At 46.2% G+C, this 132,013-nt stretch overlaps 1 long non-coding RNA gene across 2 annotated transcripts; it reads left to right on the forward strand.

Moving 5' to 3' along the window:
* Positions 1-2,373: 2,373 nt before the first annotated feature.
* Positions 2,374-119,052, forward strand: LOC147757468 (uncharacterized). 2 transcript variants are annotated; one of them, XR_015321831.1, is made up of 3 exons: positions 2,374-3,657; positions 41,487-41,647; positions 116,732-119,052. It is a non-coding gene; the product is annotated as an uncharacterized LOC147757468 (long non-coding RNA). The 2 variants fall into 2 exon arrangements; XR_015321832.1 differs by lacking the exon at positions 116,732-119,052 and adding an exon at positions 56,353-56,471.
* Positions 119,053-132,013: the final 12,961 nt, after the last annotated feature.

Raw genomic sequence — 132,013 nt, forward strand, 5'->3', positions numbered from 1 at the left:
CTAGGTTCTTCAAATGCGCCGACACGTGGGACGAAGTAGACGAGTGATCATAGCGGTAGACTGTTATTTTAATAGGCTCTACGCGCGTGGGTTCGTAACTTATTTTGTTATAGAAGCTACAAAAAGTAACAACAGCGACTAAGGAAAGCAGCACCTTGGCGTCCCTTCAAGCACAGATAGTGACCTACGCAGGCGTTTGTTTTGGAGGATTTCATTATAAAGCTACAGCCTACACATTTCGGGATAGATGAATCGCAATTTTTTTTTCGTATCTATACATTATATATCTTCGAAGCAGTTCTACAATACTTGCTCATCTGCGTTAGACGAACAGTACCAGGTTCGGCAATCTGATTTTGTGCCTGTAACACGGATACATATCGAATTTTATTATTTATACTTCAGTGCTATTCGTTTTTTGCCTGTAGGATTTTTCGGCCTACGTGATGAGGATTTCGAAGTCAACGCATGGCTTTTGGCCGCTAGCAATGGCCAGCGGACACTGATCGTCTCTTTTTTGGGCCGCTTGCGGATAATTGAAAAAAAAAAACGAATTGTTCGGGCACCTCTAATCTTGTAACGCATGTATAAATCAAATTTTAGTGGTATATATGTGTATGTATATATATATATATATATATATATATATATATATATATATATATATATAGATTGATAGCGCAAACGTTTTCAGTTTTACGTTCAGAACTACCTTAGTACTCTATGAGACAAAAATAGATTGTCCGGTATACCTTACCCAAGGACCCTAATAATAACAATATATGGTAATGATTCAAGTTCAATGGGCTCTGTCGAACGAAGATAAGTGTGGGTGTTTGTATCTTGAAATTCTAATATGGCCTTTATAGTCGTATTTACAGATGCGATTCGTTCTGTATTTTTTGTATGATACTTCCTTAATTCTATTGTTAACTCACTGGTAGCTCAAACTTTTTAAACTACTCTCAGATTCAATGGTAGGAATGTGTACAAAGCTATTTTTCGTTCTCTGAGGTGGTGAGCATTGTATTTTTCGAAAATTTCTTACTACTATGTCTTTCGAAGCTCTTTGTGAGACTGCAACAGGGTCCCTACAGTAAAAGGTAAGATACCGAACATATATATTCAATGACGTTCTCGAATCATCTGTATTAGTTTCACTGCATTAATTGCTATATATTAATATATTATTCTATTATTATATATATCATTAATATATTACATAATCTGTAACAGCCCGTCGAATCCCCGTTGCTATATACACGTATCTCTGAGACGGCTTCTCTGTTGTTTGTATCATAGCTAACTGTAAACGGGTCAGATCATTACGAATTATCACGGGTGAACACGTATATTGGGAATAACATGGCGCGTGATCCAATTAAACCTCAGTGTACAAATTGTTGGCATTCAAACAGTAGAGGGATACAGGTGCGACAGCGTAGATTCCAGAAAATTATTTTATAAGTCAACATTTGGACTTCAGGTTCATTAATATTCAATGTCCATTTAGGTCATATATGACAATTATTCTAGTAAGGAGTTCTGCCAATTACGCTAATAATTATTATGATCCTTATACACAAGTTTGGTCAAGCAGTTTGGCGCCATCTGTTCGAAGCTGACGTCAACAATCGTCTGCGTTTTCCGTGCGCAAAGCCGACTGAATCTTTGTCTTCCGTTCGCTGGACGTGCGCACGGAACCTACGTACAATGATGATCTGCCCCTCGTTATTGACTGCTAGTGGCGGCGAATAGAGTTGTTCGAAAAGTGCGTGTTTGCCGGAACGGCATCCACGTAACAGCAACTGACAAGCTATCAGACTCCAGCCAATTCAAGCAAACCGTCGTTGAATCGGTTTCGGCCGCATAATGAGGCGCGTATCATACGTCTTGACGTTCAACAGGTTGCCCTTGAGTTTTGTTCCTTCGTTCTTTACCCACCGGCAGACTGGTGTGAGTTAGGCTCTATGGAGCTCGCTGCTGCTATCTAGCCGCTTGTCTGTGGTTCTAATACAGCCAACATAACCGGCAGCTGCTGGCGCCACTGTCACCGCCAAGACTAGAGCCGTCCCGTACCGCTTTACACACAGCGGCCGCCGTAGCTGCCGCTGATGTTTCTGCTGTTAGCTCCGTCGCAGAGCCGAACTCTGCTGCTGCGGATTGGTTCTCGGGGCCCGTGACTCGCGGCGTGGTCACTCGGTGGCGCCACTATCGCGATTGCCCTCAAACCCCTCAACCCCTAACGACCCACTAGCCAATCGGGAGGGGTTTTTCCGAGGCTGCGCACTCGGGTACCGGCAACCTGTCGAGTTGGGCCAGAAGACGGCCCAACAAGGGAATGAGCCAACGGCCATTCGCGGGCCAGCTTTCGCTCAGCCGGGCGTGCACTTCCTTGCTCCGTTTTCATTCCTTGCCCTGTTGCCCCAGCCTTTTGTTCTCCATAGGCCTTTGCTTTGTCACCATTTCCTTTAGTCGCGATGTGTTTCAATCTGTACTATCTTATCATTCGCGGCAATTCCCTTGAACGCAACCACCCACTGCTACTGCTCTTCTGTTCTCCATTAGTGCCCCTGCTTCGAAAATAGTACCGCCAATATCCTAATCAACGATCCAAACCAATCTGGTCTTTTCCTTACTTCATTCAGCCGTACCACTCATCACAGTTTAATCAGTGGCATTTGGCTCTAACGAGCGACCAGCATCAGTTCAACCAATCTGTCCCACCTGTGCCAGCCACCGAGTCCACCGGTACGATTGTCTTTAGCATCTTCGAGTCGTCGCCCACTCACACAGAGGCAAAGTCAGCCGGACGAAGCTGTTACAACCGCGACTGCTCGATATTCGTTCTTAGTCGGCCACAGGGCTGCATCGACGAACAGGCTTCTAGTATTGGCATTGCTGCTATTACAATTATCATGTTTAATATCGCTACTGCTGCTGCTGCTGCTGTTACCAGCCCCTTACGCGTTCCCTCCTGTGGCTTTGTGCTCGTAGGCTGTAGACTAAACGGGCGGCTGTAACTACTTGCACGCGAGCTCGTTCACCTATGGCCTGCTAGCCTGCTTTTTAGTTAACTAGCCGTCTATAGATCTGCAGTAATCTATAGTTAATGCTTCCACCGCTGAAACTGTTGCGGTGCTCCGCGAAATCACTCTTCTTCATCTCAGTGAGATGGGTCGAAAACCATCGGCCCCTGCTTGAAGGACAGACGTCTCCTTCGGACTTCGAAACGCACGAGGGCCTAGCCCACTAACGCCAGCTACCGACCTCCGTAGTTGTACGAAGCACAGAGCAGTTGTCGCTTTGGACGGTAGCGTGGTAAAGGGCAAGCAAAAGTTAAAACGACTTGTAAAACATAGTTTATCCTATTGACCACCCCTCACCAAAAACATGCAGTGCATGAGCTACATCAGTGAAGTGCTGTTAGGGACTCGCGGTAGTGCTGCACAAAACTGTCAAAAAAGTCTCCATTAAAGCCGGCCAAACAAACCTCAAGAACGTAGCGAAAATGCTAAAGAAAAAAACGTGGTCTGTTATCAGTGACATGGCATGCTGCTGCGAAGTGCGACAAGTTACAGGACATCGCAAGCAAGGATCAAGGACGGCTGCAACGACAACGACGACGTGGGACGCACGTCCAGGAATAGATATCAGGTAAGTAACCATCGAACACAGTTCCAGCAGTTTCTGCCATTGATTTAAACGGAAGCCTAAGTTAACGGTAGATTTGAGCGTATGAGTAAAAAGGCGAGACAGGCCGTAGTATTACACGTGCAAATGCACGCATTTAAATTGGTATGAATTAATACGGTACTCACACCAAGTAATATCGCTTATTTCGAACGTTTTCGAAATATTTCAGTCTACATCTCGCGTATGACTCTGCACGGTTATTTAAAATCTGTCCTTAAAGACAAATGATGCCGATTCACTTGTCAACTTCAAACGCAATGGTAAATGGACAGAAATTCGGTGTAGAGCGGCAACTAGTGCCTCTAGCACAAGCAGAGTACAGAATGGCAGCTGGTGGCTCTGCCACTTTTTTTTCCATATGGTCGATATGTCGATTTTACAATCACAGCTGTATTGTATTAGTTGAAAGTCGTCCTGATGATTATGCGGGGCCCCTCTGTGTGAGCGGACCTTACGTGATTTGAGGTCCCGCCCCGCACGCAACAGGTTCCCCGATTATGTAGCCACATTTCAACAGAGAGAGAGAGAGCGCTCGTTCGCTCGCTCCCCAGCAGGGCTCCATGTCTGTTCACCCGTGGCCCAGCTCCCACAGCGTGCTGAAGCGGTGCTGTACCCAGGACCGAGATGAGGCAAAGCCAAATCAGAGAATAGCTCTTTTTGTCTTTGTATCAAAATCAATACGAAGAGTAATTCTGGTAAAAAAGGAGGAGTCATAAAATAGAATGAAATCGCAGGTGATGACGTACCATATAAAACAATATATAAATCGTCTCCATTCAAGGAGGGTACAATAGCAACGGGAATATAATAATAACAATCACAGCGATATAATCAGCACTAACGTTTATACTGAATAATAATGATTAAAAAAAAACGTGCTGAATGAGTTTATCTGTGATTTGGAGGTATGGATAGTTTATTTAGTTGATTATGTACGGGATATATGGGATAAATTGGGACCCATTTTGGCGGGCTGTATGCCGTAGCGTGCGTGCGCTCACTCGCTGCTCTTGATACGGGAATTGTTTTTCGGACAAGGTCAGAGCTGATCATGGCAAAAGCAGAAGGTCGGTTTTTAAATACGAACAAAGACCAGTTAAGTTCAATGTCGTAAGTAACATAGGTGCGATTTTAAATTATTTAAAACAAACCGTTTACACCGTTGCCGGTCTCCATGCAATTTTCGAATAGTAAGAGAAAATTCCATATGCCAACTCTGAATGTCCATAAAAGTATGCCTTAAAAGGGGCAAATGCTCCTTAAAAGGGTGCAAGCATGCACATTGACATCGCAAATCAAAATCTGAAAGCTATTTTTCAAAAAAACGTGCCTTTCGCGTTGTCCGTATTGTATGAGGGCCTCAGGTTTAATTTTCATGTCATATAAGCCGGACAAATACGCCACTGAGACGCGAGCACTAATACTTTCCCAAGCAGATTTGGGTTCCCAAGCATGGCACAATCGGTCACCGTCGGTTTTCTTTAAACGGGAGAGTGTTTCCAGTTGGAGTAAAAAAATCAGCCGTAGAATATACTGCCAATTTGCTTTCTGTACCTGTTTTGGTTAAATGTACACTGTGCAGTGCCATATCCCAATGAACGAAAAACAGTCAAAGGTCTTCGGTCAAGAAAGAACATTAACGCTATTAAATCTAAAAGACTAGGATCTACTTGGCTACTGTAATCGTCTATTTCTATTCAATTCGATTCACTATCACTCGAGTATATTTATCATTGCTATCGTACATATGCCTTGATTTGATACATTTCCTTATTGAGACCTTATTCCTTTAATCTATAACATATTGTACAGGCTGGTGTTGTAAGTGGAATAATAACTTTATTCAGATTCTCGATTAGGAGGTCTTATTGCTTAACGAGACGGTGTCACATTGGTAACCAACTTAACTCTTAAATAAATGGCACCATTTATATTAATATGTTATTTATGTGACTATATCTATATGAGATTTTTATTATTAATTATAAAACATTTAAATCTCGAATGGGTTATGCGGCTCAGGGTGTGCAACCGGACGTCTATCTGTGTAGGACAAAAGCCTATTTTGTACTTGTTTCCTTGTCGCTTATGTCTGATGCCCCCTTCACATTCTGAGATCGTTTCTATGGCTGGCTAATACGCCCTCTTACATTCGATGTGTTTACAGAAATACACAGATGTTTGTACACACAATTGCATTAGCCTTCACAGGTAGCTCGCTTTTACTGGCGTATCCTGTCACGTCTGTGCTGTGTTTACTGTGACATCTCCTCGTCGCATCATGTTTTATAATATGGTGGCATACTACGGGCATACGCCTCGCTTATTGCGTTTCGCTTCTCTGCAGTTCAACTCCCTGTAGACCCCTTGCTCACATTCGCACTCAGACAAAACATCAGAGCCTGATGATATTCATAATGGTATGTGGCTAGCGGTGAGTCTTTCCTCGAAACGGAAAGTGCAACAAAGTCCGTTGTGTATTCAGGCCACCCACGCATGCGCCACCTCGTAGCTGAGGTTAAGCTGAATGAACTTGCAACGACTGAATCATATGGTTTTGTGGTAGAGGTGACGGTAGCATCTTTAGCTGCAGTAGCTGCTGCAGCGAAAGTGCCGTACCGTTCCGTCGTATTGTTTGTTTCGGTTTGTGTCATTCAATGTCAGATCATCTTCGTTCGCAGTTTCCCATCTCGTGACAAAGGGCGCGGCAAGCAGTCCTGTCGCCGACAGAAAGATAAGTGTTGCTCGAGGGGCTAGCATCACTACCGCTATCGCACTAGCTCTCCAGCAAGGCGCTGGGGAAGTATGGCAGCTGCGATTTACCCCAGCGACAATAAAAGTACGGGGCCGGATAGAGACGCGTATCTGTAGGTGTGCGGGCATGTGGTGGTTCCTAGGGTCTGCCTCCCTTCGCTTCTGTTCTCGCGACACCGCGATCGTGGCCATGGTCCGCGAACTGACGGGTGCCTGCGAGATCTTCGCGCTCACTGTGATGCCCCTGCCGCTGCTTTTGCTTTCTCAATGCGTTCGTCGTCGTACCTGATCTGCTGCGCTACCGCCTTCCTTGTGGTCTCTTGGTGCTACTACTAGCGCTTATCCTGCCCCTATCAAATAGGGGCAGCCCTGAACCTCCACCATACCCGCTTCCGCTATAGGTCCGCCGCAGGGAGCGAGGTCACTAGCGCGCAACAGCACCTTTCCAGTTTTGCTCGTCTAGACTTTTCATCTGGTCCGTTGGCTGCTAGCTTGGTTGGTCGGTCGGACGGCATCGTGTCGTCTATACTCACCACGCTTCTCGTGTCCCCGATGGAGCTCCTTTAGTGATGACTCTAGTGACAGAAACAGCAGCAAGACCAGCAGAGGCAAAGTATCTTAGATCCTATCTACTATGATTTTCCGCTTTGCGGCGCTTGGCTTGGGGCAAGGCGGCTGAGAACTCCGAGCTTGCCCTTGCTTGCCCACTTGCTTCCATTCCCATCCGCGAACGACAACGAAGGTATCGCATATCCATCGGGACCGGCCATCCTTATCCCGACGGTGTCCTCTCTGACGGAACTCGGCACCGAGCTCTGTTGGCCGTCTCTTCTTACTGTTGCTTCTGCGTTCTCTTTGATTCCACTGTAGCACGAAGGAAAACCACTATGGCCACCATAGCGACGATGATAGTGTAGGGCATAGTTGCCATAGCAAGCCATCACGAAAGCTTCAAAGAGACTCGCAGAACTAAAGGTGGCTGACTTGAGCAGACTCGAAAAGGCACACCTATGCTGAGAGGCCCAGCGCACTCTGCGGAGTAAAACTTGAAGAAGAGCCGCAAACAAGTTGCTAGTTTTGCTCCAGAACTGAGTAGCATGCGTATACGGTGCCCTTTTCGCTAATGCTCCCAAAGACTTCGACCTACAGAAGCACTGCTGTCTACCGCCCAATGCGTTGTACTGTGTAATCATGTCATTGGTATCTGTCGATCCCGGTCGGTGTCTGTGTGAAAACGCATGGAGCTCCCCTTTCAGCTGTTCTTGGTTTTAGCTTGCTTGCTCGGCGGTGTTCGTCGGTAATCGGCGCTGCGGCGCGAGACAGCGAATGCACGCCGTAGCGGCAGCGGCCGCTGGAAAGGCCAAAGGGCACGAAGGGTCCGCCCCTGATCAACAGGTGGGACCATAAAAGAGCATGATCTAGTCGTACAGATAAAGGGGATCCGACACGGCCGAGAAGCCGTAAGGATCAACTGCGCTAATGTGACTATGGAGGGGACAACAACTTGTTGAGAAGGCCCTGTTGAACTTATATAATTATGTACGCTCCACAGGCACACTGAATCCATAGGGTGAATCGGAGCCTAGAGGAACTGAATCTAAAAACGTATCAAGGTAAATGATAGAAAAGAGATGCTGCAGACTGGGTGTGTGGAAGGCAGAATCTAAAGTGGGAACTAACTTCAGTTGTCACAGAAATCGAAGGGTGTCATAATTGAATAATATGAGGGCTATAAAAAATCTTAGAGAACAAAACGCATTACAACTAATGCAGAGTGATAGGACGAGCCAGATGAGAAGACTACGCTGAAAAACAAAGGTCTCAGGTGGAAATAGAATTGAATAAGCGGCCAAATGTCGAGCTAGTCTTGAAGGTGCATATGGGACCTAACGACAAGGAAACAAGAGTCGGACGAAGAGCACTATTCTACCATGTGCTGGCTGTAGAATTGGAAAGTAAAACGTGCTGTGAAGACGGCTCCCGTCCAGCAGTCGTTGTTTCATTGTTGCTTAAGCCCTGCTGCGTTCTGATGGAACCATCAAAACAAGACGCTCGAAAAGGACAAAGCCGAGTGAACCACCATCATTTGGTGGACGGATATGACAAATCAGCGAACTCAATCAGCTCCGCTATGCAGAACCTTAGCACTTCATGCTCTAGGGCAAGGTCACGCTCACTTGCGCTTTTCAAATTTGTAACTCTTTTCATTAAACCTAAGAGACAGTGCTTGTGTCGTCTTTAACCGTATCTACAAGACACAGTGGCACTTCTAGTTGAGGAGACGAAGCTCTGCTGTTCAACGGTGAATATCATACTTCCAATCGGGTCGGGTCGCCTAGTTCAGTTTCGACTGCGCGCCTTGACTGGTTGCGCCGCTACTTCTGTCTTCGTCCGAGCCGGTTATGTCGAATAGGTTGACTTCAGTGAACAACAGAGCTAGATAGTGGCAAGAGGACTCAAGTTGAAGGAGGGCAGGGTGAAGTAAAATTAGAGGGGAAGTGAGTAAGAAACATGCATGTTAGCACTTAGGCACTCCCGGACACACCCCCATGAGAGTAGGATTTCTTCACTTGCTTTATGCACTCTGAAGACACCAAGTTGTTCAGACGCAATTGGCAACGTGAAAAGCAGACACCAGGGAGATTACGTTGCTCTCGTCAGACTGTTGTTGCTAACGAGAATAACTAGGTATAGTAAGCCAAATCAAATGAAAAGTGGCCTTTTGCTTCATTTATTCGCTACTTTACACCGCTAGCGGACGGGACAAGTTTATCTTCTAACTGCCCGTTGTAGGTCCTGTGGAAGATGGGACGCGTTAAGTACGGATAGCATTCTTCGTGTCCTTTAAGTCACCTAGATGGAGCTTCCCTTTTCCACGTTCTGGGTCAAGCTGCGTTTACAAAAATGGCAGTAGCTATAGATCTTATATTAGACGATGGTGCTGGACGCCTGAAAGTATTACGTTCTTCGTCACAATATTCACTTTTTTTTTTACTTAGTATAATTGTTTGGGCTTCCATCTAAACGATTTGATCTGTATCAGCGGAGCGTTTATCACAACTAAAATGTGTTTATATGGACCACCGGCGAGAAGGAAGACTAAAATTAAATAATCCGTCTGACACCATGATTGGCCTTAAATGGTTGATCCAGGGTCTATTTCTTTCGTTACTAGTGTCCTTACTTAATGGTGCATGTTGCAATGCATAGCCAACATGTACCTATTCATACAAAGCGACGAATGTTTGTTTATATTTTCCCTTTCTTATGCTATCGTTGGGATGTAGATGTAATGCATCATATTATCTTATAGTTAGATCAAACCAAATTCCAACACAGACACAATTTCACCAGCATTCGGGTTCATACCGTGCCAACTCGACCTGCTGTCCACCCCGCTCGTATGCGACCTACCACGATTCCTTTTAAGTTCTTGTTCCAAAGTGGCTCGTTCCCGTGAGCAATATGCTGCTTGGCGACACCGGACGATCCTGAACAGGATCGCAATGGTGGTCGCTGGCGTCTTTGGCCGTGTTTTAGTAGAGGCTGGGTGTTAAACATTGTGAGGCTCCTTTTTTTCGCATTTTTCTTTTGGGCCGGTGTTCCTCTGATGCCAAAGACCATTCTATCATTCTCTTCTACCATCTCTACTCCGCCCATTTTTCCCTCACGTTTTGACTCTCCCCCAAGTTAGGGGCTTCAACTCGGCGTTAACGACGACGGTAGCAATCTCTCTAGGGGCGCGGATTTTAAGCCATAACAGCAGCGATACGGTGGAAAGAGCGACGGTAGATCCAAAAGCTATCAGGTCGTTGCAACTGAGAAACAGAAGCAGTCGACAGGAGTCGAGACCTAAGACCATGCACGCTGGTACCCACAGGTAGCACCAAACGAAGTGAGTGGATTGACTCAGGTCCACCGGTAGAAATCCGCTGATGCTACTGCTGCGTGGCCCCTGCATACTGCTGCTGCCTACGTCCCAAAATGGAGTCATCGAGTTATCCTTATCTGCTATTAGCCCTGCTACCATGCTAGAAGGATAAGGCTAGCGAGGGGCTCAGGGTACGCGGAAAGATCGCGCAAAAAGGGACGAACTTGTTAGGCGAGGCAGTGAAGTACGCCTGTAACTTGCTACCGAACAGGAACACAGGCAGAAGGCGAAGGCGGAGGTGGTGTATATGGGGCGATGGAGAATCACCGAGGCTGTCCAGGGCACGTGGGGCGGCAATTTTCCCATGACGGCAAATGGGGACGGGGTTCAGGCTAACGGGGTTCCGATGGGTGCATACATTAATTTGAAGACATCATCACAGACTGGTCTGCTACAACCGCTGTCGCGGCCACCAGTTGTAATACTACGTAGCGACTTATACCACTACTATTCGGAGTAAAGCTGGCTATGGCCATCATCCGCCCTTCTATTTTGTTCTGGGAACGCGAAATGGACATTTATTTACAGAACGTGGGCCACGATACGCTCAATGAATACTCGTAACCACGACCGGTTCGGCTATTCAGTAGCTAGTCAACCTTCACCCACCTCGCTGGTGGTGATCGGTTAGTAAACAGGGGCACTGGTAAAAGATTAACGGTTAAAACGTGGTAAGAATCGACTTCATGTCAAAGAAAGGCGAGTCGAATGCAAAGCTTTAGATCAGCCGGATAGTCGATCAGTTTTGTCAAGTGTGATGAACGCGTTACTGCACAAAAGAGCAATTTTTCGTCACTCATATATTATATCTATATGTATACTCGTTCGGGTTTGTCAATTAATTCTGCGTTTAGATGTTTACGCAGGGCCAATTGTTATTCTAAGCGTCTGACGATCGCGTTATGTGATAGGACCAGTGTATATAGCAATATATTAACATTATAATAATGCGCCACCTTTTATGCGATTGCCTATGGCAGTAACATAGCCTATACCAACCTGTGCAGGCTGTATCCTCATTCAATAATGGCATTTACCACTGACGATGAAGGCAATCATCCCTCGAAGTGGTATAACCGAAGCCGATTCCCATTTTCGGCCATATTTTATATCCTCCTGCCGAATAATATGCTCGTGGATATTTTATTTCTCTCCAATAGATGCCGTTGGCATTTCAAATTCTGTGAACTGAAATGCTGCAGCGACCGTCGGTGACAGCTCGTTCACGTATAGAGCAGCGCATCCTCTTCCTTGAGCCACTGAATTCACCTTCGAAACGGAAGCTTGAAAAAGGCTAGTGGCACTCGCTGTAGTCCTCCAGCAGCTGCAATTTGGTATCTACGGTAAACCGGCTTATCAGAATAAAAAGCTAGATCTTCGCCAGCTACTCAGCAGGACTGGCAACAGAAACAGTATGAGCAGGGCAGTGCTGCGATCCTGATGCGAAGCTCCAGGGTCGTGGCCATATCATCGGGAGGAATCTGGAGACTCCTCTTTTCGCTTGCCGGCTTTTTCTGCAAGCTCCAGGGGCAACATGGGCGAGCCCGTGTCGCCGTCTACGGTTGCCTGATCGGCCGGGAAGATATGAGGAGGGCCATCGCCCTGAGCCAATAAAAACGGTGGCCCTGAAAGCAGACGAGCTGCAGAAGGCGAACGATTTTGCCCTAAGCAGCTAGGTTGGCATTAGCTAGTCGATTTCGTTGGTTACCAACTACCGACGACTCCTGCCGAAGCAGGCATGGAAACCGTATGAGTGGAAGGGGTCTATGTGGTGTCGTTCTGATCGTCGTAGAACCCTCCGTTTCAGCTGGTTCCATCCTTTTTTATTTGATTCCACTCTTTGTTGTTCGTCTTCGCTCCTTTGTCTTTTTAACGACAGCAAAACGATTTAGATGGGAGAAGCGGCAGGCGGGCCTTAGCAACTTAATGGTCACTAGAAATGATATCGCTTTAGTATTCCACTTTCAAATAGCAAAGAGAACAAGCGGTGCAGGATGAGGGCTACCACTAGTTAACCAGCTGCTTTGGCTTGAACAACGAGCCCTACCACAGCAACCAACCAAACAGATCTGTTCACGGGCATCGAGTATAGAATATATACGTGCGTAGAATACAGGTTTCTGTCCGCGTCTGCTGCTTGCAGCGGAAATCGCCGTTGTCATTCGAGCTTAAGTTGCCTTACCTCTGCATACGGCGACAGGGTTTCGCTGTGTACAGAATATAGGCGAATGGAAACGCAAAAGAGAGAGCACCTGAGGGATTCTTAAGCTTCGTGTGCAGTGGCAGAAAGCAGCAGATGGATCAATGGAGTAGCCTGAAAGATTACCTGTCTGTCTGCGGCCGTGCAGGAACCTGCGTCTAGCGTCGGAATATAGGACACAGTTACATCATATACTAGTTGACGAGTGGTAAATGGGAGACTGTCCAACCATAGCGCAAATCTGACGGGAAAGTCGTCGGTGACACTTAGCACTTCAGTGTTGCGAGCGTTGGCAGTAACGACAAAGAGAAAATGGGAAAGAGATTTAGGACCACGTTCTCTGCTCCATCGTGATTTTCTTTGCCGCCCATCGTCGCTGCCGCGACGACACAAACCGAATGGTTTGTTGCGTAGAAAGATGCTCAGGTGTGGTTTTTAGAGAGAAAGACTCCCCCTAGAGGCACCTCAATTGAACGGCGCACATTATAACCGCGGGACACCCGTGCATAAAACAGAAGGTCAGAGAGAAGAAGAAAGAAAGTGCGGTCAGCTAAACGAGGCAACTAGCGCTAAGATCACCTGTAACTGGAACAGCACTGAGAGAAGGACCCCCCCCCCCCCCCTTTGTGGAATGATGGGGTGACGGCAGCAATGCTAGTAATAAGACGGTTACTGGAAAAGAAAAGTAAGTGAATCGCCAAATATCGAAATAGGCTTTCTTGCAATGAACTGCGAGATCCAATACCAATCATATTCCATATACGACGATATGGCATATGCCTTACAGAACTACATAGCAAAGCCCAGAAGCTGGCTGGAAAAACGAAAGCGAAGGCAAAATAGTAGTAAAAAAAGACGAGAAAGAACCATGTCGTTCATCGCCTTTATCCTATTTTTCATTCGCCAGACGTCAACTGCGATCCTGACGGTACAAGCAACAAGTCTCTACTGCGCCTCGGCTTCCGCCGCCGCTCGCAGCTGTCTCCAGTTTTCCTACTAGTCCTACTCAGGTTGATATTTGTCCCGAGCTTAAGATCTTATCTCTGCATATTTACCTTTACTTCTTTCTTGCTTACCCCAGCGAGCCCATTCTGAGCTACTTAGCTCTTATAATATGGCCAGGCCATCGTTGGGGTATAAGCCTGCGGCGTGGCCTGAGCTTTAATGAAGTGAGTAAGGATGGTGGGCCTATGCAGTCGAACGCTGTTTGGGTTGGCGTCGTAGTAGAAACGTAGCTGCCAGCGTGGCCTAACCTACGAATGGCTGGGCAACGGAGCCGTTATAGGTTGTTGAGCAGAGTCTGCTGCCAGCGAGGATGATGGTTTGAGACGAAAACTAAGGCCACAGATGTGAGTTTACATAGCTTGTACATACATATAAACGTCTACGGTGTTTCGATTAGAGTAAATCTATGATAGGACTGGCTATACGTAAAAGTAAAGGAATGTCGCACGCGGCAAAATAATCGTTTTGTCCTTGGTAAGGCGTACAAATGTAAAAAATAATACCACGGGCTGATTGGGCAGGTTGGAAAAGAAGCGCTACAGTTTAATATATTCGATAGAAAGGCTGAAATATATTTTTTCTGTAGGCGTTTAATGCCATTATCTTATATATAGGGCCAATATTATCGAGTGCAACTAACAATGTTGGCTCTATATATAATCACTCTATATATCTCGTGTAAAGCGCGTAACATCTGCGTCTAAATAAATATTTCATCGTCGTACTGGATTTGTAATATGCGCAAAATGAAAAACATGATGATTTTCCTAAAATTCATACACGCTTATGACCCTGCCATCGTCATTGCAAGCATGCATATAGTGAGCCAAAAATGACAGCAAGCTTTACCTTCTGGCCGATAATTCCACAATGCAGCTTTTCGTGGTGATGTGTTATGCCATGGGGCAGGCACGAGGACGAGGCAGCCAGGATACGACTAACTCAGCCAACCTCAGGAGTTGGATTTCACCTTCCTGACATCCATATGCATGAGTTAAGCACGACACGGAACGGCAGTTCTTGGCCGCAAGAGCAGCTGCAGCCGTTGCGGCTTCAGGCAGCGGAATCTCGCTGGTACATACGTTCTTTCACTCGCTCTTTCTCACACTCATGAGCTGCTGAAGCACGGTACCCCGTAGCGTTCCGTTGTCGTTTGGGTTTGCCCCCTAAGAACATCATTGTCACTGGAAGGTCTCCGAATGCTCTGTGGAGCGTCAAGGGGCACAATTGGGAACCGGCAAACGCTTCCAGGTGCTAGCGACCGGCTAGAGGAAGACGGGGCGAGCTAGAGTCTGGCTTGCTTTAGCTGGTTCCGGTTCGGTCACTGTGGCAATCACAACTGCAGTCGTACTTGCAGCAGTGGTATTAGGCGTTTCAAGCTTTGTCCGGCAAGACTCCTTCGTGTGGCGTAAGACCAATGAGACGGATGCGAATACCTTTGAAGGCTTCGAGATTTAGACTTCGAACTGACCAAGTTGAACAGGCTTACTTGTGACTAAGCGCGAATTTGTGAAGCAGAGGGGGGAAAAAGGAACTACTTCTGGGCCACCGACAATTGCTTGTCTGTGTGTGTCTGTCGGCCGGAGTAAGCGAGTCGTTCAGAAGGGACACGGCTCCCAGAGCAGAGGAATAAGTCTAAGTTGGTTTTGGCGAGTTCCATGAATGCGTTTGCATGCTAATTCGAATAAGGCTTTGGTTCTCGATCAAGACGAAGCAGGCAACACAGACAAGCAGGTTGATTCAAGGAGCTAGTTGCGCTAAAGACGGGTAGTAGTCGTCCGTCGAACGAGTCAAATTGCTTGCTGGCCTGTTGAGCGTACCGGGCCCGTTGAGAAGAAGCCGTAAAGGAATACTGGTTAAGGACTCAATTTGTGGGCAGCTTTAATGCGAACATGAGCGAGGCAAGACATCGCTGGACGAGCTGACAATCTAGCAGGCAATGGACATGCAGAGCTGTTTCAGTAGTTGTGATAAGAATTGTCTTTGTCGACAATGAGAGGGTTTTCCTCATCAAGCCTCTTAAGAAAAGGCTGAACCTAGGTCGGGAAGGGACGCCTGACTTGAAACCGGTCGCGCGAGTTTGACAACAATGCAGTTCCGTCTTATACTCAATAGGATACTGCCCTGACAAAGAAATGTAGTTTCCCATTGTATTCGCCCATAGAGTTTTTCATATATAGCTTAGATTTTTCACTCGAAGTTACCGTGCTCACGGATATATCGACGCCGTTACTTCTACACTTGGATATAATGAAATATAATAAAACAATACGTTACGTAATAGTAAATTTACTGTAAATATGTAACAGATGCTTGGACCTGTTTGTTTGAACTGCAACATTCGCATTATGAGCCCCGTTCCGCTATTTTTATAAATCTTTTGGAGCGATAATATATAATCCAAAGTTTCGATATTCTGGTAAAGGTGACTATGGACATAGTACGTAGCACGCAAGGCTTTAATCCTTACAGTCCTTCTTGCTTTCTATTACTGTTATTCAATCCATCATTGAAAGAAATCAGCCCTAATGTGTTAACTTCTCTTACAAAAGTGGGTTTCTAATAGTTAAATTTGTCGCAGGGGCGATGAGAGCAGAGAGGAGTCTGTCTGGATGTAGTCACCATAAAATCATCTTTCTTCTAGGCTTATCACTGTGACCTTTCGTTTATTCGCGGTCGGATCTAACTGATTTAGCTTACCTCTCTCAAAATAGGTTGGAAGGTCAGATATTTGAGAAATACTACAAGTTTTACCGCTACCTAATTTTTCTAACTTTACTGGTAGAACTGCCCATGACCTTGTTCACCGTTGAAATGTTTTTCTTTTGCGCTCTTTTGTTGTTAGTTAACGCTGTCATCGAATGGCAGAGGCACGCCTTCTCCATACACGAACAAATCCACTAAACCCTATCCAGTAAAGTATATTCAATTTATACTCGCATAAGCTGGAATTGGTGTCGCACATACGCCTACTCTCTTTTCTACCGATTCTCAATTCGCTTTCTTAGCGATTCAGCTAACAGTGAGCACGTTGGAGCTTCGCTAAACTGACCGTTACTGGACTCCGAGCTCCAGTTACGCGCCTGGTACCCCCAAGTTAACTAGTAATGCTCCAAAACTTAGCTACTTGGTGCAGACCCATGCGCTCAACTAAAGGATGTATGGGTGATGGAATATGCGATACTAGCCATCTTTCTCAATATTGTATGAAACAAGTCATCTTTTTGACATAAAAGCACTTTGTGCCGAAGTAAAAGAAGAAATAGGGATCCCTGTTGAATGCGGGCTAGAAAACGAACTCGCAAGGATTTCGAATTCGCCGCCATTGAGTGCTGAGTACACTCGCAACAGACATACGGAATCGAGATGAAAGCGAACGGATGGAATGATGCCCAATTTGCCCCGTATTAGGGGGACCCAATAGAGGACATGAACGGTTAATACTTTCCCAGAACCAATTTCCTGTTAATGTTTCGTACCCATTTGTTCATTAACGTCTATGCCGATTGTAGTATAAGAAAGTTGGAAGGTGGCCTTTTTGCCGCTTGCCGTCAACGCGAATAGCCCCCGAGGTAACCGTATTTTGGTGATCAATACGGAGCAAGTTTCTTGATTGATTTTTTACCGATCGACGTTGGAAAACAGGTGTCCCCACAAAGCCGATCCTGTGAAAAATATGATAACCCAAGATAGTTAAACGGGTCTAAGCAAGAATGTGTTAAGGTTAGACGGATTAAGCAAGCTCATTAGTGGGTTAAGGTGATAGCAGAGTTTATCCCGAGATGATGCGAGCAAGAACAACAACAGAGGTACCAGTCAGAGGGAGGCACAGGCTTCTTTTCCGTTCCAGGTCACTAGCTTGTTAACGGTAATCGTTCCGAGATTGGGCCTACGGCGTGCATTAGTTGCCTCTTAGCAACAATTGGGGATCGCTGAACCATGTGTATTCAACCACACACGGGTACGCACACTTCGAAACGGATATAGGCATACAAAACACGTATTGCAGAAGTAGTGTCTGACTTACTTATCTGGAAAATCGAGCATGCTGCGATTTATCTCGACCCATATGACTGAGAAAGCTAAGCAATTGCTTAGCCCTCAGAGTCGAGCGGCTTTTGTGATCAGACATGCAGTATCGATGTTCCAACAAAGGATGAAGCTGAAAACGATATTTTTTTTGCGCTTCATTATTATATAATATGGGTAATAAAAAGAATAGCTATGAATATTAAGGTTCGCAGAGGTTCTCGCTAAGAGAATCATTTGTTTGTATTAAATACAATGGGGAAAGACGAAACTTAGATTGACTGCTTATGCCTTGATTCCTTACAAACCTGAAATAGTAAACAATACCAGTAGAAAAGGTAGCAGTAAACAACATTGGCTCACGCCGAGTTGGTGGTCCGTTGACAGCTACGGCGACAAAGCTTGCGGAGCGGCCCCAGTAGAGTGGCATCTCGAAGTCTGTATGAATTTGGACAGCTCAGTTTATCCTATCGTATGGATCAGAATCGGCGAGAACACTCGTTTTGAGCCTCTCATCTCTCTTCAGCTGTTCCTAAAAGCTATTGAAGTAGTGAAAACAGCTCGTAATCGTTAGTTTTCAGTAACAGCAGTAAAGCGCACGACCACTCTAAGATTCCCATATGTCAAGTAGTGGTGACGGTAAAAGCTGCTAAATGTACTATATACTATGTAGGCGTAACAGCAGGAGCTTCAAATTGAGCTTGGGTACTTCTCACGGGTTGAGTAAGGGCATGAAGACAAGCGAAGCTTTTTCTAGCAGACGTCGTCGCCCTTTTATCCTAACTGTTCCATAGAACTAACGTCCCGTCACAACCGCTGGCTCGACTAGCGACATTAAATGGATTTCACACGACGCGAGCTGGTACTGGTTAGTGTTGTTGATACGCTTCGTGTTACAACAGTTGTAGAAGCGGCACATGCCGCCGTTGATTGACCCTCTGCGGCTACTAGAGAGCCATTTCTGCAAGAAATAGTCTGGCCACAGCGGGAGTCGAATACACTCGATTAATGTTGTGTGAAGTGCAATATGTACATATATATTATATATATATATATATATATATTGAGCTATTTATGGTACACTGCAGTGATACAGACCGAGTTGGCTGGCTGACTACTGCAGCTAACTGACTAGCAACTCTACCTTTTAGTTGCCTCGTAACCGTCGCTAAGCCCTATTGTTGACACGCGCCACCCCAATGCTTAAGTATTTGAGCTAGGCTTGGGATCGAGCCCAGAACCCTCCCTCGAGATCTCTTTCCGCTTGAAACACGCCGCTTAAAACGCTGTCTTCATCATCGCTTTGTTAGCCAGCTATCATTTTACTGGTGCACACACTGAAAACACGGGCCGGGGGATCTCTCTTATGTCGTCTATGGCACGCCCATATGACAAAAGGTGGTAGGGACAAAACCAGCGAACTACCGATGACCGCATGCAGTCGTAGTGGATCGCCCAGCGGGCGACGACACATAGCGATGTCACGCCCCTGGTATCGCTAAAGAAGCGAGTGAGGGCAAAAGCGTGCGAGCGCTGAGTTTGCTCCCATCAGGCCCTTCTTGTTTACCACGGATAGCGTGAAGGCAAAGGAGCTCCTCAGGTCTCCGTTCAGCCTGCCCCTTGGTGCCGATCCTACCCCGACCACTGGGTGGGGTAGCTGTCAGCGGTGATGAATGGCCGTCTTACAGCAGGCTATACAGCAGCAGCAGTCGCCGCCGTAGAAACGGTAGCAGCAACTGCAGTGGCATAGGGAAAAGGTCCTGCAGTAATGCTCCTGTCGGCACGCTAGAGAAGGCGCTCGACTCAATGGGGGACAGTGAGCTCTCATGCACATAGCATACCACTAAACCAAATGGTAGCCCAACGTTGGCTCTTATTGGTGTATATGTATGTATACTCCTTGCCACTGGCCTCTAGCTATCATATACGTAATATGTATTAGTTTCGCTGTTGAAATGTGCGGCCGCACTAGCTAGTGGATTAGATAGAGATGGAGTCAGGAGAAGGCAGCTGCCCTATAAGCGTACACACATCCATACATTTGGAGTGCTCACTCGCTGAGCGCCATAAACATACAGACGAATACAGTTCACCGCTGAGTATAGTTCGCCACTAAGTGAAGGGTATATCACGCTATAAGTGAATTGTTCTGTTGTCACTAGTCGCCACTGGAAGCTCTGTCGGAGACAACAGCGAGTAGGAGCCAACATTATGGTACACAATACAGGCCACAGAAGGACCACAATGCGTGGCCACTTCCGGCAATAGCCAGTCCTGTCAAGTATCGTTTAGTTGCTGGGTTTCACGTCGCAAAGTGATCTTTAGAAATGAAAACGGATAAGGTAAGATAAATAGAAAATAAGGTGACCACGGGAGAGAAGCAAAAGATGAGGTATGAAGCACATGCAAATAGGATACGATGAAAGAGTTCAGGAGGTACACAACAGAAGTCTGACTTGCCTATAGCATCTACTCAGGCAAATGTCGAAGGAGAACCTTACTACACGGGAATTTGGAATTTGGTTTGAAGAAGGAGCGTAAAAGTGACTGTCGAAATTTTACACACTCCACATACGTACATGGCACCTAATATATTAAAATAAAAAAAAACAATTCTTCAACATCGAGTGCTAAGCGTAACATACCTACTACTGCTATTATGATTATATCACGTATCTATTTACGCACGGAATAGATAAATGCAAACCGCAATGTCTTCGTCATAGCATAGCAACTATTAATTGCACAACTATCTCCCGTGTACCTATCACGTACAGGTAGTCATATACCGTAAGTGACGTGCCGACTCTATCTCAGTAAATAAAGAAGTCGAGTCAACTTGAATAAATCGCCAAATAGCAAGCCAGGCCAGGGGCGACTCTAGCTTGTTGATACCTATGCCAGTGGCGGATAACCGTAGCGAAACTCCCATGAAGGAAAGCTTCATTGCTGTCGGACGCAACGGTCAGTCCCTCTGAGGTGTCGTTAGTTTTCTGTACAGAGCCGGACTCAGCGCCTCGACACTCGTTGAAATCGCTGAGTAGCACACGGCAAGAAAGCGACAGGAGCACTCCGCCAGCCAGCAATAGTTTCTACTATGCGTCCACTGGAGATGCGGCAGGATTCAGGATAATCCGCTATTAGCGAGTTAAATATGATAATATATTCATAATTTCGTCGCTTCATCGCCGCGGTGGACCCACGCCCACCGTGTCATCGGCTGGTAAGCAGGGAGACCCGCTGATGGTCACTGGCTTCAATTCAGAAGAGGCAAAGAACTATCGCTGGGTGAAAGCGCGATGGGTACCGAGACAAAGTACTAGCTTCTCGAGAATGGCTGCCCGGCTGGTGGTAACTTGATAAGATTAGAAACAGTCGAGCTGATGAGGATCCAGTGAGTAAGTGAGTCCGGCCAGTGAGCGACTATGGGCCTCGGTGGGTGTGTGTATGTGTGGGCGTAGTTGGATTCTTGCCTGTCTGTGTGTTATGCCAGCTACTATGTCAATGGCTATCTCGCCTGAAGAGCGGTTGAAGTACAATAGCCGCTTCACACTTTTGGCGTTTCGAAAAAGGGTAAGCAGCGCTTAGTAAAGCAGTCAAAGTGTGCCATGGATCTGGGAGCGTTTTTTCGTTGTCCTGATACAGGATGCGATAAAAAGTCCACAGGAAAGCAAGGACGAGTTTTAGGGAGCTGGTATGTTGCTTCTTTGTATTTAGATAATTTTTATTCATTAAGTTTCTTGCACCGGTGACTACTTTCGATGGAATGAAGAAACTTGCAAATAGAAAGAGCATTGTTTGCAAAAAAAAACACAAAATCCACTAGTTGAACGATTTGTTTTTACGGTTATGCCGCACAATTACTTATTGACTACGATGCATCCAGAATGAGAACCTGCCGGCTGCACAAAGAGCACGAATGAATTCCGTGAATCTGCCGTACACTTACTATAAGATTAAAACTTATATATTTATGGGCTATTACATACTCATATATACGGTTAAGCATGGCCACCTGAAATATAAAATGTTTTGAGGATTAGATCCTGCACATCCGTTACTTTAAACAGTTAGATCCTGATGTAAAACAAAACATGGCAGATTTCGAGCCTAGACAGCCTCATATATTCTTTAGTTTAGTAGGACGGCACGTTACCGTTACACCTTCACAGGGCCGTAGATAACGGCTTAGTTTTTTCGTCAATAGCTTTTCAAGAGTATGTATTACGATCCCTTATCGGAATCCTACCTAGACATAAGTGTTCCTTCCTAGCACATCTTCACCTAAAGTCGGTCGCCATATAACAGCACAACAGAATAACATGTATTATTCTTTCACGTTTGCATAACGAAGCATGGAACAAGCACGCGCTTGACAGGACCTGCCAATGCGTTATCGTTATATAACCTTTACCTGCTTGATTTGTCCTTACCTGTTGTTCACAGGAGAGGTTGGGAACGCAGGACAATGACAAGCTGAGGAAAAACGAAAACCGACAGCAAATAGGGGTCGAACTCGGAGGCGGGGGCCGACAACAGACAATTTGTGGTTGGTGTAAAGCAGCTTTATTTGCCCTTGCCGCTGCCCCTGACTAAGCCCCCTCGTCAACAAGGCTAAATGTTGCTTAGTCGAAACCAGAACGTCGGTATGATGAGGTGTGCTTCTTATTGGGAGCCTTGTCTGGCAAAGCGTCATCGGCACACTACGGAACTATATAGCGTCTGCAGTCGCGGCGCCAGCAACCACTGCTGTGGCCTGTGTGCGATGCATTTTCGTAAGCAAAGATTTGATTAAGCTGGCTTTACTGCTTCTGTTGCTGCTGCTGACGCTGTTGCTAAGCGAATAATTGGTTAGAATGAACGAGGTGGTGATGACCAAGGCAAGGCAAGGCAAGACGAAAGCCTCTGTTGCTTCAGTTACCTTACTAGTCTTTCTCACTCATGAGGGCACGCACATTTGCGCAGTGCACAGACCTGCTGTTTTCACTTATACGGGAAGAAGTTGTTGTTATCCTCAACAGGGAGGCTTTGTTAAATAAAATACTTGTACCACCTATGGGTAAGTGGGGAGTGGGGTAGTGAGAAGGGAACAAAAGAGACTGGGTTGAAATGGCTGAATTGAGGTATGGACCCTGCTATGCTCGATAGCTATCATGGGGTGCGTGGGGTTCAACGTCGTAGCATCTCGATAGCTAGAAACGCTTTTGCTCATGCCTCTGGTGGAGTCAGATCTACGTTAATATTTCAAGAGGATCGAACAGCAAGAAGGGATCATTCGGAGATATGAAATGGGGAATCGAACCAGTAGAAAACAACTGGGTTAATTCGGCTAGTGTGAACAGCTAGTCGGGACTATTGGTTTCCGATGCTGAGGGGCGCACTCTATATGTAATAGTTCAACGTAGCCCACCAGGCAAGTATGTATATCCATATTTGTCACTGCATGCAGATAGAAAATCCGAGAACCCATCATACTCGAGTATTAGCCCATTCAACCCGGTGTAGATGGTCTTCTATTCTCTTACCGCTCATGCCTGTATGTGTCACCCCACACCTCTGCTAAAGATATGTGGGAACATAGCCACATCAAAAACCCATTTGTATTTACTTTCGGTTTATTTGACCACTATTTCGAGTGTATACATGCAAAGGTATCTATGTCCAATAGGAAGAATGCTGTGGGTAGAATGTATACATATATATATATATACGAATCACCTATCCTCCTTGCCGCCATCCTCTTGTTTTTCAAATCAATCAAAATGTCACCCCCCCTAGTAACCAACCGCTAGTTGATTACGAAGACTACTTTGACTATTGCAACTAGCCATTGTCTCTGGCTCTAAGGTTGAACGCGGTATCGCTAGCTTTGGAAGATGACCGAAATGCTAGGAAGCGATGCTCAGAGAGGTGAGAAACGCAGGCGAGAGTTGCTCGCTGTCCTGGTGGCAACAATGCAACTATTTTCTTTGCATATCCACTCTACAGATACTCTTGAGAGTCTAGAGGCCGCACGAAGAGGTCAAGTGAAGCGTTACGAGGGTACAGATGCATGCTGCATTGGTACGCAAATTGTGAAAGAGAACAGTCACCTATATAAACCCGCAAGCCAAACACTGCATCTTTTAGAGCATTTTTTTCTACGGTCCAACACTGGCTAGCTGTATAACTGTCGATAGCTGGTCGTCGATGCCGCATGCGTCTGTTTCTTACCTCACACGGGCTTTGTGTTGTCACCCAGCTTCACTCTCTAGAGTATCGTAGCGTTGGGCAGTAACCGCAGAACGATTTGCTCGAATGGACTTCGGCCGCTCGCTCTCTCCAGACCGACCATACTGGTAAAGCTGTGAGCTAACAATGATAAGAAACCAATAAGGATATTGGCCTTTTGATGAAAGCAACGCCCCAGTGAAACCAAAGGCGACGAGCACAAAAAGTAAGTTGGAATCGAAATTGTGCTATGGATTGTGTGTCTTTGCCGACCATGATCAGCACCGTGTAGTGAAGAAGAAATGCACCCCCGCAGAAATTGATTGGGCATATGATGACACATGGTGCCTCACTCGAACGAAGATCGGGGAGAATTCAGAGACAAATAACAAAAGAAGCACATTTTGAGCAAGCATCCTCCGTTTGCGCATATACATACATAGCGTGAGTATGTTTGCAGACCAATGTAAAGTTTGCAATGGATATTAATCGTTGTACCCAAAATCATGATCTCACGGTCATGTTATGGCGTTATAAGAGATTAACGAAAATACGCAAGGCAACGGGGTAGCATGTAGCTCGACACCTCAACTCACCTAGTATTCCCTCCATACATATTCTGTTTTGCTATAATATATGCTAATCAATAACCGAGAGGAACATTTACTTTTTACTGCCATGGCATTGCGCGGTTTTATCTGTTGTTTTTTAAAAGACGTAATCTCTCTTTTTCTAGGAAAATTTCATGGACGTCCTAAATCGCCTACACATAATAATTTGGGCGCCTATCTACGGAACAGGAGGTGTCCTTCCATCTCCATTTGCCATATGGCTTGTACATTCGATGCTTTCGTTCCGAGTCTACTTTAAGCGGTTACCATAGCTGTTAGGTGGGCGGGGCCAGCTGAATCAGGCCGTCCTACTTCATTCACTTTTGGGCCCTTCTAGCCCTTATCCTAGATCTAGTGCCGGTAGTCCTTTCTAGCACTACTTCTCACGGTATCATCAAATCGCTGAATCACTGATCGCATTGGCTTTTTCCTTCTTTTCTTATCGTCTTATCTCAATCTTTACAGCCCAATTAGGGTTGTCGCAGGACCGTCCAAGCGTCGTGCTCAGGCCTCGGCCTCAACGCCAGCCGCCTCAACGAGAGTTGTAGCGCTGTCGCTGCCCGCTCTATCACGCTCCTTACAACCCTCCATCAGCTCTAGCTATGTTGCCATAAGCGTTCCGATGAGATGGATATATAAAAGAAGTCCCACTACGAGAAGACAAGAAGAAACCTACTAGTCTAGGGGAGGGCAAAAACGAGAGAAGATAGACAAAGCAGCGTGAACCAGACGGCTACGAGACGGTTGGAGGCAAACGGATCGCAAAGAAATGGATAAAGCAAGAGCGAACCGGCGAAGTGGGGCAACTTGCAAGCAGACGGTTGCTGCAGGATGTTGGGAGTCGGGAGCTGTTCGCGCATCGGGGGATCTTGGCAAAGTTGGGATGTGGGGCTTAGCAAGAGGCATCGTTCGGGGCGTTGGCCGTTGGCGTTGTTGTCGTTGTTCGGAGGCGAGGGCAGGCCAGCTGGCTGGCGATGGATGGAAGTAATCTCGACAACTCTAATGGGACAGGAGCAGCCCAAGGAAAATCCGCCATCTTAGCCGCTACCCAAGGCGAGTATCTGGTGCGTTTACCAATTACAACTGCGGTAGGCTTGCGATGCGGCGGTCCAGCGATAGAAAGTGAGAAAGAAGAAAAGGAGAGAGTGGAAAAGGAAAGGCAGCTACCCACTAGCTAAGGAAGCTGTACTAGTAAAGTAGCGAGTAGACCAGGGGGCGTTATACCGGCAACAACGGATCAGTAGAATGATAGAAGTTTATGACAAAGATTGGGAGCTAGACTAGTGCTGTTCGTCCCTTCCTTCAGTGAAATACATCTTGGTGACGATCGAGGGCAACTAGAAGATATAACCGCCAACCTTAAAGATAGTTTTTCGCTGGCTTTTATGTAACAAAAAATACCTAACTGGTTTTCCGCATTGGTTGTCTGAGAGTTTCACGTCTTCCGCAGAGCCATTTGTGTAATTTCTTCTTTAATTACGAATAGGTTTATTGCGGTAATAAAATAAGTTGAACTATTAATATAACGATGCCATACCTATAATATAATTGGTTAATTAGGCAGGTATTTGATTGGACAGATATTTAATACATAAGTATAATAGAACAAGTACACTGTTACATGTACGTACGCATTTACGTATTATACCGTTATGAACCATAAATGTTTTTAACTCTAATCCCTGGTGATACATAAACTAAAATTGCACGATAAATTGAATTGAGCTCGCAAACAAATACAGTATAATGCGTACAGAGGTATCTGTACCTGTCAATAAGAGCTGTATTATTGGTCTTGGTATGGGTTGGACCAGCGAGATTTTTGTTGGAGCGTGCTTTGTGTAACCCTGTGTAACCTATGGCACATAGAGAGAGAGAGAGAGAGAGAGAGAGAGAGAGAGAGTCGACGGTGGCAAGGCCCATTCAGACGTGTGCTTGAGTAGGTGTAAAAGGAGAAAAACGAAGTGTGAAAGCGCGGCCCTATGGCCCCCCGTAACCTCTGCCCTTGTCCACCGCCTGGCCGCCGTTGACTCGGCATCGAGAGAAATAAGATCGAAAAGAGGAAACGGCCCAGGAGCTCGGAGGGTTAGCTAGGTAGACGAGTCAGCAATGACAGTCGCGGTGCAAACGCCACGAAGTTCTTTGGTTTGGCTATTCGACTCGTTGGCGGTACCAACGTAGCCGTCGTTGTAGTGCCGTACCCAAAAGGGTCGGTGCAGAAACAGCAGGCCTGCTTTTGTAAGCCTTGTGAAGGAGACAGGAGAAAGAGACGAGAGAAGAGGGAACCAGGGACCAAGGAAGCGCGGAGCCACAAAGGAGCCAATTTCACGCTGACTGGCGTGCCACAATGTCGCCGCGGTAGTGCATGCACACACTGACTCACACACATACACATACAACTTCGGCATATGGCGAGTGCACTGCAGAAGCGACAGTAGCACCCCCGCTTCACTTGCCTAAGCGGTGAAGGTGCTCTAGCGAAGCTGCCAAGGTTGGGGGGGGGGGGGGGAGTTATGTAGCAGTAGAAATAGTGGCCGTATCGTTCGACACACCAGACATACTGGCACGACAGGGGACGAGATTATAGACATTGAAGGCCAGACGCTGAAGGGGCGACGGCAGCACATTGGTGGTAGACGACACGACGACAGACACCTTTGCTATAGGGAGCACGCACACACAGGGGCAAGTCGCTTCTCCAAGCGTGAACGAGCAGCGAGTGAGTACCGCGGAATGGGAGACGAGTCACTCTCCACCCGATCCCAGAGGATCGCAAAGCAAAGCATTGATGCCCCGGGCCGTCTGCGAGTCACCATTCTTTTGGGGGGTGCTGACAACCACGGCCAATGGCAATAGGCAACCACACCAACTGCCACAGACTACAGTGAGCTTTGTGTCGCAGCGCATGGCGTACTGGTTGGTTCGGTGGGCCAATGGGTGATGCAAAGCTACGAGTGTCAAAAATGCCACAAGTAGGGCACATTGTTAGGGACGCGATTGCTTCCGCTTCGTGCGACATGATTTTACCGCTTCCCTTTTTCTTTCTCGATCGGCTTCGCTTGGTTTTTCTCTCATTCATCCTTTGACTTAGGGAGCTTTTCGTTGTGGCTACTTTGGTACGATCTTGTTCTTTCTTGTTGGTAACTGACTTATCAAAACGTTGCCCCCTTTTGCCTGGAGGATTCCATTCGTCCAGGACAGGACAGTCTAGACCCTAGACACAAAATGCCACGTAGTGAAAGTCTGTTAAACATGTAGGGATAGGTCCAGGAGAGTTAGATGTAAGTCTAGCACCAAAACAATGGAGGAGAATCGGACTGGATTAACCATGCTTTTTTCCGGTATTCACTTAGCAGTAATTGTCAGTGACAGCGCATGTCTAGGTCGTGCTTTTTTAAGTTCAATATTACGAGGGCATATCTAATACTAGCCTCTCTATGTGGTAGCCTAGTAATTAGTCTGCCGACTCACAAACTACGCTTATGGTCTCAATGCCCAACGATATATCTTTTATATGCCAGTCCCGACCTAACATTGTGTATTTATTTCCATAGGCCAACAACTATCACCAATGTTTTAAAACGAGGTTTCTACTAATCTACTTTGTACTGACGCTTCAACAAACCAAAATTCGCCTAGTCAGACGATCGACGATCAGCTGACCAACTTAAACATGTAATTGATTCAACAGCAGGTCCTAGCTATTCCCTGCGTCTCCGCTTAGTAAATTCGGAGATCCTGTAACTCTGCTCCGAAATAGAATAGACCAAATTTCAGTGATGGGCTTGGAAGTCATGGTAGTTCTACCGGAAATTGCTTTGAGAGGCTAAACACGTCTGACCCCCTTCCTCCTCTCAAGAATTGCAGTTTCCATCAAAATCTAGGCGTACGCTGCCGGCCCATCTAACAACTCCAATGACCTGGCTTATAAGTGTATGTGATGTCGTGAGCGACGTGGCATTGGCCAGGGCTGGCCTAGAATCTATGTTCATTGACATCATCCACCTTTGATAGTCAACTGCGAAGGTTAGCTGCTTAATCGGGCAGTCTTCAAGCCGAAGACCTCCTAAAGCAAGGCCCTCACCACTGTGCACGCATATAAATATTGGCATACTAGCAATTCAACAGCAGTTGCGTGCAAGAGTCAAAAGGTTGATATCATCCGGGATAGTTAACCGCTCCCCAATTGTCCAAGATACCGCCGCGTGCGAAACAGATGGATGTATGTTGAGGGGGGTCAATGTAGTAACGCGATTCAACTGAACTGCGGAACAGTCAAAATAATCACTTGATATATGGCCTGGCTCAATCATCAATAACATTGTATTGTCAGCGATGTACTTCATTCTCTGCCAACAAGTAAGTCCGTCGGATCTGGCTGGATCGGAGATGCTGGTCGGACCCGCCAAATATTGTATCAACGAGAGGCACCAGCAGCAGGTTTAAGGTCTGCAGATGTAGAGCAAAGTTGCTGACGGTCGCCAGCGGCATCAGTGCCACTTGCGTGCCTAATACTCACAGAAGATCATATTCATTACTTGATAACGAAGCATAGATATGTGGGTCCGTTACTACGACTCAGGCAGGGCCAATGCCAGCAGTACACGTTATAGCATGTGGGCTCCGAAGTACACAACGCTGTTGTGATATTGGTGGTTTGGTTATATCGCCGTCACTGCCATTGTGTGTCTGTATACGTTGCGGTCCTCTTCCCCAATTGATCCCATTGAACGGAATTTAGTTTAACCCAATTCACTATCGTTACCTAAAGTTCAACATGTAGTATGCAGTCAGTTGCATGCGACAGTAGTGCAGACGGAGATAGCGAACGTTTGCGAGGAGCTACGCTAGCCTGAGGCGGGCGCCCCTCATAGAATAGCGCGTTAAAACAGCTAGGATAGGATTGGACTAAGGTAAGGCACGGCAAAAGATAGGAGTGGTGGAGATCAAAAACGCTGATCCCAATGCGTAAACGTGATGTAGCGCAACACGCCAGTCGATCGCTGAACAGACGCGAGGCGGGTGTACGAGTCCACACTGTCTTCATTGAGCCTTACGATTGGTGTAGTAGGCACCTGTAGAGGAAGCGGATTTCAGAGCGGAAAGCGATTGGGTTTCACTTAAAAGCGTCTCGCGTCTTTTTTCCACCACTGTTGGCGTGTTCGTCTCCTTCGTTCTAGCGGTCTTTGAGAGACGCCAGAGAAAGAGAGTGGGTGGAAAGAAAAGAACAAAAGGAGATGTCGGTACCGCCATGATTACATTGACTACAACCACTGCAAGATCGAGTGCGGGTGATCGTTTACTGCCTGTTATCCGTTATGCTCGAATTGGCGGGTTGTGTTGGGTGCGCTTAGAATAACATTAGACTGCATCGAACAAGCCCTGTCAGTAGAAAACAATAGGGTACGCATTTCGAAGGAAATAAGTCTGTTGAGCCAATCGAAACAAAAATATTGTTAGCATATAGGCACGTATATGCACTGAGTTCCGTATTAATTGCATGTTCATAGACTGGTGCAGCTGTCTAACTATTGTAGCTAAGCTGCAGACGCAATTCCTTGAGAGGCTTATATAACAGAAATTCCGGTCATCAGACTTAATCTTATGTTATTGTACCAGCTGTACTGAGCCACATCAAGCCAATATACCTATCTAAGGCATCGATCGGAACGAAATCCGAATTGGTAAAAACACTAGAGATTTGTTTCTTGGAGGGTCTCTTTTGAGACAGTTTACGACAAAAGTAAGCAGTATTTGCAGCAGGTCTAGTAACTGCAACCTAAACTAGACTGGACCTGCTTGAGGATTCGAAGCTTTCTTTGCAACTGAACGAGGTCCGATGTAACATTTGCAGCATACTTTAAAACATCAAACCTAACCGAGGTTTCCATAGTTATGGTTCAACTCCCTCTCGTAGTTTCATCAATGAAACCTCATCATATCATAGCTTCCGACGTAGCCATCGCCTCCGAAGTGCCGGACAGATTTCATAGTAGCTGCAGCTTCTTCAAGCAAACGGCAGCTAGTTGCGTTTACATCCTACCATAACATGTTAGGAAGTGTGTTACTGACATCCGAATTCTCATTTCTCCTGCTAAGTTTCTGTTTTCCGATGGTAATAGAAGCGGTCAAAGGCAGCCCGGAGCAGTGAAGGCAGGCTAAGTTGGAACTGGCATGGCCTCCCTGCGGCAATCTATGGCACAAGCGAATTCGACAACAGAAGTTCGCGCTCTCTTGTCTAGGCCAAGTTTCCTTGCGCAAAGCTTTATTGGCGTACTGCTGACTCTAAATAGATGGGCTTGAATCGCCGGGTTGGGCTGCTGCTCACCAAGTGCAGGATTTTGCGTTGTCGTAGTACCCCTAACGCTGCTTGGATGGATGGATAAACGAATGAATACGCTGGGTATAGACGCAAGCCCTACTGCGACCGCGGCTGTATAGAGTAGCCAGCAGGGAAAGTACATCTGAGTCAGCCACGAGGGAAGCCTAAGAGTCGACCCGGCATGAGGTACATGACCGAAGCGGCTCGTCGGCTAGTTCTCCCTAGCTGTACGGTTTTCAGTAGCTTTCGCTCGACCTGGTTCCTCGTACTTTTTCGTTGTCCTGCTCTCTTCCGCTCTCACATTCTCCTCCTGAGAGTTCCTGGTGTTTTTTGATTGGGAATAAGCTAAACGGCTCCTACGGACACGGGAGCTCGGTAATTGCTGTTTCTCCTGCTAATTATCAGGCGCGCCCATCTGGCCAATGCGCGGGCAGTCTACCGCCCCCCGCCCTAGTAGAACTGAACGCTTCGGCATACACAACGCATTCGTTACACCCGATTGACTTTGGGAGCAAACGTCGTTGACGAATGCTGCCTAGGCCCAATGCACGTTCGGTCGGCAAATTGAACAAGTAGTTTCTAATAACAGCAGTGAATCTAGGGAGGGAATCGACAACACAAAAGGTCGAACCATGATCACGATGACGGGCGAAACCTTTCAAGCAGCCACATCAGGAGCACCGTTTCCCAATTGGCGACTGCCGGCTTTCGACCGTCGTCTACGTTTGGCTTCTTCCATGTCCCAAACTGCGAATGTGCGAGCGATGTGATCGTCGCCGTTGATAAGAGGAGGGCAATGTGAGAAGAAGCGGGGTGGCGTTTCTCTATAAATGACCTTCTGCAGCTCCCCCCCCCCCCCACCCGTAATCTTTATGTCATTGGCACAGAGGCCGGCAAATCAACCTGCTGTTTCTCATATATCTGTCCGACTTAACGGAAGTTTCTAAAGGAAGTAGGATTAAGAGAGAGAAGGAGCAGCAGAGTTAGATGACCGTTTCACGTTGGATTGCCTCAGCGTGCTAGCAACGCGTACTATGTAGGGCTTCTCTTCTCAGCTGTTCAATTACAGCTTTTTTTTCTCTTACATTAGGATTGTATGTATCATATGCGAAACATGGAGTTCGCTATTACTGCCTCTGCTGCTGGTGAAGCTGACAGCAGTGATGACGAATCCTGACCCCGAGACAGGCTTGCAACTCAGATTTTGCCCTTCGCTAGCCTAGCTAGCATTTGTGCACGAGTCTCTCGAAGTAGGACAGTAGAAACTAACTATCGTCTCATTCTGCGTAATTGGTCTTCCTTACTTTTTGGTTCATAGACTCGCATGGTTGTTTAACAGTGGTCAATAAAAAGAAGTGCCTCTTGGTGCCTTCTCGTTTTTACTTTACTATTCTGCCCAAGAGTTTCCTCATCTTCAAGTATCCCGAAACAATGCTAGGTCCGCTTTTTTCTGATACTTATGCACATCCCCTACCGAATTCTCTTTTTGTCCGATCCGCTGTGCCTTAGATCTCCTGCCCTCAAAACGGCTCGCGCCGTTAGGAAAGGCGGGCTTGATTCTGTACTACTTCGTGAATAAAACTTGCACTACTACAGACAGCAGCCACTTCATCGAGGGAGTAGTGGGTGGCAGGGTATCGTAGAGTTCCGAGCCCTTTTTGCTGCTTTCTTTGCACTACCGTGCCCTCGATTCCGGACACCGCCACCTCGAAAGCGAACCACTGACCGCGCTGTTTCAACAACGAGACACAGACCTTTCCTTCACGGTGGCTATTACTAGTACCACAAGTAACAAGGATTTGTTCGCGCAGCCATACCTCCCACTGGATATATGTATATGTGTGAGTCACTGATCATAGTTCCGTTCGGTGGCGGTCGAAGGAAGCTATCCTTCAACTGCTCAGTTTCGTTTTAAACCAACTACTCTACAGCTAGTATGAAGCCACGACTGCATTTCTATGAAGCTGCAAGTGGAACAGAATGCAAGGCAGCCACTGGTTACTAGCCAAGGAGTTATTAACGTGAAGCCAAGGAGCGGCTAAGTTCGGTCTAATCCTGAACTTCGTTCTAGGTTCTTGCGCATTTGGCGGTTTCCGAGCTGCTCTTGAGCGCAGCGTTGAAATGTAGAACTGAAGGCGGGGGTGATCGCAAGTACAAAAACATATTTCGTTCTTTCGCAGCGGCAGAACCCACCAACCACCCTAGAAAGAAGCTGACGACCTATTGCATGGGTATACGCGATGGACTCGCACTGAATGCTTCACAGGGCGTTTCGATAGCGGAGCGGAACGGCATACGGGCGGGTGGCTGCAAACGAACGCTCTCCGAACTTCGGCGAGGGCGAGCCGGCGAACTCTGCCTCAGTTCGTCTGAGCCGAGGATATTCATCCTAAAATTAATTTAAAATATCGCCCATATAATAGCCTCTCATCTCGCCTTCCTGCCCCTGCCGCCCCGTCCCGTTTCTCTCTCTCTCTCCTTTTCTCTCACGATTTCTTGTTTCCTCTAAGGCGCGCTTTGCCATTCTTACTCAGTCATCGCTTCCTTCAGGCTCTGTGTTCTCCAAGTTCGCTTCCCTATGCTTTATATGTTTTTGAATAACTTTGGGTGAGTACGTGCATGCCGTCCATATGACCAACTATGGCATATACAAGTATATGTATAAATGCCCTAGCGGAACGGTGGGCGGCAATAGGAAGCGACCATTAGCTGGTTCGTTAGCAGTCGTGACACCGCTGAGACCTTTCTCCTTCTTCGTTCTGTATTTTAAAACAACTTCAAACAAAGACCAAACAGCAACAATGGCGGATGGCCAAAGTAGTGGCCTAATAAATAATAATATAACACGGGCTACGGAGGAGTTGTTAATATTAAGTGTGGAAGAGCTAGTAGCAGCTACCCATTTGAACTGAAATGAGCTGTTGATCTATGAGCCAGCTAATGACAGAAAAAAATTACCACCGAATCAAAGCTTAGTTGACATGCAATGAAGGAGCGAATCTGTACGCGTGAAAGCGTCAATGACAATCCATAATAGAAGGAAAAGGGAAGCTGCCAGTTTCGCCAGCGGTAGAGCTGAACAACTTCAACTATAATTTTCTATTTACAGAGATTCGGCAACGCCGTATCGCATATAGGACCAGATTATACGACATCAGTGGCACTTTTCGTTGTCTATGAGTTTGCCGCTGCCCATTACAGGCATGTTGTCCGGAAAGCAAAGACTGCCTTTCGCCGTTAAACCGCTTCTTTAATTGCCGTTATCCGCTGCAGAGTAATTAAGATCCACACCCCATCCATGCCCTTCTGTGTACGACCCCGTAGATGTCTCGTAGCAACGTAGTCGCAATAGAGATACCAAACCAACTTATCGCGTTTTGGGACGATAAGACGCCATTAAGCTTTTTTGATTGGTTGATGATAGCTCAGTGGGTAACTTGTTTGCTTGAACAAATCGCGGTCTAGGTTCGAATCCGCGCATAGACACATTGCGCTTCGTCTTGGGAGCCAGTTATCTAAAATAATGTCTAACGGCTTAAGTATCAGACATAAAACACAAAACATAAGCCTTTTAGAAGGAGAGCTTGGACGGGCTGGTTGCCGCATCACATGTGTTTCTACAGCACCCCCTATACACGCCTCCTGAAGCAGGGGTTAGGCAATATCGCCAGAGACAAAAGTGTGCACGTTGTGATTTTTAGTCGATAGTACTTGGCACGCGAATGGCAGGCAGGTCGGTTTCGTGCTCTCTTTGCACTGCGTTACAGCGGCGATGAAGGTTAGCGTTTGTTTGTACAGCTCAGCAGGCGTGTTAACAGAAACGATACTCTGATAGAGGTTAGGGAGTAAAACAATTAGGCTTTTGACATTGCCCGTTGTCTTGCCGTGTACATAATGGCATCTAGTGCTGTAACGGGCGGTGGAGGCCGTTTCGAGCCCAACCACTGTGGCAGCCTGCATCCCTTGGCTGTTTGATCGCATCTACCTGCTTACTGCTCATATAGGTCATGTTGTTGTTATCGCTATAGTCGCGCCGGAGATGCTGTTAAAGTAGTTGATGCTAGCAGCTGAGGGCAAGTAACATCAACCGTCTGTTCCGTCAAAGCCATAGACCGTAGCCCCTGTACCAAGCGAGTTGCTTCTTAGCTGAACTTCTGCTGCATAGCGGGCCGCAAACGACTCCTTAGAGAATCATAACTCCCGTTGTCGATCCCAAGCTAGCTTTCGGTCGCTCCCGTCCCATTTGCTTCCCTTCCCCACCCTTCTCCCTATCCTTCCCCTCTTTTCTCGACCCCCCCCCCACCCTATTCTTCTCAATGCTACCGCCGAACTTTGCCTAACTTGAACCATAACTTACCTACCGTAGAACATAAGACAACATAAGTCCACATGCGTCCTATTCGGATTCTGCTAATGCCAGGCGGGTATGAACAAGGCGTTCTGGTAAAACCTCGTCGTCGTTTTCTTGGCCCGCTGTGCTCGCTTGAATGTGAAGCCAGGTAGGTAGGATGTGTAACCTGAATACCCAACACAGGTTTGTGAGGAAACTGTCCGTGAGTTTGGTAGTTGCTGGTACAACTGTGGTCAGGTAAGATTTTCGCCCACGACATCCGCCGCCACCTGTGCCCATCAGTAAATGGACACCGAATGGACATCGCAATGGCGAACACACGTTGTCCGGTTTATTGAACTAACATTATATACATATATGTAGGCTCGTCCTTTAATACAATAAGCTGTGGGATCGTCCGTTAGCTGAATAGGAGCGACTCAATGAAGCGAAATTCGTGGAACGAGAATACAAGCCCATATCCACGTCACGCCATTGGAATAGTGTAGGTGCATCCCGACGTAGAATCGTCTCCGATCGCTCTAGATGCAGTCGCTATTGGAAACAGCAATAAGAACGGTTCGTGAAAGTTGTTTGCTGTTGAACTAAGATCAGCCCTACGTTGCAGTGAACAACAATTAAATAGATGTAAGCTTGGGATCGTCCGGCAACTTTCTTTTAGGAAGAAACGTTTTATACGTTCTCTTCATTCCTATCTATTTGACAGCATCTCAAAGTGCAATATCCTCTCGATCTTGGTTTTTGCTTTTTTCTTTGTTTCTATTTAGAACGTCCTACGTTAAATAGTTGCCTTTTCTAATCAGACTTATAAGGATCACGTTAGGAGTACAACAATCATTGAACGAGTAGGTCTGCCAGGCAGCATTCCGGTCCAAAACGGAGTTATTTTCAAGTTAGTCATTTTGATCATGTATTAGGGCAATATATTCTGCAGCGATTGTACCGAAAAGGGCCGAGTTGCAACGCGACCTCTAGGCGATTCTGCTGCAGTCCATCTCAGTCAGTCCGTCAATATGTGTGAACGGAGGATGTAAACGACGGCGTAGTGGATTGCAGTCGATTGCAGTTCATAGGATGACGAGGGAGTCGGCAAAAGGGGTCTGGGGACGACCGCGATTCAGGGGGTGGCTGTGGAGATTGAAGAGTCTCACTGACTTTACTCGGATAGGACTGCTGGGCGCAAACGCTTCTGTGTACGTACGTGGCTGTCTATGAATGTGAGACTGAGTTTGGATGTGTAGACGGGCCACGAAGAGGCGAGCAAAGGAACAGACGAATTGAGCTTGCTGGAAGAGGAACTTCTGCTGTTCAAGTTGGTCGCTCGATGGGTGTCGGTGATATTAGTGGATGCATGCGTTGGATGCAAGTTTAAAGGCGACGCCGCCTATGCCACGGAATTCGTCGCGCTGCCAGTCTTACTGGCGAGCTTCGATGTCCCAGTCGAGGAGAGCAAACATGCCCGGGGCAAAAATGACGACGGGGTCTTTCTAATATGCCTCGGACACAGATTCAGACTGACTGCTGGCTGGGTGGCCGCCTAGCGCCTCGCTCGTCTCAGCTGTACGCTAGTGTTTCGTTGGGTTCGTCCGAATGCTCTGTTTCCAGTGTGGTTCTTGATGAGCTTCAGATTTGAGCGATTCGACTATCTGACAACGTCGCCGAACGATAACCAGAAGGCTACAAACCGGGAACGAAACGAAGCTACTGCAAGATGTTAAGTTACGTAACTGCAGTCGCGCAAGCTGATTGAAATCAAGCGGCATAAATGTTTTATTTTAGCCAGGTTCGACTGACGCGTGCAGTCGATCAATCAGCGTCTAGGTGATCAAATGCATTCAGGTGGCATTGGTTTGCTTGAATACTAGTACTCTTGGGCTTTTAAAAAAGCAAAATTGGAATCGTGTTTCGGAACTTTCGGAATTTTTCGACGCAAGTTACGCGTAATATTATATATATATATATGTATGTGTGTATAAACACTGACACTAGATTAACGGTCCGCTGCAAACCTTTCTGTAAGGATTATTAACTATAATAATGTTGGCTGATAATGTTTGGTAGCCGTAAATATAAGCAGCTGGCTACAGTCATCGTCATCCCTAGGACTCAAACACGACTGCACCTAGTCGACGGATGCCAACCACATTTAAAAAATGCGCGCCATTTTATTTGCACGAAATCGTTACGGATCACGAAAAATTGAGATTTACCCTAACGCCATCGATTGTTCGACTGCGCGATCGTGCCGCACCTTCGGTTACAAATTGGCCCACTAAGCGCTTCTAACGCTTGTCACTACGTCAGCGAAGTACTCGAATGGTCTTAACGGTATGTCATTTTTATTACTGCGGCCGTTGCTGCCGATGCCAAACGAAAGCAAATTCGAGTGGAATAAGGACATGCTTAGAGAGATACTGCGGGTTGATTCGACGATTCCGGCTTCCACTTGACCAAGGTGTACCCACCAGCCAGACCGATTTGGTCTGAGCTGCGCTTATGAATGGAAAAGCAAACGTAAAATGAAATTGGACGTCCTTCTTTCCAGATAACTTTCCGATACATCTGGACCGAGCCTAGACATGTCCCCGCAGTTCTTGCTAGGTCTTTTAGTTCATTGACCTGTCGCTTACCGTTTATAGGCCGATGCTACTGCCATTGAAACAAAAAAGAGGATTTCGACATTGAAAACTTCAACATCAGACGGTAGATCGTCCATTCTAACAGCTTTCTCTGCATAGGTGCTCGGACGTACTCAACTACTCATATCGACATGCGTAGTCCTCTACTAACCAGGTCTTCCATAGTATTATCCATTAAAGGAGCACAGACCGTGAACTCAAATCATTGGACCTCGCCGACGCTGGTAGCCCTGGTGATTGTAGTAATTCGAAACCGACAACTTCATCAACGGCGATGAAGGCCCGGGGAGGGGGGAGCTTTCGAACGAGTTCGTAGGTACACGGCAGTCGTCAGCGCGGATTGGCGTAGGGGCTATGCGTTCAAGCGCTGACTGAAAGACGAAGATTGTTCGTTGACAAAAACGACCACTGTCACCGCCGACACAGAGACGACGACGTTCACCACTAGTATTATATTACCACCAGGAATAACAACGCGTGTGTGTGTGTGTATGTATTTGAATAGTTCTATCGTTGTATTAGCGTTGCTACGGAGGAGCTGTAAAAATCGAAGTCGTGATGCGTTTCTTCTACGATAAAAAAGGGTACTATAAATTCGCCGGTGTTCAGCGGCTCCCCTGCTACTGTTTCGTTGTTGTTCTTGTTGCTGCTGCTGCTGACACTGACGATGATGAGTCTTTCTCTCTTCGCTGTTATTTTTCTCGAAGGAACCCTCTTTCTAGTTGACCTTCTTTCTATACGAGTATCAAGGTGGTCTGATCACATGGGTGAGCCTAATTGAGAAGCTGCGTTTTTCTGAGCGGAACTCGCTATGCACTTGTTTCCTGTTTTGCCAATCAATCTTGGAATTGAAATAAACGAACTCAGTTGACCAACTCATTGATTCACTTGCCAGTTTGACGGATAAAAAGTGTTCCCTATGCTGGTTTTTTCTCTTCTATTTTTTTTTCCAAAATCATCGGCCTTCCATCAATCTTCAGTTGTCGTCGCTAACCGTTACGTCATGGTTAGCCCCTCTCATTGTCAAAAGACAAACCAACCGCGTGCAAGGGAACTCTCACAATCGTGACTAGGCTAGCCCAGACTGATGTCTAAGCTAACCTGGCTTCGATGTGTCAATTCAACTCTTTTCGTTTTGTCTGTCTAGCCGAATCATTCACGGCACTTGTTCATAAGGACGCACGATTCGAAAAATGCAAGTACTATCACAGTACCTCGATTTCACAGTACAACAATAGCGCAAAACGCGACAAGACGCGATGTACATCCCACATGTTCCACCAACAAGGGAAACATGTGATTAATTCGTGCTGTTTCACCTATTTCATAGAGGTGATATCGATCGGTTGCCACTTGCTGGTGGCGGGCCACTAGCGAACGCTGGCTAACAGAGGGCAATGGACGCCCACCCTGCGCACCATGCCTCCATTCCTTCTATGAGCGCCTTCAATGCCAAGCATCCCCATCCTCAACGCCACCTCCATCTCTGTGTGTGCCCCTTTATGTGTGACTTGTCTGCAAGGGCTGTCGGTAAGAAAAAAAGCCAGACCAGCTGCACCGCGGTGTTTGACAAAGGCCAGGCTTCACCTACCGGCCCGGAGACGGGCGTCGGGCTTAGTGCTGTTGCATACAGTAGACTTCGTTGATGGCTGCTGGGCCCTGACTTAAATGCTCATTTTGCGTAGTTGTCGGCAAGTAGACCGTTGGCTATGTTCTTGGCTTGCTGATTCGCGAGCCTTCCACACATATATACACAGACAACAAGTAACAGGAGACAGTGTGCATAGGCATCGCACCCTCGTGCGCGCCCACGAACTTGTCTTCCACGAACCCGCGTTAGGCCCATACCGCATCACCGTCACAACGACAGTGGCTTTGCTTCTCTAACGGCTGGCTATGCATGAAGACTACGGAGTCTATAGGATGGGTAGGTGTACGTTTCGCCTGTCATTTCGCTTTTTCCATTGAAGCCGCGTTCGCTCAGCAGAAGCTGCTCCCTCTTGATTCCCGCCCTCAGAGGTGTCCCTCCAGGTCTTTTCCCTTTTCCGCGGCACCACGAGCATCCACCGCGAGACTGGCATGGAATCAGCGCCACAGAGGCGGACTCGGTATATTAAAGAAAGAGCGACAAGCCCGCAAACTTCGGGGGTAGCATCGCCGTTGACGGCTGCTGCTTCTTCAGCTTGTGTAAGTCTTCTTTCTTCACCTGTACGAATCCCCTATTTCTTTTCGGTGTTGGCTACGATGGCGGCGCGGAGGGCTGTGGCAGCGAAGTCGTTGCTACGAAACGACAAGACGTCTTGGTTGTGCCGCTTGGTAAGCCAAAGCTCAGGGAAAGCCGGTGGCTCAGCGAAAGTTGATGAAAGAGAGCACAGGCAGAGGCCGGAGGAGTGCCGAGGTCGTGGGTCTTCACGGACAACGACGACTGCCGACTACAGGAAGAGGTCGGGTGATTCTTTAAGGGACGAAGCCGGAGCGGGAATGGTGGAGAAAAGTCGGTAGGTCGAGGGAGTCGGCAAAGATCAAAATTGGACTTGATGGATCTCCTTTTCTTCGTATACGGCTGGGGCTGGTTCGCTTCCTTCAGCCCACGAACTATCTGGCACCTTATCTTGCTATCTCCGTCTTCCTCTCTACCCCCTCCGACTACCACTACTCTTATGACTATTTCGTTGTCTTCTTGCGCGAACTCATCCTCCGGAGCGCTCCCTTTCCGGTGCACCTTCCCCTATTCTTTCCACCGGCCGGCTTCTTCGCCCTACCCCTCGACCTGAACTGAACGGAAAGCTCCTTTATATTTCGCATAGCGCAAGGCTCCGGCGTTGTTTCGTAACTTTTCCGTCTTTTTCTCCCGTTCACGTGTTCCCACTATGCAACGGGGGTGACTCGATTCTCCTCCGGTTGGCCGCTGTAGTCATTGCCGCTACGGACGCTAGTGTTCACGAATGGCTTCGTAACTCACTCCGTCGACTTGGGACGCACAGCTCTAGTCCTCCTTTGCCGGCTCGTCGCGGCGGCTTCAGTGTCGTCCGTCTTTTATCCTTGACTCGCCCTTGGTTTGCTTCACTTTCGCCCTTCCGGGGTCTTCGGCGTCTTTCATTCTCGTTCCTTTCGTCGTCATCTAAGCACGAGGGGAAGGGGCAGCCCGAGATGAAAGGATTCCGCGGCACAAAGGGGATGGAAAGTAAGGCCAAGGGCGTGGAAGCAGAAGGTTGCCCTAGACAAGCCTCTTGGCTTGCACAGCATTCTCTATTCTCTTCGATTCGTTCGTGAAGGCTACAACAATCATAGCTCTGTCCTTTAGCTCTGTTTAGATCTACTTGTATAGCCTCACATGCTGGACAGCATATGTTAGCATTGTCTAAGTCTAAATCTCGTGTATCGTACGAGGCATACGAGAGTATAATAGTGAAAAGCGAGTAATATTCGTTTGCAATAATATTCAAAATGGACCAAACTCGCTTTCCAAGTACTTATTTATTAGTAGTAGGTCGCGGCCCAATCTTTGACAAGGAGAAAGTTTACGCCAGAGAGATATCTACCACTTGACTCACTGATAACGACTAATTTTAAGTAGAACAAACTTGTAGAAACCTAGTTACTTAGTTTTTTTTTTTATCTCTTAATTTATTTCAGACACAAAAACTGTATACGGCTTATGATGTAAACAAGCATTTTATGAAGCATTATAAAATATATCATGTACATTGCCTCAACGCAAACTATATTTCGTTACAGGTGTCATCAATACGGTATCTACGAACGCATAAATAAACACAGTGTTGTGAGTTCCGTTTGTCTACTGTTCAATGAAGTTGATATGACAGGCTGTGTCCTTAATCGATCAGAAAAATACCACACACCATAATCCAACATCGCCATAACATAAACTGAACAAGGTGAGTTAGATAGATATTACATAATATATTCTATTAGACCCAGTACCTCGTATACTTGTGACAAGCGCATGGTATCGAAACGAATTTAATAACAATTACGTAGTTTCGTCCGAATGATCGATACTTCACACGCACAAAGCGACCTTCTGCCGAGAATTGTTACATGCCCACCTGCAGACCGACCTGCATGACCAGAATCGAACAAACCAACAAAAAAAAAAAACATGCGTTTCTCTTAATATACCTTCGCTAATACAATAATTTACAACACCTGGCACACTGTAACGTTCGACTTCAGCATTTGTCAGCATCTGTTGAAGTTTCGAGCCCTGTTATGTTATTTCCTTGCCGGCGAACACAGCTTCGAGGAGCCGTTTGAATATCACGTACGAAAGAAGCGCAGTGTACAGGTTACTGCTAAAACCCTGAACTTTGCTCAAGAAGGCAATTTGTTGATGCTATTTTCATTAGTTATAAAGCCACGCGATGATCACATTCAGCAGATTCGCGTAAATGAAGTGTGCCCCCCAGGCCTCAGAACAGTTGACTATAGGCTCTAGTAGGCACAGACGCATTCAACAGGTGGTTCACAGGTGCTGGATTTTCTTAACTCATGAAAATCCAAGAAGCAACGTAATGCTCCGATAACAACTAATAAGACGCAAAACCATTTTAGAAAGGATGGCATGGGTATTTTGTTACTGAATTATCGGACAATCGACTATGAGACAAGCAGAAGCATGTTGAAAAGGCATACAAAGGTAATCGGCAAACAAAACTGATTACATTAATGTTTGATTGAAAACATCTATTTACTAGCTTCGACTACCTTACACAGTCCTATCGAAAAGGTTCGGTCCTATTCTCCATATACTCTAACATATCGGTTGGCTGAGTGGCTGGCTTTCATTTGTTGCCAAACCAAAGTCTGTCGTCTCGGTTGTCAAAGGCCTGGGATCCTCTTGCGATTCGTGTTCATCTCACCTTAGGTGTATTCCTTCGCATCCAGCTCAACAGCGACAGAGTGTGGGTAATATATCTAGTTCCCGAGGCGCTCTTGTCGAGGCGCCTCAGTTGTGTCTGTTTCGGTCGTCGAGAAAGGCCCTGACCCAATACTCATTGCCCCATAGCTAGTGTAGTTTCGACTACGATCGTCGGCAAAGAGATCTCCTTGGTATGTTGCCATCACTATCTGTTCGAGCCGAACAGAGCTCCTCAAGGTTTTCTGATCCATTGTCCTCGAGGAGGACCTCATAGTTTTGCCGTCGAGCTCTACGGCCATGACGGCCACCACCTCGCACTGGGGTGACCAATCCCCGATGCCGGTTCAACTTGTCCTGGTCCCCGGAGGTTGTCACCTTACTCTTTTAATCCCGACGCCCATAATTCAGAATTTACCATCGATGTGCCGTTCGTTTCCTAGGCAAAGTCTCTACTGGCAGTCAGTTTTGCCTTCCGGGACGACCTACGAGAAGCAGGAAAATGCGCTTTGCGAGAAAATTGGGCAGCACCATCCGTATACGCTACCCTCCGGCAGGAATAGCAAAGATCGTAGGAACAGCAGCGAACAGGTAAACGAACCGCTCCCCTTGCTGTTTTGGGGAATTTTTATTCTGAAGGAAGATTTAAGATCTATGCAGTTGTCTGCACAATCTGACATAGTGGCATCGACAGCGAAGGGCTGGTCGAAGCGTGGTTGGGGCTACCCACGATCTACTCTTTACCCGTGTCCACCCAGCCTTTATCCTAGGTATACTAATACCTGAGGTACTGCTGGGAAGCCCGCCCTTTCGCTTTTGCCTATGCTCTCATGTGGTATGTCAGCTACTCCGTGATTCCATAGCTTTATTGTTGTGTCCCTTGCGATATGTAAGGGCTTTGCTTCCTGCCGTGTGGGCTCACCGTAGCTTGGGTCGGCGGACTCCGATAGTTCCTCTTTGTCCGTAGTGGCTTGTTCGTAGCTAAGTTGAGCCGTCATCATCATCGTAGTCGTTGCCATCATTGCAGTCTTTGTCACCATCGTTACGAACAGTAATGTAGGCGTTTGCTTGTAGCGCAGAATTTACACAGGATGCCTGCTTAGAGGCAGATCCGCTTGAATAAATGAACGCTTACAGACAAGTAGTACTATACCCGTCTGTGTGTGTGTGTATGAGCCGACTGGCGACCAAGAGAACCGATGAGTGAACGACTGGCTGAATCGATGTCCTAACGTGGTAGGGTTCACTTGGTGTGTCACTGTCTTCTTCGAAGGCAATCACAAGCATGGCAGTTATTGCTGGCCATCTATCTGCAGCAGGCTGTATCTAAGGGTGCTCGGTATCATCTTCAGCACTACAGGTGCACCCTCTGTACTTACTATACATGTGCTAGTGCTCGATGCTCAACGTGCTGTGTATTTACTACTCAAATCCTTTATCACTCTCTCATATCCAGCTACAGATCTTCTCATAGTTATCCGCACCCACAAGATATTTCTTAGGAATAAGGGAAACCACTTTAGTCCCTACCGAACGAAAAGTGGATCTGTGCGTTCAGTGCCTTACACAAGCCTTACACGGTACCATAGAGACAGTAGGTAAGTGTCGGTTGTTGGCTGAACGACATGCGGCACGTGGTCGGGGTATCGTAACACCGCTTCGTGCGTTTTAATATCGGGGAAGAGACAGGCCAAGCTGAGCTTATGAAACGGACGAACAAACGGTGTACGGTACGTTGCCTTACCAAAGAAAGCAGGGACTATTTGCCGACACCTTTAGATACACAGCGAAAGATGGTTCGAACTAGTCGAGCGCTTCTGTTAACTAGGGATGCTGCCGCCAAGAGAAGTACGCAGCTACAAGATACACACGATCTACCGTCGAGCTGTGCATGTACGCTGGCTACTCTATCGCTTTTGTGTATTTCCGGTACGGAACAGACGTGAGGCACTATGTGTGAAAAGGAGAGAGAAGTAAAAATCGAAGGAAAGGGGAACGGTAGGATATTATGATATGACGCTAAGGACGCGACTTTTCGCCGTATCATCGCTTTGGTAGCGGTGGTATTTATTTCTATTCTCGTTCCCTCTACTCTTCTGTGCCTTTTTCTTTTTGTTTCTCCTGTCCCATCAACATTTTTGCATTGAGTCTACGCGCGCTAGCCAAATAACCTGGTCAAGGCGAGTCTATGTGATGACGTCTGCCGTTTATACTACTATCACATGCAGACTATAACTGCCTATTAGAGTTTCAACGCTGGATGCGTGTTGGACCGCATGCGGGCATGCCAGTATTGCTGCTAAGCGTCACCTGTCTCACGTTGGCACATAATTGTTATCATCGCCTTTCAATGGTGTTAATGCGAGGGAAGATGATTGTTGGGGATGTTGGGCATGAAGATGACGAATTCGCTAACGGCGACGAACGGTCGATCGTCGCTGCCCACAGGTTGACAACGGCGTCGGTGGCCGTGACAATAACAGTCAGCAAATCGCTGAAGATGATACCTACGGTGCACAACGCGGAAAGGGCATACTGTTGTGACAGAACTCCCTACCTATCCGTCTGTTCGTATTATCTGAGCTAACATTGGCAGTCGACACCGGACTCGTTGACTCTTATTGTTATTGTGGTAAGTGTGCTGTAATGAACGTGGTAATCAAGGTCCAATAGTCTATATGAAAGCATTTTTTTCCTTTTGCTCCGTCTTGCCATTCCGGATTCATTATGTGACCCGGCATAGAGGTATGACGTCCCAAGGCGTATGTGCACGTGGAGACTGACCACTGTCTGTTGCCCACGTTAGGGACGTACGCATGAAGCTCTATATGTGGGTGTACGTAAAAACTATTCATTTGTCTAACCGTCCACTTCGTTACAGTTTTCTTATAGTGCAGATGTATGCATCCATTTCATGGGTAGAAACAATACTATCTCTTTCGCTCAAAAAGATCCTCGACAGGCAAAGCATATCATATATAAGTCAATTTCAAATTTTACGTCCCGTAGATAAGCCGTTAAGCATTGCTTCGGAAGGCTGGTTTCCAGTGCGAAGCAAAATGTATCTACGTCCAGATTTAGACTTGGACAACCACGTCCTTCTAAGTTTATTAAACTTATAGGCACACGATAATGGCACACGTTATTTCTAAAGTACAAAATAGATCCAGTCTTACGTCTTTTTGCCTGAGCGGTAACGGTTAGCATCAAGATTCACGCTCTGTTGTTCCGATAGGTATTATCAGTCATCAGCATTTCTCAGGGAACTAAGCTAGAACTCGTCAATCGCCAGTTTTAACTTAATTCCAGAGTCTACATAATATTTCAAAAAGCTTATAATAAATCTATTTATCAACAACCGGTTATTGGCTGATTACCAACCATCTAGACGTATGGGCAAATGCAAACGTCTCGTATATATTTATTGAGGCCTAATGCAGTCTACAAAACTATTACAAAAGTAAAGTATAATATTTAATAGAACTTATGGACGTCAGATTTCATTAACGTCAATACAAGGCGGGCCAGCCAGTAAGATTCGGATATTATGTGTCGTATTTTTTTCTCGTGAGCTCTTTCTCCTGGCGTTGTGAGATCCAAACGAACAACTCGACCCGCCCAAACTACCTAACATGAGTAAAGCTACCTTTCTCCTGCCGGCATCTCTACTTTAATGACGAATTTCTGCTTACAAGTAGCAATCCTGCCTGTAACAGCCGAGCCTCCGCGCTCGCTCTCTGACTTCCTTAGAGACCTGATCTCTCTTGAAAAACGACAGTCCAAGTAATAGTTATAGTCCTAGCTTCTGTATGGTGTATTGAGTATTATAGGAGCGTTAGCGGGCAGGCAGGAGTCTTCCTCTGCTTCGACGGCGACAGCAGTCCCCCGAAGTCCCCGTCGGTGGCGGTAGGTCCTTCTAGAACGTCCCGGTGGAACGATGTTCGGCTGTACTGGCCTGAGCAGGATGAATGAGCACCAGCCAGCGCTCACTCGGCTAGTTTGCCTTGCCTGCCGTTAGCTAAGCTGAGGGTGCTCCGATTACCTCGGTTTTAGGGAAAAGGACCCGAAGCCGGGGGCTTTGGGGGTCAGAAGATTCGTGGGGCACAGATGCTTCTTAGCACCGAGCGGTGAACAGAGCCTAGTTTCGAACAGACTTCGGGGGCAACAGGATAAGATATTAGCAGCAGCTCTCCAGCACGTCATCCTCGTTCGTTCGAAGGCAGAAGCAATAGCAGCGGCGGTCGGAGGTCTCGGAGGCTGGTTAGTTCATCCTCTACCAAGCTACAACATTTTTCTTTGGCCCTTAGTTGCTTGTCACTCTTTCAATTCCGCGCGACCTCTCTGGCTATCTTTGGTAAGCGACTTCTTCCTTCGTCTAGCGCTCATATTCAGCGCCCGCCCTGCCCGCTTGACTTCTACCGATTACTGCACCATCGGCTTCTACCGAATTTAGCTGAGTAAATAACAAAATAGGCAGAATTCCCTTCACTTGATTCGTGGGAAGAGCATCGTGCTGGCATTTTCTTTTGTTGCGCAATGTTCATGCCGATGATTTTTCACCACGAACTGCTGATAAGAGGATCTTTGCAGCCATAATATGTCGGCTACCTGCTCAGTGGCCACCTGAAGCTGCTAGGCACAAACCATTCCTTAGCTATGTCACAAAATGCGAATTCAACCGAACACGGCAACCGTCTTGCGTGGCAAAGATTCTGTTACACTTGAAAAAATCGATAGCGTCGTGTTGAGTTGGTCTGGGAGTCGACGTTCGGCAATACCCATATTGGTCGTAAGGAATGCGCCATCTTGTCCGTTCCTTCGTTTTTTTTGCTGGACGGAAAATACAAGTAATAAATAAAAAACAAAGTTTGAAAGGCAAGAACGAGACCTAGACAATGTTCGGGTCGCATCAACAAAAAACGAGGCCGCCTGAAAAGAAGCGGTTGCAGCTTGCGCAGTCGGACGAGTCAGGGGTTCGGCAGCATGGTCCTGTCATATTAACAGTGTCAGGAACATCAAGGAACAGCTGTATCGAAGTCCTGGTAAGGCGGGACCAGTCGGACTGTGGCGTTCAAAAGGTCGTCCTACGTTTTCAGTGCTATTTGGGCCATTCTGATCACCCAAAAGGCTGGGCTGGATTTGCTGCTAAGTATACTATCAGGTAGGGTTGAGCCGAGCAACGCAAATCCTCGATAAGTTTTAGCTGTCCAATTTGCGTCCTTCCTAGTGTCCGTCGTCAAGAGGCTGAAACGAAATGAAGCCAGCGACTTTAGGGATACGTAAACGCGCTTCCAGAAGCACAGTCAAATGCTAGCTGTTTTGCTCTTACTTTGCCCTCTTGTTCTGCTCTTACCTTGCCTTCTACGTTGTTACCTAAAGCAAGCGAACACAGGTTTTCCCGCAATGATGCGTTGTTTTTTGGTAAATGTACCAGAAGAATGTAGTACGAAACTCTTTCTCTGCTATATGCACAGTATTACATATACTAATCGTGCATGACGTGTTTGCATTCATCTGGTTGGCGCCGGTCGTCGCCTGTTTCTAAGCATCGTCAATAACGCAACTGGGACGCAAAAGTTACTAGAGTCAGGATCGCCAATCTGGCAAGGAAGTAAGTTGTTTTCTTCGTTGCATGTTTATTTGGAAGGCAGCCTTTGATAATAGAGCAACGAATCGAGCTCGGCCAAGAACGGATAAGCTAACGGCTGTGCAACAGTTTTATCAGGATGAACGCCTCTAAAAGAAGTCGACGCCATGGCAAAAGTTGCTTTTACCGCCTCTTCTTACCCACCGCATCATGCGCTGCTGCTTGTGGTGGGTATTTGCGCTGAACGAAAGCAGCAAGAAGCCTACATATTTCAGCATTAATGAAAATATAAATACAGCGCTGGTGGTTCGGGCAGACATGATCCAGTTGCGATGGAGCGTATGTGGCAAATGTTGCCAGTGATCGGCACTAGATACAGACTTTTCCGTGTGGATACTTCTCCTGTGCCCTTTCAGACTTCAGTAGAACTCGAACTGCTCAGTTGCTCTAACTTCTCCTTTTGCTACTTTTGTTATTGGCGTTCCTTTGGCGGGTTCAAATAGAACAAACATTGGCTGCCAAATCGCTGGCCGCTCCAGGTACTGCAGCCTTAGCCACAACCACCTGCAGTGAAAATTGTTCTGTTATCACGCTTACCACTCGCCGATTCAAAGAGGACGTCGCACCAGCTGCGATCTCGACAGCGCAAAGAAAACTAGCGCTGGCCTGCTGAGAAGGGAGCTGAACACGGCGAGCGAAGATCGAGGGAGAAGATCGAGCAGCAGTAGACGAGTATAGCGCTGGCTCAAGGTAGACAAGTTTCCTCTTTTCCTTTCACTGATACTGCTTTTCGAGCGTTATTGGCCTTTGCGGTAGCCTTCGCTGTAAACTGAGTCTCGTAGGGTCGTGGTCGCCCGCGCTCCTGCGTTACGGGGCTGTGTCTGAGTTGAATAAATGAATAAAACGTTTCCTACCCCTGCGCGCTATCCGGCCTCTTGCCTACATTGTGCAGCAGGAGCGTTGCTATATCCTTGCCACAGTTGACTCGCACATCAGTTGTTGTTGTTATTCTTGTTTGGTGCCGCAGGCATTTCAGCTATCGCTCGCCACGTGAAAGGTGCGCTTCAAAAACGAACAGGTGGGGGTCTGTATAGTAGATGGGTGGAGGGCCTCGTATGCAAAGCTGTGCATTACTTCCATGATTACACAAACACGCTTTTCGCTAACACGAGTGATATCCGCAGTAGAGTGGGACCCCGGATGTCGGCACAGAAAAGGCTGAAGCAAGATGATCCAACGACACCTTCAATAACGCTACTAACAGTTAATCTAGTCAGTCGATTCAGACGTTCAGCAGAGAATCCCCACTTACCCAACAAGCAGAAACCAGTGACCGGCAATTCTCCCTGGCTTGTCGTTACTTCGTCGCAGAGCAGGGGGTGACTAGCGCAGACGATGCATTGGGATAGTAACCCACTGCTGCTGCCACCGTCAATGGTAACAGCGAACTGACGAGGTCCAACAGGCGAAGAGGGGGGCTATACGAACCGTGCTAGCAGCATGACACGAGGATTCAACTGGCATTTGGTTCTCTCTTTATGACTTTATGATCACCCACTCAGCACTATTGGAGGGACTCAATGGACTAAAGCAGCGAAGGGTCGACTCCTCGGGTCCAGTGTTAAGCATTGAACCGTCGATTGAACGTTGACTCTGTTCAAGAGCCACGAGTTTCCGAACGCAGTTTGCTGTTATTCGACTGACTAGACGCTTTCCATTCGAGATATCGATGCGTGTACCTGTGTACGAGCATGCGGCGGTCAGAACCGGTGAGTCAGTTTGTCTGGATGTGTATGTGTGTGATTGTATCGTAACCGCTATTGCGGCGAAATATGACGATTACTTGTACATGCTAGCGGTGCGACGACGAGCATATTTTACGATCGAGGGGCGTCGAGTGGTAACAGCAAATGAACTGCGAATATCAGGCACCCAAGTCTTCATGCCGTCCCTTGCCCGCTGTTCCGTGTAGTGTTATGCTGTGCGAATCGAAACTTTCCCCCAGCCCTTCAGGCCGCAACGACGACCTAAACGAATCTCTGCACTCTCTTTCGCCACCCCACCAGGCCGACAGCCCAAAATTAGCACTGATCCACGTCAGGGGTAACTGCTAGCTGTAGATGTTTGTGAATCTGACCTTTTAACATTGTCTAGACAACGACTTGCAGATTGCTTACGTGGTTAACGTTGCTAAGCACCGCACGATCAATAGAGCTAGTCAGATTAGACCGACGAGGCTTTTTCACATCTTTTTAGTTTGGCTTGTTGTTGCTGAGCTAGACCTATTGGTTTTGACAAGCAACATAGTAGATTTGCTTGCAATGCAGGTTGTTTATGCTGGTCCGACACCATGCCCTGATATTTGGTGTTGGTCAGTCACCGCAGGAATGACACTGGGTCCTAAGCACTGGAAAGCCTTCCACCTCATCGGCACTAGCGATGTGCAAGGCTCCCGTGATCCACGCGGCAAGATATTAAATATCTGTAATAGGTATAGTCGCCTAAACATGCGTTTACCTATATGATTTATTATGGCACAATCGTGTTGCATTGCGGCAGCCCAGTGAGGACAAATATGTAACCAAAGGTACAAATTTATGGCACAGCCATTGCGTATGCAGCGAGGGTGCTGGTACAATTGGTATATCGGCTATAGTTAGCGTACTAACACTGCAGTTACGAAACAACGAATTTGTAGCCCAAAGCTTATGGTCATATGCCTGCTGCTGAGACTTCAAATTGCATTACCTATTTATCCGAGTAATACCAGAGACACTACCATTTGTAGCCCCTTCTATGACAGTGTAATGCTATTTAACCGGCTAAGTAACATACTAGATAAGTGTAATTCTCAATACATGTCCAACACTAAGTTGCAATCGCTACATTTTCCCATGTAAAGCATATGCGACTGAAACTGCTATTGCGAGAAAGAAACTTTTTCGTTCACTTGGGGTTTCACGGAATGGTTGAGGGGTGACAGGTGTACAGAAAAGAAAAGAAGGGGGCTAAAAGGCACCCGTAGTGATAGTAGAAATAGAGTGGACTCTTTCAACTCTTCATAAAGACACTGGTTTTTTTTTTTCGTTTTTGCTCGTGTTTCTCTTTAGTGAGGGACGGCTGGACTTCAGTCCCTGAACTCATCTCTCAAGCGAGGATTCAGCCCGCCGAAGCTGAGCAAGCGGACTGGACCTCGCCAGATGGGATGGAAGGGGACCGGTAAGGCGCTGGACTTCAATGAGGTGGGGGAAGTAGCGCGATTTTTTATACAGTCTAGTCCGGTATTTTCTTGCCTGTTTCATCCTCAGCCCGGCTTTGGCTTTACACACGCCTTCGCTATTGGTTCGTCTTTGTGCTCCATTCGTTGCCCCTTGCTCGCCGGCCAAGAACCAGGTTGTCCCGCCTTCTTCCATCGTTCTCTGCCGGGTTTAGCAAACGGCGATGGAGCGGGCGAATGGCCGATCCACCAAACAAGTTAGACGGGCCGCGGCTTGTGAGCTCTTATCTCACAGCTTGCAATTACACTGGATTAATAGTGAAGCCCGTTCATTCATCGCTGCCGTCAGCTCGTAGCCTCCGCTAGCTAACATACATGCATAGGAAGAACAGCAGAACCAGCATCGGCAGCAGCAAAGGTAGCACCGATAGGGGTAGCCGCTTCTGTCCGCTTATGTGGCAACAATTTTTTTCGGAGCCAACGATCCACCTGCTCATCACTGCAGCAGGAGGGTCTCGGATGCACCATTCACCGCGATGAAAGCAATGATACATAGCTGGACACTCAGTGGTCATGGACGGTTAATATGATCGCTCATAGGCGGGTCCTTCAGGACTAACGGAAAAAATATATATACAGAATCTCCCGCAGATGTTGATGCACCGGCATGAGCCACTGTCCCACACCGACCTACATAACCATTAGCGACGCGACTAGTCGTTAAGCGCCTTGAGATATTTTGTTTTATTCTATTCTTGTAGGGGAAAGCCGGCACTTTTTACCACGAGCGTCCGCATATCCATAGCTTTCGCTCGAGTGAATGACGATTACAGAACAGCTGCTTTGAGATACCCCGCCCGTCGGCCTATGGAAGTGGTGAGTACCCTTCTCATCTGGATGTAAATGGGGCAGATAAAGAGAGCTCGGCCGTGGCGGCACTAACGGCTCTTTACACACAACCGTATGTTTCTATTCATGTAAACAGGGGAAGGGAGCCTAAATCCGAATGGATCCTCCATACATAAACCTCTACGTATGTCTGTATTTTTGGCTAGCTATTTTTTCTTTGTTTGTACTTTATTGAGCTGCCACCACAAGTAGCGTCCTTTATATGTACGTAGTGCCATCCGAGTATCGGGCTGCGCTAACGCAAGGTGTGATCGTAGAAGTTCTATGAAGTCAACGTAAGTAAGCGCGACAGACTTCATTCAGGAAACTAACCAAAGGGGACGTACGATGTTGGAGAATCGAGGCAGGGAGTGAACACCACTTTGTGTAGGTGGATGTGTGTGTGAGTATGTATATTTCCCTGTGCCGTAGATGTGCTGTTCTTCTCTTTGAGCTCCACCCAAATTTTAATATCTGTCAGTAAAGGCCCCCGCAGAGCCATAGAGAGACAGGACTACAAGGCACTGCGTGGGGCATTGCGAAGTTGTTTCAGTCGATGCGGACTTGCGGACTGCCTGCTGCTGCTTTTGCTTGACTCAGTTTCAATCTGCAGTATGTTGCTGATGTTGGCAATGTTGCTTGCCTTTGATGCCCATGTGAGCTTTCTACAAGCCCCTCAATCCACAATTTCCCTTAGTTCCACACTTCGTTTGTAGCTGGCCGCATTCTGTTCCCTAGGTGTACCTACTGTGACGAGGAAACACCACCAACGACTGCAGTTATAACAACAACAGCAGAAGCTCCAATAGATTTTGGTAGTCTGACGCAAGCGAAGCCGGCTCCTGGTCTCCGTTTACACCCACACAAACTCTCTCCGCCTCATCTCTACAATGTCTCCGTTGCTCTGCGGCACGTGGATCGTCAAACAGTTTTCTTTTTCATCCTCTTTCGCGTGGGCTTCTATTTCAATTTTTTCTTTTACTGCAGATCTCAACCGAGCCTAGCTCCCTTTCATCCTGTAGACTGAACAGATGGGCCGAACGGTCGTCTTGTTAGCTGCCATTAGCTGAGAAACAGATTAATCTCGTAACATGAATTTAGACTTTGGCTGGGTAATTCATATTTTTTTAATTTAGTTTCAACCATTATGTTATCTGTAGTTAGCCCTGTAACCCACTCTGCTTAGCGAAAAAAGAATGTGGACTGCTCCGCGCGATAAGAATTGTGTAAGAAATACGTTTGCGGGTTAATTCTCGCCTTATTGTTGCTAGTGTACTTGTTTAAACTGACAGCGACTTTGTGCGGCCGTTAGTTGCAGCTTGATTCAACCGTATTTCTGGCAACGGTTGGCAGCTTATGAGGTATAAAACTATGTTTTTCCCTAAAATAAAAGAAAACGAGGTAAATATTTTGGCTATTTTGCCTACCTGCTTATCTTTCGGCGTCCGCACTGAAACGGCCGACATGATAAGTCAGCTCGCAGTAGCCGCTTTTCTCTTAGGGCCAACAACGTAATGCCTGTTGGACACAGTGGACGTATAGGCGAAAAAAAAGAGAGAAAAAGACTCTTTGGGCGCGGGTAGGCTTCTTGTACCCCCTGTTTGCTTATTGTTCTTGGTTAGGCAAATAGAAGCAACTGCCTAGCGATTGCCAACAAGCCCACCAACCACCTTGACCACTGTAGCTTCTACCACCAACACTAAGATTGAGTGAGACTACTGCGCTCTACGAATGATGGCGTTACCTGCTGTTGCTGCTGCTAGGAAGCAGTCTGTCTGTCTTCCTCTGTGCCTGCTCTACCACTTTGTTTGTGTGGCCTGCGTGCTTACTGCTGCTGGTTGTAGGGAAGACGCATTAACACAATGATTCTCTTATTGTCCATCTGAATGGCCGTACTCGTTGCTTGCCTTCGCGCCCCCTACTGAAGTCCATTTCTTCGCTGGCCGCTAGGGGACCTGCTTGGATGATGGGGTTGCGGGAATTGCGGTGATGCCGGGGAAAGCCTGAGGAGCTAAATTGCATCAGAAGCGGATGCTTTGCTGGTCAGTGCTGGCTGCCAGGCGAACAGGAGGGCGAGGGGCTTTGCTTTGCTTTCCTTTCATTCTCGCTTCCCTTCAGTTGTGTCAGGAGTTTAGGCAAAGGATAGTTTCGGATGGATCTAAGCGAGACACAAGCTCACTGCGTATTGCTGCTAGTGGGTTATAGCTGGTCGTGCAAACCATATTGGGTAGTGGAAGACGCATGAAGCACCAGGCAGTATTCTTTCTTTGATTTTTTCTATCCTTCTGTCGTTATCTTTCTATCACTCATTCAACGGGCGAACGGCAGACGCCGAAAACGGTGGGAAGATTTCTCCCGAAAACTGGCCTGGCAGCCCGCCCACAGGTGACCCCTAGACACACACAGGCACCCAGATATACATATACAGACCTGGTCTTCCTACAGATCCGTGGCCCGGCAGCGGGTGCAGTTGAAGCGGCTGCAGCATCGGTCATGGCCGCTATCCTCTAGCTCCTAACCTAACCTTCGTCCTGTACTCTAACGTGGCGAGACCCAATGGCTGGCCGCTTGCAGGGCCTACCAAGCCACGTTCATTATTCTTGATTAGACAAAGAATGTCTTCTGATCTTGATCCTGAATGCTGTGTCAGTCCGCCCTGTTGTGGGGACACGGCCATAGTTGGCGGGAACGACGCTTCCTACTAGCAATGCCAGCTTACCAACAGTAGCACCAGCACTAGTCTCATACTCGGCTCGTTTTTTCGTTAGTTTCGGATCCTTTTTCTTTCTCCGCACTCCGTTTCTTCACCTGCTTATGCCTGTTTCCTCACTAGCAGCGTTAGCACTAGCTATGCCTCCTCTAGAAAACCGAACATTGGTGAGGACTGTTGAGAAATAAGAGGCGGCCAAAGTGAACGGACGCCACGAAGCTTCCATCGCCCACCGTCGATAGCTAGCTCGTTCACCCCGGCGTTGTTGCCTAACTGAGGCGCGACGGCCAGGGCTGACTGGGCTATGGTATGGTAAGGAAAATTTCTCATGAAGACCAATGCTACGCGTAGACGAGCCCGATTCCTACCAACGGAGCAGGCACGCGCCGAGAACGCTTATGGAGAGCGGCAGAACGCCATCGTAGAGACGATATTGGATACCAGTCGGGAGGACACGAACAAGCCGGCGAGCAATACTGTCAGCAGATGCTTTGCAGAGGAAGCATCATATCTATGCCATTTCGTCGATCCCTGAAGCCCTCTATTTCCTTCGCGTACCTAGGCAGGCAAAAGATATGGATAGGGGATGGTTTTAGGGTGCCGACACGATGGGTTGTAGGCAGGACCAAGTCTGTCTGGGCTCAGAGGTAGGGGGTCGCTTCGAAGCTGCCTATACGGGATGTAGACGCAGTGAAGGCATCTCTGCGAGGAACCGACCTCATCCATTCTCGATGAAGAACCACTGAGCCACTGCTGCCGCTATCACCACCATTGGCGGGGTGGCGCCGGACGTCGAGAAGACCGCTTCTCGCCACTTCATGCCTGTGTTGTCGGTTCCGCAGCTTCGGTCGAGTAATTCATCTCTTCTATAGAGCTGTTCTCGTCGGACACATTCGTCGTTTTCAGTAGCATTTTGTGGCTTCAAGCCTTGGCGAACCACAGCGTCTGCACATCGAGCAACAACTAAAGGGTTGGTTGCTTTACTGAGTATCCTTCATCTGTGTTGTTTGGATGGATCCGATTGCGTGGCGGCCCTTCGTTCTACGCTGCCTTCTTCTTGTAGAACAAGTCGATAGCGTAGTCGTAAGCAACTGGTAGTCGGCAATTGCTCACCCCTTAATTCAAACAATCTGAAGTATCTCTATTGCGACAGTAGGTAAAGAGAACTTCATCAAAGAGTAGCAACAGCATCTCTTAATAGACAGCCATTGAGCCACTATACGTGCATATGCTGTTCGCCGAATTCACCACTACTACAACAATTAGGTTGCCTGCTGCTACCATTATTGCTATCAGGAATCTTCTTGAACCTCTGGATTTCAGGAGTCTCGAGAAAGACTTGCGACCGCGCATTGCGCTTCTTCACACTGAACTAAGTATCCTTTGCAACGAGTCAGCTTTCACTCACCGCCTTTCGCAGACATGACGCCTGAGACCATGTGAGTACCATCTACAGCTCTGAAGCGGCTATTCGACACACAGGACATCCTGTTCGTCGAAGCAAAAAGCCAACATATAAAACTCCCATAGCCAGACGTCGCAGCTGTTTTTTCTTCTCATTGCCATCCTTAAGTGACCATGAGGCCGACCGCGATTCGCTAAAGTGAGCCCAATGAGGTGAACGGAAGGGCGATAATGTTGGTAAAGGACAGAGATCCGCTACTATTGTGGCCTGTGGCAAATCTAGCCAGCCTCGCTCGCACGTAGATCTCAGCAACCGCTGTGCGTAAAGGAAGCAGAGTCCCCAAGAAACCGACTGAGCACAGGTGTTATGACACTACACTTATTGCAAAAAGGAGAGCGAAAGCTGGTTGTATTCAGAGTAGCCACCGTATCACGGGCACGATACGAATTGACAGCTGGGTGCAATGCTGTGTTCGTACACCTATTTTAAAGGTACAGTCCCGCGGTTCACCTGCCAACATGTTATGGCAATTCTGTCGTTGCAAGACAAGCAGAGCAAGCTCTTCTCTGCACGTTTAAAAGATTCAACAATGCTTCCGTGGCGCTAAATAGACAGTAGTTCCCAAGGGCCAAGTGGGCATACCATTGTACCAACGTAGGGTAATCCTAAAGCCTGCAGCCTGTTCCTCTGCTTTGGTAGGGACTAGAAGGTAATTGTGTAAACGTTCAACTTTTCCCGTTCTGGGCGCTCTATGGAAGCCTTTTCGCTTGTAGAGAAAAGCATTGAAGTGCGCCCGGGTGAGTACGTGCCGCAGGGGAATCCCGCTTTACCACTGTGCCTCAGCCATGCTTCTTGACAATGCCGTTAGGAAGTACCGGTAGGGCCTTTCTTTCGCCTGGCATCTTTTCATTTTCTCGCTTTCTCTCTAACCTGTGCCAGCAGGTCGGAGGATCTGAACAGATCACAACAATGCTGTATTTGTGGCTACCGCATGAATAGGGGTGGGCGTCTCCTGTATGCCGCAAGGTCTCTACACAGCCAGCCACGTTTCTTCGATGCCTTCAATGTCATCGTATGCGACTGAGGCCAAGTGCAGATAGAGCTGACCCTACTGCAGTCGGCTGGCTCGGCAATGATCCTGTCCTATCCTTCGAGAAAGCAAGTGAATAGGTCGATTTAATTTGCCGCAGCCACCTCGTTACCCGGTTCGGCTTCGGGTGCTGGTTAGTTGATCCTCGCTCCCACTTGCCGCTAAGTCTATCATCGGATTTTACTGACAGCTAAAAGCGATACAAGAGTAAGCAGGGCGGTCAGGCGACGACGAGTAGTCGAATGGAGTAGGTGACAGCAGCATGCGTCTTGCCGAACATAGTACGAACTATACGATAGCAGGGAGACAATGCTAGGACACGTAACAGACGACTAAGCAGTCACGAGATTATATACATTGGTCAGTGCATTGAAAGTAATCATGGTCACTGTTAGATAGACTGCATTAGGTTTTGCGCAAAGTACTACTGACCTGTGTACCACATATGTACATCGACACCACTGTAACCCGACAGAAAGTTCAGAAGCGGAAAAACCTCTCGGATTTTCATTGCTTGTGGTAATACATGTACAACCATTGAGTAAGCGATTGGGTAGAACTGTCGGTAGTATATAGCCTCAATGTAGACTGTTCTCAATGCAATTTCCGTGTAGTCAGTTGGCCTGCTGTCGCATGTCTCTTCATTCGTGGGCTACCGGTTCAGCTACCGTTACCAGGCAGGATTTTCCGTTTTTGTCTCCCCTGTCTTTCCCGTAGTTGAGGAAAAGCGCAGATGAAAGCCAAAGAGAACTTTCGAAGTGGGATCTTTATCATTTCGAGCTTGCTTCTTCTGTGTTATTGTTCAGTTAAGTTTAACAGCAGGTACGAAATTCAACCGTCATTCCTGTTTTGGCTCCAACACGTTCAGCGAATCGCGCTCCCTGATTTGGGGAGTCTGGCGCTTGTCAGGCGACAAATTTGGATGTCACCTTGAACATCGACAGAGGCGAGAAGACAGGGCCAAAAGGCATACGTGGTTGGATAGATAGGGCGGCCACGCAAGTGGTGACACAAGTGAGTGTACTCTCAATCAACACCTTTTCCATCCTAATTCATACTCTACTCGCACTCAGCTTCCGCTCCTTTTTCGTTGAGCTGCTCGTTTTCGTCGTACCGTATCGGCGACTATCGTTAAATTCACAGCAATAGTAGATAGTGATCATCTCTCGCTTGGATTTTGTTTCCTGTGCCGCGATTCTGTTTAACTTGCATGTCGGTCCGTTCGATAACCATACAGTTCTTTCTCACCTAAAGTTACACTGCGACAATATTTCCTAATCTCTATCTTCGTATGCGCAACATCAAGGCCTGACGGAGGTCGACCGTCTGACTAAGTTTCCCAATGGGAAAAGTCGGGCGAAACGCATCTAGAGCAAACCTGACATTCGGGAAAAATTCGAGGTTGTGAATAGTCACTCGGTTAGCGCGTCACCTTAACGCACATCTCTTGTTGTCCATATCAGTGATGAGGGACGCAGACAGGTGGATGCAGAGGCATATTTAAGCAGAAGGGGGCATTATGTCGCAACAACGCCCTACCACTAAACCCAATGACTCAGTCGCTGTTATATCATACATGTATACATGCACGCACACTCAGTCAGCTAGCGGCTTTTGAACATGATCGTTTTAAACCGAGTGGTAGGACGCTAGCGAAAGATACTACGATCAATTTATCTTCGCACTGTTCCTCTTCCCCCAAACGGCAAACCACCAAGACGTGGTTAGTGGCGATTGGGCCAATCGGTAGCTAGGATGCCGATGTCGGCACCTCTCTGCATTGCCTTCGTTCATCTATTGCTTTGCTCTCCATCCATTGCCCTGCCCTTACATCCACGATCCGGTTTGCTATTCATTGAGGACACCATGGATCGTACAGAAACTCTGTTCGAACAATGCAATGACGATCTCTCAAACTAGTGGCGGCGAAGGGACTACTTGCTCACGCCTTTATCATAGCGACCCAACGTAGAAATGAACTCTTACATTGCAAAGGAATGCAGTCCCCTCCATTTTTTTTTATGATAGTTTTGCCTTTAATGAGGGAAACGGCGCGCCTAACGCCGATCACAGAACGCGTTCGGCTACGATCCTCTATAGCATGTGACTTTTGACTCAATCTTGCTTTTCTACCGCCCTTCAAGTCGCCTCAGTTTTTTTTTGCTTTCGGTGTGTTCTTTTTCATTTCTCTCTCTTTGTTCTCGTTCAAAATGAAAACCAAACTTTATTTACCTTTACTACATAAATAGACTACTATTTTTTGGTCGTCTATTTTACACCTTTTGCGACGCAGCTCCTTAGGTATTCCTTAGTATTCTGCGTAAAAGCGGAGCTGTACTATGAAGATTTGTACCAAGACCCGTTCCTCCTGAAGTCCGCCTTTTAGAGCTCACTAAGTCAGTTATACCTAGCTAAGCACCGACTTCTAAAGGACTCTTTAATGGCCATCGGCTGCGTGTTCCCTCTACCCTTCGGTATTTGTGGTTATAATACGTATCATATAGTCGATCTTTGTTTCCTGCCCTGTGTATTATAGCCTGATCACGCACACAGTTGTCCACGCTAGAGAAAATATGGCTGTTGATAGTGGTCGCTTAGTGTCCTCCTTCCCTCTAATTTTCTCTATACGCTTCGCTCTACCTGTGGTATTGCCTCTTGTCAGTACCCTCAAGGGCAGCAGAAGACTCGTGTACCCGTCCCGTAGTCTATTTTCCTATCCTGTTCCCCAGTGAAGAAAGACCACATCACCGTAAATGAAGCGTTTCTTCGAACGATAATATAGCTAACCGTCAGCGGTTCTCTCCAGCGGCCGAGCTGAGTCGACTTATGTTTAATCTTATTTTTGTCGAATTCATCGAAATACAATCTTACTTGCGATACTTGCCAGTTCCACGATCGTGTTCTACAGCCGTAGAGGCAATAGCAGTGTAACCACTGACACCAGTGATCTTTTTCGTTAGGTAACGCACATCGGACGGACAAAGGAGAAATGTGAGAGCCCAGTGGCCGAGGGTTTTTGCGTCAATGTTTATGCCGAAGCAGCTTTACAGAAGTGCAGTACGTAGAAGGGTGCTACGGAAATAAAAAAAAAGTTGGTTGGCGGCTTAAGCAGTACGGCACGGAGGAGACTTTTGATTGCGGACTTGATGAAAAGGACGCCAGCAAGGCACAGAGGGACGGAGGGGTATTAACAGGACGGGCGGGAAGGTGGGGTCCTTGATATAAATTAAAATTGCCTCTTCCACAGTCAGCCGCTGCCCTGGCTGTTCCGAGACGCCCCCAGAGTTGACAGACTGAGTGGGAGACGACTGAAGCGATGCTGAGGTCTGTTAGCTGACCATGAGCCGCACAGTCGCCCAGATCAATCGGCTCTTTCCACATCCATTTCGGAGAAAGAGAATATTTCGGTTAGTCAGTATGCCCGCAAACAGGTCTTTGCTGAGTTTCCACCCACTGGCTTGAGTCTTCTATCAAATAGACAAACATGTGTTAAATAGATCAACCCTTATTCCGTAAGGCTATAGAGGATGTTGTTTATGTTATTATATATATTGCTCCAAAGGCACAATAATTGGTAGTGTGTCCTACAAAATGTTGAGCACCTTTTTTTGCCAAAGGAAACCAGGCCTAGGCCAGGCCTATTTCAACGTTCCAGTCTTCACCGCGTTTCCTATTATGAGGTCAACGTCTACATCAATAACACTTAAATAGAGGCACCACACCAAGGTACATTGAAATGACGTGATGTTACCATTTGTTTGGGTACCTACAACATTGTTTGGGTACCTAGAAATTATATCGTTGTTTCGAACGAAGTCAGCCCATCACAAAATTATATACAGGGAAATATATTACCGAAAACGATATTTGCTTTATTATTTCAAAAACGATTGTCCTTTGTGCGCTATCTTTCACATCATTCCACTCAACGGACATTTCAAGATACTTCGCCATCGACTTGGCTATACGTCAAATAAATTAATAGATCTCAAGATTTATTGTCGCTACTTATATTCGGTTAAATAAAGTGTACGTTACCTCTGTTCTTTTTGCTGTACGACGGTTCGCCGTGCCACTACCTCCGCTGCTCATTTAGTTGTTGACCGAGGAGCTCTATGCGATCTTAGGTTTCTCGGCAGGCAGGATGGAGTTGGGATTGAGGTAAGCCTGTGAAGATTGTATCGGTACCTGGCGGCTGTCGGACCAGTGAGGGAGCAAGCGAAAAAGCAAACGAGTCAGGGAAACTCCCCGTTCTTCTGACTAACAGCTTAGCCACCGTAGAGCTATGGTGATCGCCGACGGCAGCGGCATTTTGATGACCGCGCTAGTCGTTACCTTAGTCTCACAGACACAGTATAAGGCCGCCCTTACCTCCCAAGCTATATCGAGCGCTCTGTAAGGGTTGCATTGTTATTATTATTATTATTACAGTCGGGCTTGGAAAGAGCACAAAAATGTGGACAAATATATATATATATATATATACATATATATAACGTAGGTTTTGTCATTAGTTTGATGGGTCAAACTAAAATAAACTCATTCATAGTCCGGCGCGGTTGGGGTTTGGATAGAGATCAACGGACGACTACAATAGCGGCGGAGGTAGGCATCCATAGGCAACTGCACAATGTCAACACGAATAGTCGACCGGCGGAGATGGCAGGTTACGGTTGGCTCTGTTGCTAGCGTAGATATGTCGGCTCGCACCATAGAGCAACGACTTATACTGTGACGTGATGTCTTTAACACCGCTGAACGGAAGACTCGTACACATCTTTGTTGCCATCCCCATTCATCTATGTCACCAATTTCGAGCAGGCACATGCCCTGCGTAGTTTCATTCTCGTTGGATATCCCCGTCTGCTGAATGCTTGCTATTTGCGAAGCGCACATCAGCCAAGGTGTCGCTGCTTATATTCACGGCGTACACGTTTAGGCCATGTTGAAGATATGTTCATAGAGTTCAGTGATAGATGAGTAGATAGACTTGTTGATGTCGATGACTAGCATCAAAGCCGCGCACGAAAGTAGAGAGTTTGAGTACCAACCCATGATAGTCGACGCGAGTCAAGGCTACTAAGGAAATAGGAAGGTGTTATAAAGACGCCGGCGCTGGGAGGTGACGGTGATGTTGTACTTGGCGGCTGCGGCAACGGCTAGCAGGATTATTCGTCAGGCCTTCCCAGAGTCCCTATGGCTCTATCTCTACGATTTGCCCAGCGTCGACTCAGCGTTGACGTTCGTTGCTTCATCGCCACGTTGTCTGCTGCGGCGACTGGTTTGTTTTTAATAGGCAGGAAGAAAGCTGAGCAGGCCCTATTCGGGTCGGTCGAAGATGGGGGTAGAGAATAAGGAACTAGGGGGGAAGGGGGAGGTGCTGGTTTGTGGTAGCTGTGCCGATCTGACAGCGCGGAGGGGAGAGCAATTGTCGGGACAACCGAGGACCAAGCGAGCGCTGAACGCCCACCCGCCCCTACGACGAGCGCCGAGCATGGCAGCAAAGAGCCCGCGCAGTTTTGTAACAGGAAGCGCGGCCGGAAGTAGGTGCAGGTGTCATTTTAGTTTTTGTCGTTAGCTGGTCGGATCGAGGCGGCGGCACCAACGCCTGGAAGCGGTCGACGCCAGCCGGTGAGCTACTACCTGCTAGCGAATAAGCGAGCTGTTGGGAAGGGGATACGGGGAAGCAGATGGAGTAAGCTCGTCTCATCTATAAACCGGCTCACATCACTATGCAACACCATGGGACAAAGTGAATGGAAGATTAGGACGACGTCAAGCATGCTCTAGCCGCCTAGCAACCTGTCTATACTTGCTAAGTGAGCAGCGTCTATGGGGTACTTAGTTGTAGTAAACCATATACGCGAATGTTAGCGAACCCCATGCATCGAGCTGTTCCAATATCACCTGTTGTTGCCGACCGTCTATCTGCGGCTGGTTGGGTGTTTGGTGGGCTGTTGTCTGGCATATTCGCTATTGTTGGACGTCTGTCGGTTCCATAGGCTCTATCCAGAAATGGGTCACAGATTTGTAGGTTCAGAGCCTAATGGTATACTGGGTAAATACTGAAAGGTCGAAGATTAGAGAAACCTCCAGGCTGACCGAGGTGCTTGACTTATTTTCACTCGCTTCGTAATTATTTCTCTCTGTTCTTAGTGATTAGAGTTCTGCTATGTTCCACATACAGTAGGGCCAATGTGACATTCATATATACGGTATACGATATGAAAAGAGAGCGCTTAAACGTCAACGTACGAGAACAACAAAGGCAAACAGGCAAAAATTTGGCTACGAGGTCTCAGTCATGGCCGAACCCCTTGCCACTTCTGGTATGACAATTGCTTTTGTAATATTACGTTCTGCATCAGCTTCGGTTGCATTCCAATTCCTAGGCCAGTTAGTTCGTCGTACAAAGACGACTGTTATTGTTACTCCATTAATCTACCTACAAGGGGTAGCTGCCGACTATCCTTTATACTATAATATAGTAGGCTCAGCTATGATGGTAAGTTTTGTCGTTCTAAGCTATTCGTAATTGTCGTGCATCATCAATGACACTAACGACAATAGCAACGATAACTAGAAACTCTGAACGCTGCCGACCGCGGCAGGTGTGTCGCTGTCCTTCTAGTTGACGTTTCGCTTAAAGTTCTTATATGTCTTCGATCATGTGTTTAGTGCGTGTCTGTGAATACATCTCTGTACTGGTCCAGTAAGCCATGACCTATTACGCAAGTGTAATGTTTTTGTGCCTGTTTATATAGGCCACGGAGCCTGTTATGTGCATAAAATTTGGTCTACGTTGATTAGAAAGTATTCTTTAGTTTGCCATCGACCAATCGGAATTGGTCGACGGAACAGATTAAGAGATGGTTATGAAGGTATACGGGGTGGCGCACGTAAGCCTACCTTCTTCATTAACGGTAAACATTGCTAACTGCAATAGGACACTTACCATGTTAGCAGGAAGGTAGAAAGTGCCTTTAATGACTAGATGACCACCGACCTGAAGATTTGTAACTACGACAATCTGGGGATTAGAGGTTTCCAAGCTTCGGTCTAGTAAAGCGATCTTCAATGGCAAGCGACATTTGTGAAACAAAAGGATTTCTATTGCTACAATCATGTGTGTGTCTACTATATCTTGACCAAGCTGAAGGAACAGACGGAATAAGCGAGCGAGCATGAGTAACTTACTTCCCATCCCTAATGAATGTAGACTTAGACCACGCCGATATAATCAATGGGATCCGTTTATTAATGCGCGGCGTAAAGCCTATTTACTAGTTGGGGTATAGTTTGACAAAGAATGTGAGCATGCAAACGACAACTGATAGTTTAATAGTACACATTTATATTATTGTAGGTTCTAAAGTACTGTGGTTATCTACTATAGTAAGCCACTTGTATTTTCCTATGGTGCTTATGTAGCCATGTATTTTAGCGATTTTTTTTTTATTTCGAAAAGATAGAGGCCTCCATTTTAGCTGGCCACGTAGTACCCTTGGAACGAAAAAGATTTTAAACATCGATTACAACAGCGAAGAGTGGACCCCGGCTCCGTCGGTGGTTTTAATGAGGGGGTACAAAGCCCCCGTATCCTAGCGCTAAGTCTCTTGTTCATGGCCCCATAATTGGCCTCTTGGGGCTCAATCAAACGAAGCCTTTATGCCGACAGGACGCCGCTATTCGCTTCGCACTCTATTGCTGATCAACAGCTGTCTGCTTAGCAACAGCTTTGGCGCTGTCTGGTTAAAGCTAATTGGTTATAATTCACATTTGGAAATCATGATCAGTTTAGTCAGTCTCTCTTCTACTTGAACATTGGCCGGAGGGACTGTGAATAGGCTATCACGTAATGTACAATGAAATGATATAGGTCGGCCCAAAGACAACATCGCATGATCCTACTATGTTGGATCAGGAGGCACGGCCTGATACAGTCATGCGACAATGGCCGACTACGAGTAACATTGCGACCTTGATAACTATAAATAAGGATATTATGTACAATATAATGGCAAGGAGAAATAAACACACGATAAAACCACGGAAAAAATAACCTGTAATGACACAACTCTAAAAATGTATTCATCGCTTGCTGTCTCAGACCATTTAAGACAAAAATCGAACAACAATTGTTTAACCTAGCAAAAGGTCTTCTAATCAGTATCACATACTTTGACGGACAATGCAGCGTTCATAGACAGTAACAAGGTCACAACCGACAAATCTGCTGTTTTTGCCTAGATATTTTCTCTCTTCTTATTTATGTTTAGCGGTTGGCAGCGATTCGCAATGTCTTCCTTCGTTTGCCACTCACACCCGCTTATCGTCTATGCTCTTTTGCCGCTAGTCACTCGTCGGTGTGATAGTCAGGACAAGGAGACTGTTTGCCACTGCCCGAAAAGCCCCCATCTCCACAACCCATTGGTTGTGGGGATGGGGACAGCGGCAAGCACTTGCTACGGACCGATGTCGGGCAAGTCCGTATATGTACTCATGTACGTTTGCTCTGGGGTTTGTGTGTGTTTGTATGCAGCACGGCGACGGTGCCGTGTTCTCTCTAGTCGTTTTGTCTATATGCCCCTTATGTCCGTTACTCTCGTCTATGGATGCTCGCGCGGTTCCGCGATGTTTCCGCGCCACTGGCAAGTTAATTTAGCAAGGGAGACTGCGGTCGCTTGTTGGTTACCTCCTGCTGCTCCCATACTCGTTGGGCTGCTGCAGTAGCATTGAGCATTGGACATCAGCTTGTTGCAGCATGCACCACGGCTTACTTGGCTGCTGGCACCCAACACAGCGGTGCTTTCCCCTCTCCGGGTGGCGAGATGAGAAGTGGTTAAGAGCGGGATTAGGAGACGGCGCTGGAGATTGTCCCCATCAGCCAGCGGCTCCAGCCGCTGCCGGCCTTAAGGGCTATACGCTGGTTACCTCTTGGCAATATGCGGCTACCGTCATACTCGATAGGGTCCCCCACCCTTCACCCCTTGTCGCGGGGGCTGTCGCCGCGCTAATGCTCGCTAAGCTTTCATATGTTTTCGCCAGGTCATCGGTAGAGTCACAGGTAACTGTTGGCGTTGTTGTCGCAAGTGGATCCACCATAACCGCCTGCCTGCGTTTGAATGCAGAAATTGGGACTTTGAAAGGGGCTCTACACGATCTCGTACCCGTAACGACAACCTGGCCGAGCAACATGTGACGACTAAGTGGCTACCATAGAACGTAATTCGAGAAAATGGCGACCGCGAGCGATGAATGCTAATGGTGAAGACCACGTTACGTGTATACTTTTATGTGTTGTTTGGGGTAAAAAAAACAGCGTGGTCCTAGACAAAAACCACATTCTGACCTTACAACTTAACACCGTGTATAACACAAGACTTACAGCTAATCAACGCTAGTCTAAAATAAAGATTGTCTATTATCTTGAAAAAGCAGGGAAAACGACGATGCTGCAGTGTTCTCCAGGTAATTGTCTGAAGAGAGGGTTGAAAGGATAAGCCTATTGGCTGAGGCGAAAAACTAAGGAATACACATTATCCAAGCGCCAACAGCGAGGCATCGTATATGGCGGCAGATAAAAGATAGCACAAATGAAACCGATATAATAAAAAAAAACCCGTTTCCACCCCACTTTCACAGACGTTCATAACGCACTCACAACACATACACAAATGCCGTTAACTGACGGTAACAGCACGAACAGCTGAGCGCCGCTGGACTCGTCATCGTCCCTGGCCGCCTGCTGTCGCTTGTTTCTAGATCGAAATAGGCCTGTAATTCGATCAATTTTGGCTTTTGCACACCAGTAGCGGCAGCAGTGGCAGCAGCTAGAGCAACGCTCTTTTCTTCTGTTTCCACTGTTTCCTGCCATCATCTATTCCAACGGTGCGGGTCAAGCCGAGATGGGATGGTAGCAGCGCCTGCAGAACGAGGAACGCCAAGTGGGCTGCTGTGGCTGGGTCTCTTGGCGGGAAGGCGAGCGTCGAGGTTGTGGAGTATAAACAGAGGATGGCTGACTACGTCGGAAAAATCCTGGACCATAGGAAACGAAGAGGAAAAAGGAAAGCCGCTTTTGGAGAGGCTGAGTGGCCGCCAAAACGACGGTAACGCCGAACCTAACGGTCGCTCGGTCGTTCAACGAACGACCCATACAGTGAAGCCCGGTCCGCTCCACTTTGCACTCCTGACTGATCGGGTATAGCAGTTCTCCAGAGTGCTCCGCGGCCCAAGAAACGAGGGGAGTCGGGCGAACGATGTTTACACTCAAAACACCGAGCCATGTGAGCTGCACGGACGCACGGCTTCGAGCGGCGGGGAGGAAATCTTCTTCAGGATTTCCGCAATGAAAAAAAAACGTCTATATATATATATATATATATATTAGCGTGTGTATGTCTGTCGTTCCGATGGTCGTTCATTCGTGGTCTCTAATTATTTTTTCGAGCACAACTTGTCGTGGTGCATACATTGATTCATATTGATACCATGATGGCGGCGGCGACAATGATAGTGGTGACGCTGCTAATGATTTATGGTGTCGTTGAGTGCTGCGTTACGTATTCGTAGAATGCTGGTAAAATGTAATCATCATGACTTGCTATATATCCAATATACATGTTAGATTAGCCGAAACCTCACTAACCTATCGTTAACCTAACATGGTGTAGCGTACTCTTTCGTAGGTCGATTTAGTTATGTGTACGTAGGCTCAAGCACCATTCTTTCAGTTCTCTCTATTCAAGTATGTTCTGTTCGAGCCAATGTCAAAATAAGCAGTTGCTTGTTTCATATAATACAAGAAACTTATAAAAGGAGGTCCTTTTCACGAACAGCAATCCGAATCCGTTCGCTGTGATAAAGCCACATTTCTAGTTTGCCCTGGTGTAGTTAGTTATTGCTTAGCTCGTTATTATGCTACGATGTGCCACTGTTCGAAATATATACCCCCAGCTGAATTATATAGATAGCTAGTAGAGCAACTAGTACACAGTAACTCATGGCTAGCTCAGGCTCACACTCAATCGTCTCCATTATCGCTTTGCCATTCGCCAACAACAATAAGGCTCATCTCTGTTTCGTCTGACGACCGTTCCTGTTTTCCTTCTCTCTCCCTGGAGCAGCACGTGGCTCCGATGATGTATAGTCAGGCACTGATGCTCGCCCGTGTCAGTATGACTATTGAGAGGACTATTACCTTCAACGTCGCTAACAACAACATGTTTCTCCTATATTTGCCGCTCGCTTCCCGGCTCTATCAGGGTTAAATAAGTTACTTATTGGGACGGGTACACGCAAGGTATGCGTGCACGGTGGGACAAGCCGAACAGGCTGGCGAGCCTGCGTTAAAGCTCCGGGACCAAGTATGTGTTGAAGAATGAGACCGAGTGTGAGTGAGTATATCTGTGTGTGTGTGTGAGTGGATCTGTGGGCGTGGATGCGGATCACTAATATACGGGGTAGATCGTATGGTACGCAGGCAGACTTGTTGTAGGTACACAGGTATGGGTAGTATATAGCGAGAAATGTTGGAGAAATGCCGGAGTTGCTCGTCTGCCGACGGCACTACCAAACAAGTCCAGCGGCGGTAACGGTGGGGGGCGGGGGGGCTTCGAGTTGCATTATTGACTCTGTTATGCCTCCTCTGGTGAGCGCGGAAGAGTGGTAGCAATTGAGAACGATAGGACGGAGGAAGTGGAGCTGTGAAGGGACTCTTGAGTAGTGAAATATAGTGGAAGAGAGGGATCAACGAGGTGGAGCGTCATCTAGTCTCGTCCCCTAACATAGGCAGGCAGGTGGAAAGAGGCGACATAACTTATTGCTCATAACCTGCGTCGTTCCATTGCGTGGCAGGAGTCCGCTAAACTCCAGATACGCGAGCGTGAGCACCACTGAGATGAGTGGCGGCGGCTGCGATGAGCTCAGGCATCTGTATTAGACGTAAATATGTATACAGATACACATAGCTAAATCAGGCATAGTAAAGAAGTGAAGGAAATGTACTATTGAGCGGGCAGATCAGAATAGCCAAAACACATATCTGATGATACCAATAGATGGCACTCTGATAGGAATTATTTTTCTATTGGGTCTGAAACGCATCTCCAAGGTAAATACACTCGGTAAAGTGGTATGTTTCTTTCGAAAAAGGTGAGTGTGATTCAATCACTCAAGGGGCGAGATGCTTAATGAGATTCAGATTGATGAAACCTATTTTCCTTCCTACCCCATATTTAACAGTGAATGCATTAAAGAAAGAAATGCTGAACCCTAGCCGAATGTTGGAAACGGGTCCCACGGCTGCAGGCTTGAGACGAGCATTGTACTATCTGTTGAAAGAAATGCTGTTTTGAAATGAATTTGCCCTTAAAATATTGATATAAACTAGCGCAGTCTCAAAAAAGGACTTCATCGAGAACTCATATCTGGTTTGGGGATAACCACCTGACTGAAGACCAAGAACCAGCAATCGGCGGTTAACCCACTTGCAATGAAAGTCTGTCTAGCGTGTAATTGTGTAATGCTAATAAAAAGCTATAGATCTTCGTTTTGCACCGACTATTAACTTTTGCTAAATTATGTGTTTTTACCATGCTTCCATGTTTATTTAGACGTATATCGCTAAGCAATCTACCGTTATGAGCACGCATCTACGCCTATGGATTTGTTGTGGCGGTAGCCAAATCAACGACAAACCGCCAGTTTTCCCGCAGTGATAAAATGTACAGTATGTCTTACACCTGTGTACATCATGTGACCTCTATAACAAACGCATGGCCTTTACCATAGTTTTTATATAGCCTCCATATCTCTTATATATAAGTTAAGCCTCTAACTGGTTGCTCCTGCAACCGGTGCTCTCCAGTCTGATGGTTTTCACCGGAATCGAGTCGCTCCCAACTAACCTCAGTTCAGTAAAGCTGGGCAGTTTCCTGATCGCCATCGACCGCTGCGTGTCTCACTAGGTAACGTTCGTTCTATAACCGCGTGAGTGCTTCAAACGTGAGAGAGTTAGCCGTGTTGGAGGGAACAACGGGCCGCAATGAAAGTTATTGCTTTTTGATCGTGGTGAGTGATGCCAAACGGAAGCACCAAGGGGGGAGCAAACGAAGAAGGCTGAAGAGGGCCCTTACTTCTTCGTTGCCGTGGTTCTCTGCGTTTTCCCAATTGAGAAGAAGGCCCTTACGAGGCTGAATAGTAGAGCGACTGTACTCCCACCCACGCCCCCATTAAGACTTACCGTATAGTGGAACGCAGAGAGCAATGGGCCAGTGAATACAGGAAGGGGCGGCAGGAATGTTGCGACTGTAGGAGTTGCTGGGGTGGCTTTAGCGGTCGCGGTTGAAATGGTGGTCAGTGAGCTCAGTTTCGGTAGAACAGGTCATGCCAACCACTGCCAAAAACTTTCAATAGACTCATTGATGTCCGGCAGACTCGGCTGAGACGACGAGGCCAGTTGGGCGAGTGCTAAATTTTAGATGTCCGAGAAATCCCCAATATTGCCAATAGCCGTGGTGATAGTATGTCATGGACGCAACTTTCGCTCGTTTCTCCCATTCAGATCAAGGCTTAGTTGTATCGATATATGTCTGAGTGTGAAATCGAAGAAACCACTGAGAAAATGGCTCCTCAAAATTAGTAACGGTGCGAGCGGTATGGAAGACGGTGAAAATAGGATTTTAAAGATGATTTTTATTGTCAGTCTGCGATATAATGTTAGTGCACGTGGGGGTGGACGGTAACGTTTCGAATATACATTATGAGATAGAATTAGCATTAGAGGGTGGAGCAATGCAGGAAATGTGTGACCTCTTTTTGAGACAGGTCAGCGTAAAAACGATTTTTAACTTTGAAGTGATAACTTCCTATGAATAAACAAAATTGATTAACTAAATTTACTTATTCCAGAATTTGAGAAGTCATATGATTTGATCGGCGATTGTTTCTTGCAGTAGCATTGTTTTAAGCTAACTCATAATTTTTAATTACTGCCATTTTTTTGATTACGATTCCCCATTGCTGCTTCACTATCTAGAGATACGGCAGCTTTGTTAAGGACGCCATTGGGTTCAATTCTTTTTTTCTGTTTTTCGTCGAGTTTCATCCCTTCGCTCTATACAGATCTTGTCTACGGGTGTCCCCTCTTCAGTCAGGCCAAAATATAAAGAGTACTTAATGTGTATACTCTATAGGATAGACTAACATTGTCTTCCAGGTCACTGAAAAGCTCCGATAGTTCTTGCAGGGGCACGATCAAAGACGCATAACTGATCATAAGGGTGATCGGTCATAGAGAAGCTGCGTGGTCGCGTTCCACTTCAAAGTTTATTGGATGACATTGCAAGCGAAGAGAAATTAAGACAAGATTCTTATTGTTCGACTCATAGTGATGCATCGCTAGTGATAAAAACAGCACCAGATCGAAGAGATACAGATTTGCGAAGAAGTAATGCACATTTGTATTGAAAGATATCAGAGCAGAACATTTCTCCGGAGTGCTCGGGAAATCACCCAACTCGAAGCTGTTCAGAAAATTTACGTAACGTACTACGGGGAAAATAACGCTCGAAAAGGGACGTAGCTCCAAAGGAACTTGCATTAATTTTGAATATTCGCATTTTCATGGCTTTTAGAAGTTGCAAGTGTACGAATGATTGAAAACGTCGATCAGAATTCGTTGTGAATCGAACTGCATTACGGTACGAGAAATAGTATAAGAAACTGTACATTTTTTAAATGTAAGCCTTACAAGGATTATTTTTCGTTTTATATATTCGTGATTATATCCAATAGTACTAGAGTCTCTGATACATTGAAGCTGACCCAATTTACCCATATGTTTATTCTTTTCTCGAAGTTGCATATTTTCGGACTGACACTAAACCGATGAGCACGTTTGAGGTAGCAGTCTTTAAAGGCAGTGGGGATGACTAGATTCGAGGCCTGCTGGAGTTTCGGTCTAACTGGCCCCAACTGCCGGGCAACAGCCCTCTCAGCTTCTCTAAAGCAGCAGAAACAGCAGCCATGACACAAGGGCATCTACGTGAGGAACATCCTGTCGCAAAGATCTGTTCCCCTTGGTTTCAAGCTCTTGAATCAGGCTGCGCGGTCTGCCTGGCAACCAACTCATCTTCGCCTATGTTTGACCACTTGTCGGACAGCAGCGGGAACAAACAAGGGACAATTTGTCAGCTTTAGTCGATGCTTTGCAAGGATACTAGTGGTATGGTCTTCCTGGAGGCATTGTCGAGGCTTTCATCTCCTTCCACAGCTTTTTCTTTTCGTGTTCCTTAGCTAGCTTTGTTCGGTCCAAGCGTTTTCTTTGCACTGTCCTCGGGAATCTCGGGTTTTACTTCTGTTGGATAGCATTGCTAGCGTTGCATCGTCCTCGGTTCTTGCTTGTCATCAGTCGGCGCTTGGTTCCTCAAAACCCAACTTTGCCCAGGTTCCTTCTGTTCTTAGGGGCCAAACGCCCATTCCTCTCCTTCGTCATGATTCGCTTTCGTATCATACACAAGCACCCATGCCATCTACCATTTTCTATAATACCTTCTTTTGGCTAAGTTCTCAGCAGATCTGAGTTCTATCTGTAGCTCTGCTTGACGCTACCACTACGGTACGCAGAGCAGTAGCAGCTCATTCTGTCGTCAGGCCGGCGTCGAGTCGGCCCTGCTTTCCTTCGGGCCGCCTTTCCAACAGTGACAAAAATCTAGCTGGCACTGGACGAAGCTTGCAAGCCGAAGCGACCAGGCTCGTTCGAGCAGCCTTCAACCTACGTACGCCTGCCTGTTTAATAGGTTGGGAACAGCTGAGAATGGAACCACCGGTTGCAGATTTAACGAAAACTATAAATAATTGGATTCGCCCTTTCACTGCCACCCAGCCGAATGAGGGCCAAAGTGCCGTTATTCCCTTTTAAATCCTACGCTACTCTGCGCACATATCAGTAGTAGGCGAACAGACAAGCCAGCACTCCCATCCAATGTTCTCACGACCAAATTCACTGTGTTAGCCGATGACAGTAGCGTCTAATCACAGTCAGTGTAGTCGCTGCCAGCTTGTATTAAAAGGAACCCTTCAGTGCAATGTATCTTACCTCTAACGTACACGACGTTTGGTGGCCGGGTTATAGGAAGCTTGTTGCCGCCGAACTGTTCACTATTACCCACGAATATTAGGCGATCGCTAACTGGGTCTCCTCATAGGGAGAAATTGAGCCTGTCGAGCAGTCAACGACGAGCTGTCGACTAATATGTCGAACGAGCAAACGGTGTCGAACGGTTGAGCAGTTTTGCAAGCGCATGACGCTCTCGATTCGTTCACTGATTTTCACATTGATGCTCCATTCGACTCTCCTCAGTCCACACGACGCGTCCGGCAACAATCCTTCTAGCCCAGCAAGCAGTAGCCTGCGGTAGAAGTAGTGGCCTTCAATCTTCAGTTGTTAAACTCTGTTCTCCTTGGAACTGCGACTACAGTCCTGTAAGGTGCTACTAGCGACGTTGGCAAACGCCTTCGTTGTCAGCTCATAGTAGAGGGTAGATGCATTCCGAGATTAAACAGTAGGAAAGCGGGTCTGCAAGGGAAGCCGTTGCTGAGCATTAATTCCGTGGCGGTAAGGCCTGTTGCCTTTTCTACCAGTCTACCTATTTCGTATCTCGGTCGGCAGGCCCGATCCCATTTGGAGATGCGGGCCGCCGCGGGTCTTGGCGTTGCCGGGCTCCTCTTGGTTAACCTATGCGCGGGGCGCTCAATTAAGACCATAGGTTAACTCGGCTCGCCTTGGCCCGACTCGTCTGCGAGGCTGGATGAACGAGAGCGAGCGGGACTTCATTTAACCTGCTTTTCCGGCGACTGCTGCTACTCCGGTCCAACCCAGGGTTGCCTCCTGTTGCCACTAGCGATCTCCAGTGATCCTGGTGGAATGGGTTGAGTTGCTGCTCACATGACAGCAGTACAACGAGTCGACAATCGTCCACAGTTTGTTTCAGACTAAGCGTGTGCTTTGGCGAATCGCCGCTTCAGTGGAGTACTGACGGGTCATAGATGGGGGTAGTGCACATCGTTCTTGTTTAAACAGCGGCCGGTCTTGGCCTGTGGAGTAGCCAACGGTTGTATACCAGTATTGGGATGCGACATGGAATAGTTGCCTGTAGTAAAGCGGAAAGGTGAATAGGGGAGATTCCAAGGAATAGGAGATCATGGGGCCTTGATAGAGGAGACAGAGTCGGGGATAGCGACGTAGCCCTTGGGAAGAGTTCGAGAGGTCGAGGCCGGCTACTCCCTTTGACGGTAATAATTAAAGACATTCCATAGATTGAGGAGCTAACAGTTGAAAGACTGGACCGGCCACTATGTTGGCAGGACGACCAGGAAAAGTGGGAAGGATATCACGTTAGGGGGTCTCGGCCAGTATCCTGTTACATAGTAGAGCCAATTTGGTCAGTCAAATCAACTGGCAATGTATGTCCATTCAGGCTGATAGTCTGTCAGTTCATTAGTGGCTCGCAGATACCCGGTAATCCGCCAACGAGATCGTTTTCGTCCACAGACCTGACATTCACGACGATATTTAAGCAGACAACTCATAACAAAGGGAGCGACATTTTCGGTTTAATCGCGTGCAGTGATCTGTTGCATACATTTTTTCTAAAACGCGATGGTCGGAAAAACATTCTTATAACAAACCTTTTGCGTGTGTAATTAACAAGTGTTCGATAGAACTTAAAATCTCCTCTCATAAATACATCTAAATAATAGGCAGTATTCTAGCTAGCTGAATTAGAAATACAACAGTTTGTATGTCGATCTGTATGTGCCTTGAGCGGTAAGGCAATAAGCTAGTCGGGCTATTTGTTAGAAGTCAAATTGTGCAGGCTTTTGATTGGTGAAGCCATTCTTTCACTAGGCAATACTGGCCTTTTCTTTAACGTGACTATTGTGCACCGGGGCTCAAGTGGACGACTTCTTACAGGTCGTTACCGTACCAAATTGTCGCCTACAATCTCGATAAAACTGTTTGTGTCTAATTTATTAGGAAGGGTTTACAACAGTTTCTGACTATTGCTTATCTCGCATGCACAACCTCGCTTTCAATATTTCTTATATTGCCCCGTTTTTTAATCTCTATTCTCACTTCTGATACGATCATTTAATATCACCTGCTTGGAGGACGAACAGCAGCAGACAGTGCACGACATGAACACCACACCATCGCTACCGGCTAGGGCTAAATCGGTCGAATAATCTATAAGTTGACAGGGGTTCCATTGATAGCCTACATCTGGATGATCGACCAAGCGATGCTTAGCCAATCGAGTATACCTTGTAGTATAAGCTACTTCTGATGGCCTTCATATGGTCGCGGTGGCAGTAGCAATAACATAGGATCCGCGCACGCCACCGGCGTTCCTCTCTGACTAAATCGTACACCTACGTCCCTCCGGCAGAAGCATAGTAATTTCAAACTCTTTCTTGATACACTCAGAACAGATGAGTCTGCAGGATTTAAGTAGCTAACTAGGCTACCGATCTTTTACGCACTGCATTTCTGCTTCTGACCACAATTAGATTTTATTATTTTGTTTCATAAGCGCTGACTATGATATACAATTTGTTCTTGTTTGCGAGCCGCTGATGACAACGAGGCCGCTAGCGGTTACGAGCGAGTGTCTGTCCTTTTTTTTTCTTTTTTTATTTATATTCAGCGATATGTTGCTGGTCAGTGCTTCCGTGTGCGGATGTGTGCATAGGTCGTGTTGGGTCTGCGCGCCCCTATTCAGGTCTTTTATGTTGATCATATTTGTGCGGTGACAGGGTTCAAAGACCATTGCTTTTAGTTTATAGGAGACGCTGGTCAGTCGGATGAATAAACGGGTACCTGTGGCCGTCGATCATGTCACTGGTCACGCGAGAGTGCTACAGTCGCCACGTTTCTATCCTGATTACGTGTAGGTGGTGCCGTTAACTGTGGCTAACTGTATGATAAAAGGTTTGAGGTAGCGTTCGCAGCTGGGAGCAAAACAGCCTGACAGCTAGTGGAAGCATGCGCACGGGGCAAACATTAATAAAACCGCGACCTAAACGAAACTGATCCAATACATATATGTGGTAATGAGTGCCTGCAATGATGGATCATAAATAAACTAAATTAGTTGATCATTTGTCCACTAGTTGATCGATACCTTGCGACAATTTGTTGTAATGTTTTAACTATAAGCTGGTGAAGAAGAAGCTTAATGTAATGCTAACGTGCCTTACTTACTTATGTATGTTTACTTGAATCATTATTTAGGCTCATCGTTCGGCCAGTCTGATGGTTGCTCCATCCACACTGGGTTCAGGCCCAGCGGCGTTTCGCTAGCTGGAACTGCTGTTGCCGTTGGGTGGAGGAGCCTCAGTTCCTCCAGGGTAGCTCTAACGCCTTGCAGGCTCAGACCGCCGCGTCTAGGCCTGTTCTTTGCCCCTTCTGTCAGCATCGGCTCTGTTGCTCCTTGATGCGCCCGTAGCCTTCACCGCGGGGCTCACATGCGGTCCGCTATCGTCTGACGGATAGTGGCTAAACAGTTTCGTGGTGGTGAAACCTTCGTCGTCATAGCTGCTACAGCCGCCCCAGCCACCGGCGGTGATGGCGGTGAAGCGTTTCACCAAATTATAATTCTCTAAAAATCTCCCATGCTTCACCCCGTTGCCGTTGAGCCTCATGCCGGCATTTGCTGAGCGACCAGCACCCCAGCAAATCTTCGCCCTATGTTCGCCTGCGATGTCCATGCTACCCGCTTATACAGAGCCATTTCCCAACGAATTCATTGAGAGTTTGGCCGCCGAGTCTATAAGGGCTCTATGGAATAGAAGGCCATAGTTTTCCTACATCGCGTTCGCCCTCGCCGTATAGGTCTTTCCTGCTTTATTGGGGCATCCCACAAGAACCCGCAATCCTGGCAGACCGGGCGCCTACGTCCCCTTTATTTGCCCCTTTGAACAACCCATTATATTTACTCGCGCTCATTCCTTTTTCTCTCTCTCGCTTTCTCTGTTAGCGCGACGAAGGGTGAAGCACGGGTGCACACCCTCAGACAGTGGCCCGCTCTCATTCCACTACAATATATACGTATAGTACATGGTACGCCTACATATGTATGGTGAACGTTTTAGTGGCCGAATACTGCATGCAGGAAGTATGGAGGACCTTCGTCGTTCACTCGTCTCGGATTCAGACTTCTCTTCAGTATTCCGGTTTCAGTAAGCGCTCGCTCGAAGAGCCTCCTGAGGCGCGCCAGCCAGAGGGCCAGACAACCAGTCTTGCACTGGGATCTATCCAGACGGTGACTACAGATGTTGTTGTGCGGAGAAACGAGTCTTTCGACCGGCAGAAGGGGATAAAGCATGCAGCATCAACTCCTGCTACTACTACTCTCGCTCGTTGGGAGTTCAGGGATGGGGACCAAGTGGAAAGGGATTTCAATGTTTCATGGAGTAGGCTTCAATTCTAGTAGGGGCATCTGCTTTCAATGTTACGCTCTCTTGCTAGCGCACTGTACACCATTTCATTGCAAACGGGAAGGGGGGCAGAGAGTAGAAGAAGAGAGCTTTATCAGCGAACCGACAGCGCCGGCGTACTTTCCTCTCGACGCTGCTTTACGCAGTGAGCTACTGTCGGTGCTGAGTATGTGCGAGGCCGTAACAGAGACTCGAGTGGTGACGATGCCAGCGCCAGCTACGCTAGCGGATCTTCGAGTAGATTCTGCTTAGGCGGCCTCGCCAGCGAGCAGATAAATGGTAGCCGGCAGACGGCGTTACTCGCTCTCTGATCCGTAGGAAAGAAGCATCACGTAATGAGTGCCTTGTGAGGCAGCACATTCTGAATATCTGTCTGTCTGTCTGTCTCTATGTGTGTGTATTCTTGGATCCAAAAGCAATAGGCCCCTGCTCGCTACTAACACCGGTGCTATAGGTGCGGCTTGAGTGGAGGAGAGGGTCGGCAGTGGGGCCTATAGAGGTGTTCTAATGCCACGACGGTTAGTAAGGGAGAACCAGCAGAAGTCGTTGCAGCAGTAACAATAACAACTCTGTTTGGCTACAGGTGTTTATTGAGGATATTTTCGGAACCTAGCGTTATCTAGAGAAGCCGGCGGTAGCTGCGGTGCTGACGCTAGTGGTAGACTGAGAGGTGCAATATTGCACCCTTAAGTAACACCGCCTTATCATCAATGGCTCTTAAACATTATTATTATTACAATATATAAGTAGATATCAGGGCAACGTGTCGAAAGAAAGAGATCTTCAATAGAAAGAACAATAGAGAAATAGAAGGAAACTCATGATACTAATTTACATATAAGCAAAATAATACGGGCGAGTGAGGTATCAGAGATTCTAGAAGATGCAACAGAGGTGGAAGGGACACCGATTACTACTCATATTCTGCGGGTCGGCCAGTACGTACATGTAAAAAATATACGGCTTTTTCAAAGAATATTTGCTTTGATGATCATTAAGAAATAAGATAAGTTTTTTCGTTTCGTCTGAGCACATCCATCGTTCCCTTTGCCAGAAATGCCGCAAGATTAATATCGTAAGAAAATTAGAATAGCTTCTATAATATAAAATGGGGTATCCTGTTTCTAAAATACTCGATTCTGGGTTATCATATTAAAAATACATAATAGAAGAACGCTGTGTAAGGCTCGTGTGATCGTGACATCCTGTGAGTAATTTGATTTATTTATTTTAAAGCCGTTTATTGTATCCCGCTGATGTGCGTGTACAATCGCATAAAGTCGTGCAATCATAATATTACTTTACGATTTAACTAGTTGCTTTGAAAGATCCAATTTACAAATAGAGCAAAAATTGGTCTGAAAAAAAAACTAGAAGTTCACTTGGGGACAGTTCACGCCTAAAGTTATCAAACTTCAATTTCGTTTAAGAAATACAAATCGTCTGCGGTGTTGGATCGTATTCTCTGAAGTACTATGTATTAGGGCTTAAATTTTCTAATTTGGTTATTTCGTAGTAAGTTGTTAATTGGCGAGTTCATGGCAACGGAAATCCCCTGGTTTGACCGGCCAAAAAGGCCGCGAGAGTTTCGAAGACTCGTTAGCAGCAACTTGTAAAGCGGACACGTTTGATGTCACGCGAGAGAAGCTCAGATGGCAAGAAACATGGTTAGACATGTTTGGCTTGGTGGCCGGAACTTGCCCCATCCTTCTTAACCTGACACGAACTTCACTAACATCACCATCATAGTATATCCGAGAAGTTTATCCACGTTCGCTTGCCTCCCCTAGCTCTCTTTGACCAACGGGAACATGAACTTGTCGAAATCGGAATACGATGCAAAGTATAAAAGACCACTAGAACTCATATGGACACGACATATTACTGACGAAATTTCCAAGTCGATGCACGCCGTATGCAGAACGATTGCTTCGCGCTTTCTCCTTTTATCTCGTCTCCTTCTCCCTCTATTGCTCACTTTTCTGGGGCTCTCGAGTTTCTCCTAATGAATTACAACTATACCCCCTCTGGCCCTTCAAGATTTCTAATTTGTCCGTCTCTCGGCATCTGATACATAAAATCTTGGATATCGACGCTCGCTGATGGTGATCATAACGGTGACGAGGAACATAGAAAACGAAAAGCTGGTTATATATGAAGTCACTGGTTGGCGAAAAAATTCACAACTTTTACTTGTCCACCTCCTTGTACCAGTGAATACTGCACAGCGCGAACCATCGCTTGGTCGCTCGTCAGACGGCGTTAGACCTATCAGCCTGCTTGTATCTTGGGGTACTCGCTACTCTGCTCATTCTTGGTGCTCATTCTACATTCTTCCTGACGCTTCCTAGCCACTCAGCGTTTGCCCATGGGTCGCTAATGCCACCGCCTTTGTAGCCACCGGTCTTCTGACTGTCTGTTCGTCTCGAGTGGAACGGACTGCAGGACTGTTTTTCTATTGGGGCAGTTCGATGATAAACGCGTCTCACCGGCGAACTCCTCTGTTCTGGAGGGATTTGTGGAAATAATTAACTCGGTGGGGAGTAAGTATTTTTCGCCAAGCATGACAAGGAAAAGGTAAGAGGGAGCAACACAGTGTACAGGAGAGAAAAAGAAACGATCGAACGAGACAGATTAGCAAGGAAAGGAAGACCAAGAACGGAACAACAGTGGTAAATAGAAGAGTGAGCGTAATACCACGACTATATCGTGTTTGATAAGAGGTGCACGGATATAGGTGGTGTTCCTCGGATTTTTTGGTAGGGTAAAGATGTCCGCATAGTCGTTTGTGGGTCTTTATACTAGCTGTATATGTGGGTGGTCCGCTCAGCGACTCAACTGATCAACGGAAGAGAGCAGGTAAAAGATTGTGAGTACATCAGCGGGTTGATTGAACAAGTCGAAACTGACCTTGGACATGGGTCAAAACCGATGGTTGGCTGAGCGTCATGGGCAAAGATAAAAGAAGTACCCACGAAGTCAGATGTTGTCTGGTCTTTCCTCCTTTACGAACCTCTCATTCGCTATTGCTGCATTGCATTAGAGATTCAGACAGAGTATTCGGCCTGCTGCCATTGACTGAAGTCGATTGGGAAAGTAGCGCAGGCCTTCTTCAATAGAAAATAACTGGTAAGGAGGACGAAACAACGAACAGATCGTAACGAAGATGGTGATGGGCGTGGGCAACCGGGGACACCCAAAACTAAAGCACGAGATAAGTAACCCATGAAGAGCTAGAAAGAGCGAGTGATTAACAACAAATTATCACAATCGACAAATGGGCCTCGCCACATGTCTCTGAGAATAGGAATCTCGATAAACACAATAAATGAATACGTTGAGAGTTCGATAAGAGATAGTAATGTATACCAATTTGTTCCATTTAAAATAGTGTAAACTGATGATGTTTAAGGGAAAATAACGACGAAAATACTAAGTGGAATAACTCGCTATCCAGGTATGATCAATGTTTAACCTGTTGTTTAATTTTCAGGTGACTAATCAGCAGCAGAGTATACAAGAAGTCAATAATATCCATTTGGTAATGTATGGTGGGAACATAAGTTCGTAATTAGGAACGGACATATGAAAGAGAAACAAAACACACGTAGCATACCCAAGAATGCCAGAAGACAGACGACAAAAACGGGATTACAAGTTTACTTTCCAGTCTTTTCGAACTAAAGGCCTTTCACCGTTAACAGCCAATGATACGACTAGTCCTAGACTATTACGACTGCGCCAAGTGTCACGGTGACACACGTTGAAAATGTTACCCTGAAGCACTCACCTTCGGCCGTTCACCGTTCGCCGACGGCGCTAAATGGGTTGCAGGCCAAGGCAAGTCCGCCTTTCGCTAATCTTATTCCAAGAACGGTGGGCGAGTTAGACATAGGTGGAAGTTGTGGGATGACGGAGGGGTGGGTTACCATCGACCATCGTACAGTGGTGAATGAAGGAGTCTTCGAAAAGCTGAGCGGTAGAAAGGCACAGCCATTGCTACCAGGTGAAGAGAACCCCCACGGCCGACTGCGTCCTCAACCAGAAGTGGTTCGGGCGTGATGGCGGGGTGATATAATCTGGGTCCCAGTCTTCGTCTCTGAGGAGACAGATGGAGATATAGGCGAAGGAACAGCGCATTCAGACACACCGCATGGCCCATAAACATAGAGACTTAGTGAGCTGGGACATATTCACAGTAGCATTAATTAACACCTAGAACTACTACTACTACGACACAAAGATTGCTACGCTCGAGCCGAGGCCCTAACCGCCAGCCAACAAGCACAGCCTACGTAGACGGTGGTTCCTATCACAGCTTTCCGCTGTCTTTAGCAAGGGGTCCAGTTCTCTGGCGACTTTCTCGCCATAGAAAAGCAATTCTTCATTCCGTGTCGTGCCTTTTATTGCGGATGTCGTTGTTACGCTGATGAAAACACCCGAGTGCCTGCTTTTGATGCAGTCTTTTTTTTTTCACTCGTTTTGGTGAAATGCAACTCGTGCCGCTACTGTGACTTCGACTGTTGTTGACTGAGAATAACTAAGTGACTCATCGTCAACAACATAGTCGATTCGATGGCTCGTCGAGTTTCGAAGTTTGACGGCCGGGAACGACAAACGGAAATAGCAGTCGTCACCGCGACGACTGAAGCCGGGCCCATGCAATTAAGGTGAGTCCCTTCTAGAACCATCACTGCAAACCTGATCTATCGAACAACGCTGGGTGGGGGATGCATTTGAGGTCTCTGCGTGCACTTTTTTGTGTGTTCTACCTGCGCTATGGGTGTGCATCATTCAAATTGCTGGCTGTCGTGGACTCTGTTGATGGCATTTTGCGGTCGGGCGGTCGACTTTATTTCTGATATTTCGGTGTCAGTGCTATCGCGAGGAAATACACGGATAAGGCAAGGGAGGTTGACGTTTACGGGGTGAATAGCTTGCGAAGCGACGCCACAGGCTGCGCGGGTCAGAACTGAAACGAACGACGTACTATTAAATTATCGCTTTAGGGATAAGTGAGCGTTAACGTTATGGATATTTCGCCGACAGATCATCGTCGAGCGGTTAATAGGAAAAGCAAAAAAATATGTATTGAATAAATGAATTATGGAAGAAGTAACGATTTTTATTTTGAATGTACTTTTCATTGTAGTGGGGCTTTTTTTTTTCTATTTGTTGACGCCCTTTTTGTCCGTATTTTTCCCTTGCTGTGAAATGAATCGGTGCATCATACAAGATTCATCTTCGTTACCGAAGCAACACGCATATGTCTATATTGTTTAGCGATATGGATTTATATTCGCAATAGTCGGCGTACATTTTTTTTGCGGTCAATTCATGGCAAGCTTAGTGCTCAAAGAGGAAATTGACAAGATATAGAGCAGCGTCAGCACAGTACATCGACCAACGTAACAAGAACAAAATAAATGTATTCCAGTCTTGAAGCTTCGATGCTTTGGTCAGAGTTTATCATCAGCGTTATGGGATCAAACCACAGCGGTCCTTTAGCGTCCCAACGGTTCACCACACCACCATTGTCTCCTACTCAGGCCCCTTCGTCTCTTTATTTCCCCATTTTCACCCTCTTCTACCACTAAGGGAACTAGCGACTGTCGACTCCTGATGCACACGCCCGGGCCCAAATCGATTTTATGCATAGTCACTTAACGGTGTTGGCTACGGGAGCCACCATGAAGCGAAAGCCCTTTTTACGAAGAGAGCGGCCTGAACCGAAGTGGGGTCGCTAGGTTGACCAGGTTCTGCTGTCCAACTTGAGCTCTCCTCTTTCCCAATCGACCCATATCCCGAAACCCCCAGACTCAGCCCTGCAAAGCAGAGGCTTCGGCGACGACGATGACGGTAGCGGCCCTACTTAAGGTTTCACTGAGTTGAGATGACTGCAGGCTCTATGATGTGCACCAGGTAAAACGCGCCTGCTCCACGAAACTGTTCCCTGTTCTCCCTCTCATCGCCTGTCTATCTGTCGCTTCTCCAAAGAGTTTTCTTCCACTTTTGCTTTCTGCGTGTTTGGGGGGGGGAGAAGGGGGGCGTAGCTAGCGTTTCGTTTCTTCAAAGGTAGGACCCAGGCTAGGCTAGAGTCCCCAGCCCCAATCTGCTCTTCAACAACCTCTCCTTCTTCATCGCTTAAAGAGCACCTGGAGCTCACGTGAAAAAGAAAGAGCTCGTGGCGAGAGAGATACGCCGGTTGCCTGACTAAAAAGTGAACCCTGTTTCTCCCTCTTCTTAGGCGGCAGAAAAAACAGCTTCTTCCCGCCTCTTTTTTTTCCTGCTCGTTTTCCTTTTCTCGTTTTCCTCGACTAATCCTCGTCTTTCCTAGTCGCTAGCGCCGTCACCATCGCCATGACCCGCGCAAGACTCTTCTCTTCCAAGATGGGAAGCAAGAGTGCGGGCTTCACCGCAGCTGATGCCTGCCGAAGGAAGCTACTAGCGAAACAAAGCCACCCCGAGCGCATGAACACCAAGACCAGACCCAACGTGCTCAGATAACGTAAAGTGACGTAGTACTGTGATACGATCGTACTACTACGAATAGTATTCGAAGTGGTAGTAGTGCAGCATATGCGTGGTAGAACGTCGACTCGGATCGACATCGGGACCGAGGCCGAGAGCGAGCGACGAGCCAGATCAGTTCTATTGCTTTTAGTAGCTCTTATTTATTCTCAAGGGTAATACATATATTCTGCCTGATCTCCTAGCAGACAGCTACGACAGAAGTAAGGTGACAGGAGTGGGCCAAACTGCTGGGTCGTGGTGGTGCCAGCGGTAGCAGAAAAGCGGCTAGGTGAATCGTCAAGAAAGCAAAAAGATCGTGGTGCGTTTTGTTGAGCAGTATGAGGATATGAAGACCTAGCAACCATCGAACGTCTACTGGCTCCAGGTCCCCATTGGCTTCACCATGTTGACTTGTCCTTCCAGGTTTTTGTCTGCTATGGGGTTGCAGCTTGGCTACCGTTTCAGGAATCTGGGCCATTGTGGGGTTAAAGAAACGTAGGAATCTGGGCCATTGCGGGGTCAGGCGAACGTAGCGCTGGTGGACTGCTTCTTCGAAAGAAACACTTGCAGATGATCTAGTACAGTTTCTCGTATACTAAAACAACTGGGTAGCCAACGTCGACACCAAACCTATGCTAGTATCATCATTTTTTGTGGCATCATCACAGGCCCTTTGTGGCAAATACTTGTGCCGCCCACCACGCCGAACTTGTTCTCTCCATCCCGTATCAGAGAAGTTCTGAGCTTCTCTGAGCTGTCAATAATTACCGCGCGGTAGCATACAATAACCGTGCTTTATCGGCTGTTAGCATCGTGGAAGGGAGTAGACTGGACAAGCAGATGTCGATGTTGATAAAGATCAATGCTGCCTGAAGAATAGGGCCGGCGACTCCTTGTCAACTTTGATTGGAGTCATTAGTCAGGAGCGCTATTACCTTCAAAACAAGAGGAAACTAGCTGATGTCGGTTTCGGTCTTGACCGTCTTAAATTTATCAGTTAGACATATAGTCAGCTGTAAACGTTATTATTAGTATTAATAGTCCAGCGAATTTAAATAACTACTATGCGCTTTCACCTGTGACAATGATGTATATATATATATATATATATATATATATATATATATTTTGCGCCTTATTATTATGTACTACCAAAGCAACAGATAAATAGGCTTAACTCATAGCGTGAATTTTTCTGATTTCACATTACTATTGCTTTTTGAATTCGTCTTGCTAGCACTAAGTGTTTCCTGGTTTCTACTCTCTAGACAAAAAGCTGCTGTCCGTGAAGAGAAGTGTGAGACCGTCTCTGACTCAGCGCAACTACAGCCACGTGCAGCCCCGCAGTGTCGATGGTTTAAACCGCACGTTGTTCGCATCCTCCGGACATGGGTCACAAGCGACCGGTCGCCAGTTTGAACGTTTACCAACTTCTACAAAGCGGTTTGAAGCTCAAAATATTCGTAGCGGCGATAGTGCAGCTTGAAGCTGAGGACGAAAGTGGCTCCAGTCATCTAACCAACCAGCCAAGTCCAGATTCGGAAGTTAGCCCCACAGAGGTGTACATAGTCCGTATGCGAAGGACAAGCGGAGCGAAGTAACCTAGAGACAGCAGCCGTAGCAAGAGGCAACTCGCATAAATCCGGCTCAGCGTGATGCAATAAAGCGTTCGCGCTGGCTGCAACTCAGTGGGAGCGCGTCGCCGAAGCCGAGCTTGAGCTGAGTCCTATGGTCCGCCTGACCCATAGGCCAAGGGCCATAGGACCTGTGAAGCTGAATCGCTTTAGCTAGTGAACATAGCCGTGGTAATAGTCGTACCAATAGTAAGTAGTAGTGATGGTGGCTGTTGGGCCGACGGGACTCAAGCCTTCCTCTTAGTCGTCGTCCTTCTTTTGGGCTCTCTTTCCCCTCTCTGTCTCGCGTCACATCGCCGCTATTCTCTAGGACCAATAAGCGGATGAGGTCCCCGGAGCACAAGTTTAACTATTACTACGCAGATTTACTAGGCAACTCCCGTTCGTCGTCAACGTCCAGCAACATTCGGCTGGTTGTCGCCAGCCAGTGCTGCTCTGCCGGTAGGGGGAAGGGGGTTGGAAAGGCTTCCATATCCAACCACTTTCCTCTTCTCCATTTTCTTCCCTCTATTCGTTGGCGACAGGCGGAAGACTTGACTACTTTACCCACGCCAGCATGCAAGCAACTCAACCACGGCCCTCTGCCGGAGGCAGCTTCAGTTGCGACGACTCGCATTGCTACGCTGTCGTGGCGAAGGCGGTGCTGCTCTCTCGGTTTCCTGCAGGGTTTCCTGTCGGCATGTGCGTGCGTTCGGGGGTATTCGGAAGCAGGGGGTTTGCGCAGTGGAGGTTTAGTTTCTTTGCTAAGAAGGGGAAAATGATGGGTTGGAGACAGCAACCGACTCTGGGGAAAAGCCCGAAGCCAACGAATACCTTTACGCAACCCCCGGGAAAGGGTTTGGTGGTCGCCCACTGGGAGGCGAGTCATACGCCTTCTTTCTGTGTGTGCCTCTCGGTGGTCTGTGGGATGTGAGGAGATATCTTTTTGGATTACATCACAGCGGCAGAACCAGTCAGCGACCAGCAAAGCGATACTGGTTGAGACCTATGTAAGTATAGTAAAAGGCTTTAACCATGTAGCATAGATCGACATACGGATATACGCAGATAGGTGTCAGTTCGGTGAAAGCCGAGGTAACGTAATAAAATGGCTGTGTAGGTACCTCCCACGCGACGGCACCCCGCCGACATGATTCACCTGGTAATTCAGCGTCAGTTGACTGATTATTACAGCGGTTGCACTAGCGGCATTGCTAGAGCGATTGAGAGCAGCAGCCACTGCAAAAGCAAGCAGGAGTTGAAGTAGATAATCATTCTTATGAACTACCTGTTGACTTTGTTAACCAGCATATTACAGCTGAACTTAGCGGCTATCGAGCCAGCTGAGCTGGAAGCCATAGAGGACATTATTACATGACGGAAACTGGTCAACGCTTGACCCTCATGTCTAACGTAACGTTAAGCCGAAGAAGATAGACTCGTTAAGAAATGGTCTTAGTCTCCACTGCAACCGCTGCTGCCGATGCTGCTTCAGCGGCTTGAGTTAACACAAACACACCGTCCGCAAACTTTCCTTCGAAAGTTTTCATGTCTGGCTTCTCCGGCCCATGCATCCAAAGGGGATATAAAAAACTATGTTTGCCACCTCTGCTTGGCACTATTGAAGTTCGTACGGCGCGCAGCGCATACTGAAAGTTTTTGAGGAAAATACAACGAGCGATGCACAGTAGAACGTCACGTGGCGTGTAGTGGATACGGATGCTATTAGCTGCGAAGGAGGTGGTTGGGAAAGGATGCGCGTGCGGGACGCCCGAGACCCTTCGGAACAGCGTTTCCTGCTGATGCAGCAGCGGCAGTTGTATCAGCGGTGACTAGGACGACAGATACGAGGCAAACGGGGTTCACCTGTTTCACTCGCCCGGTGTGCAAGAAAGCTTTTACGTAACATAAGCCGACTCCAATGACAGCAATAGGCTACAATATGTATTTGACTTAATATCCGCGTGTAGCGAGCGATGGTAATCTTGACAGCACTGGAGATGTAGAAGGGCCGAGGAGACCGATAGAATACATCCGTTACTGCTGCTATAGTAGACCATACCCCGTTTAGGTGGGAGATCCCAGTAGTGTTCAACGGTCGTATCAAAGTCTGCAGTCATGCCTATGTTTCATCTGTGTGTGTGTCAACGAACATATCTGGCCCTAAATAGGCCAAAGGTAGTAACTCCGTCTAGATTTTCTCTGCCGGTGCCGTTCAAATGAAACGCGTCCGCTACTTCCCGGCCGCGTCGCTCATAAAGAGTGAAGCTGACTGGCGGCGCCACCAGCGTCGCCAAACGAACCCTCAAGTGTCTGGCACAAGCCGAGAGCGCCATGAAATAGTGTTGAGGTGCTGAACGTTGAGTGCTCATAAGGGGATGGAGCGGGTGTCATCGAGGTCGGCGGCCAATGAAGCGAGGGGCCAGCCAGCGAGCGTCACCCATCATAAGCGGATCGCGGATGGAACCCAAATTTTATTACTTTTCGCTTGCTGCTGTCCACGGACCACGGGGAACCTGGGTTAGCCTTTAGGCACTGTGGGACGGGTGTGTCGGGAGTTAGGGAAGTCAGGGAAGAGCTGGGTTGACTCTGTCCGGTTTAGCTGAAAAGCACTTCTGCGCATGCATTACAAGTGCCGAACGCACGTGATAGCAAGTACACATCCGTCAATTTCATCTTTTATCAGCAAAAAAGGCTCACAGCGGCAGAAGGAGGAGCAGTGGTAGCACTTAGCTAAAAAAGCGGCAGCAACTGAGTAATGTCGCTAGCTTATCGTGTCACCTATCGGTCAAGAGGTTTCTATTATGGCTAACGCGTTACTGAAAAAAGTATATACGTATAAATATATATGCTGCCACCCCCCGTCATTAATATATCTCTGCGTGGCAGCAATATAGTTCGCTCATTTCTCCAGCAGTTTACCGATTGACCCACGTCGGTTTTATATCGACCAGCTGGCATTTGACAATTGCTCATTCCTTTGAGGGGTAGACGACAGAGACGAGAGTAATGTTTGGTTGTTTGGTCGCCCAGAGGTAAATACAGAGATTGATATTTGTGCATAGCCAGATGTAGCAGCAGGACTGCTTGCAGTACTGCTACTAGCAGTAGTGGTAAAGTCGAGTGAACTAAGTAAAATTGTAATCGGAATCGAAAAAACAGAACGGAAATAAGGATTCCCGAATCTTTTTTATAGTATATCAGCACGAGTCGATGATGTTTCTACCGGATATCGTTAGCGATTACTTTGTTATTATAGGAAGCAGCAATAGGCGGGTTGATTTCGATCATCTGTCAGCAAACTACGGCTGCAGTTCGAAAATTAGGCTACTCAATAACGCTGTTTCGTACACAAGTGAAGTTTGAGGAGAATTTGTCGGTCGTCCCCTAACGGATTTAACTAAACCAGCAGAACTAATGAATGTATTGTATCTTCAGTCAAATATAATCAGTAAGAAAACACACATGATGAATTGAAAAGGGACCACCCGCCCCGGAATGTTTCATTTTCATCATCTACTTTTCTTCGTTATCTCTTACCAACTTTTTCTTGTCGACATGAGACAGCGCCTGAACGGCTCTCCCGCGCTGGCTTGCTTGTCCAGGACCACCCCTATTTCTCCGAGTCCTGGCCAACAAGAGACGAACATCTTCATAACCTCTGCCCTTCCACGTTATTGGGTCCACAGCTTGTGATGATGCGGGTAATATGATACACATAACAGAGTCCCAGATCCGCTTGTGACCTAGCGCCCGACTTCGCAACAGGATAGTGAATCCCCGCCGTCCTAGCCCATCATAGCAATACCCTTCGCGATTACGCGCAACAACCCAGGTGCCTTACCTCCTCCCTTTTCCGTTCCCCTCCGCCTTCCTCGACTCTGGGGAGCTTTGCCGTGTAGATACAACTTCCTAATCAACCACTTTCTCCCGTCCAGGTTGTAGCCCTTCGCAAGCGTTGGTATGAACACTACGCAGATACACGATGACGATATTTACTGCTACTCGCTTATCTGCGATTGGGTTTGTTGTCGACACATCCCTCCCTCCTAGCCCCGCATTGACGGTGGACTAAACCTAGCGATCAGTGCTCCGCGCCGTGGGGCTGTTCGTCAGCGTTCCGTTCGAGGTTGTAGTGGGTAGAGAATACTAGCGGTGTGTAGCAGAGCCTCGTAATGATGACATTGTGTATGAATTTGTAATTGCTGGGTGTGGCTTTAGTCATTCGTGAGCGTAAGACGCCTCATATAGTGTCATATAGTATCGTACCGTTGACCGTAGGCCCTGATGCAAAAATAAGCAGACGCATAAGTAGAGACTAGTAATTAAGCTGGTATATAGTAAAGTGTAGCATCGGTCGGCTTGGCCATATTTTGCGTATTCACAGAAAGTCGGCGGTAGAGAATCAAGGAATCAATAAGACAGTGGTTACTACGTGTCAGTAGTAATTGCGGCCCACCCCCGATTAACTGAAGGTATCACTTGTTTTGAGTCCTTTGGCCTCGACTCGAGCAGACGTCCACAGTGCAAACTACCGTTTCAGCAAATCACTTCTGAGAATCGCTCTTCCCACTGTTGATGTTCCTGTGGCCATAACAGCATTACATTTTGTTCTTATTTAGTCGTAGTCCGTTGACAGTGGTTGGCATTAGCTATATTCCATTAGCAGCGAATCAACATGAAAACCTAACAGGAGCTGAGATGAAAAAAATGTTCGGCTCTATTGTTTTAGCTAAGCATTACTACAATGAGCTGATTTCAAGCGGAAAACAAGACGTACCTATGCTCGATTCTAAGCCTGGGCCACCTTACCAAATGATCCTAAACCTAGAAGGCAAACACGTGAGCACTGCACCATTACGTAGACTGAAGAAGTCCTGCCATTTAGTTACAGTTCATAGAAGTCTTGTGCTATCTGTTGCCATTGCTGTCAACTCAAACTCAAACTGGCGAATATATGTACATTTGTTCGTTTCACCGATTAGAATGCTCTTTGTTCCGCCTACGTGGAACAAACGTGGGTTGAGTTCATATAAAAATCAGCTGCTATAGTTGCCTACTGATTATTCAGCCATTCGTTTATGCCGAATCACCCCTTCTTCCCCGATTTTCCCGTCCCTATACCCATTGCCGTTTCGTTGATCTCATACCTACTCTGTTGAGCTATCGTTCTTTGTGTGTCCTTGGACCATCTCTTGTCTAGCCTACTTGTTTTCTCCAACAAACGAGACATACGCAGATGTTTTTTTTCATCACTTAGATGCGTCGAAAACCTGCTTCACACATGATTCGGCAACAGGTTGTTCCCACGCCACCAGCAGACAAAAACGGATGTAGCTAACTGCGTTCGGTAAGTTTGAAACAGTGTCAAGAAATGGGAAACCTTATGACTGTCGGCCACGAGCCACTATCTAGTAGCGGTCCATCAGTAGACAAAACGAAGAGGAGAGTGGGGGAGATTCGAAACAAGCCAAGAAGTCTATCTGACAACGTTTACCAAGCTGGTGAAACAGATAGGGAAAAGAAGGGATATGCCCAGTCTACCCCAGCCGGGACGAGCTAATCCACTAAAACGAACTCACCAGCTAAAACCATGCTAACAAGCAGCTCGTCGTAGCTATTATATTTTATTTATCCATCTTTATCTTTCTTTCTCTCCCTTTATTTTTCTTTCTTTCTTTCTCTTTCCCTCTCTCACCCTCTACCGCTACGGGGAAGACCGGTCCCTCTTAGGGGTAGTTGAGTACCCCATCGCGCTTTTACTCTCCGGGAAAGGCTCTAGACTGCCACCCACATTCGGTGCCACTCTCCCACAGCGCCATAGGGTCATTTGGTTTGTAAGTGGGGCGTGGCTGGGGGCGCGGATGACGGCTCACACTATTTAGCCGCCTAAAGGGACTACGAAGAAGAAATCATATTCTCGTCCACTAAGCCCATTCTACTAGCGCAGGCATGCGTCCGCCCTCTAGAGATTTTTATTTGTTCAGTGTTGTGGCAGCAACGCTGTATAGTAATACTATTCAGCGTCGTTAGCTGTTGGCCCTTCTCTTTATCTGCCAATGTGACCCGTACTAGCGGCGCTGTTGCATCCGTCCGACAGAACTATAAAGATGGCCAGTGAGTGAAAAAAAAAAGATCGGATTTGTCCATTGCGCTCCAGGAAGTTTGAGAAAAAGGTTAGTAGATGAGGAACCAAACACTCTCAATATAATGAGCTGACTAGCTGGCTACGTGGCAGTTAACGTTTGGCTTTGAATGTATAAGGGATTCGATCTTGAAAATGCAATGGTATACGAGATTGAATTGAGAGAAAGCTAACGATGCTAGCAACAAACAAGACCGATTCCATTTGGCCCCTCAAGTTTTAACTCTGTTCCATTTGAAGATATCAATAGCGCTTGATCAAAACTCAGTTCGTATAGGCTGCCAAGCAAATCATCTGAGATGATATTTATCGCCAGTAGACAATACACATGAGAATCGTCCTCGTTTAGCTTTTGCTTTACTTTTCTGCTATATTAAATAAGAGCATAATAAAGGATCTGTGTTTTGTTAGCCTATGTAGCTCCTTTGATTTACGATACCTTATGAAAAATCTACAATTAATTTTGTTGTCAAGGCCAATTCTGATACTTTTAGATCTCCCCCACCTTGCTGCACATGGCATACAGAAATCACTGCAGTGCTCCAAGCTACGTCAGCGTCGGAGTCGCCCACAGTTTAACTGTGGGGTATTGCCTTAGGATTGGCCTCCGCAACCTACATGTCTCAATATCTCGATCAAGCAAAAATATGCGCATACGAGAAAAGGGATATTCTATGTCTCCTCTGATATACACGAACATACACACACGAAACTACTTACGAATCTGTGTAAAGTGATAATTCTATGATAACGTATATCAACGAGGGGAAAATTGATGATATAAACGAATAGAGTAGGCCGTTATATATAAACTGTGCGCGTATTGAACGTGCGATTTTAGCGGTAAACCAAATTTTAGGTGACCAGAAGCTCAATTAACCAAATTGGCTAATTGGAGTGCTTATATGTATTGTTATATCCATGGTCCGTCTAGATTTCATAGGTGATGGACTCAGGCTTATGGCTGGTCCTGATAATTTAACCTTCAATACTATGAATTCGCCTTCTTCGTTTCACTTGCTGTAACGCTACTCATCACTCATCTCAATTTCGGCTAGTAAAACAGGGCTGAATACGATAGTTCAACACTGGTCATTGTCTACGCGCTAGTTTCATTAGATGTCACCCACAGTGAACAATGCGGACTTGTACGGGCGCTTGCTGTCAGTCCTGCTCTCAATTATCTGCCATTGTACTGCTGACTGCTGGACATCCGCGAATTCGTAAGAATACAGCGAACCGAAACAACAAGTGGACGCCTAATACGTCTAATTTCGTATACTAAAATAGTTTCGTTAAGATGGTCGATGTCAATAAAGGACCACGGTGTTCCGAATAGGATTATTTTGAAAACCTCTTGTTGGGCCTCAGTTGTACCTGCCTAGGTCGTACCGATCCGCCAATATTTCTCTCTCTTTCATATATATATGTCCTATATAAATATCTACTCGTGCTAAGTATATAGCATCGTATATCTAGCCCTCGCCACAAAATAAATGAGCGTCGGTTGCACTCACCAGCTTATTCTGCTCGCTGGCACTTGCGCTATAAAAATATCGTTGCCATCATAATCACTAAGAGCGTAATCATTACTATCAAGATCACAAACTCCTTCGGTGACAGGGAAGGCTGTTGGCCGTGGGAGACCTGGCAACCCTCGGAGACGAGGAGGTTCCACAGTGGGGGGTGATCGTTTTCCGCGTCGTTCGGCTCTTTGGGGTCCTACTTTCTTTATTAAAAGCGCGAGCTAAGGTGAAAAAGAAGAGGGTCAGCGTCACAATGGAGAGCGGAGTGCGGTGGGTGCTTTTGTCACGGAGCTCGCGCGCACCATACTCGCACGGTCACCGTTTACGGTTAGTTCTTTTCCTTTTCTAGGACACCAACCTTGTGTGAGAACATGCTCCTACCATTGCGCGGGCCAATGCCGTCTTTAAGGGAATAACCAAACACTGTAATACCATCCCGGAGGAAAACTCTGATGCGAATATGCTTACTTGTATATAATAAGCCAGATATGCGTAGCTTTAGGCAATGGGAAAATCGCCTGCCCACGAATTCACTACTGACCAGCTGCCCTTGCTCTGCCGTAGTTCGTAGCAACTGAATTGTAGGAAAATAGTAAACACGAAGACGACTTGGTACAAAACCGATTTGGTAAGGTATGCTCATAAAGATTTGGGCTTCGTGGAGTTGTATAACTTTTGGAATACCCTCTATATCACTCAGTGGATAGGTAAATCATTCGAGGAGATTGAAGGTGTAATTCATCTCTAACTAAATAAAAATCACTCAGGTTTTTTATATGTCGATAATTGATCGAACTAATTGTGTAGTTATCAAAATCTGGCAGCATAAATCGTTTGAGTTCGCAAACATGTACAAACCTCAACTCGGTCGATTTTAGTTGGTGATTATCGCCCTAATCCTTTAGTTAAATATCATCTCAACGTCGATATTTCTACGAAACGTTTTCATTGGGGTGTTATTGAAATTGAATAATTGCAAAAATTTGCCTTTCTATTTTTTCCAGGGAGTATGTAAGTCATTGTAGCTTTATTATTTAATTAAGTGCTTTATGTTTAATGTAAAGGTAAATTCAAGCTGAATTGATTCGAACACAAGAAACACCTTGTCACGCCTGATGCGTATTCTCAAGGCAAACGGAGATTAACAGCGCTTGCTCGCAAATCACGACGACAGCAGGAGACATAATCTTAAATGTCATATTCTTTGGGACTTTTAAGTTGTGCTTTAAGGTTATAGAGAGAACTATAGGGAAGAAGTACGGTAATGCTCAACACGAACTTCATGAAGAGTCACCTCAGAGATGGTCTTCAGTTTCTTTTGTCCAGGTAAAGCTAACGGTAGCCCAAGACGGTAGCCACCGACTGGCTTTCCTCATGACGAATCTTCTTCGCTCTAAAGTATCCTGTTGCTTCTTTGAGACTCGATTTGCCGGTCCCCTACTAAAGCTCCCAGTGTGTTTTAGCGAACACCCCTTTGCCAGCGCGACCGTACAGTCTTCTGTTATTTCTTTGATTCTGGGGTGTCCTGGCCTTTCGTGTCCTTACCTGGACCGGGCAACGGACCGCTCGAGGCTTCGATCCGAGTCCGAAAGGCACTAAGCGTATGGGAAGCCGACCAGGGAAGGCAATGGGATAGTAGTAGCAGTAAAGGACAAGGAGGTACCGGTCGTGTTCACAGGGTCGCAAGGGCTGGTCTCTAGCCCTGCTTTCCTCTATAGGGTACTTTCAAGCCGGTAAATGAGCTCCGGGAATGCGAACGGGTGGAAGAACCGAAGCCAAACTGAGGCCGAGAGGGGCCAGCGTAGCACACACATCGAGGCATCGAGAAACAGAGAAATAGACAGCTGTTTAACGCACACACACACCGATACGCACACACTTACTAAGGAACAGACAAGCGGGCACAAGGAAAAGCCACCCGATGGGCAGACTAGCGTGTCTTTTCGGCCGTGTCGTTCATCTTGTCTCGTCCCAGTCCTATCTTGCTTCTGCTGCTGTTCAGCGGCAAGACGAACAAACGAAGTCTCGGTTCTTCCGTGCGTCCCCGTCAATGTTTCGTTTTCCCTTTCGCAAGTCCGCCGTCGCCAGCCGCTCGCCATCTGCAACGCGAGAAAGACCGGGACCGACAAAGCGACAGAAGGAACGAGAGTCTGAAAAAGCCGGCCGGCCGAGCCGCCCGTGATGAAGACGCGCTTGGGGTTGTTCACAATAAAATTTACCTCTGGCAGAGGGACCGAGCGTGTGGACGGAGAGCCAGCGGCACCCGGCCGCTAAACTCGTACTAGCGACAGTGGCTACGCTAGCATAAACGGGAGTAACGCTACTGGTCCATGTTACCGCTGCTTAGCGTGTGGCGATGTAGCCGTGCCCTGCCGGCCAGCAAGAAGGCAAAACGAGAACACTCCTAGGGTAGACTGCCTAGAAAAAGCGGTCAGAGATAGTAGCAGCAGGCTGAACCAGGCCAAGCCTAACAGCCAGCTGCGACTTGCTGTGCCTGATTCGCTACCGGCCTGCTTTCTATGGTCTTGAGAAGAACGAGTGCAAAAGTAATTTGATTTGATTCTTTCTTACTTTCGTCTTTCCCTCTACCCTTGCAAATGCACTCAACGAAGTTTTTTGCCCATCCGTTGCTGAAAGCAACGGACCCGCGTAGGTAACACCGTGCTAGGGTGCGCAACCAGGAGGCGCAGTGCTATGCGCGAACCGCGCGCGTTAGAGCACAGTGAAGATAGGGGCATTCCTCTTTCTCGAAAGAGAACCTTCTTTGCTTCGTCTAGCACTTCGTTGGCGTTTTCTTTTTCGTTTTGTCTCATAGACTCATCCCAGTTTTCCTTGTCGACATCGCCATGCTGCTAGGGGAACAGAGTCGCCCGTCGACAGAAAAATCGCGTCGCTGTTGGATTGCTTGCTCACAGATGCATCCGCTGTTGGCCGTACTGATTCTGCTATTACTGCCTTCGCAGTAACAAGTCAACCAAACTCTGTTGAACGCATGGACTCGACAGGTACTCGAGGCGGGTAGGGTCGACCTCGAAGATAGTTCGCCAACGAAAGACAGTAATAGAGGAAGCAAGCAAGCTAGCAATAGTCGTCTGGGGACCTGGCGGCAGGCCAGTTTGCTTTCGTGACACGTGAAGAACCAATTCCAGTTCTAACCCAACTTAACCCCTTCCTCCACCCCATCTTCAAAGAACGCCTCACACAACGTCATGTCTCTTTGTATCACCTTTTAAACACTAGGCATCTCCAGCGAACTCTTGCATATGTACGAGTATTACTATTGTCGATTTCATTAAAAAATCTTTCCTTGTCGTCAAATTTTCGGAAAGTTTATGATATCCTAAAAGGATATGCCTAGAATTAAATCTCTCAGTTCGTTCGCAGGGCCTATCGTTTTCTGTTTGATCCAATATAGTTTACTTAACCTATCCGTATATGTTATCGTAAACTGGCTTGGTAACTATCTATCAAGCGATGGTTCCAGCAGAGAAAAGGTATCCATACGTACACCGACGATAGTGCTGTAAATGCGTATAAACTACTGCGCCATTACGAAGTGTCAGGCTAATATATTATTGGATCTATAAAGTAATATAAAGTTTTTAAGTACGTATGGACTTAACTTTAGCTAGTCGCCGACCCTTGCGAGATGAAGTATGTTGCGAATTAAGTTGGATACAAACATAATGATTGACTGAATTATGAATTTAAGTTCCAGGGATTGACGGTGCGCATGCTATGTACAATGTCGCGTTGTCATCCAGCATTAATCTGTCATTATTTTGAACAGCTTGTGCTGTTATAAATAAAAAAAACCACAGCGGTTCGGTCTACCTGATATCAAAATGAACTAAGGTATGAAATACATTTTTAACAGTTCAGTATAGGAAACCAAATTAACTAACACGACCAGATCGGTCCGGTGTAACGTGGTCCTGACGCACCTATTAGTTAGGAACCGAATAATCCTTATCGGTTGTATGAGATTACGTGACCAACGTTCGCTAAAATCACGTACAGAATATCATCTTCGACTAATTGCAATAGTTTAGAAAAAAGTAAACGTCATTTTTCTTTTACCCTGGTCAGCGACCAGTAAATGACTGTTCATATTGGGTTACCATATTAAGCTCAGACATGCGAAACCCAATTCAAACTAGCTAGATGGTTCTAAGACCACTTACATTTTAAAACGATATTAAACAGATTAGTTAAATTAAAAAACACGGAAACACTAGAACTCATTGAAAACGCATCTTTTACCTCTTCGGGATTTTAGACCATACTTTCACTCTAATCATGTCTTTCATATTCTAATGATTTCTATCACGAGTCCGCTTTCGTTTTATATAATATACCAAAGGATGACGTATCAGACGCTTAGTAGCTCGTTTGGCCTATTTTTAACAACAGGAACGTATGTTGTAACACTTTCTAATTGCTAATAACTTATCGGGTTTCTATCTTTAAAAAAGGTTACTAACCTGACGAGCATTAGCTACTTGTCAGCCTGTGACGCCAATCGCCCGCGTTCGAGCCAGCCATACCACGCTAATCAGTAACAGGTTAGACGAAAATGCTTCTCAACATATCGGTAGATCTTTGTCAAGTCGCAGGGATCGAACTGTTCGGGGAAAACAATGGGGAAACCGCTTTAAGGGAAATAGAACTTGTTCCTTGCAAACGGAGGCATGTAACCAATATATGCGTCTGTAATGACATTTTAGCTGCCGCCTAAGAAATACTAGATATATTGCACCTCTCTTGTGTGTACTGTAAAAGCGAAATACACCCCTCAGACTCTATAATTGTATTGTAAAGTCCGAGATGTCTGTGTTTGTCGCCTGAGAAAGGTCCACACTTCGAACAGCCCACCCCACCCCAATGGGTTTATAGTGAAGGGAAGGAGTACAAAACCCTGAGGACTGCGAAGTCCTCTCTCACAATCTTTTTTTCACTTGTGAGCACCATTCCATTCCAGCGTCCCAAACGCCACGACAACCGCTGAGCCTGCTTTCCCTTGCGCAGTCTTACTTGGCCTTCTGAAGCGGCAGCTACGGGTGCAAAAGCGGATCGGCACAGCCTGAGCTTAGGTTGCCAGGGTCCCGCGCTGACAGCGATGTCAAACCGGGCGACCGCCTCTGGCCGCGGTCGTTCGACTAGCTGCTGCCGCGGACTGCTTTCGACGCTGGCGGTGATGGTGTGGTCTTGTTCAAACAAGAATTTCTGAATTCCAAATAGGCGCTAGTAGCGGCAGCAGGCACGACAAGCCTGTTCATGCGCTAAGTAGATCCTACTTCTCGGCTCTGCCCTGTTTCGAGTCGGTTGGTCGGCCGTTCTGTTCGTCGGTCGCTAACGCCGGGCCCAGTCCACGTTGCATCCATCCAACGACCGCATTGGCTACCCAATGCCACAGTGGGCCCGTGGTCCAACACGCCCCAACACATCTGTAGCCCACTCCCCACCGTTTTCCCATCACGCCTCGTCTGAACGCCCGAACTGCTGCTGGCCACGCCGAAATGCAGGCGTCGCTCAGGCCACCCGCCCGCCCAGAGTGTCCCAGACCAGACAAGTCGGGATCAGGACCATTGAGTTTCTGTAGCTCTCCCCATGGACACCTTGTGGCAGCAGCAACTGAGTGCGTGCTGCGGATATGTGTGGACTCGAGGGGCATCCGGGGTGTTCCGCGCCTTGGGCAATTCAACAGCTCAACAACGACATACAACGAAAATAGAGTAGAACCAGTGGGGTAACGAGGATAGAAACGCAGAGCTCTGGCAAAAGCCAAAAAGATGAGAACAAGATAGGCCCACACCACAAGAAGTAAGTCGACCGATGATGTGCCAGCTCGTGTGAGAATATCTGCCTGTGTATATGCTTTGGGGTGTTTCAGTTGCAGGAGTTTGTGAGAAGAGAACGCTGCTCCGTCATCAGCGAGGGCTTCAAACGAGCTGGTCCTGGATTTCTGCTCTTAGCATCGAGCGCTATTACAGCAGAGAAAAGACGTATACAAAGATCATACATCAGTTCCCATATATACCCTCCGACTTTACCGCGATCCCGCATGCATCACATCGAAGTTTCTGTCGAGTGTTGGGGGTAAGCGTTCATCATTAGCCATTGATGCCATCGTATCGCATTTGAGGTTGTACCTCAACATTTTTTTAAATGCTTTTTAATATCTCGTACATATGGAACATGCGGCAAAGGGCGCTATCCGGCTATTTGTGATCTTCAAGTGTTTAATAATATTTTTCCTTCGTTGAGTGAAATCTGCGGACTACGTTAATAAACCATTTGAAAGCTGTTTGTCACAAATGATAAGCGGCGCCTTTGAACGATCTGAGGCCAACGTATCATTTTAGCGAGCTCTCCTCTCTTATGGGCACCCGTACGTGGATCATTATGACGCTCGGATATTTTGCATAGATGCTCCATTTGTATTGTGAATATCCGTTCAACTATCGTGTTCCAATAACGGCAAGGTATGAAGGACCTAATCAATAACTTATACTTCGATATTAACATGTTAGTTATTAACAATTTAGTTCTGCGCTTAATTTATTCCATTAATCTGTACACGCGTACAGCCCAATATGTCACTACAAGTCGGATATATCACTATCAGCGATCTAAGCAGTGGGAAGAGGTTTGAAACGCATCCAGTATCTCACTCACGGCCGCGCGTGCGAAGTCTCTCTCTCACTCTCTCTCTCTACATAAATATATATTTTTTTCTTTTTCGGCCAGCTATATAATGCTCACTCCTCTAACGCGATCGAACTGGTGTAAAGAGCGACGACGTGATCGGAACATTCAATATCCCTTCTTCCATTATAATACGTCACCTTCTTGTTCTCAAACAGAGAGCCAATGCTGCTTATGGCGCGGCCAGCATCGGCCATTTGGCCACGATTCATAAAAAACACACCTGTTCCACAGTCACTTTAACACAACTGCCATGTACTTTTCGGATAGGCGAATTTGGTTGCACAGCTCTTATTTTTCCCCTTATTTTTTCTCGCAGACGACTTAACCCAACGTGGGACCCAGCGGGTTTTGAAGCCACTCCACTGAACCCAGCAAGTAAACTTCACCTCTCCATTGCCGGCTACTTTCCGTCGCTTGCGCTCACGGGCGGACGGGAAATGGCTCTACTTATTGTTGTTGAGACCGCAGGACGAGGCCGAAGAACCTACCGCGGAGCGAGCACGCCTAAGACCCTTTTTCCGGTGCTCGATAGTAAGTGCTTTATTCTCTTTCCGCTTTCTTCAGCTAGGTTCCAGAGAACCGCGGGGATAGCTGTGAGAGGGTTGTAGTGGCGGGAGAACGAGACAAGATAGAGAAAGGGGTGGAGAAAGGTGCAAATGCAATAGCGAACACTGGTATAGTGTATATACAGGTCTATTGAGAGTTGGAGTGTAGCCAGTTCACGTTGCGCACGGGGGGCGGACAAGGGTTGTCGAGTGAAAGATAGTGAGGGACGGGCTGTAGAGGGAAGGATCTGCTGTTAAGAAATGTGAGAATTGATGGCATGACCACCACAAATTCGAGTGTAATGAAACGATACGTTGAAGCTAAATAAAGCGCAACAGGATGGGGGAGAAATCTAATAGATATCATTCTCAAAAGTATCAATCTCTTGTAGTAGGTACAGCTTACTCTTAGCAATGAATGGCAGATAAATAGTCAACTATCGTATAGTAAACATTGTGCATGCGCAATATTTCATATAAATGCGCAATAAATAACAACAAAAAAAAACAATACAACAAAGTTAGCATCGCAATGATGAAAATTATTTAAAATTTGATTACTATTATTAGGTTTTAGAATAATCCCTCTTTGTTAGTGACTGTGAGACGATTCGTAGATCTGCAATTTTCCATTGTGATTTTAACCTGAATTTACAGCTTGATCGATACGGAGATCAGCCGAAGTCCACACTGACTTGAATCAAAAGCTTATTTCGGGTTGTCCAAAATACCATAACCTCTTCATATTTAGCTCAGCAATGAGCTTATCCGAGTATGTCCTTTGTTTTTTTGCTCTCACTCATTTTTGCTGGCTTCCCTACACTCTCTGCTATAATGAGCTTTTCGGCGCCTCCGCCCGTTATAATTAGTTGAGCCTCTGCGCCCTTATTCGGGTAACGAGATAGTTAGCCATACAAGCAACTCTGCAAGCCAAGATCTCCTCCCCCTATCAAGTTCTCCTAGTTGATCAGAGAGGTAGCGACATCACGGCCACATCTTGATGTTCTCAACGCCATTCGCTAATATCGCGGTACCCATTCAGCACTTCGCTGTACTTGAAAAAGGGAGGGGCCACAAGGTCTTCGTTGATTTTGTCCCCTTTGTTACGGTTTGCTATTTTGGTGTAAAGAGAGCTAAAGAGTCATAGGCACAGAAATGCGGATGGTAGGAGTAGTTGTTGCGAAATCTCTCGTTTATCGCTACGAGATCTAGTCGTTTGTCGAGGCTACAGCCGGTTGAGAGGTCAAATGCAAGCTCGGCGAGTGTATCAGTAGGCGAAAAGCAGTAGATGTGTTAGAGGGAATATACAGAAAGTCGGACTTTTCTCCTTCGTGTTAGCACCGGCCCATGGGTCATGTATGGAGTAGCGTAGGCATAAAACAACGTGGTAGTACTACATGTCGTAGTTTCACGGAAACACCATCTGCTTCTGTGAGGAATCGGTGAGACCCCGAGGGGTTCTCCGAGAAGTGTTGTTAGCAGCGCTGACTATTGTAGCGCTGGCGATGGTGGTGCTTCCAGCTCAAACGGGATCTCCTCTGGCTTGTCCTGAAGCTTCGGTTTCAGCCTCCGAGGCTTTCGTTGGCGGCCAGCGCCTTTGCCCACCAGGCCATTGGCCGAGTCCGCGCTCGTTCCAAGTGGCAGATTTGGAAGGGGGTCCGCATCACCAGTAGCCACGGTAGTGGGACCTGCCGCAGCCGTGAGACGTGGGGTGGCTGGAGTAATTTGTGATAATGAGAAGTATAAACTGATTACCCTGGGGATGGCAGACAAGTGGGACGAAGGAGCCGTTGCTGCTGCACCGGCAGCCACGGCGTCCGCTGTTTCTGGTGTGGCAGCTATGGTTTAGACTAGCCTGCTACTGGCACTGCCTCCTTACGGGACCCGGTTTCGCTGGCGAGTCGTGCTAGTGAGTCTCCTTACTCCTACCGGCTTTCTTCGTTCGCCAGAACCTTCAGGACTGCTAGTAAAAGAAAGGGCATAGAAAGGGGGCTAAGGGACAGAAAGAACCCATACGCAAGTCTGGCCACCCGATGCTTTGCCTGCTGAAGCTGCTGGACTATGAAGACAACAGTGACGTGGCGGGCACTAACACAACGTAGAATCTAACCGGAGCTACCAGTACGAAGTAAGGATGCACGACTTTATAGAATGCACGTCTGCCTGAGTGTCACACATGCATCTGGATAACAACAACAAGAACAGTGTTATCAGAATGTGAAAACTACAAGCAACGGTAGTTGAAAAGCTGAAAATTACGTCGACAGATGTCAGAGACGGGGCGGATAAGATGTTTAGCAGGTAGAAAGTCTCATGAAGACTATCTATCGAACGGCACGAAACATAGATGCAGTTTGAAAAGAGAAACCATCATATTGTAAGAAAATATATACCAGGATATCTAGAGTACAAGCACGCCTTTCCGCTGCGCTATGCTTACGTCTCGTTGAAAATAGCCAATAGAAAAAAATTTCTTTGTGGATGATGAGGACATAATTAACATTCGAACTTGCCTCCATTAAAGTACGTTAATAATTTATGATTGAGGGACGTTTCATCCAGCAACTAGGTTGTCACTGTTGATATATTCGGTTAATGAACAATTCCGAAATTGTTGTCTGCATCGGTCAACCCGGAGGCTGTGCTACCCGACAACAAGAACACATCAACCTGGAGGAGAAAATGCAATTGGATGCAATGAATTCTGAAACGTAACTCTATTATCTTATTAACCTGCCCTATCCATTCGCACCCCTAGAAGCAATTCCTCATTAACCCCTGTCGATAACAGGCCAGTCGATTCTCTTCGAAACACCTACAGTATCGTGGCGAGAATCAAGTTTCGACGGGTGCAGGTATCAGTAGAAAGGAGGTAGGAAACGTCGTTGGTAAGGCTTTCTGTTGTACACACTCTTTGTGCAGTTCAAGGTGCACCCCTAACGACGATAAACAGCGCTGGCTCACCATGTGGACTTTCTTTTCCCTGGTTTTAATGAGTTAGATTAAGTGTGCCGAAGAAAAAGCAATTGGCAGGCTCCGTACTATGCAGATTGGCTTAGCTCGCTGTCATGTTGTTGTTGTCGTATTGTCGTTGGGGCTGAGCCCAGATCTCCTCATCATTCCGAAATATACACCATTTCGTTTACATCAGCTGCACCCGAAGGTTCTTGGTGCAGTCCAACGAGTAATGAATGGACCAGTTGGGTTTTACAATCTAAGCTGTATCCCTTGTTTTCAATGAATGGTTATACCAATAGAGGCGCAACTGTTTGGAAGAAGATTGCTAATAAGCACCAGTTTATATCAAAACGATTTGCATCAATGTATGCACAGTCGGTAGTCAGTGGAGAGAGCCTCACACGATAGGGGGAGTAATAGCCCAGTCCCATAAATAGGGATCTTTGTGTCAATTAAGCACGCTCGCTTTAGACAGTAAATCCAAGGAGAGATGAAAGAAACAGGACGGGTTAACAATTAGCCAATAAATAAACTACGCGCAGCGGCTAGCCGTATAACAATCGGAGCTTTTGAGAGCAATTAATAACGTTCGATGTGTAACTTAGATACCGCAACGGAGTGACATGCTTAATATATAATATGGACTATCTGCCTGACGCACTAGTAAGTTGGTCTGTGTTCTTAGAATCGCTTATGTGTGCCCCATCCGCAACACGTTTTTGTATGAGCCGTGGCCTAGAATTAGGCACGCAACACTTGTTTTAATGACATAGCAAATTTCTTGTAGTTAATGCATTGAGTTGACTTATAAATGCTGCTATTCTAAGACGAGGAGTTTTCTCATTGGGGAATGTCAACTGTCCTTTGGAAGTTACATACTTTACTTGATAAACTCTAAAAGGTTTCCATTACCTACGACGCTTGCATATGTTCCCTATTCGCTAATGTGCACGCACACAATGATAATCTTATTCGGTCGGACCCAACTCATATTTCTGCACGATTGCCTTTCAATTATTTTGAAGCTAAGCCTAAAACCAGGACGTTCCTGACTGAATTGAGATGAGAAAACGTGGCCCGACTCGTATAACCAGAGTTCTCCTGAAATTTATCGGTCATACGTCCATATATACAACATGGCTGCTGGTGGAAAGTTATTCTGGTCCATTTCGACGAAAGTAGCCTTCATCGTTATCCGTGCGGCGAAAGCTTGGCGCAAACAAGCGGGTTAAAGGCACCTGTTTGGTGTGGGCGTACGAGCTGTTGCCGTACGTGGTGCGTGGCTTCCCTTTGAGTTGCGCACTGCGAACGTTATGAATTCTGCATTCCGGTGTAACAGTGGACAGGGTCACGATGGGACAGCATGAATCTTTGCCTCCTCCAGCAACTCTTTAATACAGCCTTTTGCTATGAGCTGGTAGGGAGAGTTCGATGTACCCTCCGAGTTTGCCGAGCTTGTTGGCGTAGGGCTCATTTTCAAAGGGCAGACGGTCGCCCCCCGCTGTGAGACCACCGGGCCAAGCTATAAAATCACTTTTAAACTACTAAACAGCGAGCGCTAAACAGCGAGTGCACTTTCTCTGCCCTGACTTTAGCAACAGTGGCTTCTACCTAGATCCCCTACATAGCTCGAACGGGGTCCAGTGAGCTCCAGTCACATGCTGAGCCGGCCACAAACCAAATGAACAAGGGAGTAACTAAGCAATCAACCATTTAACGCGCTTGTCCGAGTCTAGTAATAAGTTATGGAGGTTTCGTTTATTCTAAGCAAAACAAGCTAGCCAACAATGTCTGGAATGACGCTTGACGGGGTGGGGCCAGCATCCAGCTCTCTACCAACTCAGCTGACCAGCGTCTACTTACATTGGTCTGACTGGCAACAAAGCTGTGGTTTTCATAGCCTCCTCCCGCTCTTGCTCCACCATATGGTGTCCATGGCTTGCCACAAGCAAGCCAGATAGCTGCGGTTACCAAAGACTCATCAAAGCGCCAACTATTTACAAATTATAACTTCTTGTGTAAGTTACACCTGCAAAAGATGTAAGCCTAAAATAAAGGAAGTAGGTGTTCAACTATCCCAGCTATAAGTTTAATATTGTCCTAATATTGTATCTCAATATTTTTCTCTGCACACTCCCATTTTGCAATGAAAATGCGTTTGTCACAAGACATAGCGTAGCCGGCACACGTCGGGAAACCACTGTGCTAAAAAGCAGTTTAGCGATAACTCACATGTTCTTATTTATCTAATGGCATTACTATTTCCACTACTGTTGTATAAAGATACGATCTGTAGTATGTACATGAATCATGCACACGTACGTTTGATAAACATCGTTACCATAGGTATGAATAATTAATAGGTGCGTTATGGGAACCAGTATCTGTATTTGTTTAGCACTCAACAGTTCTAGCATCTATCAGATAGGTAACGTCTGCCGTCTTCAGACTTTTCAACGACAGACTTTCCCGGGCTGAATTCGCGGAACAACTGGCAAAAAAATCGTCTGCTCATTCGAGCAATGAAATCTCTAACCGTGTCGTATGTGTGTTCTCAAGAGAATAACAGTTTTGTTAAGATGTGTTATTGCTTGAGAATACACGTTTGTCGGTTACTATACATCGGGTGATATCGCATGGTTTAAGGAACCATCGCATCGAGGGATAGAGCAATCTAAGCAAGGGTTGCTGAGAACTTCCTTTCTAGGTAAGTTTGCATTGCCTTGTAGTGCAATAGGATATATGGACGTTTTCTAATTGTCTTATTGAGTATACCCATTTAGTGCTGATTCGCTGGAATAAAAATGTGGTCAACGTTAATTTTTCTTCACTTACTCCTAGACGTTTTAAGTTTTTTCCGTCTAAGTGTATGCTAGATACGCTGCTAAATGTTGCCTCACATGGCTCACCCCCCAACTCGAAATGAAATATGTCTAAGTCTAGTTGCAACCCCCCCCCCCTCCCGTCCCTCCTTGTTCCTAGACCGATTTGTATCGTTGAACTTTATAGGCAAACATGTAGCCAATGTGCTATTACGATAATACGTATGTCCACTAACCATTAGTACCTATTCTAGCCCATATTCAAGTATTAAGTTACCTAGGTTGTTAGCCTTATCTACATAGTTATTTTTGTTACATGAGCGGTATCTTGGATCTATCGAAACTGATCAATCAATTGCTTTTGATACTAAGAGACATTTGCATTTCGTTTTAGCTAACAAAGTCTGCAGTATGTCAACACAGAGTCAAATTTTCGCAAATATTAAGCGTTATTATCAACAGCCTTAAACTCACTATTCTTCTTATTAAAAAAGCAGAAGGCACAACTAAAGATTAGCACGGTCCTTAATGAGTGCTAGGAATAATTAAGTTTTCATACAGAGACGAACCTAGATAGGTGCCTCGATTCAAATGAGACCTTGTGATTGTTTAGTCACATCTTCAAGGTAACTACAGTCATGCAAGTCAGAGACCAGACACGCTACTACTGGGCATTTAGCCCGTGAGCTTCGATCCACTTGGAACGATAGAAGCATTTTATCCATCGTCCTGGATTTCGTGATTATACGTACCAAGTTCTCACGCGTGTTCTTGCCAGCCTCTCTAGTCATAGTTTAGATGCCTCCATACGATTATTTTGATTTGTGAATGAAGCAAATTTGACCGGTTAGTTTTCGTATGTGCACAGCGAACAGAAAAATACGGGTCGACAATCCCATATGTGCATGCTTCGTCTGAAATGTTAGCACCGGTTTAGCCTTATAGTACAAGAAGAGGCACGAACTCGAGCTTGAATAAATTTCATAAATTGATTGGGCTGAAGCTAGCCCAACACTTTTGCTAATCCTCACTAAATACTACCAGTAGAAATTAAATATAGAAGCAAATTTTTCTAACATCGAGATTTCATTCAAACTTATCATTAGAAGAGCAATGCTTTTACGCTTACTTCGGCCCGAGCGCATCCGAGAGGCAGCCCAAGATAGACAAGCGAACGGCTAGACTATTGCTATGATGTGACTCTTTTGTGTTCACCCCCCAATGTACGCCTTTTTGCGATGTTCCTTTCGGGGAACTGCATTTACTCATAGAGCAATGGTGCTTCGAGGTTCGAGCTTCGAGTATACAGGCAGCGCATAAAAGGAGATCATACCTAGATAGATAGGTATCCGCATAACGATTACATCCATTCTCGTCGTTACTGTTGGCTTATAATGTTAGTCACTGCCGAAAGCGACAACGATTCAATACCGAGCGTATCGCTTCAGCTCCTAACGGCTCACCCCCTGTGTTGAGATCACAACGTACACACACAGAACGTGCTTCCTCAGATAGTCTTCGACAAATCTATACAGACGATTGCAGGCAGCATGAATGTTCATACATATGTTCTACATATCAGCAGAAGCCGACAAGATGAAGAAGATTCTATCGCTCATTGAGCGAATCCTTTCAGTAGCAATAGAGAAAACAGCACAGGCGGATGATGCCTACACTCTGTAGTATAGCATATATCATGTTCATCGCATCGTGCGCTATGAAGGATTCTACTGTAGTAGACCGGCGAAACGCAAGACCTGTCCGGACCCGGCACGATATCCCCGAAACTTCATAGTCTACTGGTAGAATATGATATGACGCAGGCGATGAATGCCAAGTATTATGGCTAGATTCGATATGAGTTTATCTTAGCTGTAAGCTTATCGATGAGGATTGTGTCAGCCCTAGTGCCTGAGCCAAACAGCTAGCTAGCCATCGAAAACTTGCTAGGCTAGCGCCACGTTAGCCTTACCGAGTCCTGAGGTAAAGGAATCTTCACCGCTTCCGAGATAAGCAAATCTTTACCGCAAATAATAGTGAAACGGTAAGGCACGTTAGCAACAGTACCTGAGATCGGCCCGATCGCATTTGTCATTTCTTTATCATTCTTTTGCTTGTCTAGGTCTTTCACTCAACCGACCTTGTCTTCCCATTCCGCCGAGCTCTTTTTTTTTTCCTATCCAACGTTTGCTAAGGTTTCTTCTTCATTGTAATGATGGGCATCTCTTTGAAGGATGCGGAAGACCAGTATAAGCCGAACCAAACAGAAACATAGAAACGCGTGAAGAAGGGTAGTGTGCAAGGGACGCTTCCGGAGAGTAGCGAACCAGGGCGCTGCGTGTGGACATTGGACAATGGCTGGAAACGGCAGATGGAGCCCAGAAATGTGTTAAATATCTTCGGAAAGGGAATCCGACATATCTTAAGTGATACTGCTTAGTGTGGATATCTATGTTCGTCTGTAGTGTCTCTTACTTCCTCACTCTTCTATTTATACTAAGCGCCTCGTGGAATGGGTGTGAGAGGTACAGGCAGGTTGCCACTAGAGGCCGAAGGAAGAATCCGAGAAGAGGTCGAATGGATTAATCAGATGAAGATCAGCACATAGGCCATGGTAAACTGGAACATAGAGAAGAAACAGTTACTGGTGCCATAAGCGTCGGTGATTACTGATGTTGTTACTAGGTCCTATAATAAGCTATTCTTCTTGCAATGGAACACGATGAATTGCCGCTGTTCGTAAAAAGAACACTCAGCAAAGAGTTGATAAATGCGGTCACTTGCCAAATGATGGAATCGATCGCGTACGAAGCTTGAGAATACCAAAGAGCAATGACCAAATTCGAGTAAGCAGTATGCCTACCTAAGGTGTATTTGATTACCAACTTGACATTATAGTCTGTGATCTCAATCGTGCTTTAAAAAAATGCAAGGGACAATTTAGATGTCACATGTATCGATTATGTATGCGTGTATAATTATCTGGATTCGAGAAGTTCTTTTAAACAGATCAGTTATGGCCAATGCCAGCAAGGTTTCCCTACACAATGAGACGACGACTACTACTGGGTGTCCATACGGTGCAGTTCTGAACGGGTTCCTTGTTTACGCTCGTTGTGATCTAAATTAAATTTGTAATAGAATCGTTTGCGGATTTGTACGTGTAAGCGGACTTGTATATAAAGCCAACGACAAATGTGAATACTGCTTAGGATCGAGATGTTTTGCAACGAACGGTTGATCACTAGATCGAGAGAATGGTATTATAAGCCAAATCTAAATGGGTTACAGGTTTTGATCTGGGCTTCCGAAAGATTTTCCACCCACAAAATAGGTATCCCGCAGTGAGGAGTTAGTGAAGATCGTACCGACAACGCCGCAGACACATGCATCGTCTGGTTCTGTAACGTGAGGCTGCAAGGCCGGAAGCATACCTCACACATTCCGTAGTGTAACACAAGCATCATACTGACATGTATAAACGCATTCTTCTGGCATTAAAGCGAAAACAAGTGAGCGTCACGTAACAAACCGGCTAGCAAAACCTGGGCTAGCCCAAAACTTTTGAGGACTTCGGGAAAACGCTGATTATGTCCAATGGTAACAGGAGCGTCACCCCTTTAGTTACACCCAAAACATACTATATAACAGAGAGAGAGAAATTTACTCGGTAGTTTGAGTCATGTCGCTTCCTCTTGCTGCTAGTTTTTCATTTCCCTAATCTGTAATAGTTGCTTAGGTCTATGTCGGGCACAAAAACAGCCGTCATCCTACAACCGGTAAAAGAAGCGTTGTCTTTGGCCTAGCTGGTATTCAGGGTCTGTTCTTGCCGTTGACATATCAGCACAGACAATGCGGACGTCTGTGACATGATGTCATACGAAATATTAAGAGTGGCGAAAAAGCCGAGTGATACCGATTGCCGACGAAATTGTTAAGGCGAGATGAGCGAGTAGGCTTAGATCAAGAGGCGAAGTAAAAAAATCCAGACGATTTGTTAGTGTCGACTAATTGTTGAACCATGTATAAGAATAGTAGCAACTGTACTAACAATAAACGGTATGTTTTAAGTAAGGGTAGGCAAAGCTGCAGTGCCAAGGGCTTCGAGTGTTCAAATTCTTCTAGTTACGTCTCTGTGTATTAGACATTGTGTAACACGATTATGGGAGAGGTGGGACATTCACACATGTTTGTTCTCAGAACGAAGGTTTTTCAGAGGCATCACAAAATAATAGATGTTCCACCGAACGCGTTGTTGCTATATAGACATAACGTTTACGGCTATCATGAGCTTCGAGTAATCGTTGGCTGTGGAAGATGTTCTAAATATATTGTGAGCGCCATTCTCTATTACACACACAATTATGGAGCAATCTTTACCATTTATTGCCTTCTACAAGTACTGTTTATAAACGTCTTTATATGATCCGTGCGCGCTTTGTACCAGCATTTGGCACTTTTCGCATTTGTATCGTTGTATCGTTGCCCAGTTCGAATCATTCGAGACAACAAGACGATACATTTATAACGTGTTCATTGCAGATTATGAAGTCCAGTCACTAAAAACAGATCTTAGCAGTTAAATAATAAACATCAAACAACCTGAACATACTATTAGACGCAGCCTTACGGATCTTCTGTCTGATTGTTATCTTTATATCACAAAATGCCTAGGCATGTCGGTACTGGATACGTGAGAGATGTGGAGAATTCGAAACTTTTCGCCCCCAGAATATTATTAGTAAAGCATAGATTAAATAAACCGTAAGTTAGACTGGGGACACTAAACGAAAACACAGGGCGATGAGTCTAGCAGACGTGCGTAACTGTTGATTGACACTTACCTCTAAGCAAGGAAAGACCAATCTAAATATATTCAAAGAAAATGTATGTATTTCCAAAGATTTACTGATATTTATATAACATTCTTAACTCACTAACAATCAGTAAATTATTGTCTTGCACCGATCTCGATATCACCACATATGACACATATATATTTTCTGTAGACCGTCTACTTATACAATAAAAATCGTTATTTATAAATAAATCACGATGATCGTGGTTTGTGTCAAAAACATAAGATTGTTAGAGGGCCTTATAGCTTGCACTATCGCACACTTTATGTAAGCTTCAAGCAAGCGAAAAAGCAGCCATACGTAAGCAGAATTTTCTCCAGTGCTGGATGCCCTGCTAGCCCCAGTGCGAGCATACCCCACGGGCGACCACTGTGCCAGGCGGGACAGAGGAAAATGCTACGAGTCAACGACGAGTAGATTGCATCGGTGTTGGTTTGTCCTTCCCATTGAAGCCAGCTCCCCTTATTTCTGACCATTCTCCATGTTCTGCTGCTATGTCCCAGGTTACCCTCAACCACCCCCGTCCGTCGGGGTGGCCGGTGACCTGCCAAACAAAACCAACTCGATCAGCCCTACCATTTGGTCATAAATCTTGCGGGTATCCTTTCCTTTGCTGGCTATGCATAGGCTTGCCTGTACCGCATCACTCCATCCTACTGGCAGGAGCAGACGAGACATAGACAGTGTTCAGCAGACTACGGCGTAGCTTGAGAAGAGCAGGAAGATCGGGTTTGGGGATAGCCGCCCCAAAAACCATCACTAGCGACAATCCCTAGTTTCCGTAGCCCGAAACTCTAGCTAGACTTTCCTCCTCTTTTGCAACGTTCTATCCAAGACCTAGTTGGCAAAAACTTTGCGATACATGACCACCATGCCAGGGGGTCCATTTCGTGGCCATACTTGCCCCTATCCGCGCAAGGGTGGGGTTATCGCAGTCACGTGAAGAAGGCACGGGCGTATTCGTAGCTAGCATGTCCTCAAAGCTTGTCGTAAGTCGACCTGTGGGCATGCCTCAGAGAGAATAAAAGAGAGAGCTGCTGTGTTGCTATAAACGCGGTGGTCGGCCCGAGGAAACAGTAGACTGAACTGGACCTGCTGGGGTTGAGGACTGCAAGAGTTTCTGGCGGCGGGTAAGAGGGGGTCTTGAGATGTCACAGGGATATCGCGAATGGGCCAGCAACGGGTGAAGACCTGAGTGAGTGAACGAGTGAACCAACAAGCGAAAGAAGAAGCCAACCAGCGAGAGAGCAAAGCTGGAGAAACGTTGCCACCGCCACTCTTCTCTTGTTCACCCCTATTCGGCTTCGCTGTTGTTGTCTTAGCGGGCTAATTATTGGCTACCTGATCGCATCTCACTCACAAGAGAACGAAGAAGGCGGAAGGAAGCGCAAGCAACTGTATCCTGCGTCAGCTTGCCTGCATCGCTCTGTTACTGCTATTGCTACCCTTCACAACATCCATCTGGAGTCTACGCAGCCCATCTCCGATCTAAGCCATCGAGGTACGCGAGAACAAAGAGGATTCACGCAGAGACGTCAGACGAGGCATTGTGTCATAGTATGCGCCTGGCAAAAACAGGAGAATCGGCAGCCAGTAAGTTTACGGTAGCCGGCAGAAGTAGAACGCACTGGCCGTTGGTTCCAGTAGCCGATCACTACTTTGGGAAGAAAAGGAGGAAAAACGAAGCTGGGCGAAGGCATCGCATGGTTACGGTTTTTCTATAACTCAACTACTTGACCGGCAGGGCCCATATGGACCAGGCAGATCTATGTCGGTCAAGTCAGGTTTATTTGAGTAGATGGGACATGTGACTGTTTGTAGGTAAGGAACGCCTTGGTTCAATCCGGGCTCATTCCTCAGTTTGCTCTCGTTCCTGCTATGAGCTTGCCGTTGGTTAAGGTGAGCTTCATATAGGCTAGATCAGTCTGGTCACTGTGTCAGTATCAAGGCGGACAGAACACTACATTCAAACAGTGATGCTAGGCATTTACTAGCGCGGTATTTGAAATAGCGTAGATAAAGCTTGCTTACACAAGAGTCTGCTCATAGTGGACCTAGTCGCGATAGTCGCATGGTTTTGTTGGAGCGTTACGCGGTTCCACATGAACCAGGCAGCCGGCTGGTAAGCCGCGGCAACGAGCATCAGACTCTGCAACAGGGCCGCTTCGACACTCCTCAGTCGCTAGAACTACTACTTAATGGCTGATCGGCTAGGTGGGGTGGGCTCCACGAGACTTAACCTCGACTTAACGAGAACGACGTGAGGCACATTGCTTTCAAGGGCTCACTTCTAGAGAACACGTCTCCGCATCTTCGGTAGCTGCTTGCAGCATCAAGGTATTGCTTCAGTGTTGGCCTATTCTTGGCTCCTCTCCATGCCTCGCCGACTCCTGAGGTCATGTGCCAAACTCAGTCTCATACAGCCTCTTGTAGGCGAAGCTAGCGAAGGCCTAGAAGACGAAGAGATTGACCGACAGCTTACCCCTCGCCGCTACCTACATTTCCATGTCAGAGCCAGTTCCCTTGTATCGTCGCATCGCAGTTGGCGCGTTCGGCCGGGACGACCGACCAGTACTCCTTACATCCACTCAAGTTGTCACCTCGAAAACATTGGTTATCGTTGCGCTGTTGTACTAGGATAACAGGATATAGGTCGACAATGCACAGGTAAAAGGTTACCATCTGTCTCCATTGTTCAGAAGGACAGACTAGATAAATGGCGCAGAAGCGGACTCTACAGCTTGTTAATAATTTAACGAGTTTTTCAGCCCAGCTATGAATCATACGCCTCATCGTTAGCCAAGTTCATATGTAATAGGAAGAATTACATTGCTCTCGTTTAGACGTGACAGTCAACTAGATAAAAATGTCGGAAAAAATTGCTTCGTTAATTATGCCTAGTGTTTTTTTTTTGGGGAATTATTTTTGTATGTTGCATGGTGTATAATATCGAATAGCATACAATTTATGTTGGATCTCGTTCTATTAGAATTTTAAAATATATTTTTTGTTTCCTTTCTATACGAAAACGTATCCAAGCTAGGATGCTACTACTAGAAGATTAAGCACATGTGCTCCTTCTTATGTGAATTAAAGTTCAATTACTTTTCTACCACCTATATTTGAAATGTGTCTGCATCTAATTGGAGCGTCAGGGTAGGTTGTACTAGGTCACGATCTATGCAGAGGAGTCTAAAAGATTATTAATGAAATTAAAGACTTAGACCAAGCACTCCAAGCAGCAATACATCAGAAGAGCCCAATTTATCCTCTGCCATCGCCAAATCCCTTCGGGTCGCATGAATATGCCTACAATTTTCTCTTGTATTCTATCTTTTTCACGTGCGTGAGCGTCTACCTCACCTGTCGTCGGCTAGGACCTCTTGAGGCGATGTGATAAGAACTAGCCCTGTTACCATGAAAAGTTCTTTAATTGTCTCAACAGAAACATGAGGAGCTACCGATAAAAATGTCGAAGAATATTCGAAACCATCAACATATGCTTACACAATAGGTCATTATGACTCACCTCACCAAATTATACTAGGGGATGTTGTGTTACCATGCTAATCATGAAAGGAATCGTTGGCTATTATTTATTTCAAAACATATTTGAAACTTTCGAGTCTACAATACTGTCTGATTTATCCAGATGATAAATCAGGTACAATGAACTTCCATGTGACTGGGACGTACATATAAAAAAAGACACCTCGATCTCTTTCCACGTTTATATTAGAAAAATCAAAGCAGACGTATTCGTTTAGGATCCTACCTAAACGTTCGTACCGTCTCCGATAGCTTCTTTTTAACGTTTAAAGGTCTATGTTCGAGTATTGCAATCGACAATCTGCTACTGCCTAGTAAGGAAGTTATTCACTTCAATAGTTGTTCATACTTAGTTTCACCCATTTTTACTTACACAAGATTAACTTACATCCTATATAACAGCTTAAAACAGATACTTATTACTATAGGCCTGTGCGTGAATTTTCTTCTGAGCCGTTTAGCACATGGCTTGCGTCTTGTACGACGTCCACCTCGTCAAGGACAGTGAAGGCATCTCCCCCCCCCCCCCCCCTGCATTTGAAATAGAACATGCTGTACATCGGAAAATGGCAGAGTCCACATCCGGCTGTCTATTAGGTAAAAGCTAAACGAGACAACAGAATTCGCCAATGTCTTCCGAGTTCCTACCGTCGTTCCGATGTCCATCCGAAAAGCGAACGGAAGCATGGCCAATTCGTCGATTTCCGTCATTTCGAATCCGTTCCAATGAATACCCGAGCCAACCAAGTTAGTCAACGCCAAGCTGATTACCTCGTTTGAAGCGGCCGCTGACGCTTTCTTCACATAGAAGGCAACATCATCAATCTTGCTATTGCCTCCGCTACTGCTGGCGGCGGTGACACACTTATTTGAATTCGTAGAAACTCTTTCGAAGTCGCCTATGTCTGAGTACGCAATCTGTATGTTTCAGTTATATCTTCTTCATGTGGCACAATCGTGACCATTCTGCTCATCCGTACCACTGCTTTACGCCTTATTCGGCCATTATTGCGCTGACACGACGATGACGAGGTTCCCACTTCTAGTCACTACTACTAAAATCACTGAGATGAGGTAGGGCATTACAATGGGCTGTTATACGCTTCCTTGCTATATTCAGAGGCTTTTTACAGAGCCCCGAAAGTATGCGTTCGAATCTCCCGGGAGAACGAAGATGCACCGTGGCCTGCAGCGGCGGCGCTCTGCTAGGCAACTTCAACTACTATCACAATTACTGTTTCTATCTTATCGTGATCTAACCTAGAAAACGGCCGAAATTTTGCAAGCTAAAAGAGTTGGACGTAGTAGTATTTGCGAGTCTAAATATAGTTTTTTTTGTGTTTTGCAACAACGCGACTGCTCGTGTTACGGCTTCGTTTATCTCTCTCTCGCTGTTAGACTTCTCGGACTTGGCCTAGAGTTGACCTACACCTAACTGTTTTCTTTCGTTTGTTGGCCTGACAGGCGTGACAAAGCTTCCAAGTCGTACCGGCAGGTTCCACCGAAACCACGCCAGGCCAAGAGAGATACAGTCGGGCTCCATGCATAGAAGGGCCCTGCAGCAGCTTTACTGTCTTAGGACGTTTCGTGGACAAAGCAGAAAGACCAGCAACTCGAGGGCGGCAACAGAAGGCAATGTTCTTGCTATGACAATCTCTCTCATGAGCACAACAAGCCCAGCAGGAACAAACGACAAATTCAATCAGAGGTGTTTGAACTGAGCGCAGAGACGCAGCAGGTCACAGTGCGACATCAACACAATAACATACCACGTAAACCTCCCACGAGCGCTAGCGAGGTCGCTGCATCTATGTACCGCTTGCCTCTTGCCTCATGTCTCTTTGTGTTTTTCGAACAAGAGCCGAAGCGATGGGCCGACATTCGATAGGGGGCAACGGTAAGCGGTTTGCTCCTTTTTCTCCTCTTCTATTTCGACTAGCATTCTGCTGTCCTTGGCTCTGTTCACTTGGATGGCTACTCTAACCTCAAGCAAAAGGCGGACAGTAGCTGTGTTCTTCTTGATGCCCCCTGTCCCCAGGAGATGTGAAGGATTTGCAAAATCGGCAACCTGCTCTAAAGGCAGAAAACCGCTAAAAGAGGTCGCTGAATGAGTCAAACGTAAAACAGGTAATTTGGAACGTCAATACAAAAAAAAAGTAGGCGGATGCCAGCGATGAAGCACCCGCACAACAAAGGCGCTATGGATATGCACACAAAGCAACAATGACATCTTGTCTCCAAGATTACGGATAATAGTGGCAGGATTGTACGGGTGGGTGATCCTGCTACAGTGATCGATACCGAAAAGTAGCCTTACAAAGCCTCATACTACTTGACATGAATCCATATCCTGTATGTCATGTCTTTGGTACAGTCGCTTTTTTCCGGTTATAAGTTAATAGACTTGAGTGTATAGACTATTCTATATGCATCATCTAGTGAAAGACTTAAGGGCTTGTATTTTGTGTCAAAAAAAAAATCGTTGTTTCATCTGCTGCGAACGAGATCTGCATGAAACGACTCAGTGGGCAATAGTTAAGAAAAATCCGTTCTGACGCATGCGCTCGCGCCTGTAGAACCCTACTTTCTTGGTACAATCGGTGAAAGAGCTAATTACTTGACCCAACACGGACAATGGACGCGACGACTACCCTAAATCATAAATAGCATCATTTCAGAAATATTCACTCGTAACGTGTTACTGTTATTGAAGTGCAGTCAAGCGTCACGTATTTTGAATTTAAGTTTCTCAACTTGTAATTGAGACATGCAAAAGTAAAACTGCACGTTTTGTCTAACATACCTCACGGCCATAAGAACTGCGCGCCACGTCAGCCATACAAATACATCATAGACATATTAAAAGCAGGTAATAGCGTACTATTTCAGGCCAATATATAGGCGTCTTCAAAACATCAGTACTGTTAGTAGGACAAAATGTGAGCTAAATTCAAAAGGCCCAAATTATAATACGTACATTTCAGTCAATATGCAATAACAATAGGAAGATGTAATCATTGTACATGCACTCCGCTAAACAAAGAAATGATTTTACTAGCAGATTACCACAGAATAGCAAATGCTGTCCTTAATAGCGTATAAACTGGCACACAGTTATTACTATCTCTATTATCCACATGTGCTGTTAACTGGATCGTAAACGTAAGACACGTAAGAAAACGTCAGCGTAAGATCATGAAAGCATGATGTAAAAGTAAGCTTAACATCAAAATATACCTGTATATGAATACTGCGTGAGTGAAGACACTAGCCCCGTAACCTTGCCCGGCGGCAGAAACCTAAACCTTGCAAACTTTATGAGATTCTATAGACATATCATTCATTGCAGTTTCCTAGTTCGTAAATAATGGACGATGATTTGGATACGTTTATAACGAATCAAAAACACTAGCCAACGGCTAAAGTAATGATCCCCGCTTAGTTAGAATACGATGTTCTATTTATTGAGATAGCGGCAATTATTATGGGTTCTTCACGCTTTAGCTACCTACTGTAGCGTTTGATAAATAAAATGATTTATTGCACTTTAAATATATTTGAAAATTGTTCTTTTTTTCTTTTCGGTTTGGCTTAACGGCTATCACGCGCTAGTATAATAAAGCTATTATAGGCGTTATAGTAGTCAAAGTCCTGGCTCTTGCCTAGACGAAATAGTCTGGCGCAAGGTGATAATGACTTGAGCTCTCGTCGCTTTTCCTAGCAGTGTTGAAGCACTTGCCAGACTAGATCAGGGGCCGAGAACGTTGGTGAAGATACACCTGTACACTGACGATTTGGTCTTAAGGCCTCTTAAGACGTAGAGACGTGTCTACGTCGTTCATTCAAGGCGTCGTCGAACATGCACTAAATTCTCAGCTCAGCAAAGCAAGGCGCACTTGTTCATCGTCTCCTTACCACTGCATTGCTTGTTGCGCCTAAACCTGCGTCGCCGGTTCCAACTGGGCCTGCAAAAAATGCATTCAAGCAAACGTATAGTTGAAATCAGCCCCAGTACTTTCGAGACAAGGGGTAAAAACAGTGATGAGTGGACAGAGCCACATCACAGAGATAGCCACGTTCTGACCTGTCCTGCCGATCACAGTTTTAATCATGGGCAGTTTATTTGTAGCAGGAAACGACCGAGTCGTTAATATCCCTCAGATACGGGAAAATATGCCAAAGGTACCGTCCATTAGAATGCAATCACGTGTCGTTCCTAATTGATTTACGTACGTTGTGGCTATTCAGGGTCACTTCGTTTGCATATATTTTTTTTACCTTTTTTCATGTTATCATTTATAACTATGATGTTGTGTTATCTTCATACAAACACGAGACGATTGATAAAAGCAAAACCCTTAAGTGCCTTTACGTGAGCTCTCATGTATTATGAATATTATAAGCGAATGTTAGTTACGCAACGTTAGTTTAATATAATAGAAGCCGTTTACTAATAGAGATAGTGGACCATTTATATGGTCTACTGTCGCTCTATTAGTTACAGTGGGCCTACTCTTCATACCTCATCAACTTTCAGAACCCCTGCAAACGATATGAACGCCACAGGCTGCAAATGAATACTTCCGGTCCACTGTCTTTAATGATACATTTGTTTACTTTATATTAAATTTCGTATGTACATATGTTTACAAATCGACAGAAAACATCTCGATTTGTCAGCCAGACACCTGACTTTGCTTAACTCGTATAATTGTTGGACACAATCTTTCAATAATAACATCTTACAAATGAGTTCCGGTAATTAACAACTTTCTTTATTCATATAAGTTATGTATATAATAAGTTTTAGTCAAAGTTTCAATAAAATTTTTGGCGATCCGCTATAACAAAATGTTAAGAATTAACACATCGTATTCTTGAGGTGGATGGCGGGGTGTGGCATCGCTTGATATTATAATGAATTATAGGTTTTCGACAAACCTACTTACAATATAACGAAGTACCTACGATAAATGCTAACGGGCGTCCGAGTTCTATTTTTGTTGACTTTAGCACAAACAGACTTTGAAGGGCTTTAACATTTTTACCACTGAAGATAAACACTATTCATCGGTCGCAGCTAAGTACACTTTGTTTGTTGTAAGTATTTGGAATATCTATTATATTATTGCCAATGCCAAGATCTAACGTCCAACCCAGTTAGCCTTGGCAGTCGAGTAATAACCGCTAACGCTGAATAATCCAACACTGGTCCTTAGTTGCCTTTCAGCTAGGTAGCTTGAACTTTATCGAGTTCAACGCGGCTTTTCAACAACAGGTGTTGCAAATACGTCAATCCTTTCTTCGGATCCAATCTAGTGACAGATATAGAACAAACCGAAATACATTGCAAATAATGCCTAATCCCGCCAATTCATTTGAAGTAGGGCTTATATTTTTGGATATATAGAGAGCAAATGAAGTTTTTGTCCCAGAGATACGGTACGTGGGGATATGAATACGCACACAAAACAACATGACCTCCTTTCCAGGAACCATAGGAACCGCTCGGCGATTAGGCCTATGTTTTTCCTCATAGAAAATGCAAAAGCAAGTATTTTATTGATAGGTCCCGTATGAATCGCGAACGAATTGGGTGAGTGAGTATGTTTACTCCCCAAAAAGTATTTGTCTCATCATCAGCATCACATACGTGTTTCAAATCGTCACTTCTATATGTATATGTGTGTGTGTGTGTGTGTGTGTGTGTCTATTTGTGTAAATCATCAAAGCCCACCTGACTGACCCGTGTGTAACTCATGGCTCCACAGATAACATTATTTAAACTTATTAAAGGAAACACAAAGAGATGCCCTTATAGGTCCACTTGGATTTTAAACGACCGCACCAACAGCCCGAACGCATCTCGAATACAGAGGCGTCTCGGCCATCTCACATTAGAATCTATCGTTCTACCTCTCTCTATCAATGACGGACATTTCCATTTGAAAAAATATAGTCATAGCATACAATATTAGATATATTTAGTATATGCACTACGTATAGGAATCCAGTCAGTGGCCTTCTTATTCTAAATATACCTACGATTTTTCTAGATAGTTCAAGGGCAAACATCTTCGGCATAGTCGAGCTTAGCACAGTACATGCGTCTCTATCGCTCCCTTTTAGCGATTACCAATAAAACAACCCCAGAAAACAGTTACAACAGACCAAAGCCCTAATCATCTTAGCCCAGCCGCTGCATCCAGGCCACCGTTGCTTTTTTTTTTACTTGATACTAACGATGTACGAGTTACGTAGCCCTCGATTTAGCTTGGTGAGCTGCTACCGCAACCAGTATTGCGCGAGGACGAACAAGCGTATTTTAACTTTCGTCTTTTTCGCTTGCTCAAACTCTCTTGACAAATTAAACTATTGCCCCCTCCAGCTTTTCGTAAGGGTCAAGCGTTGGCGCGGGCAGACGTCGCCGCGGTTACAGCCGACGACAACATAATGAAGATGACCAACTCCGTCGCTACACTGTACCTACAGGAAACTGCTACAGAAGAGATCGTAGACGGAACCAACGCGGTGCTCTTGTAAGTAACGATATGCACACTGCCTTGTGCTGTCCGGGCAACTATTTTCGAAAGGCTCATCCGATGCTGTTGCAGGGGCCGCGGGAATCATTGAATCTGCTATTTGGCCCTTGCTTCCTTGCTGAACCCTCTTTACTTTCATTCCTACTGGTGCGAGAAACTAGCAAGTCGATGGCGTTTAGGGGCCACAGCGTGACCGGATGTTTCCTGTCTTCTATGTAGTCTTTGTCCGAACAGGGCGGGAATTAACCTCTGAGTAGAATGGAAATTCAGAGAAAAGGGGGATATTGAAAAGAAACAATGGACTCAGAGCCCCCGACAAGCCTGGCTTATTTGCTCTCTTCCGTGATCTACTCTCTTACTATTCCAGTAGCATCAAAGACATTCTTGTCCTCTGTTCATCACAGGATCCTCATAATAAAAAGCATCGGGACAACAGGTGGACAAGGGGCACTCATTGAAGGCTAGTTTGCCAGTATAGGGGTGCTGCACTCTAGTGATGGTAGGTGGGGATGAATGCAGAGGGCGGATTTAAGCACGGTAATACCTGCCTTGGATCCCATGTCTGATCCTGTACCATGTGCCATTGACAATGGTTAAGGGTTTGTAGGCAATGGCATAGCGCTGAATATAGGCTCAAGTCAGATCTCAAGCGTTGGGGCTTGAAAATAACATGAACATGCATGCGAAACTATGATGACGTCAGCTAATAATAGGTGAAAGCTCTATTTAGCAACGCATGTGTAAGGGTTTGTAAAATACATTGAAAGCCGCAACATAATATGTCAATAGCTAGGTACATGGCAAGCTCGTTCTAGATAGGGAATTTTCTGTGAACCAATTTTCATCAAAGAAGAAATGCTATTATAATTTTTGTTATATACGGACCTTAGTAGCTTCATTCTTGAATAAATGATACGGCTGGGCAGGCCGAAAGATAAACTATGTAGAGGCATGAAATAAATAAAAACCAGCTGTATGCAAACGCATGAAATACATAATACACCATGGTAAAATGGTAACCTTTTAACCATACTTAACTCTACTTACCGTTTTGTAGCCACTAGAGAAATAGGTTTTTTAAACTCCTTAGGCTTTAAAATGTTTCAGTGATAAAATGAAAGGCAGCCATTTTTCTTCTTGATCTTTCAGATGGGCGATTAAGACTGAGCTTTTTTGCCGTTGAAAAAATGAAAACGAAGTATGTGTGCTTGCTGTGTACAATTATTAAACGCGCATTTGTTAACGAGACTACCGAATCTTCATAGTGGATGTAAGCGAATGTCGTTTCCAAACAAGAATAATACTTTCCGCTTTATAAAGCAAATCGATTTGAAGATAGCGTATACGCATCATCTATCTTACTGCTTTACTAGAAATCGGTGTATAAATATAACACTGTTCCGTATAAAAAAAACAACAACAAAAATAGTACACTTTATCCTTTTATATTCCTAGACAAATAAAGTGATATTGAACAGTCACGCAGCAGCCTAACACTATCAGTTGATCGCAAATCACACTCTTCGGACTCAAACACAAACTTGGTCCTAAAGGAACGATATGATATTCATACTGGCGTTGCCCCTTCGGCGTACCAAAGTCATAGTCGTGTACCTATTTTAGGCAAGCCCACAAACACTACCATCGTGATCTCGGCGAGTCAGTAGTCCAAACCAACCGATGATAAGTTAGTTTTTCATGAGCCGGGGAACCTTGAGGGTACTCAATCCACAAGCACAGCTTCCGAGCACCACAATTTGGTGCTGTTGTAGCAGAGTCTCTTTTTTTTTTTCTTTTTTATGAATACTATGATTTCACATAAATAGGCCAACAACGTTACTGCTGTACCTCTACACGCACTATCTAAGATTTATCAATATATAATAAGTGAATTCCATTGTACATACACGTGTCCTTGACATAATAGCGAAGACAAAGAAAGCCTGATTTTTTTATTTAGTTAATATTTTTTCTCTACCTGGTAGAGTCGCTGACGTTGATAGCATAAGTTTCATCTCTAATTAAAAAAAGAATAAGCATCGGATTGCTTTGCCACTATTTTCACATATGATCTGTAAGGATGGCTATAGGGTTTGTAACCTGTCCGAATATAGTCATTTTTCGTTATTTTTTTTTACTCATGCTTTTTTAATAGGATGCTATTTACCGAGTTCCGCTCGGTGTTTCGCTAAGTAGGACTCGCCTGCACTGCTCTTCAACAATCTGCTGGGCCTATAGCGACGTCAGCATGAATGCAATTTTAAGATCCTTGAAAGGAACGGGCGGCGGCAGCTCCATAACGGCTGTGTTCGCATTACTGCTCAGACACAGAACTTTGCCCGATGTACCCATCCAGACCTGTATCGTGGGGGACTGTTACCACTGGAAGAATGTCTCGGCTCTCGCTTCTGTTTTTCAACATCAGGCCAGTTCATTCAGCCCTGCTGAGGGCTTTGCGGAGTTGTGGGAATAGGGGGCCCCACCATCAATTTCTCTCAAAATCCCCGAGCAAACAGCTCCCCGATGTGACATTGGGGCGCTGTTCGCCTTTTTTTTTTTGTTTGTATTTTCGTCTTCTACTTTATCCTTGGCCTACGTCTCCGACACATTGAGCACGTTTTTGTCTGACATGTGAGGTTCCGTGTGGTCTACGAGTGTTGAAGCCTTCGGTGGCCTGTCGGTACAGTTCCTTGCGCTGTTGCTGCATGTGTGAGGCTTGTGATATCGTCTTTTGAGACCGTTTAACGTATTGCTATAGTTGAAGTTCTGGCAACGAATCACAATGCCATTAGGCTGCTACACGGAGCGATACGCTTTGTCGTGCTGAGTATGCCCTTACGGTGCTTTTTTGTTCTGATACACATCGGTAGAGCAGGCAGTACTCCACCTTTTAGCCATCGGCCGGCCACGCACGCTGACCGTCGAGCAGCAGGAATGCTTTGTTGCATCTTCACGCAAGATGTGCGCAAATGTAATTATATGCGTAAATTTAGGTATTATCGTATCGCATGCAATGCACAAGCGGACTTAGCCTTCTAAGCGACCGGTTCGCGAGAGGCCTTAGCGGCTGAGCTATAGACACTTACTCCGTGGTAACTTATATCTACAAGAACAGGGTGAAAATATATAGATCCGCAGACAGCAAACTTGACAACCCCTTGAAAATGAAATATGACGTCACCGTCACACACAACGAGCTGCCGCCGCCGGCGCAGCTCAGTGTTGATGCTGATTTATAACTGATCCCGAGCCTGCACGGTGTTTTTGTTGCTGCTAATACATTCTCGTAGCGACACGGTTTCGAGGGACGAGACGGGCAGAACGGACGGGTGCCCCAGACCAACAGCGAGGGTTTCTCGGTTCGTTTGAGCCAACACCATCTTTGGTGCGAGGTTAGCTGACTGGCTCACGGCAATGAGTCCATTCACTATTGAGACGCAATAGAGAGTCAACAGAACCGCGTCGACAGCGCGGGACGGCGAAAAGCATACTCCCGCGTAGACCACAAGAATAAAGAGCTAAATCAGGAAAAAAAGAAGAGAAGGGAAGGGAAAGGAAAAGATGGTGGCGCGCCGAAGAAAGCCTTTGCGAACCAGATAAACAGGAAAAGTGCCGGGTGATTTTGCACGACCTCACTAGTGAGTCGCTTCACTGCTAATAAATAAGGTTGACGAGAACAAGTGGTACATTATTGATCAGAAAAAACGACAAAAAGAAGCAACAGTAAAGCTATGAGAGCCGATGGACGTTGAAACAGCAGCAGTGGATGGGAAGTGGCAGAGCCAAGTAAACACATCCAACGATAGCGTTCGACACGGTGAGGCAATAGTGATATGACAATGGGAATGCGCATGTCTGCATTTCTATCTGCCCGGCGCTGGTCGATTCGCGCGATACGGCTCTATCGTACGTGTTAGCTAAGGCTACAATGTATACCCTGTATTCGTGCAATGGCACCGTATACTGCTATATATGTATAGTAAGTTGTACACATATGTTACATCATAGTATTCAACAAACCGGTGAGTTAAACTGTATGGCCTTTATAGACCTTACAAGCTTGTGTCAAAGCCGCATGCAAAGCTCATGCGGCGTCAGAGCAAGGCAAAAACGTCTTTTTTTAAGCGAAAAACCAATTCTAAATTAATTTGGTGAGCGGAAAATTGCTAACGTTTCACTACCATACGGCGAAAATACTTACCATCAAGCACACAACACGCATATGAAATGCTGACGCATAAAACAACTTCTGACGTCATGTTTTGCGTGGTATACTTACCTTTCCTATATTTTGATTGCTCTTTACTTTTCTTTTTTTTTTTCAAAATATCTACGTAAAATGGCTCGCTCAGTCAGGTTTTTATCCTAAGGTTGGTTCACACGCGTCTACATTAACAGCCAGGGCTTGATCGGTCGCTCCAGAACCAATGCTAAGATGGCCTAAATAACTTAGTCCAACGAGAGCCACACTCAGCCAGACTCTCGTTTAGCTTTCGGCAGATGACCAAACCTGGGCACCAACCAAATGCTACCTGTGAGATGGAGAACTAAAAAAACATGAAAGGAACCAACAAGGGTGTGGCAGCACGGGCGGAAAATTGCAGGAAGGACGATGCTGCCTGGGCCGTACAGGCCAGCCAGGCTGACCCACCTCGAGTCGACCCAACAATCTAGTGAACATATGGTCGATGAAGGTTCAGTCGTCAGAAGGAGGACTTCGTAAAAAAATCTCGGACCAACTTAAAGCTGTCGTGACCCTCTCTTGGCCATTAGCTCTCTTGATGCAAAAATTGGTTTAGGCCTGTTATTCTATATTATCAGAGCATTCGATTTAACTAAGCCATCCGTTGTCAAATCTGATTAGAGTGTGTGATAAGAACGCTGTGTGTTCATAGACACATCTGGTGATTTTGAAATCGAATATTAAGCTACATTGACTGTTAACTGTGTATTGTGTAATAAAAGCTCATAATAATCAAAGATGTTGCTACGTTATGCAGTGCACGTCAAACATTCTGCATTAAGTCCTTTTCTGAAAAGACAGTCTGGTCACTTGATAAATTTAGCAGGGTTCAGGCTGATAACGTTTTCCATTACTGCTTGCAATCAACGCATGAAATGCTGATGAATGAAAACTGAATGAACGAAAGATAAACTGCTATGTTAATAATCTCTAGGTCCTCAGGTAGAGCTGCCAAGCGGTTATATACCTGTTGAATACAATGGGTCATTGAGCCCAGGTTCCAGCTTATTTGTGAGGGCTGTTTGGCTACTGCGCTAACCGCTATTGCGGTTCGTCCGTCCGTCACATAGAGCCAACTGTCATTGCCCCTTGTCGACCCGCTAGACTTCGTCTCCCTTTTGACCCGAAGCCCCCCTTTTAGCTCTTTTCTCGTTTAAGCCAGCACGAGAACAGCCCTTCTCTCGAATCAGGAAACGGCCCGAAAAAGTCTGACTTCTTGGCCTGCTGGTCATCCTCTTTTCCATAGGGGTTGCCCTTTCACCGACTACCGCAAACCATCTCTGGGTTTTAGTAGCAGGCTCCTTCTCGGAGCAGAGCCCTGTCGAGGCCAAAAGGCTGCTTTATGTCAGTCAGTCAGTCCATTTGGTTTGTAGCCGACTGCGTCCGTTCACTGCTTTCTAAGCACCAACCCGTGCGATGGTTTCGGAGCGTCTGTTTGCTTCGTCTTGAGTTTTTGTCCGTTTGGCCCCTGTACGACCCACCTCTATCACAGGGCAAGCATTAGGCCAAGCTCGTAGCCGTTGACAGTCATCGAACTAATCTAGTGTGAAACTTCGCATCGTTAGATCGTTGAATCTTGTCCCTTTTTCGTTCACTTGCTCTGTTTTTATCTTTTGCTACTTCCTGATCACAGACAGAATACGAGAGGTCGAAAATAGCCTGTAAAAGGATAGGCCCTGTCTGGCTATACTGTTTCAGCAATCTGTTCATTTTTCCCTCTTCTGGGTTCTGCCCTGATAGCAGTAGAAGAAAGTTTTAGGTCAGGATCGAATGGTTCAGGTATTGCGATACATGATCACATGCAGTGTACCGCTAGCGATGGCGCGCAGCGGCCTCTCCACCTGCCTTCAAGCCGTCAGGTTGGTCGTGCAGGCTGCCTCGTTCTTTTGTATATATCTACAGTATTGCGACTTTTCGCCCGGTCGGTTGCCCATTTGCCCCTTTATCGCTCTCAGCCCTTTGCCCAGAGTCCCGCTTTTCTCAACCAATCCACAATGTTATGTCATTTCATCGTTTCACCAGACTACAACGTCGCTTGCTTCGACGATCTAAGATCAGTCTGATCGACCCTCTTCCATCAGTCGACGGTCATCACAGCAACCGCAGACCGATGAGGGCCGTCAAATGGTTGTCATGCCTGTCGCCAGATCCTGCTAGCCGTTTTCCATTGGTCGTTGCTTGTGGTCTAGCCTGGTCGTTGTCTGGCGCTCCGGCTTTGTCGTTCGCTTATGACCAAGTTGTAAAAGCAAGCAACCGCATGACACCGATGGAATCGAGAAACGAGACATCCACAACAGCAACAGGACCAACAGCAATCTCAGGAATAGCAGTGGCATCAATGACTGGCGTCCAAAAATTACGACAACTCTTCGACATCGTGCTCAGCCAAACTAAAGCGATAGGGAGGATGGCGCAGCGATTCGCTCGGTAGCTAGCGCTGCGTTAGCGCCAGCCGCTGCGGTCAGCCTTGCGAGGCCAAGGCTCCGGGCCTCACTGAGCCTGACTCGCCCATATAGTATATTGGACTGTCTCACAAGCCTCAGCTAAAGGGACCACGAGAGACCACTATCGAGCGCTTAGCGTGCTTGCCTCGCTCGCTTGACCGCTACGTACCCCATAGCTGTCGCTGCGATGGCTTTAGGAGTTGCTGCAGCGACGCCTCTTTCTCGACCGCCACTACGAAGCCTGCCCTGTAACCGAATGCCGGCAGCAGCCACAGAAGAGCAATATATGATAGCAATATGAATCCTTCTTACTAAACTAATCCTGTACTTCTATCCACTCTTTTTCTTTTTTTCTCTCTCTCCGTCAGCCTAGCTCTCGTCATAGAGTCCTAGTCGTCATCGTGGTCCTCTGCGGTTTTCATCCACGGTGTCCACCGTCAGCGCCATTACGACCGGAGGGACCTCTACTCGCATGCGACCAGCACGCTGTCCGCAGTTAGCTGTTCGGGCAGTCGACCACGACGAAAAGCTGCGACGTTTACGAGCTGCACTCGGCCCAGCTCCGCTTCGTACCCCAGCCTTCGTTCCCGCTGTCGTTCGAGAAGTTCTATCCCTACAGACCCATACAGACGAAAGCATCTCACGTTCTTTCTATCTCTTTCACTGTGTTTCTTTATCGGCGTTATGCACACAGATGCGAGCACTTCACTGCGTTGCTCCCGTCCTGTCATGAGTACAGGCATAGATAAATAGATCGAGATATCTACGTACTTTGACGGATAATCACGAACGCGCGGGGTGAGGCACTATTCAAGGCATGCCGGCCAACATGTTGATGTAACAATATGTCGCAACAAGAGCCCGGGCGTTGTTGAGAATAGTGTCAGGCCATTCAAAATTAAGATTATTCTGATATTATTATACAGTATAGTAAACCGACGCGTAGGTTATTGTTATAGTTAACAGCTTATCTGTTTTGTTTGAAAAAGCGTCCAGTGGTACACCTTCCTTAGAGACAGAATTCTGACCTTGATATTTTCTAAGGTAGCAAGTACATTACGCATATGATACAAACCGTAACTTCCGGCGAAAATACCGACGTAAATACACAATGCCCGGTGCACAGGGCCGTTTAAAGCCGTACAAAGATACGATACTTCTCGATCCGATAATAAGTTCTAAAATAGCTAAACATCAGTTCGAGATCACAGTTTATATCGAGAATAAACCTGCTGGTACATTCATCGTTAGGGAAGAAAACAATGTCCCAAATTGAACGGCTATTAGAGGCGGCTATTAGTCGGAGCCCTTAGGCTGCGCCCCTACAGGTTATGAAGGTGCACAGTATCGTTGACTTTTCAAGAAGCCTTTAGGCTTTTCGTTGTTTTTTTCTTGTCGAAGTTTCGAAAATATTTTGTTCTCAACTCCGAAACAAGTATATTGATCATGTGACTATTTCGTGTTCAGTCGGGCTTCTTCGAAATTTTGCTTCGTCTGATTCGAGGCGAACTATATGCGTATCATTGTTAGACGATCATTTACGATTCCCGCTAGCCATTGAGTGCGTTTCGGCCGTCGGACGGTTGCCATTGGATAAACATCTAGCTTGAGGTAGATGGCAGTGGGAAAAAACTTTTAAGGGCTATCATATATAGTCAGGCATATGTTTCTTAGAGATTACACCTGGAACGCGTGTGTGTCCTGGTAAAAAAACATATTCACATAATTTCAGTATTTTAGTCAATATCGAAGTGAGATAATCAACTGAGCCGTCGTTTAGAATTATGCGTAAGATGGATGAGGCACTATGGTAGGCAGCTAGAGGACGTAACGACGTAGTCTGCACCATTTAGGATCAAAAGAATTGTTTTTCTGCCGGTTACCTTCAGCTCAGTGGCATATGTTGAAATCCTCTTTTCCTTCCCAAAAAAAATAGGATAATGCTTCACTATCCATTTTTATCTGAGTTGTCTGTAGCCATCCCCTGTTATATGATGATTATACCAGTATTTCCGGTACTTCGTACCCACTAATGAAGCTGATTTTTGAGGAAGACACAGAAACCTTTGCTTTCTAGTTATGTTTTACCCACGATAAATGAATATGTGCTTATGTTTGACTAACTATAGCTCAGTCAGCTGTAAGCTAGTCAACTAATGTGTAGTTACAATGTGCTGAATTTCTATTTGCATTATGGTTAAAATTGAATGGCACACCTACACATGTTTGTACGAACATGTATCACATAGATGTAATCAGAAGTGAGTCTGAAATTTTTCAATGGGAAAATGGAAAGAGAAGACGATCCGAGATTTTGTCATCAGGTTTTTCGTAGGATTCGCAATTTTCATCGCTTAGGATGCCCCCCTTTAAACAATTGACTATTTTTGCTCTCTTTAAAAAACGTATAAACGTAGCTATTCTGTAACAATCATTATACAGATGACCGTTCAAAGAGTTGTGTGTATAAACTTGTATGGACTAGGACAATAGCTATCAGATGCAGGTATTCATGTCATTGCCATTCTTGTTACAATAGCGGTTGATATCTTTATCCGCTATTTGATCGGCTGTATTTGTTTTAGATTACCTAACACCTATATAGGTAATTGCATCTTCGAACCTGACCAGTTCCTTGTTTTAAAGGCTCAGTGCCTAATATCATAGCATTTTCTGAGAACATGTACCTTTACCCGTCATACTGCCTCGTATTGGATCGATCATTGTCATTAGGGTTGCCACTACAGATACAGAATATTGATACATCAGTTACGTCGCTGATGCAGGCACAAACCAGTGGCTTTTAACATTTTTAGCCATAGGTTTTACCGTGGGTATTTTGCCACATCATTCTATTTTTTGTGTCTGTTATTATTATTATTATTATTATTAACAAGCTGCCGTCGAAGCGTTTGTTTGCTTTCGCACTTCCTTTCACGTCTTTGACCATCGTTGTTTGTGCGTACGGCAAACCATGTATGGCCTTCACCGATGATTGGCACTAGATTCGGCACTTTAGCATCTCTTCTATGCTGCTATTCACCAGTTCGCTGTCGTCGCACAGCGTTTTACCGACAATAGAATACACGGAGTGTTCCCCTGGGGACGCCTCACCTCTGATCGTATAGGGACTGGTGATGCGATGGGGGAAGACAGCACGATCTTGGGCAGTCAGACAACCGCATAACAGCTTCTGGGAATATCTCACGGGAGATCTTCTCTTAACAATGAGCGTATCCTAGACGAGTCCGGGACGATTCAAGCATCAAGTTCAAGCTATTTCATATGCAAACACAACATCTCCCGCCCACAAACTGTGTCCCCATACGGAGAAGCTGCGTCTTGCTGGAAAGTGCCCCAACAAATCCTGTCTCTAGCATGAAGGGGGTTGGAGAAGCAAAGGAGTGGTCCATACAACTCGGTCCGTTGCCGTAAAGATCCACCAGTTTAAGAAACGATCGGGGAGTGCCAAGTGCTTCATGGACTCGGGCCGGCAATGGTAGGTCCTCAACTGACG

This window comes from Varroa destructor, unplaced genomic scaffold, assembly GCF_002443255.2.
Source record: "Varroa destructor unplaced genomic scaffold, Vdes_3.0 BEIS01000002.1, whole genome shotgun sequence".
Classification (NCBI taxonomy): domain Eukaryota; kingdom Metazoa; phylum Arthropoda; class Arachnida; order Mesostigmata; family Varroidae; genus Varroa; species Varroa destructor.